Here is a 144,179-nt window from a genome sequence, read left to right on the forward strand (position 1 = left end):
TTAGAATCTAAGGGCCTGTTTGGAAGCTAAGGACCTGTTTGGGGGAGCTTCTCCCAGCTCGGGGAAAAGCTGCTTCTGCCAGAAGATGCCCCAAACAGTCCACAACTTCTGAGAATTTGTAGTTACAGATTCTGAAAAATAAACTAAGAAACCAGAAGCTGAAGAAACTGGGTTTAGCTTTTCCAGGTTCTCAGAAGCTGGCTACCAAGCAGCTGTTTTTCAGAATCTAAAACTCCCCAAACAGGTCCTAAGCTCCCCAAATAGGCCCTTTGACTGATCATGTAAGTAGGAGTTAAACCTAATAAATATGAAGTTATCCTAAATTTGAAAAATATGTAATCCTAAATTTATGTTATCCTAAATTTGAAAACATAGAATTAAACCTAATAAATATGAAGTTATGATATTTATTATCTAGAAAAAATCCACAGACGTATTATTCCATGGAAGCTTAAGAAAATGAATTCGACCGATCGATTAGTAGGTAGATAATATTATCATGATCGTAGGTCAGACTGGGAATTCATGTTAAAGAAAACTGCCATTTCCCTCGAAACTAAATAAAGCATGTTGTCATAAATACAATACATAATTTATTTTATTCTAGTTTTTAATAATTTCAAAAATTTTAATCAATAAACATGAAGTACTATTGCTATTTTATTTATGTAGTATCGTAATTGGTAAGCTGCAACTAAACCTTTATTCTAATTTAAGCCACCATACTTTGAATAATAACTAACATATTCATCACATGATTGAAATATTTATATTTATCATGCCAATAGAAATAGCTCATGCAACACACTGGTTGACGACTAGTATATATATAAACCCACAGTTGGAGACTGTCAATTGGAATAATTATTTCTAGTATATAGACACGTCATTAATATAATAATATTGGAGTAAAATGTTTACCATTTGGAATTCTCTTCGTGCTCAACTGCATATTATCTTGGTTAAGTCCAATCTCTATATGTCTAGTTCGACCTGGTTATAGGGACTTGTCCGATCGACTAAGATTAATAAGTGACTTGGCGGGTTACGTTGGTCTAATATTTATTTCAAGTTTATTTCGATCAAGTTTCCAGCCGATCCAAGCTTTTTACAGCTGATCGTTCATCCTATCGGCTAACTGTTACAGCATCAACATTCGATCGGCCGGATTATTAGTTACCTATCGGCTCAATAGACGATGGATTGTTTTACTGTTTATCTTGTCAGTTGCAGGATCAAACTAACTGGCACGCCCGCACACCTTCTAAGAATTTAGGCCTTGCACTGGAGCTGTCTAAGATTGACTCCCAAGCATACGTGTGTGACCGTTGATTATTATTTTCAGCGTCAACAGCTGGAGATCGAGACGATGCAACCCCGTGTCAGGTGCCAAGTTCCACCGGTGTTGAAACCTCGATGAAGAGGGTGGCGATGCGCCGAAAGTAGTTGATCTATATTATGATATAGATGATTTACAATGACCCTGAGCATACATATTTATACCCTCGAGTGGATAGTAGTCCATGTTGGACACGACACACGACTCCTAATTGATAAAAAGAAATACAAACAAGTCCCTATCAGACTTTAACTCACTTAGAGATAAAGGAAAAATCCTAAAATAACTCTAACCACTAGATAAAATTAAATTACACGGACTCTATCTATTCTCGAATCTATCTGCATGATTTCTAGGCCCAATCGGACTCCTTTTCCCGTCTGAGTCGAACTCCATCGGCTGTATCCGAGTCATATTCCAATTGCTTCCTGTCCGGTTGCCCTGTTTCCTATATGATTCGGTCATTAATCTCGCTTTAGTCTTCAACGGTAATTTTCCAAATTGTGGCGTTAACAAAACCGCGAGACTAATCTTTTGAGCTTAATTAATCCATCATTAGCACATGTGGTTTACTGTAGCACTTATGGCTAATCATGGACTAATTAGTCTCAAAAGATTCGTCTCACGACGTCACACCCAGAAATTCCTCACACGAATTTCTGAACTTATTTGTGTATTAAAATTCCCTGTCCAGGACCAGCCAGAGTACACAAAAAGACAATGTTTCCTGAGATTAATCCAATTGTTAGTTAACAATTTCTTTTACGAATTTAGGCTTAGGACACAAATGAATTTTTTTATATTTTTAACTTTTTTAACAAATAATTTTATTACTAAACCTCTGGGGAAAATATTTCCATTGCATGAACCTTTTGGCCATGCCACCAACATTAGCATGGCGAAATGGCTAGCCACGCCATTATCGGTGGCGTGGCAGCATTGTCTTGCCACGCAAATATGTCTTGCCACACCACTGATATTTGCGTGGCAGCGTTGTCTTGCCACACCATTGGCATTGGCGTGGCTAAAAAGTTCAGTTTTGAAAAAATTTTGCCCGGTGGTTTAGTAATAAAATTACTTGCTAAAAAGGTTTATTTAATAAAAAAATTCGACAGAAACTCCAGGTGTGACACACGATTTGCACACTAACTGTGCACTTAGTTTTTATTTTCATCTATGTTTAATGGTCTATTTAGGTGTCGAAAGATTCGATGTGATACTTTTGAGAAAAAACTTTGGAAACTAAACATGCCCAATATCTAACTAGCTAAATGCCCATGCGTTGCACTAGGATTTCAATAAAAAAAATTCATCACGCGTCTATGAATTTGTTGTCTAATACTTGCGCAAAAAGTGACTTAAGATTTTTGATAAAGTAAATAAGCATATGTGATTATAATTAGCACTTCATTATAGTCCTTTATCTAAAGCATTCGTGAAAGGAAAAAGAAAGAGCGGAACATTGACTGGCAAAATATAAATTAGAACCAATCTTCCGTCAAACCTATCGCTAAGGAAAAAAGAAAAAAAATTGAGAGAAATGGTGCTCTTGGATTTCTCACCAAGTCCTCCATCGATGTGTCCGGTGGTCCACGATAGAGCCTCTCACCGCTAGGGTTGGCAGTTTCCCCGTTAGAAGCGGGGCGCAATTTTATCCTGCAAGTCCTATCGGGCCAGGCGCCAACATCATGGGTCCACTTCCATTTTTTCTCTCTCTTTTCTTTTTTCTATCTCCTTTTTTCTCTGCTTTTTCTTCTCTCTTCTTTTCTCCTTCTCTCATCTTCTCCCGTTACCTCTCTCTCTTTCTCTTTTCTCTCAGGGGTGGTGATGACAGCAGGAGAGGAGATGGGGCAACAACCGAGTACGGCGCCAGGTCGGGACATGACTGGGATGGCCGGGGTGCGCGAGGCGGCGGCGACACCTGTTGGATGGGGATCTCATGTTGCCGGCAAGGAGAGGTGATGATGGCGGGCGACTGGGGCATGCGGTGGGCAAGTGGAAGTCATCGGAGCGTGGAAGGTGTGGTAGGGTGCAGGCGGCTAGGAGGTCATCGGGGCATGCGACAGGGCGGCGACCAGGAGGTGGCCGAGGAGTGCATTCGAGTGTTTACCGGGGCGCGCAAGAAGCTACGGGTGGCCGGGACGTTGTCGGCACTCGTGGAAGGGAGGTGTCCAGGGTGCGTGGTCGGGGCACATCAGGGTGCAGATGGACGGCAGGCGGTCGGGAGGTTACCAGGGCACGCGGAAGGAGCGACGGTGATGAAGGAAATGAGCGACGGTGAAGAAGGGAAGAAGAAAATTCCCTTAATTAGTTTTCCATGAGCACACTTTCCGAACAACTAAACGCTGTGTTTTTGTAAAAAATATGTAAAGTAGCTTTAAAAATCATATTAATCCATTTAAAAGTTTGTAATAGCTAATACTTAATTAATATATCATTCACTAATGAGATACGAATACCTCATCTGCGAAATAACCTTATTTTTCTTCCTTCACATTCAAATGTAGCCTACATATGCATGATATAATTAATCTAATATGGTACTAGTTCCCTTAGTATGAGAAAATTCAGCTGCCTAAAATATTTTTGCTTATTGATGCTTGATGAAATAGTACCTTCTTCGTATGTAATATTGATAGAATTTTAGGGGATGGCTTAGTCAATGCTGATATATTGTGAAGGAGCTATTTAGTAACTAAAGGACACCGTTCTATAGCGTGACACCATTTAGGCATGCGAACCAATAAACCAAAAAAGACAAAACTAGTGTTTGGGGATGCAAACAAACAAACCAACTAGCCAATGATGGGGATGGAGGCAGCATACAGGGATCGATAAAGGGTCTTCTTATCACTTGTAGATGTGATCAAAAGGCATTATCATTCCTTTATTTGTTATTTGTGTCAAGTTTAGGAATCATGTGGCCTCATATGCACACACAAAGACAAAGATATAAGGTTCTTATTATATAGGTTTAGACCCCCCGAGATAGGTAGTGACACTATATCATGTTTGGTCAGAAGTCAATGTGTGTGTCTGAAAATGGTTCTATACTATTGTGGTTGACAACTCAACTCCTCATATCCAGTTGTCTTGTCTTACTGTATAGCAATTTGCCTTTGGTTGTAGCGCACACCTTGGGTTAATCTAAATAGGCTTGCACTTTCCTCCTGGGAGATGTTGTATTTATTCCCTTCGGTTACCCTCTTGTGCAAGGACACCTTAGGAGGCATGTTATGATATGCCTAGAGCAATCCTACGCATTCTGGTTAGGACTCGGAAGTCCTTTGCTAGTACACGCCAGGTCTCTTAATATACTCCGATTTTTATCCCATGTTAGGAATTGTTTCTGTACCGGACATGGCATATGGCATTCCTATTGTCTATGCGATGTATGCGGGGTATCTTATATTTGCTACACTGACATATGTGTTATGGAGAACTTTTGTTCTGAATTTGGATGGATGACGAATGCACTAGCCACCTGTTGTTCCTAGCCTTCCACTTGTGCTCCCCATACATGACAATCCATCCATACCTCTCTCTGTGCATTACTTCTTGTTTCGATCAAATGCCACAAGCATTGCTTAAGGTGTTGGATCCAAGCATCGACAAAGTACATAGTAGCGGGTGGGCCATCCTACCATGAGGTAGCAATGGATGAAAGCAACACTGGTGGTGTAAGAAGTAGGCATGGTTAGGCCACCAGGGAACAACCACTCACATATTTGTGTGGGCGTCCCTACCGCTTGTTGGTTGGTCTATACATATCTGCCACATGTCATCCCTATCAAAAGAGTAAATATAGAAGAGATAGAGTTTTCCTAGTCAACCTAACACTGAGGGGAAACAGAAGCCCATTTAGGAGAGAAGCTGCACAACAATCTGAGTGAGAGAAAGGGGGTAGGGCAATGGGGAATGTAAATTAAGAGATGATATGTAATATTGGAACCACAATTAGATAAAATGGCACTGTAATACTTATTACTGTTGAGTATCCATTATTTGGCAAACATAGACATCATCCATAACGTTTATCTATGAGAGACAAAAATTGGTGCTCAGCACCACAAAAAAGAACGTGTCTTCCACTTTCTAGCCGTTTGAGTGTTTAACATAAGTAGGGGTCTACCTTTGCTAGAACCATTAGTTTTATCTTTGGCATAACTTTGGTCTACCAAGAACATGATAGATCATTTTATTATTCCAAACATATATCTTTGTACCTTGCCACTAGGAAAATAGTCCACAGTGCTTGTGTGCACTAGTGCCATGCTTAACTCAAGTTGTGGGAGTGATGTTGCGGGTAGATCTTATTAATATTAAAGAGGAAACCTGACAAACCATTACAATATACATGGAAGGAAACGACTATATCAATTACCCAATCCTGAAAAGGAAAAACAATAAGAATAAATAGCAATGCATAGTGTCTAGTAATTGGAACATGAAAGGATAATGATACAAGGGAAAGTACACATGAACTTGTCTATTAATAATTGACAATTCCATAGCTGTGACATTTGAAGCATCAATGAGAGTGTCATTGTAAATGGCATTATAAATAAAGAATTGTACTTTTTCATTCTTGAAATACAACGAGACCAAGCTAATATTACAAATGTTAAGATCCTTGATAAGAGATCAATTAACCATATCCAAATTCTTCAAAGAACTTGATAAGATTTCTTGCAGCTCCACTAAGCAGTCAATCAACACCAGACTTTTGAAAGCCAAGCATGTGTTGTTTAGTGAATCAAATAATATGGCATCTAAAGCAGTATTAGTAAGCTCTAAAGTAGTTTTAGATATATAAACTGAACCTCCACAAGATCTAGATCAAGGCAGAAAGGTTCCCATCTTTCTCACTAGGCAAAATTAGGCACTTGAACATGGTAATTGATGGCAAGATCAATCCTACTGGTGTGGTCTACTTTATTGAATATATGCATTGGAGCATTAATACAATCATTCTTAGCAATAGATTGTCATCAACACTGCTAAATTTCTTTTCATGCATGTGAAATTCAATCATTGTCAAGCTCTATGCATTGCAAGAAAGCCCACTCATAGAAAAATAAGTTGGATGAAACACTATTGTGTGCCAGTTCTACACTAAGTAGCATATTGAGGTTCATAAATTGAGATTGAGGTTGAATAGGAGAGAGCAAGATGGGCACAAAAGAAAAAAAATGTGCTTTCCACTTTCTAGGCATTTCTATGCTTATTATAAGTAGGCGACTAATATTCTACAATGTTCGGTAGTAGTTCAGAATGTAGAATTGGCATTTCATTGATCAATGGTATGCAACACAAAAAAACCTAGATTTACATATGCTTATATCATTGGGAAGAATCAATCAATTATATCCATTTGCTTTAGTGAACTTAATGAAAATTCTTGCACCTCTCAATAGCAGATTTTGCAAAGCTAGCATGGATCGTTCAACGTATCAAATACTATAGTGTCTAGAGCAATATTGCTAAGGACGAAAGTGTTCAAGTACTTTGGTTAGAACCCCACAAGATTTGGATCTAGCTAGAATGGTCAATTTTTCACGCTAAGCAAATTTATGCGTTTGAGCTAGGTGCTGGATAGATTGATAAATTTAAGAGCTGAAGCAGTCCATTCCAAATGAATTTAAATATAATATATGGACAAGGGCATCAACACAATCATGTATTATCAACAACTTGTCTATAGAATTGCTAAAAACATTCTCGTTGATGTGAAACCAATATATGTCTAGCTTATGCATTGCAAGAAGGCCAACTGGTTGACACGTAAGTGTGACAAAACACTAGTGTGTGCCACTTACCCCATTGACAAGAAGGATAGGACATGGTGGATAATATCATTACGGGAGACTGTTGGTCATGTCTGCCCAATGGTGAAAATGTAGATTCTAGATTATGTCACTAGCCTTAAGATGCATACCATCATGATCAAGGGTTAGAGATTGTGGATGGAGGATTCACCCAATTGACCCAAAGAAATAAGAATGGAGATTAAGAGGGGAGTAGAGAAAGAGAGGGGCAGTAAGAATATAAATTATGAGAGGATATTTAAAATCAAACCAACAATTATATATTTGAGTTAATAAAGTGAGATAGAACTAGGCAGGAGGGGTCAAAATGGATCTCGGTGCATAAAAATTGTATCTATCACTTCCTAGGTGTCTATTTGTTTGTCAAAAGTTGGTGTCTATGTTTGCGAGTGTTAAGTAATAGTTCTAAAATATAGAGTTACTCTTTGTTGAGCCGTGATGTGCAACAAGGCCAAGCTATAAGATCCTTAAGAAGAAAGTAGTCAATCATATCCAAATTCTTTAGTTGGTGTCTATGAAATTTCTTGCATCTCTCAATAGCAAAGTTTGCAAAGTTGGCTATGCACTATTTAGTGAATCAAATACCATCGTGTCTAGAGAAGTGTTAATAAGCCCCAATGTTTTCCTGTACTATTATATTCTTTTATATTAAGCTAATTTAGCTACTTGAACTAAGTGATTGGTAGCATGATTAATTCGAGAGGTGGAGCGATCCATTACAAATGTATATAGCTAGAATATATGCATGGAATGTCAACATAGTCATAGCTAAGCAAAATATTCTTTATAGAACTACGGAATTTCTCATTGTCATTGTGAAATCAATCTTTGTTGAGCTTAATGCACCACAGGAGGGTGCACTAGTCGATACACAAGTGGGACAAAACACTAGTATGTGCCACCTCCTGCATTGACAAGAACGACATGATATGGTGGATCCAATCATTTGGAAGAGTGGTGGTCATTTCCTTCCCATACAAGAGATGTAGATTGTAGATTACAGATTTGGCTTCTATATATATGCACATCATCCGTTATATGATAGGGAGAGAGGAGAAACAAGAAGGATTAAGAGAGGTAGAGATAAAGATGGAGGACATTAGGAATATAAATTATGAGATGATATTTAACATAGAGAGGGAGGACAGTGGAATTCTAGTTCCATATAAAGTAGTAATTTGATATGCCAAGTATACATATCGTTAGAGTGTCTAGCATTGGTAATGTTTCTTACATTTTATACATATATGTGCCGGTATGGTGATAGGATCTATAGGTCATTTGTAAAAGAAATGAGTATCGAAGTAGTATATTCAGATTATAAAGCAACATTGAGGCAGAAAATGAGACAACACATGCCGCTCAACACACCAAAAAATGTGTCTTACACTTTTTAGTGTTTGTGTGTCTATCATAAACAGATGTTTGATTTTCTGAATGTGAGGTAGGAGTTTCAAAAAGAACTATCCTTTTGTTGATCTTTAGTGTGCAACTTATGAAGCTAGAAGTACAAACACTAAGAACAACGAGAAGAGAACATGCAATCCTATGCAAATTCTTTAGTAAACTTGACAAAATTTTCTTGCATATTAATTAAATACTCTATCAGTAACATTTTGCAATGTTGGGCAAGCATTGTTCAACGGATCAAATACCATCATGTCAAGAGAAAATTTAGTAAGCTCCAAAATTTTTAGGTACAAATATAAACTTAACTCCCACAAGATATGGTTCACACCTTTCATATTAAAAAAATGAGCACTTGAACTTTGTGCTCAATACCACGATCACTCCAAGGGCTGGAGTGGTCTATTGCATTTGATTCTAGATGGAACTTATGCCTAGCAACACGTACACAATCATGGCTTAGTAACAAGTTTTGATGAAAACTCTTAAATTTCTTTTTATGAATATGCAACCAATCTATGTATTAGCTCAGTGCACCAAAAAAAGGGGCAATAGTCAATGCAGTAGATGGAAGATTGGTGTGTGCCAATTTAGGTATTTATAAGGACATGATGTGGTAGGTTAGATTGTGGGAGCAATTAGTGATGTAGTAGAGATGTGGATTCTTTGTTATGGTCATTACCTCTTGACTCATTCCATAGGCAGAATTGTCCATTGGGCAAGGTGGGGTGACCAACCCAGCTGCGGCCCATGTCTGCCCTCCCTAACCCCCTACAAGTTGTGGCCTATGGCCCTGCCCAACCTACATTCCGAAGGAAGAAATCAGGTAACCCACAACAATTCGAAAAGTGTTTTACACGTAGGTAGGTTGTCTAGGAGGCATTCTACCTAACGTAGTTAAGAGCAGCAAATGAGTAACGGCAAGTAAACACCAACACCCTGACTCCTCTTCATCTTTGACTGATTGAGTTTAAGGAGTTTCTCATGCCAACACGATGCCCATCACTAGACTACGCCTAGCAAATGACACATGTTACCTCTCAGTTGCTACAACCTAAAGTGTCACTGCATGTCAGCATCTAGCCCCTGACTACCGTCATGTTCAAGGTGCAGCTGTGTCATGTACTTGCTACTTGTGGAGTCAATTGTCAATGATACATCTTGTACGACTGGCTCGAATCCGAGTCAGAGAAAAACATCACCCCAAATTTGTCAGCTTGAAAATAAATTCCACTAAACTTGAAGGTTTTCCCAAGGGCAAATTTTGTCTTCATGATCTTCGAGTTTGGATCCATCAATATTGAGTAAAAAAATATAACCACACCCATACCAATAGCGCCAGCTATTGGTGTTTTGCATCAGTATTAATAAAAGGGTTGAAAGTGACATAGAAAAATAGATGGTATGCAACAAACATGGGATTATCTATGTTTGGGTTTTTTTTATTACGAATTGATATTATACTCCTGTCAACTAGATTGTAGACTTGTCTCTTGGAATTGAATAGCAAAAGCTTGTGAATTTGTCCTCAAGGGATGCCCGTACCTCCCATTATATACCGAGGGATAGGGTTAGATACCAGGTAACATATGATCTCAGCATCTGCTATACCATACCTAACCATGCCTGATTGGTATTACCAAATTATCCTTATGACTCTGTCATCATACCTAACCATGCCTGACTAGTATTACCAAGTTTTCCCCTACTCTAGCATGATTGTACATGGTTTATCATGTCTACCTTTATATACCCCTTATTCTATACGAATATGTATAGAACATGTTGATACCCCAAATACATATGACCCACGGTATCAATTCATCCTTTGATATAATGCCTATCTAAGTTGTGTGTGTAGATTTACAAAGGTCAGTTGAGGCTGATGGGAAGAGAGCAAAATGGTTCTCAGCAACATAAAAATATGTCATTCAGTTTTTAGGTATTTGTGTGTTTATCATTGTTGACGCTGAAAATCCTGCCTTCAGCCGATTCATCTTTTCTTGCCCGATTCGGTCTTTAATTGTGTTTCAATTCATAACAGCAATTTGCCAAAATTTGGCGTTAACAATCATAAGTAGGTTTCTATATATGCGAATATTAGATAAATGTTCAAAAATATTGTCTTTTCTTTGATCCATGATGCTTCATAATACCAATCTAGGAGTAATGATGTTAAGATCTTTGAGAAGAGAGCAACAGTGAAGTGGACCAAAATTCCATGCACCTCGAGTAAAGAATCAAATACCATCATGTCTATAATGACATTAGTATGCTCCAAAGTTTTTAGGTACAACATCAAAACTAATATAAGATCAAGATCCAGGTAGAAAGGTTCCCATAATTCATATTGAACATAGTTAGGCAGTTGAACATTGTACTTGATAGAATGGTCAATCAAGGAGCTAGTGTGGTATATTCAAAAAAGTCTAGATGGAATATTTTCATAGAAGCACCAATGCAGATACTGCTTAGCAATCAATGGTGAATGAAGTTGCTTTGTTTCTCTATGTCCATGTGAAATTAATCTACGTCAGTCTTGATGCACCGAAGGTAGGTCCACTTGTCGACAGTCTATGCCTTGTCTTTCATTGACAAGAAGGACATGATATGGCGGATCAAATTATTTTTGAGACTATTTGATTATGTTGTTCCCACAATGGCTCTCTGGATTCTATGTAATGGTCTAGACTTTCGTATATATTTCACATTAATCACCAAAGTCGGTATGAAAGAGATAGGTTTCACTCAATTAACCCTCATCAAGAGAATAAACAAGGTCAACTAAGGGAGAAGAAATAGAAGCAAGCAAGGACAGTGCAAATATAAATTATAAGAGGATATTTAACATTGGACCAAAAGTCAGATAGTATGATTTTGAACACTAGTTTATATTTAGAATTTCTCTTTGGTTTGGCAAATATGGACATTTGGTAGTACTGATTAGATTGGGAATGTTGTTCTACATTTTCTTTAGACTAGTGTGTTTAGGTGAGAAGATCAACTTGTCGCTAGATAGAACATCTAAGTTGTGTATTCATGTTTACAAAGTGCAATTGAGGCTGAATAGAAGAGGGCAAAATGGTGCTCATTATTGCAAAAGAAAAATGTTTCCTCCACTTTTCCAGGTGTGTGTATTTGTCATAAGTTGGTTTTATAAATGTGAATGTTAGGTATAAGTTATAAAATGGACTATTATCATGTCATTAATCCTTGATGTGCTAGTTGCCAAGCTAGGAGTATAGACGCTAAAATTTTTGTGAAAAGTGCAACAGTCATATCCAGAATATTTGGAGAATTGGATGAAATTTCTAGCACCTTGATTAAACATTCAATCAGTTGTAGACTTTGCAAAGCCAGACATGAGTTGTTGAATGGATCAAATACCATCACATCTAGAGAAACATAAGTAGGCTCGGGATAAAATTAACTAGACAACCACAACATCTGGATAAGTTAGTTATAATATTGAATGGTGGTCTAAGTTGTGTATTGTGGTTGATAATGTGAGGTTAGACTGGGTGGCAGACAGAAACATGGTGCTCTTACACTCCAAATGTGTTTTTGTGTTTGTCGCAAGTAGGCGTATATGTTTGTCAGTTCTAATCTATCTTTGACTTATACCAATAACCAGTATGCATAGGATGGTTGACTCTCCAATCATGAAAAATCTTGCCCATTAGTGGACAAAACTTTCTTTTCCTCCACCATGTGTCTTCCTCTAGAAATGGTACTTGCCAACACAAAAAATGTGTCTCCCACAACCATGAACATTATGTGTGATGTCATAATCCTAGCTAGATCTTTGCCACTAGCCAACTAGAAGAGTAATCACAAGGTAAATGGATCCGCAATTCTTACATTTCCTATTAGCACAATATGACTCTATAGGCTCATAGGAAAAAAATATTTCGGTACAAAATTTTGCCTAGAAATAGAGAAATGATGTTATAGTGTTATGAAAATGTATAAAAGCAAAGTGGAAGAGATGAGTCCTAAGCCAAATTTAGCATAACTTAATATTATCATTGTTATATGAAATAATATTTTTTCCTTTAGTGGATTGAAGTATTGAACTATTCCATGAAAATTATGGACCATTAGATCAGAAAAAAAAAAGGAAAGTAGAGATAGCATAGACGAGCTGAATAATAAGTGAAATAATCCTAACAAAAAAAATGGAAGAATAAAAGGGAAAAAACACCTATCAGGAGAAGGCATTGACTGAAGCATCCTGAATGATCCATGTAAATAAGAAAAGAAATAAAAAACATTAATGTAATTAGGCTTAAAAAACAAAAATTCAAATCCACACTGTCGCCACACATTGCTGCCTCCTGTTCTTCCAGAGCAGCAATAGCAGTCAAATAAGAAAAGAAAAGGCAGGGCAAAAAGGAAATAGAGAAAGAGGACATACCGCTAAGCTTGAGATCAACGCCATTAGCTTAAGCTTCGACCTCATATCATGCTCAACCATTGTCTGTGCCTCCACCGTATTCACCATGACCTCTTTCCCCACTTCCCACCGTATTCACCATGACCTCTTTCCCCACTTCTGCTTCTTCTCTCAAAGGTGCTTGGTGAGGTGAAGGAATGATGATGAGGAGAAAGAGGCCTCCTCATGATGCTGTTATCATCACCAATCCTCATTGGAGTAAGAAGAATGAAAGAGCTTGCCACCCACATGAACCACACTTAATCCCCTTGTCTCTTTGCCTCCTCTAGGTTCACCTTCACACCTCATTATCTAGCTCGAACTCCACCTCTAGGTTCCCATCAACACAATTGAAGGTAGACGCAAGGGCGAAAGTAGTTGTAGAGACAGAGGCATCACATGGAAGTGGACAAAGAAGGCGGCAGAGGAGTGGGTTGGTGGGAAGGGGGAAAGAAAACCCTAATCCACCACCAATCACATTTAATTTATATGTCTCCCAAGATGGGCCTTCAGTTAGCCTGCTAAGCCTCATCCTAGGCTCCTAGCCCCACACATACATGGTTAATTTACAATGTTTTGCAGAAAACCTCCTCTATTTACTTAAAAGTGCAGAATGATTCTAAATTAGTCTATGTTTTTATTAATAACTGTCCATATCTATTTGTGTTATTATAAATTAACATTATAGAATCTATAACTATTACTTATTAAATTCCCTTTGTCCATCCCAAAATAACTCCACTGAATTCTTTCAAATTTGAATTAGAAGGTTGGAGTTATTTTGGGATGGGGAAAGTATTTTGCTAATAACTTACAAACTCGTAAAAATAGTATTTGGTATAACACTATTATGATTTTAATGTTTTATACACAGGAAATTCTCTAATGAGAGAATTTCATACGTACCATTGGAAAGCCCTTCGGTTCCTTATATGCCATTGGAAAACTTCCTGGGCTGCGACGGAGCTAATCTTACCCAGTAACCAAATCCAATGCAAGTGCTTGAAAATCAAACTGCTTTGATTCCTGTACAAAATCAGTAATGAAGCTCAAAACATTGAGATGACTGTAGACTGCATCGAATTTGTACTACACATTCCATGTTCATGAACTGAAAATTTGATAAAATCCATATCGCTTTTAGAGACAAAAGTTAAAATGGATGACCATCTAGGCAGAAATAACGCAAGAGGAAACAAAAGAATCAAAGATGGAGGGATAAACGGGGCAAAAATTCCATGCCCCACTTAACACAAAGTTAAGAATCAGCAATATAGCCTTTTTCGAGTGGCATTTTTTAGTAATCGATAAACCCAAAAATTTTACATGTCCATAATCACGTGAATTAATTGTCATGTACCATCAAAATATCCTTCATTACCTAGCAAAACGCATATTCTTCATTACAAAGATCAGATACATTTGTGCATGTTACACATTTAAGGTTGGGAATACTTCTATATATATATAATTTTGTATTTTTAGGAGTTATAAATTTATTTCTTGTTTAGGTTAGAGCAATTTACCATTTAACCTTGACTATGAAATAAAGAGCTTCTTTTGAATAACTAATAGCAAGAGTGATGTGGACCATTGGAATGCGAAAAGTGACTGAAATTATTGAAAATTCAGTAAACTGAAATCTAGACACATCAGCAGTGAGGAGGTCTTGCTTGCTTGAAACATGTGAAATAATTGGCATCAAAGTTTACGTTTTAGCCCATATTTCTCAATACTTTCTATTTTAATTCATAAATCATTTACTTGACAATTAACTTCTGTTTTTCTTTCCTTATTTCCTATAATTTCAAGCTTTCGAGTGCTAACTTTAGTTGACCGTAGTTCTTCCTTTCAGCAGAGCAGTCGCTGTCTAGTGAATGTGTGCATCATGAGTGGACAGTGAATGTTTGAAACATTAGAGACATGAAACAAAACTGCATCAAATACATTCCTAAGCTAGAGATGAGTATTTTTTTTATTCTATTTATAGCACTGAAAGTTAGGAAAACAATTTGCTGCATCCGAGGTATGCTACTTTGTGTTCTTTTGTGATGAAAGATAGAAGATAAAATATTTTGTAAATTTTGAATAGCTATTTAATTGCATAAATGATAGAATTAACTAATATAAAATTAAAATATAGTTTAAAAAAAAGATGATGAACTTATGTATCGAAACATTTTGTAAAAAAATGTATTGTTTAGTACCTCATAAAGCGTGTCACCAAAAGACAAGGCAAAAGCTGAGAAAAATCTAGCAGGATGAGCGCGGGCGACCTAAGTTTTAGCTTAGACATGATTACCCTAATGCAGAATTTAGAGGTGAAAAAAAATTCCAAACCGACAGGCACCTTGAGAAGCCATTAGCACAATCCTTGTAATATCCTTTGCTAGAACCGAAGCGGAAGTAGAGGCTGCAAAGCCACATGTCACTCCGTGATTTAGGTGTAGAAGAGATGAGGTCGCTGGCTAGATTTTGGTCACCGGCGATCTCCTGATGTCCTTGGGGGTCTCCACCTGCATTAGTCAAAGATCATAGTATGAACACACTCAGGTCTTTAGCTAATTAGGAATATAATTAGTTAGGGTTTACTGAGGACAAGACAATAGGGTCTCCCTCCTTCCAGGGAAGACTGTTTGCACCACTGATACACCATTTTTTTCCCAAAGTTATTGGTTCGCTTTAACACTCCTTCCCACGTAGATTCGATGTTACCTATTGGTTGATAAATCGGTTGTATGGATAAAAGGCCGATGTACTCCTCATTTATAAGAAAGTGTATTGTGAAGCGGTAGACATATGGTATTGAAGACATAAAACTTCTCAAAATGTGAATTGATGGTAGTCAAGAAGGTACAAATGAATTTATTTGGGACAACATTAAAGGTTATGAATGAACTCCTTTTGGATAGGAGTTACATCTAAAGGTTTTTTTAGCACGCATGTCAATCCTCAATCGTTTGTCGTACTTTTTTGGTTAGCGTTGACTTAGCCCATCACATGACAGATGTTCTTTTTCCTTTGTGTGTGGATGGGGAAGGTGAGGGGGTGATCACACAAATTTCTAACCTTCGGATTTCCTCGAAGATCCATGTTGTCTTTGTTACCAGGGAGCTCTAGAAAACTTTGGCTATCGCCAACTTCAGTAAAGGATTAAGGGGAGGTGGGGGGATAGAGAAGAGGAGGATTTCCTCAGGCTTAGAGCAGTGGCGGATCCAGAATCCGAAGACTGGGGGGTTGGTTACCTTCTTCTTCCTTTAGCCACCCACTTCTTCTTCCTCCCCCTCCTCTCTCCTCTATTTTCCATAAGGGATTTGGCATGTAGTGGGGCTAGAGCCCCCAGCCTTCCCGTTGGATCCGCCCTGGCTTAGAGGGATGGCTTTGGGAGGCAGCGGCCTAGTAGTAGGTTGTGGGGCGGTGATGGCCGGTGTTAGCAGTGGCATCTCCATCGGCTTCTCGACTACCAGAGATGGGGAAGAAGGTAGGGATGGGGGATGGAAGGGGCCTCGCTAGTGTCAGCGGAACTAGGCAATGGTACGCAGTTAGGCAAGGGGATTGTGGATGGCGGCGGCCGTGTGGGGTAAGGAAAGAAGAAGGGAATAGATAGGGTTAGAGGTGCATGAATCTCAAAGCAATCGTGGCCGTCCAATTTCATGTGATTTGGGGGAAGAAATGTGTTGGACGATTTATAGGCAGTCCAAAATCCTTTCCTGACCCTCTCCCTTTCTCTCACCGTTGGTGGTGACCTTGGCACGAATCATCCCTGCTGGCTGCTGTCCTGTTCATCTGTTTGTTTGGAGTGTCATTTTAGCAAATCTGCTGGAGTTTAATGCATTGAAATATTGGTTGCAGCTGAATGCCTTTGCCGATTCTCTGTGGTTGGCTTGAGCTGTAGATGATAAAATTTGAACTTCTCCGACAGTTGAAACAACATTGGTTTGAGACGAAATATTAATACTTGAAGTGTTGAGGTTTCTTCTTGTGATAGTTTTAGCTTTGTATTTTCTTGATGTTGAAAGCAGATTTTGGCCACATGTCAGAATGTAATGCACTTTGCGACCAGATTTCTCGTTTGGAAATGTTCGAGTTAATAGCAGCAGTCTATTAATTTCCGGAATGCAGTGAATGTTCTTACGTTTTGTTTGAATTATTAACGAGAAAATGCAAGCGGTGAATTCAAGCATCTCGTCCTGCGATGTGTTAATGAAGTGAACACAAAATTTGTTGCTAGATATCATGACTATATGTAATTTTAGCAGCTGGACACAGGAAAAGTCAATCATAAGGGCAAGTACAATGCACAGCCGACCCCGTCTGTTTAGCTATACATGCAAAGATTTTGTCCTACGTGACAGCAATTAAATGAAGAAGGAGAGAGGAGCCGGCGCCTGCTTCGTCGACGGCCAGTGCTCGTGCTCCCAGGCTTGGAGACGATTCGGCTGGGCGTTGTATGAACTCGACGACGGCGGTGTGAAGATCGATTGCGTCCACGCACCATCGTGAGTTCTTCTTCCCGCCGTGCTTTCGCGCCAAATCGATCGAGGAAGCATCATCAACTTCTTCTTCCCGCGTTGCTTCCGCGCCAAATCAACCGAGGAAGACGGCGGCGCATGGTGTGGTTCGGCGATTTTCTCCTCTGCGCAGCGATTCGTCCCTCTGCCTGGTGAGATTCCCCTCCGCCATGTGAATCCCCCTCCACTCTGTAATTTGCCCCCTCGATCTGTTCAGTGGAGATGGCCTCATTGGAGTCGCCGCGTCGGGATGCGTCGTGGTCGACAACTTGGGCCACCGGCCGTCGGGGACGCGCACAGCACATACAGCAAAGACAAAGGCAGAGGGGCTGCGACGCGGGGGTGCAGGCGCTAGAGGCAGGCAGGAAGGGGCTTAGGGCGTGGGGCGCGTAGGCGGCGCAGGGCATGACCGCCGCCGCCGGCAAGCGCACACGCAGGCTGCGCAGCTGTGCAGCGCGGTAGGATGCAGGCAGCAGGCAGCAAAGCAAGTTAGCAGGCCCATGCTTTGCTAACTTGGTTTGATGATTAGCAAAAAAATTTGATTTCATTTACTGATTCATAATCCATAAGTTTGTTCATATACAGATTTGGAAATTTGTGACGTTATTTACTAATTTAGGAATTTGTGATTTAGTAATTGTTTGTTTGTGATGGCAACATGGCAGGAGGCTGCTGTTGGCGGTGGCAACATGGCTGGAGGCAAGGGCATGGATGTGTTGGCTGGAGGAGGGAGGAGCTCGGGCTCGACACCTGCCGAGGGCACAACCAGTTTGATGATTAGAAATAATGATCACTTTGCCGAACTTGTTTCATATGTTCAGAATCTGAAAAATATGTTCTGAAGCTAGTATTGTCTACAAACTTATTGTTCCCTAATTCAGTTAAGTTTATGCTTTTCATAGGGACCATAGCCCACACCCAAATGGTGATTTTATTAACATGTTCAATCACCAGCCTCAATTATCACCTCATGTGTTGATATACAAGTGTTATGACAGATGCTGAAAAGATTGAACATGTCGCTTCTTTGAGATGTTTCAGGAATAGGCTATTTCCAGATAGCAACTAGAAGGTACACCGGCTAAAATTTACTGTCCATGTTCTCATATATGTCCAAGTTAGCATAAGTTTTTCCTGTTAGGATTGGTGTTAACCCATGCTGCCTGCAAGCATCAACCGGATCCAAATTATATATGTAAGTAAATTTGTGTTCTTAATTGTTTCGCAGTGCAGTATGCTCACTGATTTTTTATCCGAATATTGAACATACAGGGACCTAGTTGATGCAACATACATGAACCTCATTTCAAGATGGTGGTCCTGGTAATGAGAGGTGGACAGCTTTACCGTTTTTTGGCATGGTGGAATCTCAGACTTTATGTAATATTTGAACTAAATGATCTACAGCTATGTGTTATGGTGGACTGACTCTAGTCAGTACGATAAGTGCAATATTTCAGTTTTTATGAATGTGAGATTGAACATATGTACAGTTTATATACTGAATTTGAGCCGTTCTTGATTAGAATGTGAGCAGTTCTTGATGTGAACGTGAGCATTTTTTTATGGTGACAGAAAGCAACAAAATGGTATACAAAGATCAATGCGTGCTTGATCAGGATGCATATATGCATTAAAACAGCCTAAAGACAACCAAACAGACAACAATTATCTAAATTGTTGTATAATCTGTTTGTTTCGCTGTCTCTATGTGTTAAATAGACAGCTGCTGTCTAGACCATTGTACTTGCCCTAAAGACACTCACATGGACATCACGGCTATTAGAATAATCGTTCTCGGTTAAGGCTGTGTTCAGTTCCCAAAAACTTTTGAGAGAGATGTCACATCGACACGTACGGTCACATATTTAAAGTATTAAACGTAGTCTAATTACAAAACAAATTTTAGATTCCACTTGAAAACCGCGAGACGAATCTTTTGAGTCTAATTAATCTGCCATTAGCTCACGTTGATTATTGTAGCACTTATGGCTAATCATTTACTAATTAGACTCAAAAGATTTGTCTCACGATTTTTCCTATAACTATGTAATTAGTTTTAATATTCATGTATATTTAATGCTTCATTTAGGTGTCTAAAGATTTGATGTGATGTTTTTGGAAAGCTCTTAGGAACTAAACAGGGCCTAAATATGTGAGAGAAAATCTCAAATGTCATAAATACCCTTATCCCTATTTGTCATATGCTTCATCTTTCTCTCTTCTCCCCTCTTGTCAATTTTAAGTGTTTTTTATATTATTTCATAGCACTAGCTTTTGAGTCACAAGGAACTCATAAATCATAAATTGGTTTTGGTTGTGTTGCTATTTTTCTTCGTGGCAGAGGAATCGATAGGAATGGTGGTTTTTAAAAATATTCCCTCATAACACACACCCTTTAAAATTTCTGCCAAAATTAGAGTATTCTAAGGGCACGTTTGACTTGGGGTGGTCGGAACCTCTAATTTTTTTTCCAAAATGTACGGTTTATCAGTTTGATAAGTGTGTATGAGTAAAATATAGAAGCATAAGTTGAAAGCAGGAGAAAACAAATGCACCAAGAGAATAGAATGCTACAAGCTTGCTACAAAAGTAGTTGGAAGAGAGAAAATAAAAGGTGAGAAGCATTGGCTCTCATGAAAGATCTAGATCTATGTATGCTCTAACATAACTACATTAAATATACAGATGAGAGGAAGAATAAGAGAGAAACAATGGAACCAATTAACTATTATATTATAAATGCTAACTTACAATATAGAGTTACAACTAATAGTTAACTACTTCATCTGTCACTAAATATTTGACGATGTTGATTTTTTCATGTTCGACTATTTGTTTTATCAAAAAAAATGTGAGGGCTTAATCCTGGACTGAATCCAAGCGTCCCTCACTTCACGTAACCGTCCAGGAAGTTCAGTTATGCGCAGAATGATACAGAAACAGTACTTCGATTAATTATATAAACCTACAAGGTTTTAATACAACTCCAAGCTAAACTAAAACACACGCAACGGGCTTACAGCCTTACACTCTACAAACAAAAGACGCAACTCTGCACCACAGGAACAACCTGAGCGTAGAGTCGACCTAAAAGTCGAAGCCTTCGTCTTCATCAAAGTATGCAAGACTGAGTACACAAGTACTCCACAAGCCAAGCAGGGAAAGTAGTAAACTAGTAATGCATGGTTAACAAAGGAAGGAAACTGATTCAACTCTCTAACCTTAACAGTTGTTTACAAATAAACCCAAATAATAACCCAGTAATAATCAAGTATAACCATCATTTCATGTTATTCACCTACCATTTTAAACAAATGCCAAGTCTACCTTTTGCCAACACACTGGATTCACCCATAGACATATCTCCATTAACCGGGAGCACGACGTATTCGAATACCAAACGACTCTACAGCGTCTACCCAACTTTACCCACACGACATCCATAGCTAGCCAGGCTATGAATAACACAACACAATATTGCCCCAAGCTTATCTAAGATCCACCTAGCGGTTTATAGGATTTTGTGGCTATTGACCCCGTCCCGAACGCGGAGGGGGCGTGTTCCAACTCCGCCACAACTTCCATCCACTATTGAGCGTCTCAGAGCATACCAGCTCCTCCTGACCTCTTTTGGGTACACGCAGTACCCTCACTCAAACAATCACAATACTCACAACACTCAGTAGCCAGTACACACCTAAGCCCGATATTGCCATATACACAGATAGGCTGTAGATCATCAACTCACTGGAGCAGCACATGCTATGGCCGAGTATCTCGATCGTGTGGATGAGTGTGAACTATGTCACATATACTGGCATAAGGTGGTTAAGTCCTTATAGCTTTTCAAATAAACTATATAACATCTATGCTTTCACATAAAATAATGATAGCCATATAATAATCATCTGCTCTAAAACAAGGTTATCAAGGCATAACAGGCACAATATCAAGGTATGGCAATATGTAAAGCAAAATAAATGAGTAACTGCTAGTTAAGGTGATAATTAAATTAATTAACACATGCGATCAAGGTAAGTACGACTACCCAAAATATGACCTAGCTCCAAATTAGGTTCAATTATGATCAAAGAATGCTTGACTTGCCTTCAGAGTACTCGTCCCAGACTTCACTCCCTACAACTACGGTGTCGTAGGTGTTGGCGACGAACTCTGATCTTGCTCCTTCTGGATCAGCGGTAACGCAGTCGTTGATTTTGTGGGTAGAGCAGTGACTGCGATAAATTTTGGGTGAATACCGGCGGTTCAAACTAGTGAAAGAAAGAGACAGAGGGGAGTTCAGAGGAAAACCACGGTGACAAAGAAAAGGGCGACGATTAAATAGACTCGGCTACGTCGGTTGCAAGATGAGTGGGTTGTGATACACCATGGTTACTGGATGTGGATGACGATGCCCATTGCTTCGTCGAGAAGTAGACGAACTCTCTGCCTTGTGACAGAGACTAGGTCGGTGAGAGGGTAGTGGTGAGCTTTAGCTCAATAGCTCGAACAGAGAGAGATAAGATTGATTTTTGCTTGGATGCTGGCTGGCTCAAAATGGTGAATGGATGTACGATGTGAAGCAAGTGTGGGGGGGGGGGGGGAGATGAGAAGATATGAATGACAATGTCGGTAACAGCTTCTAGCGACGCCGGTGAGAAAGAAATGAGGATGACGTCGGCTATGTCGGTTCACTCGAAATTAGGGGCGATGGAAGGATGGGCTGAATTGGGCTGGCTCGGGCCGACTTGGTCCGGGCCAGTCTGGGCCAGAAGAAAAAAGTTAAGAAAAAGATATTGATTTTAGCCGATCCGATAAAAATGGGTGGTAATGAGGGGAAGGAAAGATGGGCCGAAATTCGGCGACATGACGGATCATCAGTTAATTGGAGAATTTGGGAAGGAACTTTGCACTTTCAAGAGGAAACAAAAACAATAAAAGAAAAACGAACAAAAAAAACGAGCGACTTTTTCAAAATTGAACGAAACGAAAAACTCGACGCGTGAATTTTTAAAACTCACAAGAAAAGAAAACGGTTTTAAAACTTAGTCAATTTTAGGGGTGTTACAAAAAATTATATAATTATTAATTATTTTTATATCATTTCATTTATTGTTAAATATACTTGTATACATATATAGCTTTAAATATTTTTTTAAAAAATGAATAAAACGAATAGCCAAACATGCGTAAAAAATCAACAGTGTCAAATTTTTAGGTACGGAGGAAGTATTAAACTTGCTCTTAAACAACTCTAACAAGGCAGCTAGTGGCACCTATGAGTTGACAACTAAACATTTTTCTTGTGTTATCTCAAGGGTAGGACGCCCACCGACAAATAGTTCAAGTCATTTTCCCAATCCAGTGGATAGAAAGTTCATGTTCTTTTTCCACATCTGGCTGAGGAGCAAAGAATTCCAAACAGCCCATGGATCATCTCCTGCATCTTCGAACCAAAGGGAAGGGATGTCAAGGCTAGGACGCCCACCGACAAATAGTGAAAAAGGCTGCCCTGTGTTCGCAAGCTACGAGGCATCATGGATTCTTTCCTGTATTTTTCTTAGGGCTTATTCGGTTCCAAGGATTTTTAAATGAATTTTGCAGGAATTAAAACAATTTTTTCTGTAAATATCATTCGTTTCACAGGAATAGGCCTAGCCAATTCCTTACGATTGTGTCGTGATGAGTTAATTTTAAAGGATTCTTAGCGTGAGGTGAGATCTCATAAAAATTTTCTTTGGATTGGAGTTATCATGACATTCCAATTCTTTACTTTTTAAATTCCTATGATTTTGTAATCCTATGAAACGAATAAGCCCTTAAACTCTTAAATGTTTTACTGATAAATTTTTATATAAAATCTCCTCTTCTGATCTTTAATGTTTTTGTGTTTTACTAGTTGCTTTAAAATATTATAAAATCAGATAATCTACTTATCTCCCATCCAAAACTCGATAATAACGGGACACTGCTAGGGCCTAACATTAATGGCGGTTGTAAGACAAGCAGACGACCGACAGCACAGCATGCGCCGGACGAGCGTGGAGGGAATCAAATGAGAGAGATTGATTCAAAATAGATAATTACTCCGTACAAACCAAAGGAAGAATGCAGTAACAATCGTTTTGAATAGACCGTCAAAAATATATGGGAATCAAATGAGAGAGATTGGTTCAAAGAAAATTTTTCATGGGGTTGAGCTCTTGCCTTTTTTTTTCCCCCCAAATCTACCTATAGTGTACTATATTTCTTTGGAATTTCATATGATTTGACAAGTTTCAATCATTTGTTTCAAATGGCCAAATAGGAAAAATTCCTATGGATGTTCTCCAAAATCCTTTTTTTCAAAAGGGGCTTGATTGACAAATTTTACTAGACTAGATATAAATTCTCAACATGAACGATGAAATATAATTTTTGTGGTAATATATACTAGTCAAAACTCTTCAAATTCCAACTATTTTTTCCCAAATGCTTATAGTTCGAGAAAAAACAAATGTATGTGTATATTTTTCTGAAAAAATTACATTTTTAGAGAGGTTGCATTAATTCTATATCCGTACAAACACTTCAATAAGCCTTAGTATCGTCCCCATTTGAAGACCTATGTTTATTCTCGTGATTCCAATATTTCCAGAGCGAATAAGGTATTCGGCAAGAGAATTGAATCGATCCAAAAATCAAAAATTAACCACTAAAATAATTAAAAGAGAATCTTTTGACCACTTAACTTAGTATTTACTAAACAACCTTAATACATACATATATATATAATATATATATATATATATTGGAAGGGATATAAAAAAGAAATGGCATGTCTTGGAAAGAAAGAATTCCGATGCGTTGTTAATTTGTCATTGGTAAACTAAAACAAACTACTACTTCTAATCCCTATCTCCAGTGACCAAAAATACTCGGATCCCTGTCGGTTGGGCAAAAAATGACCATATCTTTAAGATTTCAGGACTCATATATCCATTCCATCCAAAGGATCCCCAACAATAAAATATCCACGGAAGAGAAAATTAGAACCCTCCCAAATCTCATAAATAATAAATACTCATCATTCATTCACATCTTCAATCGGAGGCGCCTCAGCGGCTCACACTCCTGCAATAAATCACACATCTTTATGTAGTAGTATTAGTGGAGCAGTAGCATGTCCAGCAGCAGCAAACGCTGCGAATCAGCGATCCCATTCCCAACCGCGGCACTGTCGGCGTCGTCGTCGGCGCTGGACCCCGAGCTCGTCGAAATCTTGCCTCCCATGGCCTCCAGCTCGAGGTGGTGGTGGGCGCCGTGGTGGTGGGCGTCGTCTTTTTCCTCCTCCTCGTCTCGGCACCACAAGGGAGACGGGGGGTGGGGGCTGGGCGGGCCTGTGCTGGTGAAGGCCGTCGGGTGGCTCCTCGTCGCCGGCCTCTTCTTCCGGGCGCTCTGCTCCTTCCCCTCCTCGTCGCCGGAGATCAGCAAAGGTGCGGTCTTGGGAGCCTGGCTTGCTTGGAATTCAAAGGTGTGATTTTGAGCGTGGATGCAAGGGTGGAGTGGGGGATTGGGAGGGTTTATGCCGTCGGTGGGGTTGGGGGACTGCGAGATTCGGTGCAATCCGAGAGCTTTTGCTGTTCTTGGTGGTTCGTGGAGCCAACATTAGTGGATTTCTTGGGCCTGGAGATGTATGCAACTTGTGTTCTTTGGTTCCATGGGTTAGACTCGATCTTGCTGCGTGCTTCTGGGTTTCTCTGTCAGTATTTGGATCGGATGATTTGTCTGAAATTTATTGTCTGTTCATTCGGTTCCCTGGAGCAGCGTGCAATTTTGATTTGCTGTGTTAGCAGGGAAATTTTTGGAGGGGATAGATTTATTTCTTCTTTCTCTTATCATTCTTAGGGTAGCGCTATTTTCGGCGGGTTTGGTGGGGAAAGCTCGGAGTGGAAGGAACTTTCTCTGATGGAGCAGTTTGGCAGTTGGATCTCATGCTTGTGTATTGCGATTGGGTCCTTTTTGCCTTACCTTCCAACTGGGAATATTTAATGTCTTTCTCTTTCTCTTTGAAATGCTAGAAATGCGGCTCTTTTTCTCTCTTCAAAAGCCAGAAATTTGGAAATCATTTTTTCATACTCCATGAGTTTGAGGTGTATTATTTAGTTGGATGGGGAATCGAAAATTAAGAAATCTGTATATTTTAATCTTGTTTGAGATCAACAAGTGTTGAGTAAATATCTGTCTCAAGTGTCAAGAGAAACTAGAAACTTGTGTTTAACTAAGTGGGCTTCTGCACTCAATGTCTACTTATATGACAATTATACTACTCATAGAAACAGAGGAAATGTTCCAAGTCCTTTCTGCATATCATTCCCATTAGAAAACAGGCTAGAGGTTTTCAGTATTACATATTGATTAGGATGCCCACCCGGAGTCAACGATATGCATCTATTTACAGCATATTGTGTTTTGACATGTGAGTGATGATCTGTAAGCAATTGCTTGCAGCAGAATTCTCTAACTTGACAACTTGGAGCAACTAATCCACTGGTCGTTTAAGGACGAATTGGGGATTTGGTGCCAAGTATGTGTTGCTAATCTGAGTAACCAAGTAACTATCCTCTGCCTGACTGTAGTAGTTGCAAGCTGCTTGCCTCTCTTTAGCCCATTGTAACATAATTTATGAACTCCTTTGATGCAATGCTTTCAAAATCCTCATTTTCAAATAAATTTTGAATGAGAAAAGTTTATTATTTTGGTTTAGACTGAACAGTTAGCAAGTAATATTCTGGAAACAATTTTGATGGCATAATGATATGAATGAACACCAATACCAAACTTCAAACTGTATTACCGGTTCAAATAGGTAAATGAGAAAAATGGCTAATTTGTATGATTGCAATTTCCTAAAGCCTAAAAAGTAATATTCTGTCAACATTGTCAGTCCTCAACTTCTCTCACAAACTTGACAGCTACTATTGTACTGACCTAATTCTTGTGAAAAAGGATGGAATTTCTGAGAAAGATCTGCCTGCACACTTTTATTCCAACAACAAATAGATAATTCTTGAGCTGTAAACATTTGCAGTTTTGTGAATCTATTGCCCATATATTACTGCTTATCTATCTGAAAGAACATTCTGGGACCTACTTTCTACCATAGTCTTCCTGCATTCTGGATTTGTACTTGACAAGAGAAACGGCATACTAAATTGTGTTGTTTCATTCTGTAGTGCTCTTGTTTCTAGCATCTCATGTTGGGCATTTCATTTATAGGGAAATGCAACCTTTTTGATGGGGAATGGATTCCAAATCCCTCAGGCCCAGCCTATACAAACAAAACTTGTCGATTTATTGATGGTCATCAGAACTGTATGCGGAATGGTAGACCTGACATGTCATATCTACACTGGAGGTGGAAACCATACGAATGTGAAATGCCACAATTTGATGCAGTGAAATTTCTAAGTGCTATGAGGAACAAATCCTGGGGCCTGATTGGTGACTCCATTCTTCGTAATCAAATTCAGTCATTGATTTGCCTTTTGTCTGAGGTAAATGTTGTGCGCCTTATGTATTTTCTCTAATTCTCCCTCTTTCCTGCTATGAAACAATGTTCATGTGATCCTTGAATCATGTTCCTCTGTGCATTTTTCTAATAGTTATGTTACATTGTCCTGGAAAGTCACACATTGATTTTTTTTCTTTCTTTTTTTTACCAAATACACAGATGTTAGAACGTGAACATATAGTTCTATCTAGCTTGTCGCATTACAGACTAATTTGTAACTGGTCTGCGGCTATTTGATGTGAAGCCTATCTATCATGCGGCATTCTCAGTCTGTTCTTTACACCTTGCACAGGAAATTTCTGACTTTATACTCCAATGTTAAGCTAAAGGTAGAGTGAAAATGTTTTTATATATTAATAGGAAGGAATGATATAGAATGATGAGCCAGAATGTCAGATAAGTTTCAAGTGCCTTCCATGCGTACTGTACATTATCGATGATATATCCAAATGGCCTCTTTCTCTCACACTGCTTGTGATTCTACTAGCTAGCATGTTTCTTGTCCATGATGATAAATTTGGAAATATCAGACTTTGGTTGCTTGGTTTTGTATTTTTCTTCTTATTATCGTGATTTGCATTTAGATATATCAGAATGAAAATACCATGATATTATGTTCTAATCGTTTCTCACAGCAGAAATAGGTCAGAATATCTTCTTTTGAACTTGTACGTGCAGTGTTAAACAGATTATCATCCTGAGCAGACCTACTTGCTGTTTATTTAGGCTGAAGAACCTGTTCAGGTCTACCATGACAAGGAATACAGAAACAGGAGATGGCACTTCCAATCGTACAACTTCACACTGTCACTCATCTGGAGTCCCTTCCTCATCAAATCTGAGGTATTTGAAAATGAGAATGGGCAATCCACCGCTGAAATCCAGCTTCACCTTGATGTACTGGATCCAGTTTGGACAAGTCAGTATGACAGTTTTGACTATGTTGTGATTGCTGGTGGACAATGGTTTCTCAAGATAGCGGTCTACTGGGAGAATGGTAGGGTTATAGGTTGCCATAATTGTCAGGACAAGAAATTACTTGAACTTGGGTTTGAGCATCTCTACCGCACGACTCTGCAACAGGTTTTCAGATTCATCACATCGGCAAACCACAAGCCAGTTGTTCTGTTCAGGACTTGGGCACCGGATCACTTTGAGAATGCGGAGTGGTTCAACGGGGGATCTTGTAGCCGGGTATTGCCTTACAAGAAGGGAGAGTACATGGGAAAAGACATCGATCATCTCATGAGACCAATCGAACTTGAAGAGTTCAAGAAGGCCATAGCTGGTTCTCGGAATGCTGCGAATCTGAAGCTCTTGGATACTTACAGACTTTCATCCTTGAGACCTGATGGCCATGTTGGGTCTTACAGGTATCCATTTGTGAAAGGTGACAAGGATGCCAAATCAGTTCAGAATGATTGCCTGCATTGGTGTGTACCAGGCCCTATCGACGCCTGGAATGATCTCGTTATGAAGATGGTACTGAACTGATGAAACCTCTGAGATTATACTGAAATGCAGGGTTTGTTTCAAGCACATTTGCCGGTCTCAAATCAGGGTCAGTTTCCTGTGCTCGGTCGTGTACTGGTTGAACCGAATGTAAAACCCAAATTTTTGCTAGTTGTAAATCACAGTTCGGTTTCGGGCCGGGAAGTGACTTGTTACTTATGCTGGGCGGATGTAACTTGGAAGTCACTCTGGTTGTCTGCTCCCATCTCTATGTGAAAATTTCAGTGAATGGGTTTGGAGATAGTTCTTGTGTTTTGGACAATAGAATATAGAGTCAATTTCATGTAACTGTAATTATTGTCATGGTTATCAGTTTGGTGCAACTTTAGCTATATATTTCAGAAAACTACAACAATAGTCTATATTTTATTAGAAAGCTGTAAATTTATTTGTTTGAAAAATTTTAGGTTCATATGTCATACGTGAAGTCACGAAAGTACCTAGGTCGATGGGTAGAGGAAAGGGAACGCGAGACACTGAAAATCGGTTTTAAGATAATATGGTACAAAAGATAATATAAAGTTATAGTTATATTATAAAATCATTTATTATTATTGCAGCTTTTTGAAATATTGATCTAAAGTTGTAATATTAAAATAATAGTAATTTTCTGAAAGTTACTCTAGAATATAATCCGCCCTCTATACACCAAAGATGTATGTGGCCACAGCTTATTACACCATTGTCGCAGAACTCAAACAGCATTATAACATAGCATTGCTAAATTAAAATGCAAACAATGACAGAAATACCGAGCTTTGTACTAGTGCTCTTCTGTGTCAGCAATGCCAGCATTTGGTGGTCTTATTGGCGCATACCACGGTGGAGTCTTCGGCTGGAGTTGGGTGAAGTCGTAACAAGGTAGGGGAACCTGTGGCTCGATTGAATCCTTCGTGATGAAAATGCCCAAACACTAACAACTTTTTTTTCGTTTTTCTTAGATTTATAAGCCAAAATTTAAAATTTTAATCATAAATTTAAAATTGATTTATGGTTTTTCACTGAAGTTTATTCCAACATCGTCTTTTAAATAGCTAAGAATACATTTATAAAAATTTTATTCACAAGTTATTTTTTAATAACAAAGCCAAATAGTCACCCCTAGGTCCTAGAGAACATGTTAGAACATGTTTATGACCACACAGTCCTCTTATCTTTTTCCGTACACTTATGCTTATAAGTTTAAATTTAAAGTTAATTTTAGAATTTTTTTCATCATAGTTTATTTTTGATATTTGCTTTAAGATCACAAAAAATGCATACATAAAATTTTTATTCATAAATTGTTTTTAATTTTCAATAAGCCGTTTCGCTTATATTTATAAAAAGCAAAAATATGACAGTAAAGATTTCGCTGAACAATCTCAAAGTGCCTTTTTTTTCTTTGGAAGCCATGGACCATCTCAGTGGAATTCGTAGCTTAACGGCTGAAAAATTCAAATGGTAGCACAAAAATAAGCATACACAAATCCAAAATCAACAAAAAGATTTAAAATAGAGTCAGCCCAAATCAATCTTGGATGAGCTGCTCACACAAGTTGATATATTTTGGGACAGCCTGATGCTGATACATCGATTCGATATGGATTCTGAAAGCACATCAGTAGCGAGAAAATCGATCAAACTAATCCCTAAAACAATTTTTTTAAAAAAACAGAGAATAAAAAATTAATTGGTTAATCAAGTAATTAGTCAGAGCAGCAGCTTAATCTGTCGGCTAACTAGCTAATCCCAGCGAAACTTGCTCGTCATATTGTTGACGGCCTGGATCTGCAGCTCCAGGTCGCGGATTTGCCTTCCCTTGGCCGCCGCCTCCGCCGCCGCCAGCCGGCGCTCCTCGGCGCGCGCGTCCTCCTCCCCGGCCGCCGCGCGCAGCCGCGCCTCGGCGCCGCCCGCGCGCGCCTCGGCCTCCCGCCGCCGCGCCTCCGCCGCCGCCCGCGCCGCCAAGGCCGTGGCCACCGCGCGCTCCAGGGCGCCCACCTCCTCCTCCAGGTTCGCCGCCGCCGCGGCCGCCCCCGCCGTCTCCCTCACGCGCAGCCTCCGCCGCAGCAGCGCCTCCGCGGCCCCCCCCTCCTCCTCCCACGCTGGGGCCCGCACGTAGCCATCTTCTTCCTCGGTCGCCGCGCAGCCACGGAGCCGGAGGGCGGCCAGCACCGACGAGAAGCACGACGACGACGACGGCATCGTATATATTGCAAACACGGAGATGAAAGGAGAAAAAAAAAACGACGACGACGCCGGCAGCGGCACCGGCACCGGCGCTGGTGGAGATCGGCGCAGGCGGCGAGCGAATCGTGATGAGGCGGAGATCAACCAGGAAATCGGAGGCGAATTGCGGTGGGAAGTTGGCCGGCCGGCGGCGTTGCTTCTTTGTATTGGCGCCAGTGCATGTCAGAGTCGAATACGTTACGTTATACTACTCAGACCCTTCTTCGTAACGGAGCTCTGACGCGTTGTACCACCGTTGGATAGACCTAACAGTAACTAGTGATATGGTTTTGATAAATTTTACCGAATTTAAATTTCACAAAAAGTACTAAAAGTGCAAATAAAATTTTGTAAGTAGTATCCAATTTATATTGCTATCTCGTGAATAAAGTTTCAGTTTACTTCATATTTTGAGGCCCCACCGAAATTGGGAAACAAACTTTTAAAAAAAACCACACAAGGATGGCATATGATTTCTAATTTAAAAATATATACTAAATGTTGTGCCAATAAACTCATGCAATCATACAATTTTCTGAATTTTTCATAATTCCCTAGTATTCTTACGACATTTTGTAATTTTATTTTTATTTTTTACACATCGCAGTTACCATGGATTACCACGGGGAGTTTATAGACTTGAATTCAACATTTTGAAATATGAATTTATCCTTGTTTTTACGGTAACCATTGTACTGCCAGGACAGAAATTATAGGAGGAACCTCGCTCCGAGGATGTCCCTATCGGATTTTTCCCCTTTTACCCTTATCCCCTTTCACATCCTCTCCGCCTTTCACATCCTCCAGCTCTTTGATTGTTTCGTTATTACCATTTCATGAGTAAAAATATCACCCTGGTAAATTAGCATGACATTCACTAAGGAGGAGACTACATTATGCGTACACTTCTGTTACTCTTAACCAGTGACTAGTCGGATAATTAAAAAAATAACAAAACTAGCCCTGTATAGGCACCACCGATGTTTTATATCAGTAATAATATATAGTGTGGCATATGAGACTGAAAGTACGATAATGCTCAAGGAACATGGGTTACCTATGTTTTGGCTCTTTAGAAGAGATAATACTCTACTCCCGCTTGTATGTAGCATTGATTGTTTAAAAAATAAGCTTAGCAATGACCCTTGAGACCATGATCCCCAAGAGACCCATGTCTCTCCTTATATACTAGGTGACAGGGTTACAAGAGATAGAGACCTAATCAAATACGACTAAGCTTAAACTGACTTGTACCGATTGGTTATGGAAACCTAAATATATAATATTAATCCTTGCTATATACCTGTTGATCTTAGTTTTCAAAATTATGTCCACCCTGACCCTACTAGTTTGAAATATGCATTGTTGTTGCAATTACATGCTTATGGGTTAACATATGCTTCACTTTAGAGTCATATTATTGTATCTACCTTGCTACCTTGCAAGCTGGGTGTTTTTGTTTAATTTAAATTGAATTGCTTAACCCTGCTTAGTGTCAATTTCACTTAATTTGGGTGGGAACACTATATTCATCCGGGACATTTAACTTTTTACCACTTTTAAAAATGACACCTAACATATTTGTCACCCGCTGTCTATGACATGTGGGCCCTCATGTGTCTATGACATATGGGCCTAGTGGCAAATATGTTAGTACCATTTCTAAGAGTGGTAAAAAGTTAATTATTCCATATTCATCCTTATTGATAAGTCAGGTCTTTGTCTCACAATAATAGTAGTTGTGTTTAGGGGTTTTAATTAAACAACTAAACACATGACTAATAGTGTGTTGTGAGTGCATGGTTTTGTAAGTGGTGCCATTGCAATTAAGGATTGGTTCACATGAAACCCTTAGGAGTCATACCAGTACTTACCGCGAGCTAGCGTGGGCAACAACTGGACTTGACGTGTAGCTTATTCCTCTCCTAGACAGGCACCCAGGTGGAAGGGAAGCAGTTGGATTGGTCTGGAGAGGATTGATCAGCTATCGCATCTACTATTGCACAATGGGAGTAGTCTGCCCAACCCGGGTTAGGATGTGGGAGATGCAACTTCATTGTGGTGTGAATTATTAGGAATGGGTTATGTGAATGGTCATGTCATAGCCTCTTCGTGGGATGTCATGGTGACATGCCCTCGTGTGGGTATGTACATTGTACACCTCTTATCAGAATAAATATTTAAACAGTTGCACCCAAGGTTAATGGGCGATCGATCGAGATTCGTTGTGATTAGTTTCATTGTTTTCATATTAAATTAATATGATAAAACTTGCTAAGCTAGTTGAGATAGTACTATATGGTTTAACATGGTATTACTGAGAGCATGGTTATTATGTGGTTTAGCACAATATTTGTGTTGGGCCTGGTGGGGTATGATTTAGCACTAGCCAACGGTTGGTTTAATAATGTTACTTAATTTCTGTTTATTTAACTATCATTTTGCTGTTGCTAAAGTAATTATTTTTAACTTCTATTTTGCAAAGGTGAGTCTTTAGCCATATTTCCTTTGTACACCCTTAGGCGGTTGTCCTACATTTGATGGTGGCTCGTTTAGTACGGTGGATGTACTCATCCATGCTTTTTCCTTTTTCCCAGAAGCCAAAAGCTGCATTAGATTTTGTTTTTTTGCTGTGTTGTTAAGACTCTGTTTTATTTTACTTGTTTTATTAAGATGATGGATATGTACTAAATTGTTATAGTGTGTATTCGGGATGGTCCTGGACCAAAATTTAATGCATGATATTGTTCAAAAATTGGAGTAAAGTTTTGGATGTGACACGATGTGTTGAATATGTATTGATTAAAATCCGAGTTACAGGAATCCAGGGGGTGTAGAAACTTATACCCCTCAGCATGATATTGTCCTGATCAAACTCGTACCAAGACTTATTTCCTAGTAGTATTTACAATTACATAAACGGAATCAATATGCCTTGTTGGCCTAAATTTACTTATGTAACACAGACTCTCATAGTCGATTCCCTTTTGGATTCCATCTTCAGCATAGTTTCTACTTTTCAACCCTTGACTAATTCATAATTCCATCTACCGCTATCTCTTTCTGCTATCCGATTGCCTTTGTTTTACCATTTGGTGACTTGGTCAACCCTCGATCCGATCGGTTAATGCTTATCTTTAACAACCTCAATTGCCAAATCTCACAGTTAACATACTTATGATTCTGTTGATACTGGTGAAGTTGTGATTGGTGATGGTTCTCCTCTTGAAATTGCTGGTATTGGTTCTGTGCAAATTAAAACCCATGATGGCATTGTTAGGACCCTTTCAAATGTTCGCCATGTTCCTCGAATGAAACGGAATCTTATTTCTCTGGGCACTTTGGAGTCGTTGGGATATAAATATGTCGGCGACAATGGTGTTCTTAAGATTTCAAAAGACAATCTTGTTGTTCTAAAAGGCAACAGAACTGGTAGTCTTTATTTCTTGCAAGGATCTACAGTTACAAGTATTGCAGCTGTTTCTAGTATTGCATCAGATTCTCACACCACCAAGCTTTGGCACATGCGCTTGGGTTACATGAGTGAGAAAGGTATGCATTTACTTTGCAAGAAAGGTCATTTGAACAATATTGACAAACTTGATTTCTGTGAACATTGTGTCTTTGGCAAACAGAAGAGGGTTAGTTTTAGTACTGCTACTCATCAGACTGAAGGAATTCTTGACTACGTTCATTCTGATCTTTGGGGTAAATCTAAGTTTCGTTCTCTTGGTGGATGTGAGTACTTTATTACATTCACAGATGATTTTTCTCGCAAAGTTTAGGTTTACTTCTTGAAACATAAAGATGAAGCTCTTTCGGTCAGAAGTGGAAAGTGTTGGTTGAAAACCAAACTGGCAGGAAAATAAAGAAGCTTAGAACTGATAATAGATTGGAATTTTGTAGTGGTGAGTTTGATACTTTCTGTGCTAATCATGGTATTGCAAGACACTTGACTGTTCTAGGAAGTCCTCAACAGAATGGTGTGGCAGAGCGTATGAATCGCACTCTTTTGGAAAGAGCTCGTTGCATGCTTTCTAATGCAGGCTTGTGGAATAAGCGTGCTTTGTGGGCTGAGACGATTTCTACTGCGTCTTATTTGATTAATCGTTCTCCAAATTCTGCCATAAATTTTCAAATTCCTGAAGAGGTTTGGTCAGGTAAACCAGTTGATTACTCTAAATTGAGAATTTTTGGTTGTTCTGCTTATGCTCATATTAACACTGGAAAATTGGAGCCTAGAGCAAGAAAGTGCATATTTGTTGGTTATGGTTCTAGTGTCAAAGGATATCGTTTATGGTGTCCTGAAGCTCACAAATTGATCGTTAGTCGTGATGTTACTTTTCATGAAGATGTTTTCCTTTCATCGGGTAGTCATACTCCCCCAGTTGAGACTGAAACCGATGAAGCTGCTGCAAGGAATTCGGAAGTTGAGGTAGCTTCACCTACTATTGATGTTGATTCTGATTCTTCAGTTCCCCCTGCTACAGAACAAGCTTCTGGTTCTACATCTTCTAGTAACAATGATCATTGTATTGCTCGAGACAGACCTAGAAGGAATGTTTCTATTCCTAATAGATATCGTGACACTGATGGTATGACCTATTTTGCTCTTCTTGCTGCTCAAGATGTTCATGATACCGTTGAACCTTCTTCTTATTCTGAAGCTATCTCATGTGCAAATTCTTCTAAGTGGTTGACTGCCATGAATGAAGAAATTCAGAGCCTTCATAAAAATCATACATGGGATTTGACGAAGCTTCCATCAGATAAAAAGCCATTGAAGTGCAAATGGATTTATAAGAAGAAGGAGGGTATTTCTGGAGTTGAACCTGCAAGATGGAAAGCCCGTTTAGTGGTAAAAGGTTTCGACCAAAGGGAAGGTATTGACTTCAATGAAGTTTTCTCTCCTGTTGTGCGCCACTCTTCGATTCAGGTTATGCTTGCCTTCGTTGCTTTATTTGACTTAGTGTTAGAGCAACTTGATGTTAAAACTGATTTCTTACATGGAGATTTAGATGAGAAGATTTATATGACACAACCTGAGGGTTTTGCTGTTCCTGGTGAAGAGCATTTAGTTTGTCATTTGAAGAAGTCTCTTTATGGTCTTAAACAAGCTCCTAGGCAGTGGTATAAAAGGTTTGATTCTTTTATGATTGCACAACAATATTCACACAGCAATTATGACAGTTGTGTCTACTTTAAACAATTTCCCAATGGGTGTTTTGTTTATTTGCTGCTTTATGTGGATGATATGCTCATTGCTTCTCATGACAAGTCACTGATTGATCAATTGAAGGCTCAACTTAGTCATAAATTTGAGATGAAGGATCTTGGTCCTGCAAAGAAAATCCTTGGCATGGAAATTTAGCGTGACCGTAAGGCTGGTACACTGTTTCTTTCTCAGAAAAGTTACATTGAAAAGATACTTGAGAAATTTAATCTTGGTAATTGCAAACCTGTTGCAACACCGTTTGCTTCACACTTTAAATTATCTTCAAGTCAGTGTCCTATTAATGAAGATGACAAAGATTACATGTCCCGTGTTCCTTATGCCAGTGTCGTTAGCAATCTTATGTATGCTATGATTTGCACTCGACCCGATTTGGCTCATGCTGTTAGTGTGGTTAGCAGATTCATGCATAATCCTGGCAAAGAACATTGGAATTCTGTAAAGCGGATTCTTCGTTATTTGAAAGGTACTTCTCATTTTGGCTTGATGCTTGATAAGAATAGAGTGAAAACAAATGATGTTGTTGGGTTTGTTGATTCTGATTATGCTGGAGATCTTGATAAACGAAGGTCTATTTCTGGATATATCTATTCTTTGTGTTGTTCAGCTGTCAGTTGGAAAGCTTCACTTCAGTCTGTTGCTGCTCTTTCTACCACTGAAGCAGAATGTATTTCAGCTACTGAAGGTGTCAAAGAGGTCATTTGGTTGCGAGGTCTGGTTTCTGAACTTAGTATTCGACAGGGTACTAATGTTGTTTATTGTGATAGCCAGAGTGCTATTTGTTTGACCAAGAACGACATGTTTCATGCCAAGACCAAGCACATTGATATTAACCACCACTTTATTCGTGATATTGTTGCTCAAGGGCAAGTTACTGCGGGGAAGATACACACTGAAGACAATCCTGCAGATATGCTCACGAAGTCACTTTCCAATACTAGCCTGGACTTAGTAGGTGTTCACGAAGTCACTTTCCAATACTAGCCTGGACTTAGTAGGTGTTCATGGTGCTTAGCTACCCCTTCGGGGTTTTGGAGACATTTTCTTTTAGTTCATATTTATAGGGATTTTGATTCAAGGGGAGGTTTATTGGGCTATGACTCAAATAACCTAATCCTAATCCTTTGTTAGAGATATGATCCGAATTATTATCTGTAATGTATTTGGATTATATTATTAGTTACCAGGTTGTCAAGGGCGTCGAACCCCTGACTGGCCGGACCTCGGCTACGCAGCTCGTAGCCCTCGGCCGTCTTCTCCGGTGAGGTTATTCCCCTCAACCGTAGGCTTAACAGAGAGAGAGGGGAATTAGGGTAATGATCTTGCTTAGTTTCTTTCAAGTCCGGTTACAGGAATATAAGGCCTCTCGGCCACACACGCATGGAGCTAATTGCTCCTTAATTCTAGGCACACATGCATGGAGCTAATTGCTCCTTAATCCTAGGCATGCAACAAACCTTCCAACTAACTATCAATTTTCCAATCTTTGCCACTGGATCCTGCGGCTGTTGCTGCTGCCTCTTGGGCGCGTTCAGCGCGCTCCTGCGCACGCCGCATGTCACGGGCGCGCCGTTGCCTGACGTAGGGGCGGCCGTACATGACATCTCTCCCCTCCTCGAAGACCAGCTCGTCCTCGAGCTGGAACGCTGGATGCCGGGCGCGGAAGTCGTCGACGGCCTCCCATGTCGCTGACTCGACCGGTTCGCCGCGCCACTGAACAAGCACCTGGCGGACACCACGTGCCAGGCAAGCCCGCACCACCCGGGCTGGTTCAGGCACCACCGCGCCGTCGATGGTCGGAGGCAGGACTGGTGGCGATGTCGGTGGCGCACCCATGAACTTTTTCAGCACGCCAATGTGGAACACATCATGAAGACGAGCGCCGGCCGGAAGCTCCAAGCGCACAGCCACGTCGTTGATCAACTCCGAGACGCGGTACGGGCCGACGTAACGGGGCTTGAGCTTCCCAGCTACCGTGCGCGGCAGTGAGGCAACGGCGCGCTGGCGGAGACGTAGAAGAGCCCAGTCGCCGACCTGGTAGGTGACCAGCCGGTGCGACTTGTCATAGTGGTGCTTCTGGACGGCCTGTGCCTGCTGGAGGCGGTAGCGCACGTCCGCGAGGAAGGCCTCCCGTGTCTCCATCTCCTGAGCCACTGCCTCGACCCTCGCCTCGCCCGGCTCGTAAGAACGGATCGAGGGGGGTTCACGGCCGTAGACCACCCGGAACAGCGTGTCGCGGAGGGAGGTCTGGTACGCGGTGTTGTAGATGTACTCAGCCCATGGCAGCCAGCGCAGCCATTGCCGTGGGCGATCGCCAGTGAAGCAGCGTAGGTACATCACAATGACGCGATTGGCCGCCTCCGTCTGACCGTCGGACTGCGGGTGGAACGCCGAGGACATGAGTAGCTTTGTCCCCATGAGCCGCATGAGCTCACTCCAGAAAGAGGACGTGAACACCGGGTCTCGGTCGGAGACAATGGACTGCGGCACCCCGTGCAGCCTGACGATGTCGGTGAAGAACGCCTGTGCCACGGACTCAGCGGTGTACGGGTGCGCCAGAGGGATGAAGTGGCAGTACTTGCTGAAGCGGTCGATGACGGACAGGATCACCGTCTTGCCGTGCACGCGGGGAAGCGCCTCCACGAAGCCGAGGCCGATGTCCGCCCAAACGACAGAGGGGACTGGGAGGGGGTGCAGCAGGCCGGCGGGATGAAGGTGTTTCGACTTGTACTGTTGGCAGGTTGCGCACGCCCATACAAAGTCCTGCACCAGGCGCCTCATGTTGGGGAAGTGAAAGTCGCGGCGCAGTCGGTGGAGTGTGCGGTGAACGCCCTCGTGGCCGTCCTCGTGGACAGCTGCGACGATCTCCGGCAATAGTGGGGAGGCGGCAGGGATGTAGAGGCGCCCGTCAAAGGTGACCATGCCGTCCGTCACAGCCCACGGGGCAGCGCGTGTGCCGGCGTGTACCTCGTCGTGGACAGCCACCAAGGCGGGAGACAATCCTGCAGATATGCTCACGAAGTCACTTTCCAATACTAGCCTGGACTTAGTAGGTGTTCACGAAGTCACTTTCCAATACTAGCCTGGACTTAGTAGGTGTTCATGGTGCTTAGCTACCCCTTCGGGGTTTTGGAGACATTTTCTTTTAGTTCATATTTATAGGAATTTTGATTCAAGGGGAGGTTTATTGGGCTATGACTCAAATAACCTAATCCTAATCCTTTGTTAGAGATATATGATCCGAATTATTATCTGTAATGTATTTGGATTATATTTCCTACTTGGAGTAGGAGTAGGATTAGTTTCCTAATAGGATTCTGTTCCCCTGCTATTGTAATCATCACCTCATAGTGGATACTTCTCGATTATACGTCAATTTCCCTAGCAAGTGATCTAGCCTCTCAAATACCCAATCTGAAATTCATGCTCCTATGGAGATTTGAACTTAGAACCTTAGGTGTTACTCCGGTCACTGTAACCACTAGGCTACATGTCCTTTCACAGGAGACAATGTAACCATGTACCAATAAATAATTCATTTCATTTATGCTTAACATAAGCTAGAAGACGAGGCTCTTAAGTCAAGTCTTTAACCCATGGTTGTTTCTGAAACGCATATGATAATATTTTCACCTTTTTTTAAAAAATAAATCAAACGACATATTTGCAAACGAAAAATAATTTATGAATAAAATTTTTATATTTGTTCTTTTTATCTAAAAGTAAAAGCTAAAAAATAAATATAATAAAAATCTCCAAAGTTAATTTTAGTTTTAAGGCTGAAAATTTAAATTTTAGTATATAAGCTTGAAAAAAAAGGGAAAGAAGTGGTTGCAATTTTTGGGATCGCCCTATCCCATCAATCCCACTCCCAAACGACTGTTGTCTTTGGCCAGACGTGTCGACTCACCGGGCTTCTTCCAGGCTTCAGTTACGAGTGACGCCAACACTGACGCAACGTCGCATGGACGTACTCCAACTCCACTCCAACACGACACGAGTCACGCACTCCACTCCACTCCACTCCACACGGCCGAAAGAAAGGCTGAGCTAGCGCGCAGCACGGCTCTCCCTCGCCGACCGGGGATGGGGGGTGACCGTGGAGCTCCGGGGACGGCGAGCGCGCGGGCGCGGGCGCGGCCTCGCGTGCTGCTCCTGTGCAGCCCGTGCATGGGCCACCTCATCCCGTTCGCCGAGCTCGCGCGCCGCCTCGTCGCCGACCACGGCCTCGCCGCGACTGTGCTCTTCGCCTCGGCGACTTGGCCCCCCTCGGAGCAGTACCTCGCCGTGGCGGCGTCCGTCCCTGCCGCCGAGGGCGTCGACCTCGTCGCGCTGCCGCCTGCGCCGACGCCTGCGGACGCGGCCCCGCCGCCCTCCGCCTCGCTGCGCGACCGCGCTTCCCGCGCCGTCGCCTCCAGCGTCCCGCGCGTCCGTGACATCGCCCGGTCGCTCGCCGCGTCCGCGCCACTGGTCGCGCTCGTGACGGACATGATCGGCACCCCGGCGCGCGTCGTCGCCGACAAGCTCGGCGTGCCGTTCTACATGTTCTTCACCTCGCCGTGGATGCTGCTGTCCCTGTTCCTGCACCTCCCGGCGATCGACGCGGCGCGCGGCCAAGGCGAGCACCGCGACGCCACGGCTCCGATCCTCCTCCCCGGCTGCGTGCCGATCCACGCGCACGACCTGCCCAGCTCGATGCTCGCCGACCGGAGCAGCGAAACGTACGCCGGGCTCCTGGCCATGGCCATGGACGCCGCGACGGCCGACGGCATCCTCGTCAACACGTTCCGCGAGCTGGAGCCGGCCGTCGGCGACACGGCCGACGGCGTGAAGCTGCCACCGGTCCACGCGGTCGGTCCGCTGGTCTGGACCAGACGGCCGGTCTCCGACGACCGGGAGCATCGCTGCCTGAGCTGGCTGGACCAGCAGCCGCGTAGATCAGTGGTCTACGTGTCATTCGGGAGCGGTGGCACGCTTACGTGGCAGCAGACAGCTGAGCTGGCGCTCGGTTTGGAGCAGAGTCAGCATAGGTTCATCTGGGCCATCAAGAGGCCAGACCAAGACACTCCAAGTGGGGCATTCTTTGGAACAGCTCATCAAGCCAAAGAAGACACTACAATGGAATTTTTGCCCAATGGTTTCATCGAGAGGACTAGAGGGGTGGGGCTTGTGGTGCAATCGTGGGTACCACAAACCGCGATTCTTGGGCACATGTCCATTGGCTGTTTTGTAACGCACTGCGGGTGGAACTCTACGCTAGAGAGCGTCTCGAACGAAGTACCGATGATCGCTTGGCCACTCTACGCGGAGCAAAAGATGAACGCGGCAATGATGGAGGTTCAAACGAAGGTAGCCATCCGGATTAATGTTGGGAGTAAAAGGTTTATAACTAAGAAAGAGATTGCACGTGCGATAAAACGAGTGATGGAAGAAGGGGAGGAGGCAGAAAGGTTGAGGCAGTGCATTGGTGAACTCAAAGATAAATCAGTGCTTGCATTGAGCAAAGATGGCTGCTCAACGTCTGCACTTGCACAAGTCGTACATTCGTGGAAGTGTACTGTTGGTAAAAAATGAAGGTAACTCTAGAAATCATATTGTGCTTTGTTTTTTTTTATATTGCAGTGTTGCTTGGTTGATCTTGCTAAATTCAAGACAGAGTAGACTGTTTGCAGAGAGTCAGAATCAAATCATGCTCACACGCACTTATAAGCCTAATTGATTTACCCTTAATTATAATTGAGTGTAAATTAATTAGGTTCCATGTCAAATTTTGAGAAATATTTACTGGCTCGTATTATACCATTCTTGATTATATCCTATTCATCATTGTCATTTAGCCTTTTCTTTAATTGACGACCATTCTCAATTTACCTATAAGGGCACGTACAAAGATGTTTTTTAAGCTAACTCTACTAATCACCGCATAACAAATTTGGTGACGTGAAAGGAAGGAGAGAGAAAAGCTATCGTTATGCATACAATGGTTTAGAGTCGACTCTTAGTATTTATGAAAGAAAACTTTGTTGCATGATGGTGGATAAAAAGAAGCAGTATAATAAAAATATTTTATTGCATTAATGAAGAAACCAAAAACCTGACTTTGCCTTTGCACTTACCATTATAAAATAGATTGTTGTCATTGATGTGGATCAGATAAGAGTTCATATAGTAAATTCTACCTTTAAATATGTCCTTTAGGCTTGAACTTCTTCAGCATGATTTCTTATCATAAACGCTTCTGGCCTACATAGACTACTTTCCGTTATTGCTCCTAATTTTAATAATTCTTATTACATGTATTTTAAACTATTCCATTTCTTTAGGGTTGCCTCATATTGGCAGTGTTTTAATTATATAATCTAGGTTTGTTATACTAATCTTACAGATAATTAAATTTTTTCTCCCATTTTTATGGGTATTCCTCCCATTATTTGAATGTCCTCTAATATTTGAGCATTTTTTTTCCAATATCAATATATCTAACATTCCTAATAATTTGGTGCAAAAAATGATTGTAGTCCAACACACTATATTGGAATTTGATATATAATAAGCATCTATATTTTTACTAAGCTCATATTCTATACTTCTTTTATCAGGGTTAAGGCTGGACACATCGTGGTTAATTGTTTCATACCAAATCTAGTGGCTGTAGTAGAATGTACTTTGTGTCATCAGGCAGGTAAAGTCTACATTATTAACATTTGCAGGTGTTATTTCAGAATTATGCACTCAGCAATATTGAAAACAAAATTGGATATGCAGTAGAACGTACTTGGTTTCATCAGGCAGTTAAAGTCTACATTTGTTAACATTTGCATGATCTGCTTTAGAATCAAGAACTCCACACTGCTCAAAACTCACAAAACATGGAGGAAACGTCAAAAATGCATGTAAAAAACACTAAGTACCCTGGTTTTATGTTTTATTTCGATGTGGTACATGCCTCATGTAACCTCCAAAATTTGTCTGTCGTTCTTTATGAGTTATGGCTACTTTCTGTTTCTTAAATTTCCACCCTCATTTAAAATTTAAAATTTTTAACCTTAAATTTATAGTTGATTTTAGAGGATTTTTATTATGGTTTATTTTTTAACCTTAGCTTTTAGATTGCTAAGGACACATATATAAACATTTTATTCATAAATTATTTTTTATTTATAAATATGATGTTTGACTTTTTTCATAAAAAATACCAACCAATCGCCCCGTTGTGGCCAGCAACAACAGTATGGTGACAAGATACATCATTGGCTCATCACTCACAAGAGACAATATAACGAGGCAGGTGTTCTCCAAAAATATGTTCGCAGCCACCCGTGCCAGAATTTTTCTAAATTCACCGAGCCCCGTTTAGTTCCCAAATTTTTTTCTAAAAATATCGCATCAAATTTTTGACATCTAAATTAAGTATTAAATATAGATAAATAAAAAATTAATTGCACGGTTCTAGCAGAAATCGTGGGACGAATCTTTTGAGCCTAATTAGTTCATATTAGTCATAAATGCTACACTAACCTACATGTGCTAATAACGGATAATTAGGCTCAAACGATTGTCTCGTGGTTTCCAGGCGAGCTGTGAAATTCGTTTCTTCAATCGTGTCCAAAACCTATTCTAACATCCGATCAGCTTCTGATGTGACACCTAAAAATTTTCTTTTTTCCAACTAAACACGGTCGCTACTCGCTAGTCAACTCTATATACATTGTACATTAACAGAATTAGTAAATTGTGATACATGAGATTCGCAACCATTCAATGCACATGTATCTCTGCCTTGTAGGAGCATTTTTTTAAATTAATTTGGTGACACTGCATAGTTGACTGCAATTTTTTAAAACTATAATTAAGTTGATAGCAGATCTAGCAGTAGTAATCATCGTAGTCCAGTCAAACTGAATCCTTCTGTCTATGGTAGGCGCCGCCAGACAACACATGCACTACACACATGCCACCGATCTTATCTCCTCTCTTACGGTCTTCTGCCATAATAATTTTTGAGAACCCATACACTTTATTAGATTAAAATGTTTTTATATGCCCAGTACACTAGATATTTTTAACATTCGTTAATGTTAAAATGCCGATTCTAGAAAATAGCAGACAAATACAAGTGTAACAAATATGTATCAGATATGGCACTCTACTGGCAGGCGTCTAGAATGGCGGTCATCTTGATTAGGGCCTGCTTAGTTTTTAAAAACTTTTCCAAAAATATCTCATCGAATCTTTAGACATCTAAATAAAACATTAAATATAGATAAAACAAAAAAATAATTATATAGTTACGGAAGAAATTTTAAGACGAATCTTTTGAGCTTAATTAGCCATAAGTGCTACAGAAACCTATACGTGCTAATGACGAATTAATTAGGCTCAAAAGATTTGTCTCATGAATTCTAGGCTAGCCATGAAATTCGTTTTTATTTGTATCCAAAAACCCTTTCGACGTCTGGTTAAATATCTGACGTGACAGTCAGGGTTTCACTTTCCGTTTTTACCACTACTACAGAACCTAGCAAATTTGACAGGTCATCCGTGACAGAACATAACAGCCCGTCACACCCACACTCAGCTGTGACGGACCAAAATAAGGTCCGTTATAGATGGCTCTATTCGGTTTGGTCCGTCAGCAATGACATATCATCTATGTGGGGCCAAAATTTACGCCCGGCACGACTTATCCATGAAGGGCCAAAATCAGCGCCCATCACGGATGACACTTATCCGTGAAGAGCCAAAATAAAGGCCCGTCACGGATGACTCATCCATGACGGGACATAACTATGGCTCGTCAAAGATGAAATGGGTCATCCGTGAAGGGCCAAAATCAGTGCTCGTCACGGATGAGTCATCCGTGACGGGCCATAATTATGGCCCATCAAAGATGACATAAAAACTTTCAATAAAAATTTTCCCTTCTTGCCACTTCAAATTTTTTATCTTTCCTTCTCCTCTCTCTCTTCTCCCTGATATTTTTCCCTTCTCCTCGTTCTTTCTCTTCCGCTCTCACTCTTTCTCTCCTCCCCCTCTCTTTCTCTTCTCTCTTGACGCCGAGCTTGAGTGGGCGGCGTGTGCATGGCGGCCGGCACGTCGCCCCCATCGCTCGGGCTGCCCCCTCTGCGACGGCGCCGATCCCGATGATGAGCGGCGACGACAACGAGTGGGCGACAACGATGACAGCACGGGTGGTGGCGGCTGCGCTAACCCCGATGACGATGACGAGTGGGCGGCGTGCGCGTGGTGGCCGGCACATCGCTCCCGTCACTCGGGTTGCCCCCTCCACGGCGGCGCTGACCCCGACGATGGGCGACGACGACAATGACACGGGTGGTGGCGTCAGCACTGACCCCAACGATCCATATGCCTCGTCCTGCCCGGATACGTAGGCGGGAGTGGGCGGTGGGAGCGGGGGCGACCGATGGCGGGAGCGGGGGATCCGACGACGGCTTGGAGTAGAAATTATTTTTTGTACTTCTAATTGGATGTAGTTTTAGTACACTATTAATTTACTTGGCTGTAGTTTTTATTTTAGTGTTGAAATTAAAATAATATATGGATGGATATATATGTGTGGGAGTTCTGAGAATATATATATTGCTTCATTCATTTTTTTAGGCATAACTAGCAACATCGTGAGGCCAGAAAATAAATCAAATTATTTTTTTTTGTTGTGATTTCACTATCCATGAAGGGCCGTAATTAGCGCCCGTCACGGATAAGTTATCCGTGATGGGCTGTATCTCATGGCTCGTCACAGATGACTCATCCGTGACGGGCCATAATTTTAGCTCGTCAAAGATGAGTCATCTGTGACGAGCTATGAGCATCTCGGTGACGGGTTTTACTTTTGGCCCGTTAAAGATGATGCCCATCGGTGATGGACTCTGGTCCGTCAATGATAGATTTTTCTCATCAGTGACCACTCATCACTGACCAGACTATTGTCCGTCACAAATATGAGTTTAGACCCGTCACAGATAACTGGTTTTATAGTAGTGTACCATCCCTACCGCGGTAACCGTTAGCGTGGTTACCGCACGGTAACCGCGGATACCGTAAAACCGCGATGAACTTGAAAATCAAAATTCTGAATTCGAAACTATGCGATAATCGCGGTTACCGCATTGTTTCGCATGGTTTTGCACGGTTACCGTGTGGTTTCGCATGGTAACCGCGGCTAATGCTGACCAAAACAGCGCAGAACGACGGAAAGCATGCAAAATCGCACGGTTTCGGCTGGGAAAACCGCAGTTACCGCGAGGAAACCGCGGGGACAAGAAAATTTAAAAACAAGAAAATTTATGAGACGTCAAATGCAAAAAAAGTTTAAAAAATACAAAAAATAAGAAAATATTTTGTGACTATATTTGTGATATTTAGGACATGTTATAGAGAAAACAAAAAAATTTGACATGACCTTTTCTAAATTCTTAACATTGCAACATACAAACATACACCGTCATATCACCCTTCACCAAATAATTCACATCAATAACGAGTAACAACAACTTCATTTTAATGGTTGCATCACAAATATACCTGCTACCCATTATTACGAACAAAACTATTATATATGTGCTAACATGCACATATAATTTTACTCCATGAATATTTCCCTATATCCATTATTGTATATTTGTATTTCAACATTATGTATAATGTATGTCTAGTGTAATTTAATAATAACTTAACAAAAAAATATTATTAACCATCTTCTTACGAAATATTATTTGCATTAGGCTATTTTTAAATTTTTTCCTCCAAAATTTTTGGTTATGATTTTTAATTACGCCAAAAATTTGACGAAACTATACTGTATATCAACCTATACAACATAAATTTTTTCTATTAAATTTCCTTAAAGATTTTAAATCTCCTCAAATTTAAGCTCAAAACCACGGTACATACATACCGTATCACGCCTCCGCGGAGAGGTCGGTTACCGCGATAACGGAAACCCTGACGACAGTTCTCCTAAAATCTCTGGTCTTCTACACAGGGCCTTATTTGCACGTTCTGTTCGCTACTCCATTCTATCCTCTTGGCATCTATTTGATGTGAATTGATGGTCCTTAATTCCTACGACTAACCTCCATTGACCTTACTGCCATACGTCGGCCTGTCACAGATTCACCCCTGGAGGTCTCCACGTCATCACTTTCATCAAGCTCACGCGCTCATTGTGCACAGCAAAGATATTTGATCATTGTAAATATCAGTTTTTTATTACCATATCTTCCGCTCATATTATTCAAAAATACATGTGGTTTTGAAATTATGTATACAAATTAAGATACATATAAAAATGACTTTGCCCTCCCCACAATTATTTCACGTCGCAAAACTTGACACTGTTTATAGAGTGAGCAGTTGTATTGTTAGTCCATGCTAGCATCAAGTGGTCATACAGGCAACGAGTAAAATGGTGATTGTTTCCTGGGAAAAGGCCAACGATATATTTACAAATGAAAAATAATTTTTGAATAAAAATATTATATTCGTATTCTTAGCTATGTAAAAGTTAATGCTAGAAAATAAACTTTTATAAAAAAAATCCCAAAATCAACTCTAAAGCTAAGGTTAAAATTTCAAATGTTGGTTTATAAGCATAAGCGAAAAGGTAAGGTGATTTTGTCATATTTTTTAATTATAAACTAATATTTGCAAGTGCCGATTTTGTAAGATATGGTGTTATTTAGCCACATCACTTTCACTAATATGGTAAAAGTTCCGTCGAAACAACTAAAATACCATGAAAAAAAATGCCGCTACAACGCCTTCTCGTGACGTGATAGCTTCGTTTGGCCACATAATACAAGACACACGACGATGTAAAAAAAGTTTTATATTTAGAAATAAGTTGTTTAAAGTTTAGTATTAAAATTAAAATAAAAAAATTAAATAATAAAACAGTCCTGGCTTGTAGCATGTCAAAGAACAATGGCGCTCCACTCCATTTGACCCTCGTTACCTATACATGACTTCATGAGTAGCATAAAGCCAAGGAGTGGAAAGGAAATGGATATCCGCAGATAAAAATACCACTTTTCTCACGGCTGAACGCTCCCAAAGAGGATATCCATTCAACTCCAGGATCGAATAAAGTTGAATTAAATAATAATAATTTCAGGCATAAGAAAAAAGAGAGAGAAATGAAAAGATAGTGAGCTCGAGCTATGGGCGCCCTCCTCCTCGTCCACCTCCCCAGCCTCGCCGTCGCCGGCGCCGGCGCCCGCCGCTGCGCGGCTGCCGGCGGGCCCCGGCGTGACCGCGGCGCTGGGCGGTTCTCGGTGTCCGCCGCGGCGCCCGGTGGCCCCGTCAAGGAGGAGGAGGAGGAAGAGGAGGAGAAGGGGGCGAGGAGGAGGAGGAGGAAGGAGGGGATAGTGATAAGGGTGTCGGACCCGGTTCGGGAGAGGAGGCTCCCGCCGCCGCTGTTCTCGTCGCCGGACGCGCCGTCGGAGCCTCCGGCGGCGAGGCGGCGTGGGGGAGACGACGGGGGGGAGGAGCAGCGGCGGTACTACGTCAACCTTGGGGACGCCATCCGGACGCTGCGGGAGGAGCTCCCCACCGCCTTCTACCGGGAGCCCAGCTTCCATATCTACAGGTTCGTGCCCGTGGCCCAGCTTCCGATGCTCTCCGCTTCCGCGAAATTTTGGTCTTTTTTTTTCACATCGCACCAATGGAGCGAGCAAGTTAAATAGTATAGCCAACTACTGGCTCTAATTCATTTACAGATAATCTAATAGTCAATACATAGTTATAAAACATCAATACATTGTCACACATGTCATACACATATTTTACAGCCAATCTAATAATCAATACATACAATAGCATATTTTAAAGAGACAAGAGGGAGAGAGAAGAGAAATGGATTACTAATTTGTCGTCAGCTGCAGCACGTGCTCCAAGACACAATGGATGTATAACATGCGAGACTATGTATTAATATTTTATAGGTAACTATTGCATGAATTGACTATTAGATTAAATTGCAGCTAGTAGTGAACTTGCTCTTAGTAGACCGAATTGGGGAGCTGAGTTGCTAAATTTTGATGTTTTCTAGTCGTGTGTGTCAGAGGTGAAGGGTTACTACTCGATTTAGGATAAGATGATGTCTCCTAAGGATGTCATTGTGTCTTTTCTGAGTTGAACACTGCTGTTGATTAGAAAGGCCAGGTCATCGAAGGCAATCAACTCATTGGCTTGTTGGTAAAAGTAATGGCCTCATTACTGTTAATTAAACTTGTAGAACTATGAGGAATATTGGTATGGATGGTGAAAACACAGTGTCGCAATAAAAACTTTGGTATAAAGATGTTCTTTTTGTTAGTGCTAATTCAGTGAAACAACGCCACAAAATCTCATGGTTTGCTCAGTCCACAAATATGCTGTCTGCAAAGCACAAGTGTGGAACCAGCATTTCGTTCCTTCAATCTCCTAGAGCAAACTTTTACCACCCATGTTTCATCTACAAAGTTACAATTGTCAGACAACAAAAGGCTTGTGTACCATATTATAAACCATGTTCAAGCTCACTTTAGCCTTGATCCTCAGCTTATTTTGAAAAGGATTCACATGTTCCTAATTACATTTGATATGCCTCTAAAAGTTTCAAAATCTATGTGCACACTACCAATAAGGAAAGGAGAGATTATAAATTGTAAAATACAGAATGAAATGTTTGACATCGATAGCGCTATTTCCTTTTTTATTTGTCTGAAGAAGATATTCATTTATAAATGTATTGAGGCCATTGCTTATATGATTAAAAAATTTTAGCTTTTGTCTTTATCACCATGGGAATTCTCATGGTTCGAGGCTTTGAGCTACTTGAAAGTTGTTCTCTACTCTGCCTGAAAATAGTATCCTGTGAACCATGGTTAGTGATGCTGTGTCTTCTCCATGACAAATACATTTTTTAGGTCACAATGAACAAACATGTGTAAATATTGATATATTTATCACAAGAATAGAATTAGGATAGTAGTACTTGATATCGAATAACTTCTTTTGCCTGAATTTGCTTGTGTCATGCACACTGCATATTGATTCTCATGTATGAACAAATCAAGGAGTTGTCAGTCATGCATGATATACTAGTTAGCGTGTACGTGGAATACCAGTATCAGCTTAACACTAAAATTCATTGTGGAATCTTATGGAACATAAAACAAATCCTTGCTAGCTGTTTTCAAGCAATCGTAGAAATATCAAACCTCAAGGTTCTTTTTAGCAGAACTTATCTTTCATGGTTTATTCATTTCTGAAAGAAGATGCAATCCTTGTTAGTTCCTAACCTCCTGTGATGCTGTCTCCAGAGATGATATTGCCTTCAAAGATCCTATCAATAATTTCACTGGTATTGATAACTATAAAAGGATATTCTGGGCTCTACGGTTTACTGGGCAAATTTTCTTCAAAGCGTTATGGATTGACATTGTCAGTATATGGCAGCCTGTAGAGGATGTAATCATGATCCGGTGGATTCTCCATGGCATTCCTAGAGTTCTCTCGGATGGTCCTGGCCGATTTGAAGGTACCTCAGAATATAAATTCGATAAGAATGGGAAGATCTATGAACATAAAGTAGACAATGTTGCCAGGAATTCACCCACGAAGTTTAAGGTCTTGCCAATCGCAGAGCTCATCAGATCACTTGGATCCCCATCTACTCCGAAACCAACATATTTTGAGACTTCATCTCTACAGCTAATCTTGCTCGTGCCTTTCTGGTTGAGATTGACTTGGATGAGATGTTACTTGTCGTTGTACCTTGCCCTAGCAAATTTATCGAAAGAATGAGGATCGATGGTTCAGGTCCAAGCCAACGCCTCTAAATTTTGCCCTTCCATTGTATGGTAGTGTATACTTGTGAGCAGCTCGCCAGTACCTAAATGTAAACAATTTTGGTTGTGTACAGCAAAGTTTTTCATCTAGGGATTATAGGCTTAGCTAAAGCTATTCCAATATATTGGCCGAGTTTTGTAAGCTGTATATTACCCTGCCTGGGTGTTCAATCAGCAGATCAGTAAGGACATCATACATGCTTGCACGATGCCTGATACACTGCTGTTGCTGCAAAGGTTTTGCCAAGTAATTGCAAATACTGGTACACCGTTTAGCTGTATGAACTGAAGATATATTCGTGTATCATTGATTCATTACAAGTAATGAGCCCAGCTTCAGATATAAGACGTCTCTGTCAGACTCCTTTTTGGACCCGTTTAGTCGGTTAAATGAAAATTTTTGCATGTCACGTTAGACATTCGAGCGGATATGAAAAGCGGTTTTCGGACACGAATGAAAAAACGAATTTTATGGCTGGCGTGGAAACCGTGAGACGAATCTTTTAAGCCTAATTAGTCCGTCGTTAGTGCATACGGGTTACTGTTGTACTTATGGGTAATCACGTACTAATTATGCTCAAAAGATTTGTCTTATGATTTCTCACATAAATATATAATTAGTTTTTCATTTTATCTATGGTTAATATTTTATTTAGGTGTTCAAAGATTTGATGTAATGTTTTTGGACTAAACAGCCCCTCAAGGAAAGAGTCGAGGAAAAGACGCCAGCTGTTTCTGTCAAATGGAGAAGATTGGGCATCATTATCGGAGAACTTGGCCGCCAGCGATGCATTATCCAGGATCTTCGATTGTCTCCTGGAGGGGTGAACCCCCTCCCACGGTAAAAAGAAAAGAAGACAAAATTGACTGAAAGTTTAAATTTTTGTTAAATATTTTTGAACTTGGTCAGGTTACCGTGCTCTTGCTATTATGGCACGCCGACAGTATGATCTGTTACCGCCTGAGTATCAAAGGGGATCTTTCTGTTTCTTCTTTTTGAGTAACAAGTCCATTTCATATGAAACAAAGATTAGCATGTACTCCTACTTTGTTATCTCCAGAAAATTTTACATGTAAAATTATGTTTTACTGAGCCTTCTGATATATCACCCCGGTGGTTGCTGTTGTGTTCATGTTTACAGGAAAAGGGTATGAACAAACTAGCTTGAAATCTGAATATACTATTTACTTATTTACAGACGATCTGAATCTGAATTCATATGAGCTAGTTCCAAGTCTATTAGAACGAAACACTGCCTCTGAAATCAGCTGATCACCTCTTCAAAGCCTAGACCATATTCATAGTTTGCAAACTACTTTACCAAGCTGCACATCTCTTCATAATCATCGGGTTAGGAATCAACTTTTACTGGTGTATGTTCATCTTAGTAAAGAAACAAAAAAAGAAACGTTGCAGTAAACTGAACGGCACAGATTTGAAGTACAAGATCAATAGAACTTGATCAACATGATCGGATACATCCTTAAGAAAAATGAAAGAAACAAACTTTGCATGCTGCGAGGAGTATATAGAGTACTGATGCATGTATATATATACAAATATATATATGGATCCACAATTCCACAAGAAACACAACCAAACTACTAGGGAACACATGCAGTAAAATACAGCCAGGGATAGATTTAACACGGAGACGATAGGGGCTCGAGTCCCCGCTCTCTCTAAAGCTATTGGAGCCCCACAAAGATATCTAAATTTTTATGCCAAAGATCAGTAGAAGAGAGACTAAAACTTTATCTAGAAAAACAAAAAAAAACAGCTCGAATTCTCGTGTGACTCGAGAAAAACTCCGGCGTTCTAAACAGAATTAATTAAGCTAACTTGTACGGCCGCAAGGGCTTCAGAAGCAAGGGAACCCCCCGCTGAGCACCGCCGACGTCATGCCGGACTCCCTGCAGAGGCAGTCCAGCTTCCACCCGGGCAGCCCCTCGCCGCCGGCGCCGGAGCCCGATGATCTCTTGCCGTCGCCGCCGCCGCCCGACACGGTGGAGGCCGCTGCCTGGTTCTTGCTCGCCGACGACGCCGGGAGGGCGTCGTGGGCGGGTGAAGTCATCTCCGCCGGCGGCTTGCTGCTCTTCCCCTCCATGGCGGATCACCTCCTCGATCCAATTCTTGGATGGTTTGCGATGGAGACCGTGTGCTCGGCTGCTGTGCTTGGGCTGGAGCCATGGAGGTTGGGCAATCATATATATGAGCAGAGAGGGGATAAGGATTTGCATGAATACCATCAGCGGGGTACATGGTTTCGCCGCCACGTCAATAAATTTGGTAGGTTGAAGAAACAGGGTGACGCTTTTTCTTTCTTTATTTATTTATATCACCGATGGATATAGTATACTTTTATTTTTCTTAATTAATGTTCATATGAAAAAAAAAATAGAGAGAGAAAAACCTATGTTTTGTTATTGCTACCTGGTTGGCTATCAGTTACCGTCGATCAACGTGAGTGTGGTACGGAATTAATACCATTTTCGCAGTCCTTTTCTTTTTTTTTTCTTCTTCCATTGTCACCGGTTGGCATATGTTAACTCTCTACAAAAGGTATGTTATACCAATTACTGTCCCTGTTCTTAAAAAAAATATTGTCAATATCTTTTATATTTTAGGACGGAGATGATATATGTGCAGTATCAGTTTAGCGAATACTTTAGATATTCTAAGGGTAAAATGAACTTTTTATATAGAGTTAATGGATGTCAACTTACGGTAATAGCAAAAAGATGAAACTCATGTTCGTCGTTGTCAATGGTAATTCATAAAATGATTACTCGTCAATGGTAAAACATTGAGTCGTTTCTCAAAATAGATATTTTCTATTTTAAAAAATAAATGACTCACCAGAAATGTACTAATACAAATATGGAAGCTAAATCATTTGAGCGATTTTCGTACCTTCTGTTTTGACTTAATTATAGTTCAAATGTATATGCAACTGGTTGAAAGTGCGACGTTTCAGAAAATGTTGCCACTAGTGCGATTTTTTCATAGTTGTTGGTTTAGTTCAATTTATTTCATCCACGTAAAAAATAGCGCCCTCTGAAAAGAATTCGAATTTGAATGTCCATTTAAATTTAGTTTTATGGTCTCCAAACGAAAGTTTCTGCTTAGTGGTTCGATATATTATACTCTCTAGTTTAAGTTTAAAATATTATTTGTTGTACACAAGAATTTTATCAATCGATTTTCTACTCAAATATTATATAATCATACAATGTTTTCTAGGAGTCATCAAGAATAGGAAATTTATTTAAAACTATTTGCAGTATAAAAAATACTTCAATTTTTGTTTGATATTATAAGATGTTTTGACTTATTTTTTCGAAGTCAAGTTTTTTTAAAAGTTTGACCAAACTTATGAAAAAAAGTAGCAAAATTTTCCACATAAAACAAATATACTCTAAATATAACATGTTCTTTCTAATGAAACTAATTTAGTGTTATATGTGTTGCTATATTTTCTTATAAATGAGGTCAAACTTTGAGAAGTTTAACTAAAAGATTATCACATTTTATAATATAAAATGGATGAAGTGTATATAGTACATGGAGATTGAACATGTGGTTCCATAGTTATTGCTTGGCGCGCGCTCGCGAATTAGATTTTTGTCCTCTTATCGCGGTAGCGTGGAAGGCCAAGCTAGCAATTCCTATCGGGAGTCACAACCGTTGTTAATTAGACGTGAAAGCATCCACTCATATATGACTATGTTTGTTTCTCCTAACTTTTTTTTAAGTCCATGTCACATCGAATGTTTGGATATTAATTAGAATTATTAAATATAGACTAATTATAAAACCCATCCATAATACTATTTCACGAGACGAATCTATTGAGCCTAATTAGTCCATGATTAGAGAATGTGATGCTACAGTAAATATTTGCTAATCGTGGATTAATGAAGTTTTAAAAATTTATCTAATGAAATAGCCTTTATTTATGTAATTAGTTTTGTTATCAGTCTATATTTAATACTCCTAATTAACGTCTAAACATTCGATGGAATACGGGACTAAACAAGTCGCTGGATCCGGAATTGGAGTAGCCGAATGGGATAAGGTGATCGATGCGCTAGCATCTGCTGATGTGCACATGGCTTAATTTGTTCTTGCGTCGGCAAATGGATCCGGATATAAAAGACCAAGTCAATTATCTATGAGACTATTAGTAGTACGGATGTTGATATATATCTACTTGACAGATCGACCCAAATTGAGCGTGACTGAATTCAGTACGAAGATGACATTTGGTGAATACTACTGATAGAGATGAGAATAGCAGTCACACGGAAGATTTTTCACGACCCTGTTGTTCCTACGTAGTACTCCAACTTGCTAGTAGTTGCCGCAGGGTGATGCATGCAGACATGCATGGAATCCATATATAACTTGAATTTCATTGATCATATTTTTCTCCTCTTATATACAAGGGGGTGTTTGAATTCCTCCTATTTTTTTTAAGTCTTATCACATCGAATGTTTAGATACTAATTAGAAATATTAAATATAAACTATTAATAAAACTCACCACATACTCTGAGCTATTTCATGAGACGAATCTATTGAGCCTAATTAGTCTATGATTAGCGAATGTGATGTTATAGTAAATATTTGATAATCGTGGATTAATTAGGCTTAAAAAATTTGTCTAATAAAATAGTCTTTATTTATGCAATTAGTTTTGTTATCGGTCTATATTTAATACTCCTAATTAACGTCCAAACTTTTGATGTGACAAGAACTTAAAAAAGTATAAAAAAGTTCATGTATCCAAATAGCCCAGTAGTCTTGTCCCGGCATTTTCCTGGTACTTGATTTCATCTAAACACATTTTTTTTCTTGTCTCTTGTATCAGCATATCCTGGTACGTACCTTGAGTTTCAGTTTAGGTGTTTCTTTGAATGGTTGGACAGATTATTGACAGTTGCCTTTATACGTGAATTATGTGAAATCAAAGCGTGTTTTGATTATTAATTTGTGATGAACAATAAGTATGTGAGATAATTGGTCTAGATATATGGAGATTATTGGCCGAGTGTTGCTTACTGGTTTGGTCTGGTCAAACCAGACCGGCTAGGCTGGGCTGGTCCAACCGGCGTGTATGCTGCGGTTAGACAATCCGGCCTAACGGTCTGACCGGCAGAGTTTGAGTTGGTTTCGGCTTTGGGTTGTTTACTTGGATACTCGTTATTATGACTCCTAGATGATTTCTATGAGTGTTTAATGCAGTTTTGTGGTAATGTTGAGTCAAGTTGGGAAATAACTTGTGCTCGGATATGATTTCTTGTTTGATTTATGTGTAAGTGCGTCTTGATGCATCGGGAGAGTGTCACCGGTGATGGACTGGGTGTCAACTTGGGAGAAGATGACGGATGGACAATCAAGATATCATGCGGAGTGCTTATGCTAAAATCAATGTATATGGTTGGTGGAGATTTCATGCGACATTGGATATTGTGTGTATATGAGATGAGAAGTCAAATCTAGAAGGAATCCAAAGTTTAGAAGGTTGGAGTTTTCGTTGTAATAGGATAAGTTTGTTTCATGTATGGGAAGGTTTTACGGTGGATTAGGACTCATTGTACAAGTTGAGTTCATGGCTTTAGGCTGCCTACCTAAGGGTATAAATAGAAGATGGGTTGAGTCCTCTCGGTATCGATTTCGTAAGAGTAGAGTTTATATAAAAGTTAGGCTTTTAGGTTTAGTCGAATTTTGTGAGATGAGTGTTGTTGTTACACTTTGTAAACATGAATTGGAGTAGTAAAGATCAATCTACAAGTTATACAATTTGTGTTTTCTTAGGCTCGATGGTTACACCAGCGGTCAGAGTGTGGGCACCACGGCAGTTGGACCAATGGCGGTGACAAGAGAAGGTGTAGGATCAAGATGTCGACTAGAGGGGGGTGACTAGGCGATTAAAAATAAATCACCTCTAAACAAAACTAACCTAAGATGCTAGGTTTGATGGAGAGCAAGACTACACAAGCAACTAAGTTAAGTTTTGCGATCCTAGGGTGATAGTGGCCCAATAGTATCACTAGGAAAGTAAATAACACCTCATAAGTCTTGTTTGCAATCCTAGGGTGAAATGATCACAAGTATATCTCTAGGAATGTAAATTGTACAAATATAAAAGTGATGAGCAAGAGGCAATGAGACAAGCAATTTTCCACTGAGGTTCGGAAACTCATCGGTTTCCTACTCCCCGTTAAGACGAGCCCAACTCCACCGCTCAACCACAAAGCCACCGCACTCCCCCTTCGTCAAGGGGTGGGCAAAGTGGGAGCCGGCCCAAGGAGAGAACTACCTAAGCCTCGTCACTAGGGTTGTTCTTCCACCACTCCGGAGATGGCGAACACTGAGCCACTCACAAGCCGGCGCCGGGTCTTTTCCACAACTTCTTGGAGAGATCACCGGGCAACTCCTCCACAATCCGTCTACGAGGCGGCAACCTCAAAGAGTAACAAGCGATGACCCGGCGTGGAGATGATCAAGTGCCACACTAGCTCTACAATGAAGCAATGCACTTGATTCTTGGCTAGAACTCCCTCAAACACACTAAATGGATGAACCCTAAGCTCAAATGAGTGTGTGAGAGATGCAAAGGATATGAGCAATTGAAATGGCAGCCAAGAGAGCTTCCTTGCTGCTGGTGGGGGGTATTTATACCCCCACCAACAAAATCTAGCCGTTGGGGTCGAAATGCCCCAATTCTGTGCCGCCCGTCCGACCGGAGGTATGTGGCCGGTGTCACGCCCAGAAATTTACACCAAATTTCTGAACAATAGCATGTATTAAATCTCGGTCCAGGCATCAGCCCGAGTACACACTATGACAAATCAATACACAGTTCCACGACTTAAAAACAAATAAAAACAATTATCTATCAAAATGCAGCGGAAAGAGGAAAACAAGACTAGACCATCTAATCTTCAGCTTTAGCTGGCGATGACGGCTCCACACCACAGGCACTCTCGACGGCGGACTGAACCTTACTTCAACCTTCGGAACAACCTTCTTCTGACACAGGCTCTGGCACTTGCTCTGGTGGGGGAAAAAGTAAGCAAGGCTGAGTACAAACCACCGTACTCAACGAGTAACACCCAAGAGGGGAAGAATAGTGAATGCAACAGGGTATCAAGGATAGGCTAAGGTTAACTTGCACAAAAGCTGCAGTAATTTAGCAAAACAGTAAATAAAATAGACTGAACTAAAAGTAAAGTAAACATTTAAAATAATCATCCACTGTCCAACGTTACACCACGTTGCAACAGGCCCAAACCACTGTCGGACGTTACACCACGTAGCGACAGGGTCAACCCTCTGCCCAACGTTAAACCACGTTGCGACAGACCCAAACCACTGCCAACGTTACACCACATTGCGCAGGGTCAAACCAGTTCCAAGATTAATAAAATTATTAAAGAGGTTCAACTAATCCCAGTGAGTCTGTCAGTTCGCCCAATAACCGCGGGCACGGCTATTCAAATAGTTTTACTCTGCAGAGGTGTGCAACTTTACCCACAAGACATGGCTGCCAAGCATGTTACCATGCCCCAACGTATCACCACGATACCTCAATACGGAAACCATGATAAGACCTTTCACCTAACCCTCCCTAGACAATTGCACCACACTTCAGGTTTCACCCCCTCCTTTACACCAAGTCGGGCAGTCCCCTCTTGTGCCTTGGTAGATCCGGAAGCAGCAGAGGCTTTCGTTACACCACGATTGCCCGTCCATACTCCATCACGCCTACCCTTGCCTGGGTACGTCGAATAGGGACAAGCTAGATTACGAGTCTCACCGTTGCCCATTCTGGCTTGTGGTTAGTACGTGTAAGACCTTCAGGGTTTCCTGAGAACCGGTCCTTAATTGCCATGGGTGCGACTCTCAAAACCATGCACCCACAGCCCACCATAAGCAATATTTTAGTTGTATTAATCCATATCGGGAAATTAATAATGATTACAACCCTTAAAGGTCTATCAAAATGTAACAGTAATTAAACAAGAATTGGTGAGCTAGTTGAACTAAGCATGGCTAAGCATTGACTAACCCTAATTCTAGTCAAATTAACCCTGGGGTGACAATAATAATAAAGGGATCAACGGGTATAAAGGTAATTGCCCAATAGATAAATACAATAAATAGATTTGCATAAAACAATGCATGTTTGAATGTAAAAGCGGGGATTTTATAATCATAGGTTCAACATGATCAAAGAAGGGTGCCACTTGCCTTGCTTAGACCCACGAGGAACTTCGGCGACGACTTCGAGAATGAACGGCGCTGCGACGGGGTCAAAACCTACGACAAACAAGGCAAAACAAACAAAACAGACTATAAAACTACTGAAACAGAGAAAGAAACTATTTTTAATGGATTCTTGACAATTTTATGAATTTAATGAAACTTGAATGGACCTAAACGGAGACTAGCTGAATTACTTATGAATTTTAGAAGTTTTCTGGGTTTTTTAGCTAAACAGAAAAGTCATAAATCAATTATTGCGCAATTAATGGGGCTGCTGACGTCAGCGAGGAGAGAGGAGGCTGACGGCTGACAGGTGGGGACCACCTGTCAGTGGGAGAGAGGGGAAGTGGGCGGCTGACACGCGGGCCCGGGGAGGAGAGAGAGGAGGCGGCTGGCGGGGTGGCGACTGACGGGTGGGGCCCACTCGTCAGCGAGAGGGGAACAGAGAGGAGGGGAGCGCGCGGGCTCGGGTGGACGGCGGCGACCGGCGGGAGCGGCGGGCGACGCGGCGGCGGCGGCGCACGGCGAGGCAGGGGTCACGGCGAGCGGAGGGGTGGCGGCGACTGTGAAGGTGGCGATGGCGAAGGTGGTGACGAGAACGGCGACGATGAGTCGGCGTGGAGGAGGCGGAGACCGCGGCGGGGTGGCGCGGCTCAGAGCGGCGACGAGCGGCGGGAGGGAAAGACAGTGATGGACGCCGGCAGCGGGGCTTGGCGACCGTGCGACGATGGTGACGAAGGGCGGAGATGAAGGTGGTGGTGGGCGGAGGGGCGACGGCGACGCAAAGATGACGATTGCGACGATGTGGGGAACGACGGCGTGGAGACACGGCCGAGAGGGAGAGGGATCGGGGCGGCGCGGCGGTGAGTTAGCCAGCAGCGCAGCGGGCGGAGGAGCTCAGCGACGGTGTCGCGAGGGAGAGGGGGATGGGATGCGGCGTTCAGCCGGGGAGGCGGCGACGGCGCAGCAACGACGGCGTCGGCGATGACGTCGGGCGGCGACAAGCGGGCGGCGACGGCGACGACGGCGCGACGACGACGACGGCGCGACAACGACGATCGGCGTCTGACGACAGCGCGTGGCGCGCGACCGAGCGCGGCGCACGGCGACGACGGCACAGCGGCACGGCGACGGCGGGCGGGCGTGGGAAGTGGCCATGCGGGAAGGCGCGGGTGGCGCGAGGACAGCGTGACAACGGCGGAGCTGGGTGACGGTCTGGCAGGGGCCGCCGGCGACCGGCGGAGTCCGACGACGACGGCGCGGGGGTGAGCTCGGAGGCGATGATGGAGGAAACGGGAGAGGGAGAGGGGAAACGCTCACCGGCGGCGACAAAGAAGGCGACGCGTCGGCGAGGGCGAGGCGGCGGTGATGACGCAGACGCGCGGCGGCTGACGACGCGCGGCGACGAGATCGGCCGACGGCGTCGAGACGACGGGCACGGCGGCGGGAGGGACGAAGGGGCGGCGACGACGCTCGGCGACCACCGGTGGCGACGAGGGCCGGCGGAAGGTCGGCGAAGCCGAGGCGGAGGTGGTGACGCGGGTGGGCGGCGACGTCCAACGGCCGACGGGGAAATCGGCGGCTGACGGCGACGGAGGGGAGCTTCGGGCGGAGAGGGGAAAGTGGCGGCGGGGCGGCGGCGCGAGGATTTTATAGGTGGTGGCGCCGGCTAGGGCGGAGCGGCCGGTGGAGACCGAGTCGACGACGCGGCGAACTCGGCGGCGGTTGCGGCGGTGGTTGCGGTGGCGGCGCGAGCGGAGGACTCGAGGCGGCGGCGGACTCGGCCGGCGCGGCGCGGCGCGGAGGCGGGGCGCTGGCGAAACCTGGTCGCTGACAGGTGGGCCCCACCTGTCAGTGGCGTGAGGGGAGGAGGGAGGCGAGACGGACTTCGCCGCGAGCGCGGGCGAGCGAGCGGGCGAGCTGGCGAGCTGGGCCGGGCGGCGGCCCAGGCGGAGGCGCGCGCGGGCGGAGGAGGCCGGAGCGGAAGGCCGGCTCGGCTGGGCCGGCCGGGCGGGGAAAGGTGGGCCGGCTCGGTTGGGCCGGCCCGGGAAGGAGGAGAGGAAAAAGAAAAAGGAAAAAGAAAAGGAAGGGAGGAAAATTGGACTTCGGCCCAATTTGAGAAGGAAGGGAAAAAGAAAGGAAAAAGGAGGGAAAAAGGAAAACCCCACTTTTGCCGAATTTTAAATTAATTTGTTTGGCCAAATTTTATACTTCTGCAATTTAAATTTAAATCCTGTTAGTCGATTTGCGAGCCTCGATTTAATTGAATTAATTCCTTTTAGAGGGATTTTTCCTGAGTTAATTAAGCCAATTGTTATTTACGAATTTCTTTTTACGATTTAGGCTTGGGATGAAACTCCGGGCGTGACAGCCGGTCAGATTGTGCTAGTGTGCTACGGCTAGAAAACTAGCCGTTGGAGCTCTGACAGGTGATGTCAGGGGCCCGATCGGTCAGACTGGCGTTGAGCAGCCGGTCAGACAGCCATCAGCTCGGTCTGACCGACTGCGGCTCCGTCGGCTCTGTATCGGCCACCCCAAGGGGCCAAAAATCGGCCTCCGCGGGGGTGGGGGGGGCGGTCAGACCGCCAGCAGCCTGCGGTCAGACCGGCTAAACAGGCCGGTTAGGCCGCCATAATATGGCCGGTCAGACCGGACTGTGGCCGGCGGTCAGACCGCCCTACGACTGTCGGTCTGACCGACCTTGGTCTGGCCGACTCCTGTGAGTTTTGCGAGAAAGAAAATATGTTTCAAGTGTTTATGCAAATGACCTAATGTGGCAATTAGATTCATCTCTTTGCTATGTCATTACCCCTCTTAATAGTACGACAAAGCTAAAGATGAACTAGGAAAAATTTGATCGCCCCTTCACCTCGATCAATTTAAAATTAAAACGCTAGAATTACCAACTCCTTCCAATTTGCTTTGTGCCATCTAATTTAATACGTCAATAATCATCCATGAGCACTTGTGAGTGAATCTAAACCGAAACACATATCTCAAGTGTAATGGTTAGTTCACAATTAGCGCTTGCCATTAATTACCAAAATTAACAACGGGGGCCTAGATGCTTCAATCTCCCCCTTTTTGGTAATTGATGACAAACACCACAAATTAAACATAGAAAATATGAACATATTGCAATAAGGCTCCCCCTTAACAAGTGTACAATAAACACAAATAACAAATAGAGATATCAAGAGCAAAAGATGGTCACACATATATCAATCTCACATCCACCATCCATCAAAGCACAAGTTCACAATAATAGCCAATTAACCAAAAGAGATAAAGCCCATCCAAAGAGTTCTAACATGGTGACATAGGCTATTACAAGACCACGATGGGTCCAATTAGACAAAAAGCTCGACAAAACGAAAACGAACACACAAGATAGAGTAATAGCCCATACCCCATACATAATATAGCCCAAACACTTATCCTAATAGATAGAGGTAGCTAGCCTCACTACTTCTAGTCCCATGAACCAACGATGAAAGCCTAGATTTTTCTCCCCCTTTTGGCATCAAGGACCAAAAAGCATCACTCTGGTGGAGAAGAAGGAGGGCGCGCCGAAGTGGATGGACGGGATGAATCACGACAACGATGGTAGACAAAGGCTTGAGAACTCTCTAAGAGCTGCACGCGGCGGTCAAGAGTGCCAACCTGAGAATGCAGCCTGTCCATAGAAGAGTTCAGAGAGCCAACATCTGCTCTAACACCACGCACATCCTCATGCATAGCCTCTTGTCCAGTGTGCAAGCGGACAAAGTTATCGCTAAGGGTACTGAGAGCCCCTAGCACTAGGTTGAAGTAGTCATTTGGAGGCATGCCAAAGTATGCATATTAGGGATTGAAGAAGTCATGAGGAGCAAACTCTTGAGGAGGTGGTGGAGGTGGTGGAGGAGGCGGAGCTTGACTTGAACTTGCTCCTTGAGTGAATTGCCTCACTCTAGCACCCCTAGGAGTAGACAGCTGAAGACATGGCTTGTATTGCTTGTGAGGCTTCAAGTTACCCCCTGTAGCCCCAAGCTTGTCTTGAATCAACCTCATGATATAGGGTGCATAGTATATTCCCTAAGTAAATGTGCTCTTGGAGATAGCAATTTCTTGCATCATGAGAGTCACAACATCAAACTGACGGCCCTGAATAATAGCATCAATGACATACCAGGCCACCCCTCTGATGTCATCATTGTTTCCAAGGCGAGGAAGGATGGTAGCCCTCACAATCCTGTTGACCACACTGGGAATGGTACTCAAACCTGCAACCTTCCCATGTGTGTACTGCACTCCATCTTCATAGAACTGAGAGAGATAGTCCATGGAGAGAGGATTGAAATTGAGCTCCTCGTGCAGATCATCTCCAAAGTCAAAGCGGATATTGAGAAGGCTCCAGAACTGCCTCCAAGAGATAGAGAACAAGGAAGAGTATTGGACATCCACTTCATCTCACTATAATCTCCTGCTACCCATACTGTGGCATAGAACTGACGGATCAAGTCCTCATTGTAATCCTGCTTGAGGGTCACAATGCGGTCAATGCCCACCAGCTTGAAGAGATCATGCAGGCTCTGAAATTCAGGTGTCTCATTGATATCTCTCCAAGAAATCCATTTGTGATCTGCAAAAGCTTTTCCAACATAAATCTGCTCATACACTGTCTTCTGGAATGCAGTGTGGAATCTGGGATCTGTAGTGTCTTTAGGCCTCAAGAACTGATCATGATCCTTAAGATAGTGTACTGTGCCGGATTCCTTATGTTTACCACAAATTGGATGGAGGGATCAATCTCTATCTCATCACTCTCGTCAACCTTATTTTCTTCATTCCCGCTGCCATCCTCTTCACTTTCCTCTTCACTACCTTCCTCAACGTTTTCTTCAGCCTCTTCGTCACTTTGAGGATACTGCTCAGCACTACAATTATCAGACTCTCCATCTGACTCACTGGTAGGATCTTGAGTAAGCTGCCGATGAGTACGAGGAGGCATCTCTGAAGAAAGGACACAACAAAGCGAGGATATGATATTAGCAAGGATTCTAGAACCAGATTTGAGGTGGAGAAAATTTGCACTTATAACTTGTGAAAGTTGGTCCGACTACAGGCCGGAGTCCGGTCAGACCGCATGGTGACTGTCGGTCTGACCGTCATCGCCCGGCCGGTCAGACTGTCGGCTGAGGGCCGGTCAGACTGCCGAATTAGGCTGGTCAGACCGGCCGCCAACCCACGGTTAGATCGCCGGTGGCTACAGACCGATCCAACAAGTTTAAGCAATCACAAAATATTTAATAACCACGAATTTGAATCTAAAAAATTGCTACAACAAGGGATATAGAATTTGGAACATAGATAACAAGGGTATGGCCTATTTCATGAAGGTTGAAAAGAGGGAAGAACTACCCTTAACCCTAGAGATTGAAATAGACCAAATTGAGATTAAATTCAAACGGGAGAGGGATTTACCGGTTGAATGGAGAGGATTTGCACCAAGAACTACCCTCTATTTGTGCAAATCGAAGAACACCTCGTGCTTCACCTAGGGTTCCATGCCATGGATCAAAAACTAAAAAAAACGAAAGTAATCCATGGAACGGAGAGAGGAAGCGGAGGAGAATCACGTACGGTGTAACCGGAGAGAAATCTACGGTCAAACCGAGGGGATTTGAGAGGAGAATGAGGTTAGGGTTTGAGAGGGGAGAGAGAGAGGATTTTCGGGTTTGGGAAGTGAGGGGGTGAGAGAAGGAGAGGAGAGGTCGGGCAGGGAAGAGAGAGTTATAACTCCCTGGGCCCACCGGCCCGGTCTGACCGCCGCTACCCGGCCGGTCTGACTGCCCCACCTGGTCGGTTAGACCGTCCTTAGAGAGCCGGTCTGACCGCCGGTCTCAGCCGATAGTGCACAGCCTTTGCACAGTTCGGCTGCCCCTAAACAATAAAATCCACAAATAAAACATGTTTGGAGCAATTTCTTTTGAATGTATGAGTTAAAATATTGCTATCCATCCATAATTTTTGAAAATCATGATGTTTACGACACAACTCATTTAAGTGCTAGGAGGTGACCGTTTATGGTCTATAGAGGGATTTTGGACGAAAACAATTTGCAAATAACTTTTGAAGGAGATAGTTTTTGAAATCGATTTGAATACCAAAAACATTTGAAATAGACTTCTCTACCAACATTGTTTTAGCACTTTTCCCAAAAACCTCCTCAATCCTATTATAAGGATGAAACCACATATTAGCCAAAACTAAGAATCTAGTTTCTTTAAGAAAGGGTAAAAAAAGCATTTTCAATCAAAGATTGTTTTTCTTGCAAAGAGAGGGTTGGAAAATATATTGGAGACCTTTTGAAACATTTTCCAAGAGGTAGTTCTCAAATTTCAATTATTTTGTAAAAGATTTGACTTATGTTGACTTGGTCATTTTGAAAGCACTACTAGCACTAGTTAGTTATTTTTATCACATAAAAGAGAAGGTGGGGCATATGCAAGAGTGCAAAGCTCTCTCTTAATGTGATATGCTCCAAGAGGGAAAGAACGACAAAAAAACAATAAAATCGAAGCACAAATGAGCAAACTTACAAAGAGCAAGAAAATATATTGGAGACCTTTTGAAACATTTTCCAAGAGGTAGTTCTCAAATTTCAATTATTTTGTAAAAGATTTGACTTATGTTGACTTGGTCATTTTGAAAGCACTACTAGCACTAGTTAGTTATTTTTCTCACATAAAAGAGAAGGTGGGGCATATGCAAGAGTGCAAAGCTCTCTCTTAATGTGATATGCTCCAAGAGGGAAAGAACGACAAAAAAACAATAAAATCGAAGCACAAATGAGCGAACTTACAAAGAGTAAGAAAATAAACATGATGCACAAAATCAAGCTACATTAGAGAAATCTATGACATTTAACTCATTCCTCAATTTGCAAAAGCGAGTTTCATCAAGAGGCTTAGTAAAGATGTCGGCTAGTTGATCCTCGGTTCTTATATGGCTAATGACTATGTCACTCTTGGCAACATGGTCTCTTAGAAAGTGGTGGCGAATGTCAATATGCTTGGTTCTAGAATGTTGGACCGAATTATTGGCTATCTTTATGGCACTATCATTGTCATATAGGAGAGGGGTTTTGGTAAAGGATATGCCATAGTCCAACAAAGTTTGTTTCATCCAAAGCAATTGGGTACAACAACTACCCGCTGAAACATATTCCGCCTCGGCGGTAGAGAGGGCTACGGAGTTTTGTTTCTTGGATGACCATGACACAAGAGATTTACCAAGCATTTGGCAACTACCGGATGTACTCTTTCTATCCACTTTGCAACCGGCATAATCCGAGTCGAAATAGCCAACAAGCTTAAACTTAGTACCTTTTGGGTACCACAAGCCAATAGTTGAGGAATGCTTTAAATATCTTAGAATTCTTTTCACGACCACTAACTGACACTCCTTAGGAGCGGCTTGAAACCGTGCACACATGCAAATACTAAACATGATTTCCGGCCTAGATGCGGTAAGATAAAGCAAACTACCAATCATAGAACGATAAAGCTTTAAGTCTACCGGTTTACCTCCCTCATCAAGGTCGAGATGTCCATTTGTCGCCATGGGAGTCTTGATTGGCTTTGCATCCTCCAAGCCAAACCTCTTGAGTAGATCCTTGATGTACTTGGTTTGACTCACAAACGTCCCTTCCTTGAGTTGCTTGATTTGAAGTCCAAGAAAAAAGCTCAACTCTCCAATCATGGACATCTCAAACTCCCTAGACATCATATCACCAAATTCCTTGCAATACACCTCATTAGTAGAACCGAATATGATATCATCAACATAAATTTGACATACAAAGAAATCATCATCAATGATTTTTATGAAGAGGGTGGTGTCAACTTTTCCAATTTTAAAATCCTTTGACAAAAGAAAGTCTCTCAATCTTTCATACCAAGCTCCTACCAAGCTCTAGGAGCTTGTTTTAGTCCATAGAGAGCCTTTGAGAATTTATAAACATGGTTAGGATTTTTAGGATCTTCAAAACTGGGAGGTTGTTCAACAAAAACAAGCTCGGCAATTTCACCATTAAGAAATGCACTTTTCACATCCATTTGAAATAATTTTATATCAAAACATGATGCAAAAGCAAGAAGAATGCGAATGGCTTCAAAGTCTAGCTACGGGGGCAAAGGTTTCACCAAAATCTAAACCTTCAACTTGTGTAAAGCCTTGTGCCACCAATCTTGCTTTGTTTCTTACCACCAACCCATTTTCATCTTGTTTGTTTATAAAGACCCACTTTGTCCCAATGACATTGTGGTCTTTAGGCCTTTCAACCAAAGTCCACACTTTGTTTCTTGTGAAGTTGTTGAGCTCTTCTTGCATGGCATTTATCCAATCCAAATCGCGAAGAGCTTTATGTACATGTTTTGGCTCAAGACAAGAGACAAACGAGTAATGTTCACAAATAGAAGCAACACAAGATCGAGTTTGAACACCCTTACTAATATCACCCAAAACTTGATCAATTAGGTGATCCTTGGAAAGAGAGGTGTGTATTCTTGGTGGCATGAGTGGATCTTGTGCCTTTTCCTCCTCCACTTCATCATGAGCTTGACTTGGCATAGCGAAAGTAGATGGCTCATTTTGATTGAAGGTGGATGGCTTGTCTTCACTTCATTAGGCTTGATATCACCAATAAACATGTTCTTCATAGCTTTCATCAAGCCTTCATCATCTACATCATCCAAATTGTCGTGCCCCTCTTGGGAGCCATTAGTCTCATCAAATTGGACATCGGCGGTTTCTTCTACTATATCTTTACTTTTGTTGTAGACCCGGTATGCCTTGCTATTTGAGACATATCCTAAAAGAAAACCTTCATCACACTGACTTTCAAATTTGGTTAGTCTAACACCCTTTCGATAAATATAACACTTGCAACAAAAAACACGAAAATAGGCAACATTTGGCTTTCTCCCAACAATTAGCTCATAGGAAGTCTTTTTCAAAAGACGATACTAATAAAGCCTATTTGTTGCATGGCAAGCGGTGTTTATGGCTTCCACCCAAAAGGAGTCGGAAACACTATATTCATCGAGCATAGTTCTTGCCATTTCAATTAATGTACGATTTTTTCTTTGAACTACACCATTTTGTTGAGGTGAGTAAGTGGCGGAAAATTCGTGCTTAATACCAAGATCATCACAATAGTCCTCAATATTGGTGTTTTTAAACTCGGACCCATTGTCACTTCTAATTTTCACAAGAGAGCAATTAAATTCATTTTGAGCCATTTTTGCAAATTTCTTGAAAAGGTCGGCAACAATGGACTTATCATGCAAAAAGAATACCTAAGTATATCGAGAATAGTCATCAACAACCACAAGACAATGACTATTTTCACCAATGCTCCTATAGGTTGTTGGGCCAAACAAATTCATGTGTAAGAGCTCCAATGGTCTAGATGTGGACATGATACTTTTGGAATGATGAGAACATGTAACTTGCTTGCCGGCTTGACAAGCACTACAAAGCTTATCCTTCTCAAACTTCACATCTTTCAAGCCCACAACTAGATCACGTTTTGAAAGTTTACTCAATTGATTCATACCAACATGGGCTAGTCTCCTATGCCAAAGCCAACCCAATGAAGTTTTTGCAATCAAACAAGTTTTCAAGCTTGCTTCACTATAAGAGAAATCAACCAAGTAAAGATTTCCATATCTAAACCCTTAAAGACACAAGACTTGTCATAAAGACTTGAAACAACAACCTCATGAGGAAAGAAGTTACATGACAAGCCAAGATCACAAATTTGAGTAACTGAGAGCAAATTAAAATTGAGAGATTCAACAAGAGAGACATTTTGGATAGACAAGTCATTTGAGATAGCAATTTTTCCTAAACCAATTACATTTCCTTTGCTATTGTCTCTAAAAGTCACTTTCTTCTTTTCTTTTCCTCCCACTTCAAATGTGGTGATCATAGCCCTATCACCGGTCATGTGTTGAGTGCATCCCCTATCAAGCACCCAATGGCTCCCACCGGTGCGGTAGTTCATCTACAAAAGAAGATCAAACTCTTTTATGTACCCAAACTTTGTTGGATCCTTGGAGGATAGAGATCAAAGACTTAGGCACCCAAATGGCATTCTTTTTACCACCAAGTATAGGGAACCAACATATTTGGCAACAATCCTACCATCATAAGTCTTCCTAAGCATATAGTGTGAGTCAAACAAATATGGCTTGGGAGGCTTGTCACCATAGCAATTGTTCACCAAATGCCTAACCTCATGACACTTAGTGCAATACTTGCCATTGCTCTTGACAAAGCGAGTGACATGGTGAGAAAGTTTCTTTCCCTTCTTTGGAATGAATCCAAGTTCTACTTGTTAAGGATACACCGTTGTTCAGTCAAAATTTTGTCAAGAGTGTTCTTGTCCTTAAAGCATCTTTCCAAACTCTTATTGAGCTTGGCCACTTGCTCTTTGAGCTCATTGTTCTCAATGACAAGTGAGGTATCATGAGTGGACACACAAGAACTAGAGCTAGAGCTAGAGCTAGGCACATCCATAAGATCATCACAAGAGGTGGAAATGCTAGATGATGCAACATGAGCAATATGACAAGTAGTACTATCATCAAGCAAATCACAAGATATGCCAACATCAATAAGTGCTCCATGTTGTGTAGTGGAAAGGAGATTGTCATGAGCTTCCTTAAACTTCTCATGAGAAATGGTTAGTTTCTCATGTGAAGTCTTTAGCTCCTCATACAATACTTTCAAAGAAGCATGATCCTTCTTTAGAGCCTTGAACTTGACTATCTCCTTTTCACTATAAGCATGGAGTTCCTCAAACATACTCATAAGCTCATCATAGAAAACATCATCACAATCATCATCACTTTCACTATGACTAAAGGATGATACCTTAGACGAGTTCTTTGCCATGAGACAAAGAGGAGCGAAGAGTGATGGAGCCTCCTTGATAGCAACCATGGCCATCTTCCTTTTCTTGGAGCTTGCATCATCATCAACTTCTTCTTCATCGGACCCGGATGAGGTTGTACTCTCCTCATTTGAATCCCATTGCCCAATGAATGCCTCAATTTTTCTTCCTTCCTTCTTGAGCTTCTTCATGAGCTTGTAACCTCCACTCTTCTTCTTGTATGACTTGTCTCCATCCTCATCCTTGGAAGGACACTTGGAAGCAAAGTGTCCCTTCTCACCACACTCAAAGCACCTCAAGTTTGAAAGAGTCTTGTTTGGTTTTCTATTTCTTCCTCTATTTGAGTTGGAGCCTCTTCCCTTCTCTTTTCTTCTTCCCAAGAAGTCATTGAATCTTCTAGCCAAAAGAGCGTTTTCTCCTTCCAAGTCATCATGAGCTTCATTTGCCTTGCTTTTGCCCTTGTCTTCAACTTCGGCTTGAAGAGCAATGCACTTCTTTGATGGTGAGGCTTCCTCCATCTCCTTCTTCTTCAACTTGTACATGTCATTAGTGTTGATCTTCCCTAAAAGGCTTGCGGGAGTCATTCTTGACATGTCGGAGTTGATGAGCACGGTGACAAGTGTCTCATACTTCTCCGGCAAGGCTCTAAGCATCTTTTGGGCAATTTCAAGATCGGTGTAAGCTGCTCCTAGCCCCTTGAGATCATTCACAATGACATTGAGTCTTACATACATGTCATTCACACTTTTATGAGGTAACATGGTGAATGTCTCATATTGGACCTTGAGAAAGTGAAGCTTGGCATCCTTGTATTCACTTGTACCCTCATGAATTTCACTCAACTTGACCCAAATCTCATAAGCAGTCTCAAGATTGCTTATCCTATCAAACTCTTCTTGGCTCAAGGAATTGAACAATGCATTCATGGCTTGAGCATTGTAACTTGCATTACGTAACTCAAGTTGAGTGGGTGTCGTGGAGTCAAGTGGCATGACACATCCTTCATCCACAACCTTCCAAATACTAGCATTCATAGCCTTAAGGTAAGTAGACATTTTAATTTTCCAAGTGGAATAATTTGTGCCATTAAACATAGGAGCCCTACCAACATTGTGAATCTCTTCCGACATCTTTTCTCTCTAGGCGGTAAAGCCTAAACATGAGAGACCAAGCTCTAATACCACTTGTAGGATCAAGATGTCGACTAGAGGGGGGTGAATAGGCGATTAAAAATAAATCACCTCTAAACAAAACTAACCTAAGATGCTAGGTTTGATGGAGAGCAAGACTACATAAGCAACTAAGTTAAGTTTTGCGATCCTAGGGTGATAGTGGCTCAATAGTATCACTAGGAAAGTAAATAACACCTCCTAAGTCTAGTTTTGCAATCCTATGGTGAAATGATCACAAGTATATCTCTAGGAATGTAAATTGCACAAATATAAAAATGATGAGCAAGAGGCAATGAGACAAGCAATTTTTCACCGAGGTTCGGAAACTCGCCGGTTTCCTACTCCCCGTTGAGGCGAGCCCAACTCCACCGCTCAACCACAAAGTCACCGCACTCCCCCTTCATCAAGGGGTGGGCAAAGTGGGAGCCGGCCCAAGGAGATGACTACCCAAACCTCGATCACTAGGGTTGTTCTTCCTCTACTCCGGAGATGGCGAACACCGAGCCACTCACAAGCCGACGTCGGGTCTTTTCCTCAACTTCTTGGAGAGATCACCGGGCAACTCCACCACAAGCCGTCTAGGAGGCGGCAACCTCCAAGAGTAATAAACGATGACCCGGCGTGGATATGATCAAGTGCCACACTAGCTCTACAATGAAGCAATGCACTTGATTCTTGGCTAGAACTCCCTTAAACACACTAAATGGATGAACCCTGAGCTCAAATGAGTGTGTGAGAGATGCAAGGGATATGAGCAATTGAAATGGCAGCCAAGAGAGCTCTCTTGCTGCTGGTGGGGGGTATTTATACCCCCACCAACAAAATCTAGCCGTTAGGGTCGAAATGCCCCAATTCTGTGTGCCGCCGGTCTGACCGGAGGTATGTGGCCGGTCAGACCATGCTACTGTGCAAGGGCTAGAAAACTAGCCGTTGGAGCTCTAACAGGTGATGTTAGGGGCCCGGCCGGTCAGACCAGCGTTGAGCAGCCGGTCAGACCGACCTCAGCTCGGTCAGACCGCCATCAGCTCGGTCTGACCGACTGCGGCTCCGTCGGCTCTATATTGGCCACCTCGAGGGGCCAAAAATCGGCCTCCAGGGGGGCGGTCAGACAGCCCAGTAGCCTGCGGTCAGACCGGCTGAACAGGGCGGTTAGGCTGCCATAATATGGGCGGTCAGACCGGACTGTGGTCGACGGTCAGACCACCCTACGACTGTCGGTCTGACCGACCTTGGTCTGGCCGACTTCAGTGAGTTTTGCAAGAAAGAAAATATGTTTCAAATGTTTATGCAAATGACCTAATGTGGCAATTAGAATCATCTCTTTGCTAGGTCATTACCCCTCTTAATAGTACGGCAAAGCTAAAGATGAACTAGGAAAAATTTGATCGCCCCTTCACCTCGATCAATTTAAAATTAAAACGCTAGAATTACCAACTCCTTCCAATTTGCTTTGCGCCATAAAATTTAATACGTCAATAATCATCCATGAGCACTTATGAGTGAATCTAAACTGAAACACATATCTCAAGTGTAATGGTTAGTTCACAATTAGCGCTTGTCATTAATTACCAAATTTAACAACGGGGGCCTAGATGCTTCAGAAGGTAGCGGTAAGACCAACCGATCTACATTAGTCAAAATGAAGGCACCATGGCGGTTAGACCGGCCGATCAACACAGATCAGACCGATCTCTATTGGTTATGAGGATACCTTTTAATCTTGCTAAAAGTTTTTGGTTTTTGGTATTCCAACCATTCACCCCCTCTAGTTGGCTTAGTTCTATGTGTTCGACCTATAAATTAAATATAATTTATCATGAACTTACCTTAGAACAGGCTATCTAGATGCAGAAGGTTCTAGGAGAAATAGTAATTCGAGAACCGTTAAATGTATAACCATAAGTTGATAAAGGGAAAAACATACTTAGAAAATCTTAATTCCAACCTCTAAAAAAGGGTGCATTTAACTATTTACCACTCTTACTAATACTCTCTTCATAGGCCAATTTTAATATTGTCTTTGTACTTTTATCACCAATGAGAGATGATTCCTTTCTTTTATTTTCTTGACTTTCACCTACGTTTCATGACATCTAGGTGTGTCATCATGGAATGCATATGTGAATGGCCCATTTTGTCCCATAGGATCCCATAAATTGGCCCCTCCTATTTTCCTCACTCTTTTCTATCGCATGTGTTCGAGTGAAACCCCCGGCTTCCGTGTTCCAACTTACCTCATGTAGTACACTGAACAAATTATTGGCCCTTAGCTTGACAAGGAACCTAAGCACGAGCTTTATCTCGGCATGTGTCGCTTAGACCTCCGTTATGTGCTATGTGTGCACTATGGGATCACGATCTCCGCCAAACCGATGATCTAGCAGTGTGCCCACCATCCTAAACCAGACCCTATAAGCATTACAAAGGATGCTCTTCGCTATTAACCTAATCTCCATTGTATTGTAGTTCAGGCACTTCCTCGCCCTCTTCAGTGGCTTCTTGTCCACAGCAGGGGGCTGCAAGCCCTCCTCACCTCCTATTTTGGGGCCACAAGGGGCTAGTATGTCTAAGGCCCCGTTTGGTAGGAGGTAGGGGGTGTGTTAGTTATCCAGTGCGAAAAACATAGTAATAGACTACTACATAATTAATTAATTATTAATTATTAAAAAATATAAATTATATTAATATGATTTTTAAAACAACTTTTCTATAGAAAATTTTCATAAAAAATGCACCATTTAGTAATTTGGGAAGCGTGGGCGTGAAAAACGAGGAGGATAAGTTAACTTATGGGAGGCTACCGAACATGGCCTAAAATATATAGTAGATGTGTTTTGAATGGTTTCTAGCATCTCACGAAAAATATATGTTTGCAATAGTTGGTCGCTGAACAGTCCAATAGGCATGAGTGTACCATTCAAGTTGTTTTGAGTGATTTCCTAGTGGCAAAAAGAACTCATGAAAAATAAATAGAGAAAACGATTCCATTCGAATGGGACAAGTTAAACAAATGATACTGATTCACCTGGGACTAGATAACACCAACTAATATTACTGCTACCTGCGACAGTAGAGTGCGAGGAGGCATGTGTTAGAGCACGAAGCCGTGGAGAGGAGCAACACATGCCTGAGATTGGCACCGGAGGTGAAGCGATGCAGAGGCGGAGCACAATGTAGATGTAGCAGGGCGGATGCCAACATCAAAAAGCATCATAAAGACTCCTGCCTGATCAAAAAAATATGGAAGGTCGTACCTTTCTGAAAATATTACCTGGCTATCACTAGAGATTAGGGCTATAAAAAAAGCTCGAAGCTCGTGAGATGCTCGAACTCGGCTCGGTTCAAGCTCATAACGAGCTAAGCCCGAGTCTGATCTGAAGCTCATAAGCTTTCTTGAGTCAAGCTCAAGCTTATCACGAGCTTACCTATATGTATATATACTTTTTTCGTTTTATATTATAAGACTTTTTGAATTTATCTAAATTCATCCATATATATCAATGTATATTTTTTATATATATGTCTAGATTTATTACCATTCATATAAATCTAGATAATGTCAGAAAGTTTTATAGTATAAAACCATGTATGTTTTTTATTTGATGAAATAGTAGATTAAAAATAAATCATTATATATTTAAATAATAAATTAAATTAATATTTTATATTAATTTTAAATCTTAGTTACAATTTATTTAATAGAATTAAATTAAATTATTAATTTAGTAAAAAATATTATCAAAATAACTTTTATCACATAACGGAGTTGGTAGGCTCAGTTCGAGCCCACAGTCCGGCTCGCTCGAGTTCGGCTACTCGACAGCCTTACTGGAGATACCCTCGTTCCAGCCCCCTCTCCCTTCAGCATCCCGAGCGCTAGGGTTCCAGCCACCTTCGACGCCGGCGTTCCCCGCGGCCGCACGCCGCGCCTCCGCCGTCCAGCGCACTCCATCCATCGCCCTCGCCCTCGCCAACCACCGTCGCAGATCGACCACCCTCCCCTCACTGCCCACACCGCCATGTCGAAGCCCGCATACCTGCCCACGCCGTCGGATATGGAGGTCGACGCCGCGGCGGCCGAGGAGAAGCCGCTCGTCAGGTTCTCCATCAACGGTGGGCTTCTTTTTCCTCCCCTTCCAAACACTCGATTGTTCCCGATGTCCGGACGGACCCCTGTACTTTCTTGATCCGGGCGTCTCTTCCTTGTAGTGCTGGAGCTCATGAGGGAGGCGCAGATGCAGCACGGCCTCCGCCACGGCGACTACACGCGGTACAGGTGCGCGCCCCGTCCGGGACCCGAATGCCCTACCAGATCTGTCTACGGTTTCTCCGGTGCAGATCGGATCGATTAAGGCTTCCAGTCTTATCTCCTGGGGTTTGTGATGGACTTGTAATGTGTTGTATTGTTCCCAGCGATCCAAATTGTTCTATGCAAACACCATTGATTATATACCTGGTCTCTAGTATTTTCGGAATTCGGGTCCTTAATCCTGTTTTAAGAAATGATAAAGAAATATATTTTCTTTGCAATGGCTTCTCCTTTTTTCCTGGTTATGTGGCTTGTTTTGTTGTGCCAAAATATCTTTCTTTTGGTTACTATTTACAAGTTATTATGTATCTTGATCTATACTAGTACAGAAAGGATCGGAGTAGTCCTGGTGCTCCATGTAGGATATTTTACCTAGCAGTACATAGGATGCCACATAGGATTTTTGATGAATTAGCTATTGATTTATTGAGGAAGGCACAAGGTCTCATGTAAGAAATCAGTTCTATGAGCAACTGTACAAGGCAAGAAGGGGAGACGGAGAGGAGGAAGAGAATTGGAGCAAAATTTATGTGAACCCCACAAGTAGAAACAATACATTGAGGAAGTTGTTTCTGTGTCATGGCTTGGCATGGACACCACTTAGTAGTGTATGTATTGGGATCGTCCTCTAACTACACACTTTTTAAAGTCTGCACACCATTCTGGACACCGAGCTCTGAACATCCCACCATTATTATATTCTATCTGTGTAATAACCATAAATAATTAGACCCATATAAATCAATATCAAATTGACCTATCTATATTGATCTTGCCATTGCTCTCACACAACTCCTCAATTGCACTATGCATTGCACTTGGATGGTCACTATTTTCCTGTAATTTAGTTCATGTTTCATGTAATTGGTTACACCTTTGTCTCAAGGATGTGCATGACCTGCAGGAGATACTGTACCGCACGTCTCAGAAGGTTATACAAGTCCCTCAAGTTTCTGCATGGCCGTGGTAAATATACCAAGAAGAATATAACAGAGTCAACAGTGACAGATGTGAGGTGTGATGCTTTCTGCTGATTTTTTGTTGTATGCTTGTGTTTTCCATTTCAAATTAGAAAGAAGCTACCTGTTTTGTATGACATATGAAACATTATATAGTGCAATATGTGTTCAATATTACCATGCATCTGCCATCTAGATCTCAGAATGCACCACCTAAACTATTTAGTGAACCAATTTGGGACTTCTATGGTACTTAAGATGTTAAGAACAATGGTTAGGAAGCATGCTAGTGGCCTGGTGGTAGAGGTTTAACTTCCTGGCCCCGTGGGTACCTGCAATATCTGGGTTGGAGTCCTGCGACCAGTGTGGGTTCCTATATCGATCATCTTTCATTAGTGAAAACCAGAGCGCACACATTGGACACCATCACCATGGCACCAACACAAAAGGAGAAACCAGGTGGTTATCGAGGATGATTAAAACCAATTTTGCCATGTCATAAATGCATAGCGATGACAATGCTCAGTGTAATCTTGCTTCATAACTACCGTTTGCTAAATGTTTGCACTCTTCTTTTGCATATGATGCCTCTAATAGTCTAATCGTTCCTTGGCATTTGATTAGGAAGGCTACTCCCATCACCCAGCAAAAGTATTTATTATTATTGCCATGTATACATGATTACATGCAGACATGCTGCATCGTTGTTTTTTAATGACTTCATCAAGTACAATTTCATTGAGCATTATTGTTGAACTTGTGTGCAGTTTTTTAGACATATCTTACATCATTACATTCTGAAGTAATTTCAACATATGAGAGCAGGTTTCTACATATAGTATTTTATATGGCTGAGAGAGCATGGAGTCATGCGATGGAAAAGAAAACCGCTGGTCCAAATGCACAGCAGCGTATCTACATGTTAGGTAGATTTAGAAAAGCAGTGAAATGGGCAATGCTTTTTTCACATTTATGTTCTCTAAAAGGAGATTCCAGGACATCTTTGGAAGCTGAGGTATGTGTGATACTATTTGTTTGTCAGAACTTATTCAAGAAATTTTAATATGATATTGTGATACCGGGAAAAACTTTGCGATACTGGCACTAAGTAATTTTCTTTGATAAAATTCTTTTGTAGGCGTATGCTTCATACATGAAAGGTACCTTATTGTTTGAGCAAGAGAAGAACATTGAGGCAGCAATGACGAATTTCAAGAACACCAGGTTTGTGTCACAAGCATTGTTACCTAGTTTAGGTTCTATGGAGTTTGGCCATTATTTCTTTCATCTATCTTTCCGTAATTGATTTCTGTGCTGATTCGTTTGATACTCAACTCCACTGCTAAATCTTTTTCCTGAATAGTTGTTGGGAGCTCATTGATGGCCCAGTAATGTATTTTTTTCTCACAGGGCTGTATATGAGGAGCTTGGGAAATATGGGAGTATAGAAAATCAACTTTTGTGTCGTCAACGCATTGAGGAAGTGGAACCTATGATTGGGTTCTGCTCTCGCAAACTAGGTGGATCAGCCTTGCAAGCACATGAACTCCTAGATTTGGAAAAGGATGGGCCTGCTTATGATCTTTTCAAGGCTAAGATTGAGGTATATATATTTTCTTGCTTATATATATATGTATATGTGGGTGTGTGTGCATATGTTTGATGTTATTTAAAGGCTCTCGTGTCATTGTTTCTCCCTTAAAGCGATAAGTACATGTTTTTACCTTGGAGAATTTGTGTGGGAATGGATTTTTTTTTTCTTTTTAAGTGGTTTGGTTTGGAAGGTGGGAGTGGGGTGGCGCATGCACATGATACTCTTATACTAGTTTTATGTTGTAGGCGAGGGGAGGCAGATGACAGTATTACTGGTTATCATTTTTCATTTGTCTTGATTCTTCTGAAAAGATACTGTTGAACTTTTGTGGTTTTAGTGGTCTTGCAATTCATGACCATTAATTCACCATATGATCTATGGTCATACCTAATGATACTTGCAATGTTGAGTTCTTGCTAGAAAGTAGTGCTATTGTTAGGCCAGCTTTTTTGTTCTGTGTATTCTTCAGAAGAATCTTTTCTGTCTTTTGCATGAGAAGCAGTTGGAACTTGTGATATTCTTAAAAGCAATTGGACTGTTTGTTACTCTGGCTTTAGGAGGGTTTGGATGTCTGTTAGACTTTTAGGCAATGGGTGAATTGTCTTAAGTAACCCTGAAATTTTATACTATGGTTCTTATATGCTGATTCAAATTATTTCCTATGTAATTTCACATGAATTGGTTTGATATGCATCGGAAAGTAGTCGACATAGGGGTGCAAAAGAAAATTATGCTAACATAATGCCTTTCTGTGAAGTGTAAAAATTCAACGAACATACATGATCTGCATACAAGTGAACGATGCAGCCACCTGCACAAATTGATGAGCAACCAACATTTGTTCATCTCAATTTCTAGATGTACAAAAGCAATGCAATTTCTTTATTAAGAGAGAATGCTTGAATTGCTACTCAAAGGTCATGTAAATCAGGGAAGAAGGAACATAAAAACCTACATCTATGAAGGCCACCGTTCAGTCTTGTGATCAGTTCACATCAGTGGAGCTCGATAATCTCCACCACTATTAATGAATTAATGAAGACTGGATCAGACTGGAGACAACATTCATGATGTGGTCCTGGTGTAGGGGGTAGGAGATGGAGGAAAGTGACCGGCAAGGACTGAGGAGGAGGTGGTGGTGCATTGAAGGATGTAACTGGGGATGGTGCTGACGGGAGACAGCACATAGAGGTGGCAAGCCCTAGAGCTCATCCTCATCGCCACCTAGCCAGATGAGTGCTGTTTGTCTCATGGGGGTCATGGGGAGAGGGGTGATTGGCAGGAGAGAAATATGCTTTTCTCACTTGATGGCATGGTGGGTAATTTAATTGCCCTCTGCTAGGTTATAGGTTGTAGTGTTGGATGGGCTTGCCTTTTTCAAAAAACGCAGTTTAGAATTAACCTGTTTGTTGTCTTCCGCTTTGGGGGTTGACAAGCAGGCTAGAAGCCCAAACAAAGGGCATGTTTGGGGGTAGGGATGGCAATGGGTTGGGTTTGGGACAGGTTTTATAAAAACCCACCCTTCACAGAACCCGTGACTGTAAGCTAAACCTATACCCGTAAATCTTCATTGGTGCAAGAGTACCCAAAACCCAATGGGTACCCACTGGGTGAAACCATGTCAAATAAAAAACATCTTAATCGAGATATCTCTATGAGCACATTAAGGTTTTTTAATATTTAATTGTAGACAACAAACAAATAAATATAGTCGATTGATTAATATAGCAATAAGAAAATGAAAAAGGTACAATAGCAAGTAAAATTAAGCTTGTCGAATTCTAACGTTCAGTCATCCAATCATATCGATGCAAGCAGCCAATCATACATAAACAATAGTCTTGTGCTCTCAGCTTATAATACTGGACAATAAGCTCCATGCCGAATATTTCAAGGCGTCGCTGGATTTTTTGGGCCCCAATGAACACCCATAGGTAAAATCTAAAACTCATACTCAACCCATAGCTTCACGGGTACCTATACCCGCAAACCCATGGGTGCAAATCTTCACCCATACCTGCACCCATTGGGTAAAAAACCCGTTGGGGCCTCGGACCCATGGGTCCAATTGCCATTCCTGTTGGGGGAGCTTAAGATTCTGAGAAGCAGCTGGTGAGAAACCAACTTCTCAGAATCTAGAAAAGCTGGGTTTCCTAGCTTCTGGCTTCTAGTTCCATTTTTTGGATTCTACAACTCCAAATTCTGAGAAGCTGAATACCATTTGGGAGTGCTTCTGACTTCTGCAGATTCTGTGAGAATCTACAGCTGCTGCTATAAGCTCCCCCAATCAGGCCCAAAGCCCGGTGTAGTATCTGCATAACATGGTGATTCATTCTGGGCTTTGTTTTCAATACCATATGCAGGTGTGCTTGTGGGAATACAGTAAAAGAAATGCTGCTAGAAATGTAGGATGATGTTTGTTAGTTCTGCATCCTTAATTTGCTGGAATAATAGCTATATCCATTGCATGATGTGAAAAATACCTGATAAAATGATAATTTTTTTGCTGGTATGGACAACTTCGGTATGATTTTTTGGTGGATTATTTTTTCTTATGTCAACAAATCATGTAGTTTGTTGAAACCCCCACGGCCCCACTATCTTGGTATGGACAATTTTGGATGTTGGACATGCTGATTAGTTTTCTAATAGAAGTCAAAAAGGAGTTATTATGCTTGTCCAGATAGCGCTACAGAAGTTGGGTATATATTCTTTGTTCATTTGGACATGCTGGTAGTTTTCCAATCCTGTCGTCTGATTTCATGTTGACCAAACACAACTGTTGCTATCAATTTCATGCTGAGAGTTCTAACTATTTGGAAATGATTATTTCATGTATCTAGTGCCAATTTGTTTTTAATTTCTCAGTTACCAAAATATTTTTTATTCATCTTCGGATATGTATTTATGTTGGGGAAACTTTCAGGCAGTATTGTCAGAGACAAGATTGCAGCAGGCGGCTTCCATGACGGAGTTTAGCTGGCTTGGTCGCAGATTTCCAATTACTAATGCAAAGACCCGTGTTTCCATTTTGAAAGGTATGCAGTAAATTTTGTGTGGCTTACAGTTCTGGTTTTTGTCTCAAACAATGATAGTACATAATTCAGGCTGTATCATATTGAGAAAATTTTATCTTAGTTTAACATCTTCCTACATTTTCTAAGTTTTCTACTTGTCAAACTCTCTTTAATCTAGTGATGTATGATCAGCTCAACAGCTGGAGAAAGACTTGAATGGTGCAAACTCAGAATCAGTTCCAGCAGACAAAAAACTTGGCATTTTCGATAAAATATTTTCTGCATATCATGATGCTCGGAGTTGCATCCGCAATGACTTGGTACAGAAAATTTTAGCTCTTAATTCTAATTATAATTAGATGTAGTGATACATTGCTCACATCCCCACCCCCTCACTACACACACAAAGCAGCAGCAACTTGTGTTCTAAAAGCTCTATATGTCTTATGATATTGTTGCATTTAATTTTAATAATGCAGGCTTCTGCTGGAAATGCTGAGAATATAAGAGATGAATTGAATGGCCTTGACAAGGCTGTTAGTGCTGTTTTAGGGTTCAGAACCATTGAGCGAAACCAGTTACTTATTAGTATTGCTAAAAGTAAGTTTACCAAGCACCGAGACGAAAAGAATGAGAAAATGACAAAGCCAGAAGAACTTGTTCGGCTGTATGATCTGCTAATTCAAGTAAGTTTGCTTTTATACAAGGCCTTGCTACAATTGTGTTCTTTTGCTGATGTAAAGCTGCTTTAATTTGCAGAATACAACAGATCTTACTGATTTAATTAGCTCAGGAAGGGATAAAAATGAGGAAGAAAACAGTTTTATTCAGGAGTATGAGTTGAAATGTTTGGGTTTCCGAGCTGAGAGGTCTGTTCTGTTTCATTCAAATCGAGCTTTGTTTTTTCTCTTTTTGCTTTGCATGCACATTCTCTACTTTGGCTAAAAACCTCTTCAAAAGTTATCGTAATATTCACAATTTATGCCTTGCCTGCTACAATAAATTCCTATCTACTAAACCACATGTTAAATAGTGGGTTATCAAGATTTAACATTGCTCAAAGGCATTTTCTGTGGTTTTACTTTTTAAGATTACTTTTTTGTTTAAAACTTTCTAATATAGGATTTCATTTTAGTATTAGTAATGTATGTCTAATTCCAAGTTTTCTATTGAAAAACCTTGCAGATGTTTCTATTTGGCAAAGTCGTACAGTTCAGCTGGTAAAAGGGCTGAAGCATATGTGCTGTTTTGTCATGCCCGTTCTATCACTGATTCTGCACTGCAACAGCTGGCTAACAGCCCTGACAAGGTTTTCCTTGAACTAAATATTTTTTTCTTGTTGATTTGAATCTCATGTTATATTTAATGGTTTACACACTGCTTGATTTTTTTAATGTCAGTAAGAATTCTGTACCTTCTTGATTCTAGTCAATATTTTTCATTGTTGTTTTAAGTTTATTACCATCAATGCAACTTTGTGCTTATATTATCAGTGATGAGCATGGTACTAAATAGTGGTCATAGTGGCTGTTCTGTGGCTCTCGGTGTTACTGTAACAACATAGCAGTTCAAATTTCAAAATAGTGGGTATGGAATATAGCGACCGCAATAATGATGGTGGTCGCTACACTAGTAGTTTTAGTTGCCCATAGTGTGCGCACTATTTAGTTCATAGTGGTTGAGACTGACGTAAGATCTGGTCCAAGAATCGATAGTCTTGGGTTGCTTGCTGTTAATGCTCATACATAAGGTGATAGTCGTATCTTACTAGTTAACCCTGTCAGGCCATGTAGCAGCCATACAGTTCTTGTTTAATGTCTGCTCAGGATACCATATATATGATGATCTGTATCAGTTGGCCAGTTACTCTGGCAATATGAACATGATTTTTGAGCTTTACTATGTTGAAGGAATTTTTCAAAGTAATGACTATTAGCTATTTGTGTTTTTCTTTTAAAAATATTCATAATGTCTAACTTACTGTTAATTATTACAGGTCTTAGTCCAAGATCTAAAGGCTCTTTCTGATAGCTGTAGATCCAGTAGCTGCATAGAACATGCAACAGGTATTATGGAGGAAGAGAGTGTTCCTGAAAAGCTTTCTAAAGGTGTATCAACTTTGTCACTTGGTGAAGATAAAAGAAAGGTATGTTTTATTTATTCTAGGACATATTCAACGTTGAAAGGTACTAAGATTTACATCATTTGGATGATGCCCTGTTATTTACTATTGATGTTTAAGATCAGTAAAATAGTGCGAACATTTTGGAGATTAGAAACTGGGTAGCATTCTGATTATCAAATGCTGCTTCAGCTGTTAGGGATATTCTAGCAAGTCACATGAAATTCTTAACAGTTAAGCTTATGGGTACAAATATGTATTACTAAAGGTCATGAACATACTTGAATCGATTCCCCTTTCAACCTACTGAAAAAAAGACTACAATTTTAAACAACTGCCATTTAGGATACAGTGTAATTCAACCTACGGTAAAAGATTGTATAGATCCTTCCCATCAGTCTATTCATTACGTTTCAAACAGGTAAATTAGGACACAAACATGGATGGTGGCATGCGAACTCACATGCTGATTTAGCCACCACATATGTCAACTTGTCTACCCAGGTGGGGAACTTGTGAGCATTAGAATTCATTTGTCATCACTCATCAGGCTTGTTTGAAGACTGTAGCATCTGCTAACAAAATATATCTGCCACATTAAATAATTATTGTCCCATTCAATCATTCATAGATGAGATGCACTTGACAACTACTCCCTACTGGCACAAATACATGTTTGGACATTGACATGATCCATAAAATGCAACCTAGACCACTGACGAAACACCACAATCCTGACATCAAGACAAATCTACACTTTTTTTATGAGTCTATCATAATCCTGATATCAAGACAAATCTACACTTTTTTTATGAGTCTATCTAAGTGTTTAAAAAATAATTAATTCTTCAAGTTACCATTGTTCAAAAGCGATTACCTGTGAATTGAGTGAATTAACAATTAGATAACGGGTACTGTTAGGACATTAATGTTTGTTAAGTTTAAGTAGGTTAAGATTTTGTATGTAATTTGATTTGCATTTGAAAGCAAGCTTTGGTATAAAACATCTTCAAACAGATTCTGATGTACTTTACTATTTTGCAGGATGCTTTCCTTCTTGATATGCTAGAAAGCTATGAATCAGTACTTGGTGAATTGAATACCAAAACGCCTTGTCACATTGCACGATTCCCACCTCCATTCCAATCAGTTCCATGTAACCCAATTGTTCTTGACATGGCATATAATGCAATCGAGTTCCCAAACATTGAAAACAGAATGAAGAAGGAGAAGAAGGGTCTGCTAAGCAGGTTATGGGGCTGAAAAGGAGGGGTTCAACAGTGTTATCTTCCTCTTTGATTTTGATACATTAGTTTGGCGCTTTGAATTGTTCTTTTCATTTGCCATGAATTGCACTCTTCGATTGGTGGAAGGGTTTTGTCAAGCATCCTTTTTCCCTTCAGAATGTCATACTATTTTGTTCTTAGGCAAAAGTATTTACTTCTCCGAAGTGTATCAATTTTAAACATTATTCACCATAACTTACTCGGTTATATACAGTATGAAGCTATGACTTGATACACAGCTGTTGCCTGTTTTCAGAATTAAATTGTTACCATCTAAATGCCATACACCCTCCGGTCATGTTTGATGTTTGGTGAAAGAGATCAATAATTTTTAAATTCTTATTTAAAAGCCTAATACAAAATATAGATTTATCTTGCAGAGTATGACCATATCACAACTTCTTAATTTTATAAATTCATTTTGTTCTTTTAGAGATTTTTGAGAATGTGGTAGATATAAATTTGAAGTAGATGGAATGAATATGATTGCTCTTTGGGTACTTCCTGCTAGATTGTGTTACGCTGATATTGTATATGTGCTAGATTTTTCGTCATTTGAAAGTGTTTCTCCCCTTGTTTAGTTTGGAAATAATAAAACAATGACTGTTATGTCCCTTGACAAATTTCAAAGTTTTTACGGTTTTTTCTAGGCATGCCAAAGTTTTGTGGCATCCATCAGCAAAGACCACAAATTTTGGATGTCCTATACAGTCACATATGTGAACTATTTCAGGACATTATATTTATAATGCTTGTGGTAATCAAGATTCCTTATGTAGGGCACATGTAGAAACTGCTATCCTATTATCAACTGGGTGAACTATTTCAAATATATGTTATTATAATTTTTGTACATGACAAATTATCTATTATACCTTTTTACGTTTTAGCCTGTTCTAGGCTGCCAAGGATGGAAATGGACAAGGATCCATAGATCCTTTCACATCTCACTCATAGAACTCACTCAGCTATATATATTTTTAGGAGTAAATATTGCAAACCCCTAAGTTTAGGTTTACATCTTATCCTAAAATCACGGAGTTAAGCATTTTTTATCGCAAAAATACATCTTTTGGGTCATATTTTATCAAAGAACCTAAATTCAGTCAGTGTCCTCCCGTTATCGTTGGGCGCCTACGCTGTGTTCTTTATAGATGGGAGATAAACAATTATCTTATTTTTTTATAGTCATTTAACGGTGTAAATGATAAAATTAACTACTAGAAAGTTATAAATCTATTTTATAAAAATGTGAGATGATAAACTTATATATAATTTTTTTTAACAAAGATGTACTATTTAATCATTCAGAAAATGTATGCTTAAGGGCTGATAAATAAAGCTAAGAATAATCTTTTACACTTCATTACATGAAAACTAATAAGTTTTCTCCCTTCTCTCTACGGGACTCCAGATCCACAATGAACAGTGACATCTTGGTGCAAAGGCCTTATACCTGTAGAAGTTTTGCATCAGATTTGATCTCGAGAGCAGCATAAGAAAACCAAAATCGTTTTGCACTTGATTACAATAACCGATTCTCTCTATATCCTCCTTGGTACAGATGCCCAAATTAGTGAAACCTAAACAGAAAATTTCACTCAAATATGAAGAGATGACATTCTTATGGTGGTCGATCTGCTTACCTTGACCACCACACCTTGCTATCCCATACCTTGCCATTCTTGTCTTTAAAAGCGGTGCTCCTTTTCTACATTCATGCTACTTTCTCTTTTTTTTTATCTAACACCTTTAACTTTTTAGATTTATATTTGATCTTTATTTTATTTAGAACTTTTATTTAAATATTAAAATTATAAGTCATGCTTAAAGTGTATAGAGTAATAAACCAAATCACAGTAAAATAATTTATAATTATATAAAAAATTAATTAAGACGAATGATTAAATACAGATAAAAAGTCAACTAGGTCAAATTAAAAAAATAGAGTGAATATTTAAGTTGCCACGCTTTGTGTCTTTAAGCACTGCTCCTCTTTTCCTGTATTCTTGCTTGTGGGCATGGAAGAGGCGGCGCTATAGCGTACACTCTCCATAAGATCTTTTTACAGTTTAGCTGTCTTTAGAACACTTATTTTATATACATAAATTCCTAAAAAAATTTCAGCTAAGAATAAACCCTTCTTTTCAGCCAGTGACATTGACATTGAGGTAAAAAATTGGAGGGATAGGTTAGACTTGGATCTAAAAGGAATATTTTCCTCTAGGGTTTAACACATCCCATCTATTCCAAACCAAGTGGGGTTAGAAATGGGTTGGCTTGGCTCTATCCCAACTTATCTTATCCCTAAAACCAAACACATCTTTATATAGTAGGTTATACTTGGTATGGAAAGAAACGCCTAAGAGTTGAAAACCACATGGCAATTGAATTATTGAAAATTGGTTGTTGTGTTGTGAAGGCAACGTGATGTTGACGTGAGCACATGCAAATTATACGGGATGAAAGTGGTATACTCTTGCATTTTTTTTAAAAAAACTATTTTTGTATTTTTTTAATAAATATATAAATAAAAAATTTGGAGGTAATTGAAGAGAATCAACTGTATAAATATGAAATATATGAAAAATTAATGGTAAAAGCAGGAACTTTTCAATAGAGAAAAGACGGATCGATCTTATTTGGATGATAGGTGCACATTCTGACAGCCAATCTTAACCACATAAGTTACATAAATCTCAAATAAAAATGTGAAAACTCCCTTGTTTCAAGGATGATTTTTTTATTTTACCAAAAATTTTTGAAGTTCCCAAAGCCCATGATGTGAATTAGATTTTTTTTTTATTTAATGGAATTTCATCCAGCTTGCTCCCAGTTGTCACCATGGAGAGAAAAGTCTGTCAGGTCTCAATCTGAGGTTTGTATTCTCTGCTCCCTCCGTTTTATAATGTAAGTTTTTTTTAGATTATCTAGATTCATATAAATGCTAATGAATCTAGACACATATATAAATTATATACATTCATTAATAAATGAATTTAAATAAGACTAGAACTTTGTTTCACAATATAAGTCTTTTTAGGATTATCAGATGCTAATAAATCTAGACACATATATAAATTATAATATTTATTAATAAATGAATTTAGACCAGAAAGACGTACGATATAAAACGCAGGTAGCAGTAAATTTCGATAACCAGAATTGGTGGGATAACACCTTTTCAGTTTCAAGGTCCAGTTTCAAGGTCCATTTGGAATGTACAATTCCAAAAAGATAGTTCCAAGGAAAAATCAGGAAAAAAATGTCATGCCATCTAAAACCTCGCATGAACGAAAAGACAGGAAATATAACAAACCAAGAGTCCAAGAGTTTGAACACTAAAAAGAATATATACTTTATGGTTGTTTCATTCCATATCTGTATGACATGGCTCGTTCCACACAAAACTTTAGAGGAATTGAAGTGAAAACCATAAATTGTGAATAAAACTATACGTGTTCTCAGCAATTTAAGACTAAGGCTAAAAATTAAAATACGATTAAAAAATCTTAAAACCTACTCCAAATTTAAATTCAAAAATTAAAAAATAGCTTATAAACATAAACACGGATGGAAAGATGGGCCGGTGAAGTCCGTTCCTTTGTACAAAAGGCTTGCATGCACATTTTTGCTACAGGATTGTGGTCCTATAAAATTTTCTTTATTAGAAGGTACAACTAGTACCCCAAAATTTTCTTCAATAATGATGCCACAACTCAACACAATTTATTGTCAAAACAGTGTTGAATGCAACACAAAACAGAGTCATTTATACTTTCACCTCATACAGGTTGCAGATGGTGTGGAAAAAAAGTGCTGAATGCAACACAAGGCAAATAGTCATTTGTGCTTTCACCTTATGCAGGCCGTGCAGACAAAAATTTTAAGAACACAACTTACACAGCCCTGCTTAATAATCAATAGTAATACTAAAGTAAAGACCATATATATGCAGTTAAAGTAATATTAAAAATTTGAATGAATATCTAAATTTTTGTTGACATATATGCCGCAAAAGTATAGCCAGGGCAGTTTGCCCAGGTACCCTCTTTCTGCTATTGCCTACAAATTTCTATAGAAACATCTCAAACGTATAAAAAGAATAAATTTGATCATGGTCCTCAAGATGTTCAATAAACACTATTCATCAATAATGTGGAACACGTATGTAGCTCTCATTTAAACCTTCTGGTCAACCTCCGATTGTGATGATAATATGCCATGTTTCTGAGTTTTCTCGCTGGGCACCGAGTAAACTTGCCTCTCTTTGCCTCCTGGTTTCGATGAAGCATTCCCATACCAAATCATGCCAATCACAGCAAGGATCATGCCAAGCGCAACATGGAAGTTAAGGCCCTCTTTTCCAAAGAAAAGAAAGCCTAAGGTCAACACAAGAACCGTCTTCATGTGGCCTAGAACTTGGAATGAGACTGCTGTAAATCTTCCGATACATATGAATTGACTAAGATTTGTCCCAACAGCAATTATGCACGACAGTACAATGAAGAACTGAAAAGCAGGTAGATGAAAATGAAAATGTTAGCCCCAACCAGGATAAAAAGTAGTATTGCTCAAGCCAACAACAGGTAAAGGAATCTTTATCCTCCAAACAATATATCACATGCTCAGTTCATTAGATTTAATTAATAGTTCAAAGAAATGCTTGTGTCTAAGAAGCATCTATAGGATACCATAAAAAATTTTAATGGCTAAACTTCATGAAGCATTTGGGTTATGGCATTTTATATTACATACACTTCTCTACTAGTATCAATTATCAAACACACTTCCATACTTTTAAGGGCACATCCTTTTAGTCATAGAGGAATTTGCAAGGTTTTATAAATATATAGTTGGTTCATATATGATAATGGGTATGTACAAGCCAATCATGAACTCATGTTTATGAATGATTACTCCTTTACAATATGATATATTACAAAAGTTATAAGGTATAAGCATGCACAAAGAAGATTGAAAGAGATATTACCAGTACAGAACAGTGCAACGCATACTTTGGATAACAAATTGCTCAAAATACCATCTTAAAGATAGTGGTAACCTTATACCAAACACCACTTCCTATAATCTCATTGCTTTCCAGCCTACTTGAAGTTCTTGGACCAAATCAACCAGAAAAATCTCTAGTTCCAGAATGTACTACTCTCGTTCATGATAATTAGTTCAGGTGGTATCATCAATAGAGCTATATGGGTTACTACTGACATGTTTATAACAAGCTAAGCAGAGAATCGCCACATACCGTAACTATTGCTGTGTAATTGAAAGTATCAACTCTTTTGTTGGTCAGCCAGAAGTCCACGAAAGGCCCAAGTATTAATAAGGATGCTGCCTGAGCTGGAGCAGTATGACCCAAGAGGTTGAATGAGCCAAGCGAGTACTTCCTTTGAAGGTGATGAACATACTACAGCACAGAAGAAAAGAAATGAAACAAGTAATAACTATAGGAAAATTTACCCTGAAAAGTGTCAGAAAGGACAAGACTTCTACTAGCAGATAAGCAAGCAAGATCTAAATATTTTTTTAAAAAAATCACTAACTAAACTTTTCTTAACATGAGTAATTAGGACAGCAGTTAGAAGGAAGCAAAATACACGTGAGGTCACATTAATGGTTTGGAAACTTTGTAGATAGGGAACAACACATGCTAACTTTTTCAGGATTCAATATTGACAACTTGGCAGCAAAGGTATCAAAGAAGAGTTAACACATGAGAATTCTCAGTATGTGGGAGGGCACAACAAAGGCACAAATCTAGAAGCGGCAATACTCACATGCTGCTGTAGTGCAGTGCTCCAAACTGCTATTATGGCAGCTATGAGCCCTTGTGAATTCACACTAACATCAGTCACAGTACATACGGCAACACCTACTAGAACAAGCATTATACTGAGCTTCGTGTCTCTTGAGTATCGGACTTTATCAAACAGGATTTCCAGAAAGCACAAAACTGGAATGATACATAACTTGGCAATCTGAAATGGTGTAAGGAGCAAATTAGTATGTGCATCCCATTCTAACAATGACCATTAAAGAACTAAATACTTTCTTCACCTGGTAAAATCCAACAGAGTTCCACATCAAACTAACATTCATCCCAACAATTGATAAATTTGCAAAAAAGACAAATTTTATTAGTTCTGGCACTGGTAAGTAGGATGGTTGTATATATCCCAGCCATTTCATTACTAATGTCATCAAGGTCGTGGTTGCAAAATGCAGTCCAGTCAATGTTGTAGCTGTACAAGCAAGCATAGTACCGCAATATTAGTACAAGAGTATGTTCAGTAGCAGTCATAGATTGTTGCAGATTAATCTATACAAGTGATCACACATGTGAATACGAACATAACCCAATAAAAGATGAGTGAATATTAAGGATTATCTTACCAAAACTAAAACCATGTGTAGCCATTAAGGCCTTGTTGACCATGATGATACCAACAGACGTTACAACATTGAACATCCAAGCTCCAGCATCTAATGCTGCTTTTCTCTGTGCCTTGCTTCCAGGTGCCATATTTTCTTGTCATGTAGAGTCTAATCCAATTTGGAGTATCAGAATCTACATTGAAAACATTTTTATTAAGATATTATTTGAATAATATAAGGATATATAAGCATACATTGAAAAACAACTGACATTCATACAAGTCACTGCTCCTAAACTTTATTGAGAAAATTAGTTTCCTACCAGACCAGAGACAAAAAAAAATTAGGGAAATATTGTCCGAAAAGATGCTCTTTATCAACTATCATCCCAAAGAGTTGGGATCAAAATTATGAAAACACCACCTGTAAGTGAATGGAACAACTCGGAGTAATATTTTGTTAAGTTCATGCCTTTTGCAAAGGCATATTCCAACTTGCAAACTTTTCAATTGCATTATTCCAAATTTATATTTTTGAGGTGGTATTTTCATAATTTCTCAAATATTGTATAATACTAATTGATTTTTTCTGGATCAAAATTTTTGCACCTTCTGAAATTCAAAGGCATGTAACAACCAATGAAACTGAGTGATGTAAAATATTGGAGAACAAAAGGTGGAAATGGAACCAACACCACCATAAACTGGGATATTGGCTATGCTCTTCTTTTTTGCACCACATATGCATTAATGATCATAGTGGGTAAAATTCAGGACAAGAGAATGCTCGATAAAAACAGTATAGTTCCTTTCCTGAATACCTTGGTGTAACAAATGGTCATGCAATTGACAAAGAATCCATCAGAATCATGGATCTATGCTAACTTTAGGATAGAAGCATGGAATCATATTTTCAATAACTAGGTTTCAGGAAAATTATCTGAAAGCTTGATAAATGACACTACCTTTCAGTAATTTTTGATAAATGATACTTTACCTTTCAGAATTTTTATTGAGTACCTCTCGTCACATGCTTCCCTATTATGAACATTAAACTGTAAGATGAGGAGGGGTCGTCCCTGAGCAGTGGTGTAGGGCTCGGTAAGGCAAGGTCTGGTGCTCTCCAGACTTCGCGCCCCCCACCAGTACCCCCCCCCCCCAGCCCTCCTTCAGTCCTTCTCTTACTCCAGGCAGGCAAACAGGCATGGCGCAGCAGTAAGACATCGAGTGACGTAAGGAGCATGCGGCGTCTGCTGACTCAGCAAATCCTATGCCCACTAGGCTTGTAAATTGTAAGTTGTATGTGTTGACTTGTGAACCCTAGCTACAGAAATTCCCCATCTCGTTTCCTCTCTTCCCATCAGGTGATTGGAGACAACTGGCTGTGGCCGACGGCGTGAGCGCAAGGGCACGGCCTAGGTGCCCGGCTAGCTAGCATTCTGACGACTCTGTTCAACACTTAAGGGGATAGGGGTGGCAGCAGCGGTGGCGGCGGCACGGGCGGATCGCACAGGCGTGCACAGCAGTAAGCATCCAGCAAGCCAGGCGAGGCCCTCCACTGGCAAGCAGCTGGGTGCCAGCTGCCACAGCAGGCAAAGGCAGGCAGCTCAGCTGAGAAAGGCATCAGGTAGGCTTCCAGTTCTTGGGTTTGTCGTTGTGTATTTCCAGGCTCCATAAGAAAATGGATAGAAAGTGGAAGGGTAAATTGTTGGCACAGATATTATTGAGAATTTGAGAACATTGCAAATGCAAAATGTACAAATTTGTCATTGAAAAATTGAGATTGCATTTGTGTGATTGTGAATTTGTTCTTGCAGATTTGAAGAGCTATTTCAACCGGTAGTCTAGTAGTACAAACCCAAGTACTCATGCAAGCGGAAATGCTGCTGTAGATCTTCAGAAAATTAAGAAAGCATTTCAGAAAAAGAAAGATAGGCAAATACAATTGCCTAGATCTCCTAGGCGGCTAGGACCTAGACGCCTTAAAAACTTCATTACTAGTTTTACATTTCATTCCTATGTCTTGCTTTACTTTATCGATTTCAAATCTGGCACTGTTAATCTATGATTGCTCTTTGTTTGGCAGGTTATATGATTAGTTGACTACTGTATATATCTATCCTCTATTTATCTTTTGATGCATTGCTGAAAGCATGAAACTTCGTTAGCTGAGGTATTTTCTGTGCTTTGCAAATAATTTATCGTTGTTACCATGTTAAATGTCAACTTGTTCCGTATAATTGCTAAGTAGTGTCGTATAATATCATGCCATGTTAAATAATACTGTTTTTGTCATTTGTTCCTGTTACCTGTTGATTCTTGCACTAGTCCATGCGCCATACCTCCTTTTTTTCCATCCGATTGTCCCTGAGCGGTCAGGCGGGTAGCTCTGATCAGCTGATCAGCTAATGCTAGAGTTTGGCTGTATAGCCCTTTATGATACTTCTCATTAATTTATCTCCTAATAAAGGCTAGCAATCTTTGTAGCACAATAAAAAGATGCCAACTCATTAACTAGAAACATACGATAATTAGGAAACTGGGAGATCGCAAGCAGTCCAATCAAATTAAACTAGCATACAGACAACTTGAAAAGGGAACTTTAAAAAAATCAAAACTTTCAGGCAAAGTGACAGTCCACAACAGCGCATCATTATAGTCCTCTTAAAACGAGAAGTTGAGGTGATGATGCACTAACCCAGCTGCTCTAGCAATTAAGGTCTGTTGAATACGTCGCATTTCTTCCATCTATGCCAATAAAATATATAATGCATAGTCAAGACAGAATAAAAATGGATAGTGTTGTCAATGCGTATACTATCAGTCAACTAGTGCTACGTCCAGTAGCAAACAGTCATTGACAATGGAAATAAAATAGACACCAAGGTTTTACTCTGATACTGATCCCGGAAACAACAATACAACTAATATTCATGCAAATCAAACTGAAAAGTGACTAGATCTGGGAGAGACAATAAATAATCACACCAAATAACCGAGTACAAAGATACAGGTTAATCACACGATAACTGAGTACAATGATACAGGTTCAACAGAGCAAGCATTCAACCTTTAATCCACACAAACCAACCCAGAAAATGCCAGCTTTTAATAGATCTAGAAGATTTATTATGGGGAAATGATCTTAGTCTGCTCACATGCAAGTAAATCAAAAAGTTAATTATTCCGAAAAAAACTTACCGGAGTAGAGGAAGAAGGGAGATGGAGGTGGCCGGTGGGAGAGACAGAGGCCGCCCGACGGGAGGAGGCGACCGCGGCGGAGGTGGACGGCGACCACAAGCTCGGCGGAGGACGACGGGGACGGAGGACGGCGACCGACGCGGAGCCCGAGCGGCGGCGAAGGACGACGGGGGCAGAGGACTGTCGCGGGGGTGGGGGGGGGGAGGGGGGAGGATAGCGACCGGCAGCGGACTGCCGCCGGCACCGGCGGCTGCGGACTGGCGCCGGCTCCGGGGGCGGCGGAATGGCGGCTGACCGGGGGTGAACGGGCTTCCAAACCCTAGTTCTCGGGTGTTGGAGGAAAGTGAGAGGGAGGAAATGAGGGGGGTGGGAGGGGGTCACCGACTCCTGCACGGGCGGGTGCAGCCCGCGTGCATGCCTTCGGCCAGGCCAACCAGATACTAATCGATTCACCGTTTTTGCATCTATTGGGTCTGGCCCTATTTACCGTCCAGTCAACCAAACAGTCATCTCCATATATAATAGATACAAGTTAAATTTAATATAGGCAACAAAATATGTTCTTGGTGACTAGATCTATACAGGCTGCATATCTAACATGAGGGCATGAAGTATTCTTAGAAACTATGTAGTGCACTAGGTACGCAACAAGTAAACCAAATCAGGACGAACTGGGGAGTTAATTGGGAGGGGAGCAACAAATCGACCCCAAGACTAATAGGACCTCCAATCCACCAGCGCCGACCGGCACATGAAGTGGCACGTGAGGGAGAATGGATACATACATACATGCATACCTTTTGGAGTTCGATTTGAGCCCGAAATGGATAGGACGGTCGTCGGCCGGGAGGGCGAGGAGGCTGCACATGGGAGGGGAGGAGGCTCGCCGCCATGCGCTCTCCGCCCGTGCGTTCGCCAGGAGGGAGGGTAGAGATAAGATGAGGTTTTAGGGTGTTCGTAGCAGCGGTTTGTTCGAGGAGAGCGCCGCAGCCCGCAGTGTGAGATTATTCCAGACAATTTTGCTGGTGTGGCAGCAACGGCAATAGCAGCACTGCAGGATCAACAACACAAGGCCAAATTTTGTTCAAGAATCAAAATATTAGCGGCTTAATGATTTAGCTGAAATTAGACAGGAGCGAAACGACGTATTATAGATTAAAAATAATTCGTGGAAGAACTTTTATATTTAGTAGTAAGATAAGCGAAAAGACGAGGGTATAGATTTTGTCTCGATACCAAAATTATTACAATGATCGTGTCCTTGTGTGGATTAAGGTTCATAGAAAATGTAGTTTGTACCATTATCGCACCCCAGTAAAAACCACGGTAACATGGAAACCCACACATCAAATATAAATTTTATTTGAATCTAGTACGGTTACCTTAGTATTACTGCTAACGCACCGCCATAATCACACTAGCCATCATGGTTTTGGTGGTTTGAGGACCCCGGTTGTTGACGCTGAAAATAACAATCAACGGTCACACACGTAGGCCTGTGAGTCAATCTTCGACAGCTTCAGTGCAGGACCTAAATTCTTAGAATGATGCGCGGGTGTGTCAGTCAGTTTGATCCTACAACTGACAAGATGAACAGTAAAACAAGCCGATCAGCTATCAAGCCGATAGGTAACTAAATATCCAGCCGATCGAACGTTGATGATGTAACGGTTAGTCGATAGGATGACAATCGGCTGTAAAAACATGGATCGGCCAGAAACACCAATAGAAATAGACTTGAAATAAATATTAGACCAGCATAACCCACCAAGTCATTTAATAATATTAGTCGATCGGACAAGCCCCTATAACCAGGTCGAACTAGACATACAGAGATTAGACTTAACCAAGACAGTATGCAGTTGAGTACGATATGATTATAGAAAACATGAAGATCGATAAGGCTAATAAATAAACCGGCGAATTACTTGGAATAAATAATGAATCGTATGTTACGATCGGCTAAAACCAATTTGCATGTAATTTTCATAAGCCGATGCAACATAAATAACTGCCGATCTAAAATTCTAAATAAGTCGAGCCGATCGATATGAAAATTACACACTAAGGCAATCGGCTACTATATTGATATAAATATGATAAGCATGTAGATCGGCAAAAATCATCGGCTATAGACGGTGGACAAACAACCAAGATCTATAAAATATCTAGCCTAGATTGCTAAGAAAAATCATAAAAGATCGGACTCAACCGAGGCAGTTCAAGATTTAATCTAGCAATGTCAGGATAAATACTAAACAGATCTAGATTGCTATCAAGCCAATGAGCCGATGACTGGTAACTTATCGGTTGGTACTTCGATAAAACAATGAACAAAATACATCGATCTGATATAAACCATCTGACAAACGTAATCTACTAGATCGAATCTAACCGAGACAGTATTAGATTGAACATGTCAAATAGCGAACATCAAACCAACATAGATCGCCCAAAATGGTCGACCAGATCAACTCAAAACATGAAAGTGATCTAAGTTGAAACTGATACGATAACTAGCAATCGTGCGACTAGATTAGAAAATCAGACCGAACTGAGACAGTTCTAATCTAGTCGAACGATTACCGTGGCCCCGCGGAACGTAGGACTTACCCCTCCGTCAGAGATCGAGACGATGCAGCCCCACGTCAAGTGCCAAGTTCTACTGGAGTTGAAACCTCGATTAGGAGGGTGGCGATGCGCCGAAAATAATTGATCTATTGATGTGTAGATAAAAAACAATGACCCCGGACATATATATTTATACCCTGGGGTGAGGCTAGGCCGTGTTGGACGCGACATACAACTCCTAATAGATAAAAAGAAATAACAAACTCCTAGATAGATTCTATCTCTAACACATAAGTCCCGATCAAACTCTAACAACCTTATAGATAAAGGAAAAATCTAAACTAACTCTAATTAACAGATAAAATTAAATTACACGGACTCTGATTATTCCCGAATCTATCTGCAACATTCGAGGTCTAATCGGACTCTATCTCTTATCCAATCCGGACTCCATCGACTGAATCCGAGTCGTATTCCGCCTGGCCTTCTATCCGATTGCCCTGCTTCCTGTCTGATTCGACCTTTAATTACAGATTAATCCATAGCAACGATTTGCTAAAATCTAGTGTTAACACTGGTGTAGATAATGTATGGATGGATTGAGATCTTCTAAAGTTATATTTCTTGACATGGTTATTAATATATGTGTCCTACTGTGTACTGGGCTCATGTATATAAGTAACCACGTCACAGTGAGTAATACACAAGGGTGCCGATGAGATGGGTGTGCTCTTTTTTGGTTGTTTTTCTCTATTGTCAAAACCCAACCTAAGATATTTTAGCATTGTCAAATGCTATTTTTTTTAAAGAAAATGCATTGTCATTTTTATTTTGGTTAAATAAGACTTTATTGTCACGATCAAACCAGAAAAAGCTCTGCACTTTTTTTTCTAGTTCGTTTGATTTTCATATAACATGACAATGGTACGTCTTTCCTTCGCAGTTATCTCATAGTAGCTACAACGTAAGAACAAAGTAAATTAGTAAAAAAAAATATCATATGGACAGAAGGGCATGGAAAACCCAATGAGCCTCAACCAATGGTCACAACCCATAAAATCAGTGGTAGACCATGCAATCCACGATCTAGAATGATTTCGGCCAGGATCAAGTAATCTGAAGCCATTAACCAAAGTAACTCAGGCCTACCACTGTAGTGGTCTCAGCCCACCACGCCACACCTCCAAACTCTATTAATTCTCATTTGTACCTTTCTAAAAATATAGTCTAAAAACATGTATTCACAAGCAAACTTGTCTACTTCGTGAAACATATCGATAAAAATAAGTATTTGAAGCATTAATCAATTTGGTGAGACGAAAAAAGAGAGGAGAAATAAATAGGTCAGTGGCTGTCGCGCTCCGCCGAGCTATGACATTACAACTATTGCTGTGGGGATGGCAGCACTAGTGTTTGGGAGGAAGGCAGAGGCAGTGGCGTGGTTGTGGTGGTGCTGGCCTCTGACTTCTTCCCCCTCCCCTCCTTAAGGGCTTTATCAAATCAAATTAGCTTAGGGTCATAGATCTAAGAAGGTGGGGTGTTTTTGCTGTGGATAGAGGGAGAAAGGAGGGGTGGGATAGGGATTATGACCAGGGCCTAGCCATACGCAAGACGATGGCTCACGCAATGTGTTGAGCCATGATCACCAGGCTAAGGCCCGTGTGACAACTATCGATTGGATTTTACTTCCGTGTCTCCACCATAAAATCGTAAATAGAGCGTGCTTCAACAATCGAGAATGGTGCAAACCTAGTCCCTGGACACTATTAAGAGCAGTTTTGCTTGTTGTGACATCTATTTGGTTTGTTTGACTTAGTATATTCCAATGTGACCTTGATATATGTTACACGAAAGGAGAATAAAAAATAAAAAAATACTAAAACGTAAGTGTGGGATCCACGTATCAGCCACACAATAGATACAAATATTAGTGGTTAGTGGGTCCCACTCCCTGCACCGGTCCACTTCACCCCTCGCTCCTCTCTCCACCTCATCTTCTCCCTTGGCAGCAAAACATGCCACATAACCACATACATGGCAAGGCCGGCCTATCAGCCTACTTGGAATTATTGGGCTCGTCGAAGAGGACTTAACAGATCGAGGAAAGAAAATACATGTTTTGTTTACCCTTTTCAACTGCAATACCTGATGTACGGACTCCTTCAACTATCAAAACAAATGCAAATCAAGTTCATTAGTGGTTTTGATGGTAATTTTATCCTACGTGGCAACCACGTTTATGTTGACATGGTCTTCGTCAAAGGTGGCATCCATGTGAAGCTTATGTGGCACTAGAAAAAAAAAATAAAAAACACAATGAGACCCACATATCAGTTAAACAAAAATAATGAAAAATTTAGATCCATCTTCCTCCCATGTATCTACTTTCTCTCATCCTGTCCACAACGGCGACGGTGGTAGTCGAGCAAGCATAGGCTCTCTAGGTGATGACCTAACTCAAGATTGCCAATGGAAAGGAAAGCAGCAGCGGCGGTGGTGATGACCGATGAGCATGAGCCCCTAACGAGGTCAAGCTCGGTTTGCTATGCTCGTGCAAGCCACCTGCAATGCCACTGGTTATCTACCCTACATGGCGGTAAAGTGAGGGATAGAGGATTTCAACCCCACCAATGGTGGATGAGCGGACAGGGTGAGAACGGGAGAGCTTGACCCCCATAGAGCCAGCTTAACAATCACATGGTCAAGCTGGCCTATGGGAAAGAGAGAGGAGGGAGACCTTATGGAGCTTGAACATATGGTGGCTCAGCTACAAATAGAGTTTGTCATGGTGGCGGCGATGATTCATTGTGGCTTCACGCTTGAGGGGTGACGTTGGCTAATTGTTGGCACTAAGTTGGAAGAAGGGGCGGGAGAAAGAGAGGGTGCTTGAAGAGGGGGTAGCTACCAATTTTTTTAGTTTTTAACACACCTATTGCCATGTAGGCTCTACATATTTGTTTTAATTTTTAATTATTTTTTTGCTTCTAATGGTACATCAGTGCCATATTAACGACATGAGACGAAGACAAGTAGACAAAGCCAAAACGAAACAGAGAGGATACAACTCACTTGTTCTATTTTGCTTTAAACAATGTTTAGGCTAACGCGTGTGCCTGGATTTTTTAAATTGAGAGGGGTGTACATGTGGTAAAAATTTTCTAGTTTTTACGTAGCTATCTAACGAGCCACGTTAGTCGAAACTGCTCGTAATATTATTGAGTAATTTGATTTACGCTGGTTTTTCGAGTTGAAAAAGGCTTTAAACCCAATTTTATGGTCGAGAGAGACGAACAAAACTCAACCCATAGTCGAAGGACTTAAAATGGGTTATTGTTCCCCCCACAAATCAAACCCAAACTCCGGTGGAAAAGAAAGCAAGAGCATGATGCAAATGCATAGGAAACAATAACGAATGATTGAATGATATACACAACACGAATAATCCTGATCAGCACGGCACGATGACCCGATCACAAAACGAAAGAATACAGAAATCCACTAATAATTACACCCAGGAGCAACCCACTAGCTAGGCTATCAAAAGGGGATCGACCGGAGGAGGAGGAGGAGGAGGAAGCCATGGCCGGCGAGAGAGAAGAAGGCATGATCAGAAGAGCTTGTAGGAGGAGGCGGCGTCGAGCGGGTGGATGAGGTAGGTGAGCACCAGCGCCACGATCATCAGCAGGTACGCGATCCCCTGGTCCACCGACGTCCCTGCAAATCACCAACAGCATCAGGCACACAGATCATCACAGCACGCCGAGAAGAAGATCACGAGGAGGAAAAGGAAAAAAAATGGATGGCTGGCTGGCAGCTGGCTCACCGTCGCTGCTGGGCGCCGGAGCCGGCGCCTGCGCGGCCACCACGGCCGGCGCGACGGCGGCGAGGACCAGGACGAGGGCGGCGGCGAGAGCGGAGGGGATCCTCGCCATCGGTCCAGAATCTGACCCGACACAAAGAGACGCCGACTGCTGCCTTCGTATGTTGATGACACCGTGTCTGTCCTCCAATATGTAACTATATTTATATCACAGCCAGCCAAGGTCAGGTTAATAACTCATTAATATTATTAATAATAATAATTAAGTACCCGTATGCAACGGCTCTCTCTCTGACTGACTAGGCCACGTTCGTTACCTCTCAAGTTAACTTATCTCTCTCGTTTTCCACACACATACTTCCCGAACTGCTAAACGGTATATTTTTTATAAAAATTTTATATAGAAAAGTTATTTAAAAAAATCATATTAATTTATTTTATACTTTTAATAATTAATAATTAATTTATTATATACTAATCTATTACAACGTTTTCCGTGCCGGAATAAATTAACTTGCCCTCCATCCGAACACGGCCTAAACGGCTGGACCTCGCTGGGATCGGGATGGCGTGTAGCGTGGTGGGGCCCACCTCACATGGGGCGGGAGTGGGAGGACCGTTGCTTGCCAGTTTTTCTCCGCTTTCAGGTTGGCGGTGTGTTGGCACCTGCGGTTGCCTTCTTTTTTTTCTTTTTTTTCTTGTGTGTTGAGCGAGCAATCATCTCATTCATTCATGCTTGTCAGCTTGGGCAGCAGAAATATTCCAAATCCCAGATGGTTATGCGGATGCTTGGGTTAGGAGTGATTGCCCGGCTCTTTTTTTTTTTATAAAAAAACTCAAATGACATACCTGTAAAAAGAATAAGTTATAATAATTTTTAAGTAAATTGCACCAGCGGTTCTTAAACTTGTATGTATGTGTCATCTATGTTCTTGAACTCTTAAAATGTATTTTTGGGTCCCCGAACTTGTTCGGGGGTATCATATAGGTCTAAACGAGCTTCGATCCTCTTCATCCGCTGACGTGGCATGCCACGGTGACGCCTACAAGAAGGGAGAGAAAAGAATAAGGAAGAGATACTGACATGTAGGACCCACATGGCCCCACCAACACGTAGGCGTTACCGTGGCATGTCATGTCAGCGGATGGAGTGAGTCGGAGCTCATTTGGACCTATATGACACCCCGAACAAGTTCGGAGACCTAAAAATGTATTTTGAGAGTTCGGGGACCTAGATGGTACATACACACAAGTTTAGAGACCGCTGGTGTACTTTACTCATAATTTTTTATATACGTGTTTTTAACGATTTAAAAACAAATATTATATACTAAAGAACGACGAGAAAACTCTAAAATTAACTGTGAATTTGAGGCTGAGATGCAGTGGTTGATTCTTGCTCATTCCCTCCGATTCTGTGGAGGTGGAATTTGTGCATCTCGTAAACTGGGCAAATAGGGAAAAAAGAAAGTGAATTTTGATCTTGGCTTTGGCACCGGCACCAAACTGTGACATGTGGCCCGGTCCAAACAAGGTTCAGGCCAGCAGAGCCATGCGGCCCACGTATAATTAAGTGTGTGGATTTATTCACACAATTGGAATGTATCACGGGCATCCAAAGGAATAGAATTGCGCATGGTTTCATTTTTTTTTTGATAAGATAATTGCAGAAGAACACAACGCTTAACTTCCTGGGAGATTAGTTACTCATAATGTATTTGATAGCATGCGAATGTTTGGTACTGCGCGCGTGCAGATTGCATGTGTTCACAGATACATGTATGTTTTGAATGGTTGTTTGGAATTTTACAAAAATTGAATTGATTGAAAATTTTGAGCTAAAGGATTCAAAATTTTGAGTTGAAAGTCTATTCATTTTTTTAAAAAAAATACTTGAGTTGAAACATCCTATTGAAGAACACTCTATTATCAAATTCCGCTTGACTTTAAAAGTACTCAAAGAAAACTTTGGAACAAGAAATTGCTAACAAAAGAAAACGACAAACGACTAGCCCTAGCTTGCAGTGGCCCATTATCTGGCCAACCATGTAGTCAATCAATGTTGGGCACCTTTGCAAGCTCTACTCAGAGCTAATTTGTTTCTCTTTTTACGTCCGTATGTTTATTAAACTACTAAATGGTATGTTTTGGCTGTAACATATCATTATGTACTTCAATAGACCCCTCTTATGCCTCCGTATATATTGGCTTCTCGTTAGACTGGCGGGACTACAGCGATTACACCGCCAGCGGCTGCGACAGGAAGCACCAGTATAGGGAAGCAGTTAGACCCACCGACCGTAGGTGTCAGGGTGGTTAGATCAGCCCATCAGCGTCGGTTAGACCAATCTCCATGTACTACGAGGGTAACTTTTAATTTTGCTAAAAGGTTTTAGTTTTTGGTATTTAAACCATTCACAACCCCTCTCCTCTGGTTGGCTTAGTTCTTTGTGTTTGATCCTATACAATATGTATTTTGCGATCTCGCCCCTTGCGTTGATCATGTTTGAATTTGATACGAGTTCTCATATAACTATCTAGGAAACTATTTCATCAAACACAGTACGGTACATGGTGTAACCAGGAACACGATCGATAACATGGTACATTTTGAAGGATGATATAAAAAACTCTATTATTGAAATACCTTAATATTGTGATAAACTCGAAACAAAACCTTATTTACTGCCAGAATATTATACTGTAAGAGTAAGTTTAATAGTATAGCCAACTACTAGTTCCAATTTATCTATAGTCAATCTAGTAGCCAACTCATACAATAGTTACCTACAGAACATCATATATGGTCCCACATGTCATATATATATTTTGTTTTGGAGCCCGTATACAGCTGGTTACAAATTAGTAGTGCACCTCTCTTATCTCTTCTTTTATCTCTTTAAAATATACTTACAGCTAATCTATAGTCCACTATACCTGCTCTAAAAGTTCTCTTCTGTTTTGGGAGTTGCGCATGCGACCACGGGGAGATAGCAGATCGTGGACAAATGACAATGTGGTCAAAACCGACGGCAGTGATCGGACAGGCAGATGAAGGATGACGATGGTATCATGATGGACAAAAAACAGAAACACTCTATATCTTATTTACTACTTTAAAAGTTAGTTTGGTCCTCCGTCCGTTCACCCTCCCCACGTACGTCGCACAGAAAAAGAAAAGGAAAAAAAACCCTCCGTCACACACCAAAAGAAATAAAAAAATGACGATAACCGCAGCAGAAAGAAAATGCGCGCACTGCCCCTAACGCACGCACTCCGTTCGCCGCCACCGAAACCACCGCTCGGCCGCGCCGACGCCCTCGCCCCCCGCCATCGCCGCTTGCCCCAGCCGCCGACGCCCCCCCCCCCCTCTCCGCCGCTCCCCTAGCTCGGCGCCGCCGCTGTGGTTTACTCGCGGTGGTCGTTGCTCTCATTGTCCTCGCCTCCCTAAAGATCCAGTTCATCTCAAGGTTTTATTTGTTGCATGTTTGCCTGCTCCTCTATCAATTTGCGTCTCACCAGCACTGCTTCTTGATGGGGATGGGGCACCGCGTCGTCGACGGCTGCAGCTGCCGCATGTCACGAATCGGAGCTGCTTTGTTGTGGCCTGACGATGACGGGACCTGTCGACGTGCTGGACTGCAGTTTCTGAGGATGGGGAAGGGCGCAAGGAGATCGGAGCAGGATGGATCGTCGGTGAGGGTGGAGTCGAGGCTGAGGAGCCGCGGATGCGCCCAGGGGTGAAATAGAGGAGAGTGCTACGGACATCTGAATTTAAATCGAAAAAATAAATATACGGTAAAAATTTATAAGCTTTAGTTAAAAATTTTCTCGGAGGGGTTCCTAGGAACCCTTCTCGTATGCAGCTTCGCCACTGGATGCGCCGCCTCGATGCCCTTGCTGATGGCATGGACGCGAGCAACACTGCCCTTGCTGCGGAATTTTATCTTTGCCAGCAACGGTAAGGAAGCCCATTGCTGCTTGGTCATGGAGCAGCTTAGGAGCACTATCAATGTAATAGTAGTCAGTGCAAGGTAATCTTTGAAATTATCTATGTTCCAGAAATAACATGTGTGGATAGTGGCAAAAAAAAGGTCAGGAAGAGGCTAATGATAGGGACCGAGGCTAATGAGAGGAATTAAAAATAAAGAAAATTCAGTTATGAGTTTCATGTTTCACCGGAAACACAAGCTACAAGCTCAATGTAATACTTCAGTACCTTTCTTGCTTCTCGTCTCTCTATTTCTTTCTTTCTTTCTTTCTTTTTTCTATAAATCGAATGATCCAACATTATCAAGTTATTTTGGACCTGTAGTTGGTAACAGAATCACTGCTGTTGCCAGCGCCACTAATAACAAGCAGGCCTCTTGTTCAAACTAACATTTATATTGTCTTAGTACATTTTAATGGAAGATTCCCAGACCGAGACAACTAGGAATTAATTAGGGGGGGGACAGAATTATATTAAAATTTTGATTCAGATCTTTCATATTTATGTTTTTTCTCTTCATCTATTGTTATTTTTGTGCTTCATCACTGGTCAGATGGATAATATGTGTTCGGAGTACTAGACTTCTGGTTCTGCCCATTTATTCAGAGTTCAAAAGGTATTACTCCTCTTCGATCACTGTTTACATATCCATGTGTTTCAATTCTTTATGGCATGCTTTTGATTTTTGTTTAGGCACAAGATCCTTTGAAAGTGAAAGAATATAATATTTTAACGTGTGTTCATAATTTTTGCATCAAGGGGAAATTTAGATCAGAATTATTCCATTCCAAGCAAACATATCTATGTAGCCGGTCATTTTTCTTTTTCTAAAATTAGGTTTGTCCTTTAGATTGCATCTCATGCATTTTCAAAGTTTGTTCAATCTCAGCCCGGAGGAAGCAGAGATTTGTCTTGGTCTTGCTATTTGCATAATGATGTCCATATAAGATTTAAGAGTCCGTAGCAACTTGGGATGGGGTGTTTAGGGAAGAACTGAATGGACTGGTTGGGTCAGGGTCAGCAGGGCTATGCAATTATGCATGGACCATTAATACCAGGATTAGTTGTAATAAATCTAAGTCCAAAGGTAGATGTGTCATTCTACGAGCGTAATTCGACGGTGGACAACGTAACCGTGGGTGCGAGCATAACGACCGATGGCGTATCAATTATATTTCTTTAAGTAGGTAGAAGATAAAGATGTATTTTTATGTGTAACTTACTCCCTTCGTCCGTTTGACTATTTATCTTATTTAAAAAAATATATAAATATTAATTATTTTTATACCATTTCATTTATGGTTAAATATACTTTTGTGGATATATATAGCTTTATATATTTAAAAAATATGAATAAGATAAATAGTCAAACGTGTATAAAAAATTTAACGACGTCAAACATTTATATTTTCATATTGATATACGGAGAGAATACTGGTAATTTCATCCTAGACGACATGTCCCTAGTTTTACATGCCATCCAACAAAATATATATCAACATTTTAGTTTGAAAATTAGATTGATGGATTTGAGAGATATCACTATACTATATATGTTGGAAAGAAAAAAACAACAGTTTGTTTCTATTTGTATGGGCCAAATTTAAACTTAGACCTTATTATCTTTTTTTTTTGCAAATTGTATATGTTGAATTTGTGGAGGGACATATATCATAGTGATCTTTCTTTTCAAATTTACGGTTGCTCTGAATGACAAAGAACGAGGGGCCATCCTAGGTTAATTCCGCATAAAAACCAAAATTAGACGTGATCATCACAAAGGGATTTAATAAGAACGACTCAAAATTGCGCAGCTTAGCTCGACGCCGTCGCCGCGGCCGCGCGCATGGAGAGCTTGCAGTATGCAATGGCGCTCTCGATGCCGTCCTGCAAGTGCTGGCCCGAGCCGTCTCTGCCGCGGCGCGGCGTTGCCGGCGCCGGCGCCGCCATGGCCATGGAGGAGGACCGGCCCCGGCCCGTCGCCTTGCCGGTCGGAAGAGCGCTTCCGAGGTTCAGGACCACCATTGCTGATTCTTTACCTCCGCGGCGGCGCGCGAGGGTCGAGGTGATCTTGCTCAGGTACTTTCGCGCCGCCTCCTTCGGGCTCGCGGCGACGCGGCGCTTCTCGCCGGCGAGCGCGCACGCCTCCGAGTCCGGCCGGGTCGTCGCGTCCGCGTCCGCGTCCGCGTCTCCGACCTTCGCCAAGAACCTGCTCTGTGCCTCTGGCAACGCCACGCCACCGCCATCGGAGGGATTACGACCCGCCGCCGCCTTCGACTTCCGCAGCTTGCGACGAAGAAGAAGTCGCCGGAGCCTAGCCGCCGGCCCGAGCGCCACCAACGCCTCCTTGGACTGCACCAGGCCACCGTCACCGCTACCAGCTTCCCCGGCGGACGTCACCTCCAGCTGCACCTCCACCACGTCCACGTTCACCTTCTCCTCGCTTCCTTCCGGCAGCACCCGCGTCTGCCGCCGGTCGCCGGACACGGTGGGGTCCAGGTCAAAGACCGGCGACGCCGACTCCGCCTCGGTCTCATCGGCGGCGACGTCGTCTCGGTCTGTTCCGTCCTCTTTGCTGGCCATCATTGCACTTGCACTTGCACCCGCCCGGCCGCCGAGGTGGTCTGCGATGTGGTCGTCGTCCACTGATCGTCTCGACGGTTTTGACGGGGTAGAAGATGGAGAGGAATTAAGAGAGAGACGTACGAATGATAGATAGATTTTCTCACTTTATTTCTTAGCTTTTACACGCACATTTTTGTGTCAAACTTATAAAAAGTTTGTACATATAAGTCTATTTTAAACCTTATACTTCCTTCATTTCTAAATGTTTGACGTCGTTGACTTTTTTATATACGTTTGATCGTTTGTCTTTTATATATATATATAAACAAATGAAATGATATAAATTTTTTGAATAAGACGAATGGTCAAACGTATATAAAAAAGTCAACGGCGTCAAATATTTAGGGACGGATGTATTATTATTTAATTTTATTATTTATACTATTAATTAATAGGTATTAAAAAGTAAGATAATATTTTATCAATCATTCTTCCTCCGTCAAAAGAACGCAGCAGCCAGAGTGGTAGAGGAGCGGCAAGAAGTGTCTTGACGTCTAGCAGGTCAAAGATTGTGACGATGATGATGCATCTGGTAGCATTCAAGCCAATAGCCAAGGGATATGCATGCTGGCGTTATGCTTCGCTCCGTGAAGAAATAGGTTTCTAATACTACCGTAGTATTTTTGGCCCATTAATTGGAAATCGCCTCTGTTTCCAAAATATAAGCGTTCAGGTTCTATTCAGTTCTCAGTGACTTTAACTCATATAAATTGTAAAAGTGAAGGGATAGAAATGCATCGACATCAATTAAATGGGATTTTTATGAAAAGTTTGTATGGATGAAAATTTTACTATACTGCATTCCTACAAAACTGAATGATTTTAGTAGGAATTAATCCTTAGAAATACATCCTATTAACCTTAATCATTGTTAAACAACATGTAAATAATTATATTTCGAAACAAGAGAATTTAAATATTTAAACCATACTCCCTCCGTATTCATTTACTTGTCACCATTAACCATTACTATTTTAACTTTGACCATTAATAACATTTAATTGATTAAGTGATGAGTGAAAGTTATGTTGTTGTATATTTATACGTCATACATCACTAATATAACATATTTTTCAATATACACAATATTTTTTAGAAAAAGATGAAGGGTCGAAGTTGTAACTAATATCAATTATTTGAAACCGGAGGGACTATTATTTTGGACAAATATTATTTCCTTCGCAAATAAACATTACTTAGTGACCCAAAAAGTGTGGACACCCTTTACCAACTGTTGTTGGAGTATCATAAATGAATTGTTCACTTCGTTTATCTCCATTTTAACTTTTGGGTTAACTGATTGATATACCGCAATTCAATATTCTTTTGTCCTAAGGTGTGGTATTGTCTACGGTGTCACAAGTAGATGTTTCAAATTCGAAAATGGAATTTAGAGATATGTATTTAAAAGATAAATTGGGCCGGGAGAACAGCGGGCCAACCTGGAGACGGCCCAGACAAAGACCAGATACTCGGCCTATACCCAACATTTGTTTGGGCCGGCTAGCCTCCTTGGGCCATAAGGGCCCAGCCATGAGACCTATAAGCTTATCTGCTGCATACTCATGATTTGATGCATTCTTCATCCATGGACTTCCTTTTAATTTTTACTAACTTCCCAGTGCGTGCTTGCAGTGATTTCTTGACAGTACACCTTTTTTTTTCTTGAAGAAGTTGGTAGTGGTACGGATGCATTTTGTTAATTACATCCACTTATAATTTGGTACTGAGCACGAGGCAAAATGGCGTTTAAATTCGTGCTCGCTAATCGTAAAAATAGCCATGTCCTGCGTAATTTTTTAGGCTTGTTGAACGAGATTGTGCTAGGGGGGTGAGCTCAGTCAAACCGAGCAATTAGATCTTAATCTTTTATCAACTAAAGACTAAGTAATACTTTGCAAAATTGTCAAGACTGAATTATTCGACCTTTAGCATTAAATTTAAAGTTAATTTTGCTGTTTTTTTTCACCGAAGTTTATTTTTTAACATTGACTTTTATATCGCTAAGAATATATATATAAGTTTTATTTATAAATTATTTTTGTTTGTAAATAAATCGTTTAGCATTTTCCATAAAAAAACCCTCCAAACAATCATCCTCTCAATCAATCTCAGCCTCAGTCATGAGCCATGACATAAAATGGGGGGATTGAGTTAGGTCGAGCCTCATGTTCGTAAGCCACAGCTTGAGTTAGAGGAAGCGTCTGTGCCGTGCCTTCGCTGCATGCGGGCATGGGAAACAATGCCGAGGAATCGGAGTTGATAACGATATATTTGTAAATGACAAATAATTTATGAATATAACTTTTATATATGTATTATTTGTGATCTAAAAATTAATGCTAAAAAATAAAGTTCGGTGGAAAAACATTACAATCAACTCAAAATTTAAAATTTAAGATTGGAAACTTAAAGTTTGGCTTACGAGCATAAGCGAAAAGATGGAGATGTGAATAACAGATATTTTAATGTTGGAAACTTAAAGTTTGGCATATAAGTATAAACGAAAAGATGCAGGTGTGGATAACGGATATAAATTGACAGCAATATGGTTGAAGATGAGGAAGACGAGCTTGTCATCCTCAACGGGGTGCTTACACGGAAGCTTAGAGAAAAAAAAAACCAAGGTTTTTTTACCACGTCAAATTAACCCGGCACTAATACCTAGTAGCCGCGGTTTGAGGCATTGACTCCTGAGAGAAGCTTATTTACGTAATCTATGTGATTTCATACCTCTTCTCTCTGATTAGTTATATCTGAACATCATGCATGTAAACCAAATCACCAACTTCTCATTCCAAGCGCCCAAACAAATATTTTTCGTTAGATCCTACAGCTCTTAAATGAGCTGCTTAATGAGGTGGCATACTTTCTCCTGTACAAAGCATTCATCTAAGCATCTTGCGTTGGGGTTGCATGGCCATGGGCCTGTTAAGGTTTCACTAGATCTTGGACCGGTGGGTTTCGGCCTCTGTATAAATTTAGGTAAGATTCTGGTTTATTCGGTCATTTTGGTTAACCTCGGTGGACAAACAAATTGACCAAATATTTTCGGTGGTTAGTTCGGTTCAGCTTTTTCTGCCTCACTCATCTTCCCACCCTAATTGTGTTCACCATGTGGTTCCATCTTTACTTAAACGAATAGAACTCTATTAGTCAATCCTCATTGTTACAATGTAGGGCGTCCATGATCGAAGTATTTAAATTTTCTCTGTTTCTTTTTGAATTACTGTGGTAATTTCTTTGACCTCGAGAAAAAAACATGAAAGCTCTTTTTTACCCTCTTCTAATAATACTCTCCGTTTTGACTGTCATTATTTAAAGTTAACTACACCTACATATTACATGGTGGCATGCCGCTCTCTTCAGTTCTATAATTCTTATTATTTTGGATAAGGATATATTCAAACTTTTAAAACTTTAAATATTAATAAATGTTAAAATATTTAAGTTAAAAACACTTGCACAATCCTATATATGAATCATAAATATTACTATAATAAAAATAAACATATATTTATTTTGTTATATATTTTTTATAAAAATAGTCATAGATAGATTCAGAATAACGTGTCGTTATCGACCAGAATCATTAAACTATAGTAAGTACGATATTTTTTTTGTCACGTTAGCTACAACTAATTAGCCGGTTCATCAGCCCCAACCAACCATTTAAAGCTAACTTTCTGGCTTAATTCTTGAGGGCACTTCACTTCGATTCAACCTACCTTAACTCATCCGGTACGCCACTTAACGCATCCGGTACAACAATGCTATACTCCACTTGTCAACCAGAGATTCAGACGCTACCAAGATCCATCATCCATGAGCCCCCAGGATCCAGGGGCACAAGGGCGCTTACTTCCTCATTTTTTCATCTGTTTATACTTATAAATTAAAATGTAAATTTTAAATTTTAAATTTAGAATAAATTTTAGGGTTTCCATCGCAATTTATTTTTCAGCCTTAGCATTATATATATAAAAATTTTATTTATAAATTATTTTTTTTGTAAATATATAGTTTGGCTTTTTCAATCACTAGGTTGAATACTTGATGTGACCAGGCTGGATTTGGCAGTTTGGCGCCACCTGCAGGGGAGGAGGGCTAGAGTACAGGCCAGGCCACCACCAGGTAGGCAGGTACAGTATGGTATCTAGGTGAGTGACCACAGTTTTAAAGATTTGCTGTCTTTGGCATGTGTTGCTGCCCCCGTAGCCCTTGCATAAAACTCCTATACTCCTGCTACCTCCGGACCATTTCATGTTTACGCACAAACTCGCCTACTCCGTTCATGCCGAATTCATTAGCTCTGCTGCAAGTTCATTTCGTGTTCCAGATATGTTCGATGATCGAATTCGAATCGCACAGTGGTTAACCCCCCATTTCTGGAACTTAACTTTCCATAGATGATGGGGGCATGATGCCATCTTGCTGAAATTCTCAGGCAACTGCCCAGAACCATTAGATTCCACAATGATGGAGACAGATCACAGTGATGAAATTTCTTTCAGGCAACCGTTTCGTGTATGGCGAGGGGCGGAACCAAAAAGTTTAAAGAGTAGGAATAAGCTAATGTAGTATTAATTATTTTTAAAATTTATATGGTAATTTTACATAATCTTAAAGGGTTATGGAGCTGGACCTAGTTCCACCCCTGCGTATGGCTGACACAATAGCTTATTAGTGAAAAAATAGTGATACAGAATAAACTATGATAAAAAAAATAAGGTCAAAATCAACTCAAATAATAAAAATTTAAGTTTTAGCTGTGACCGATAAGGTAAAGGTTGTGGACGAAGACGGGAGGTAGCAAGGTTGTGGTTAGCTTGCATTATGCAGGAAGGGCACACAGCACACTGTGAGCTTTGCAACTGCTAGGAGCAGCAAACCCAGACTTGACCAACAAACTCAAATCTTGACATGTTGTGATGCTGACCACCACCACCACACCCGCGTTGCGTTGGCGCCCTTCCAAGCCTGGAATGGAGCCGGTCACGCGTGAGACCAGAAAGAGACAGCCACAGCCATGGCTAGCCCCGTGAGCTGTCCCAGGTCTCACCGGTCCTCGATATGATACATGTTCCGTGCCTCCAAAGAACACACACAACTTGCACACATGATCTGCCTTGCAAGACAACTCATCCTCACGATACATGCATTGGCAGCCGTGTTGCTGGAAAGAACACAACTCCATTCACATCACATGCCACAACAAGGTGACCATTATTAGAATCAACATACACATTTGCTGGAGATCTGTTGAAAGAAAAGAAAAAAAACGATGATGAATGAACTCTTGTCAGGCGCACTGACTCAACACTGAATAAGTATGGACAGTATGTCAACAGTTAATTAGCTCGTTTTGAATTACATAGGCAAACGCCAAACGGTGGGAGAGGCACATCAATAACATAACACTTATGAAAGAATCAACAATTGTAGCTCTACCAAAAGCTATACTTCGGTCAAACTTACGGTTCCTCGCACGCAAGTCAGCAACTTTGGTCATACGAACTCGGACAGACTTTACAGATTGAAACAATCAAAATGTCAAAAAGAGGGAAACAGAATTCCCTCACGAGGCTCCGCTGTATCCTGAGCTGTAGCCACTGTGGCCGCCTTTCTTGGTTGTCGTCCTGGTCTCGATTTCCTGGGTTTGCTGGCCCTCACTGCTTGACGCAGACGGTATCTGGCCGTACTCGCTGGTTGGCGCGCTGTATTGGCTGCTCGTATAGTCATTATTGTTGGTAAAAGCCATCTTCCGGAACTTCTTCATGTCCTCGTTGTACTGGCCAGAATCATAGTCCGAGCTGCTGTATGATCCAAAGTAGCGGCTGTGACCAGGCCGAACTCCTTCATTAAGATCCTCCAAGGATACGTCACCTTCCAAAGCCCGAACAACCTGATATATAACCATGTCAAATATGAGACTATTAGACCACAAACTGCATCCATGCTAATGGCAACCATGTCACCACTGTGCTTCTCACTGCTGAATAAATAAGGTGCTACTTGCATTAATTCTATTTACTGATGCCAATATTCCAGTTTATATTAAGCACCTAGCTGCACTTTGTGATCCTTTTTTCTTGGCAAGAGAAGAGATGTATTGCAAGTTACCTGGCTCATGCGTGGGCGACGACGTGCAGAATGACGTACACATGCAGCCGCACATGCAATCATTCTTGCTATCTCATTAGGATTGAAATCCTTCGCAAGCCGAGGATCCACTAAGGAATCGTAGTTACCATCCTCAAGTGCTCGCATCAGTAAAGGTCTTGCCTGCAGAACATCATATACATTGCTCTCAAGATGTTTGTGTTGTAACAGTTTCATGGAGACAGGGAGTGGCAGACTAACAAGACAGGAATTTGTAAAAATCAATGTTCTATGACGATATACTCTGTGGTATTGACAACAAGTGGTAATCACAACTAATCATTACAGTAACAAGGATACAAAGGAAGGTCAAAAGCAACACCAACTTGGACTAACCATGAAAATAGATGTATATGCAGTTATACATATATAGCACACTATATCAAAAGCTACATGGAGAATTCATCATTAGTGACTTCACACACAATTATTCAGGTGGCGCATTATTCAAAGAAGGCATACATTTAAAGAATAAATCATGAGAAACCAGATCCCTAGTTTTAATCCAAGAAAAGGGTTTAACCAGTTAATAAGCATGTAATAAAGCTGTCAAGTACCTACCCAGTCAACCAAGCTGTCATCCATAAATGTTTGAGTTGTATCAACAGGCCGACGACCGGTTATTAGTTCAAGAAGCATAACTCCATAAGAGAAGACATCTGATTTTTCAGTGAGCTTGCCCGAAGATGCATACTCAGGTGCTAGATATCTGAGACCAGGAAAATGAATAGAAAAAAAAATCAATTATTGCCCTCTAGCAAGTCGAATGCTGATATAGTTAAACTGCTAGATAGATGTCTACAAATACAAAAGGCAACATGAACAAGCTAGAAAATCTAGGCAAAAAGAAAAACTTTTGAAGTGCTTTATTGGCAAAAATACAAGCCATATTGACCTAGTTTAAATTGGGACAGCAAGTGGATCCATATTATTTAAAATTGTTCAATCATAAAGTAACACCTATGCTGGATGTCTACCTAAAAATGTAATACCCATGTAAATAGCATATTGCTGCAATGAGATTATGATAATATATATACATACCCAAAAGTTCCCATTACTCTCGTTGAAACATGAGTGTTATTATCACTAGTGAACTTCGCAAGTCCAAAATCAGCAACCTGTACATAGGGTTAACATCATAAATAAATGATATGAAAAAAATTGAAAAACAAGACTAAGTAAAACTATAATTGCATCCGCTCAGGAAAAAAAATAAGAAGATACCAATTGCAAATTTTCAAGCAAGTTCTCTATAGCACAGCGATATACAAAAATTGTAAATTCAGCATTGAAGTTGATAGCAACTCCAATTTGATGATTGAGATGTATCAATCGAAGTATACAGCAAATCCAAGTCACTACGGCATGTTTTGAACACACCCAGATAATCACATGGGATGTTCATTCCAAAAATGACCTATATCCATAGTATCAAACATTACATATCAAGGCGGTGAATGCAGGGGAAAACAGGAGTATAACCTACCTTAGCTTCAAACTTAAAATCAAGAAGAATGTTTGATGCCTTAATATCTCGATGGATGATCTTAGGATGGCCTGTCAATTGAAATAAATATTAATATAAATTCCTGTTTGTCACTACACTTTTTTCTAGTTTGGAAACAAAATGGTAAGAATATGGAATGCACAGATAAAGTTATGAGCTTACAGTCTTCATGAAGATAAGCCAAACCCTTTGCAGCTCCCAGAGCAATCTTTAGTCTTGTCGGCCACTCCATTGTGGGTCGTCCTTTTCCTATGGATGGTAAATATAGGAATTAATAATGCATAATAAATGTTGATACAGGAATTAATTTGGACAATGCATGATTGAACTTCAACAAATTACCAAAAGAAAGAATTAATACATGACCCATCTCTATGAGATGGCAACTTATAAAGCACTGCCATTTCTATGAAGCAAAGCACTTCGCCCAAAGGATTCGGTGGCATTGAATATTTTTTAAGGAGATGGTGGTCTAAAAAATTGTGAGGGCTAGAAATAATTGAAGTGGTGATTTTTTTTTCAGTAAAGTAGCTTACCTTCAGTGAGCAAGTCTATTACTCGTAAAGGTTGTTGATTCATGTTAGCTCTTCCTATAAACACAAAATTCTCCTATGGTACCTCAGAAGTTAATTCGGTATCAAGGGAATTGAAACTACAAAGGTCAGTCAAAACAATTCTTATGGTCCTCTAGAACACATGAATTTTTACCTAACCACATCGTCCTGGATATAAGGATGGGCATGGGTCGACCCACGGGTAGTTTAGGGTCAGTTCTAGTTCAACAAAATGAACTAAGTTTCACTACAAAATGAAATTTAGTTCATTTAGTTGAACTAGAGTCGACCCTAAAATACCCACGGGTCGACCCACGGCCATCCCTACCTGGATAGCACAACATGTGCTAATCGATCATCTATGTTTCCAGTATGAGATCTTATGGACAAAAGAAACTAAGCAAAACAATGAAATATATACAGAATCATAAATAAAGCAAACATGTGCATACCATGCAAGTGGAACTCCAATGTGTTATTGGGGACAAACTCGTAGACAAGCAATCTTTTGCCCCCAGAAATGCAATAACCAACCAAAGACACAAGATGCTTGTGATGCACTCTGCTGATAATCTCAACCTCTGCTTGGAACTCACGCTCTCCCTGGCCACTTCCAACTTTCAATTGTTTCACAGCAATCTCTTTTCCAGTAGGCAGCACTCCTCTGTGAACGTATCCAAAACCACCTTGTCCAAGGAGATTAGCATCAGAGAATCCATCTGTTGCCCTCAACAGCTCTTCATAAGTAAATGTGCTCTTTGAGAAACCAAGGGCAGCGCCAGGGGACGGTGGTGGTAGGATCTCCCCGCCTGAGTAAGAGCCAGACCCACCGCTGCTGTTTATCATAGCAGCTGGAGGCGTCGCTGGTTGCTGTGGAGGACGGTTGGCATACGCTGGCGGAGGTGATGGGTGCATCTTCACTACATGCTCAGGCGGAGGAGGAGGTGGGGCATTTTGCTGCCAACTCTGCTGGTATGATCCGCCATATGCATCCTCTGCAGTAAAATGAAATATCATTAGAAAAAGGTGCGTCCATGTTACTACTACTAGTAACGTGTGAACTGGGAACACATGAAAACGCTCAAAGTTCAAACTGCCTTCATGGCTCAGCATGTACCAACTACTATACTACTTTTTCATGAAAAAAAGGTAGGCTATTCCAAATGCAGTACAACATTTGATTTAGACAGCAGGCATGACATCATCTCATCATTCAATGAGATCATCACCACCCTATTAGTTCCATTGGACGCAAACTACGGATTAATTTATTGAAGTGCAAGAAAAACACACCATTTGGAAATCCTATGTCCTGACTATTAAGAAGCTTAAGGCAGGTCCAGGCTCTATTGAAGTTGAAACTTTCGTCGCAACATACTAAAATTGATCCATTTTAGCCGCTACGAACATATCCAAGTTGTCAACTACATAGCACATGCGCATGGCGTCCTAGTCAGTGCCAAACTGCCACCGGAGAAAGGAACGATGCCGCACCACCAGAATTGCGGACTAGAGAAGAATTGAAGCCGATAGCAACGTGACAAAGCTGCTGCTATCGCACGCTAACCACACGCTAGATCTAGATCTAGAGAGCGACAGCTATGGATCGGGGGCAGGCAGGGAGATCGATCTCACCCTTGTACGGAGGCGGAGGCGGCGGGTAGACGTACTGCTGCTGCGGTGGCGGCGGCCGTCTCCGCTTCTTCCGCAGGCAGCAGAGGCAGATGAAGCTGGCGAGCAGCAGCAGCACGAGGCCACCGACGGCGACGCCCACCACCATCGATGTGGACACCCCGGAGCCCCCGCCCCCCGACGACTGCGGGCTGGGCGACTTGGGCGACGGGCGGTTCGGCGTGGACGGCGACCTCCCCCCACCCCCGGACGACGGCGGCGAGTTCCCCCCACCACCACCACCCCCGGACGACGGCGGGGAGGGCGTGTCCGATGGCGGCGACGGGGTAGCCGGCCCGGTCGGGGCCGACGGCGGCGACGCGGAGGGGACGGCCGGGGCCGGGGTAGACCCCGGCGTGGGAGGCGACGCGGAGGGCACGGCCGGCGGCGCCGACGGGGTGGCTGGCGGCGGCTTCGACGCCGGCGCGGGCGGGGACGGCGCGGACGGCGCCGCCGGAGGCGGCGCGGCCGGGGTCGCGGGGGGCGGCGCCGACGGCGTAGCCGGCGGCGGGGTGGTGTTGTTCGCCGCCGGCGGCGAGGTCGGCGCCGGCGCGGCGGTCGGCGACGACATCGCCCCCCTCCCTGCTTCCCGACGAAGCGGGTTTTCCTTACCGCCTAAGCTTTGGCAGCCGCGCGTCCAGGCGAGAGGGATCGCCGGATCGGGGGGAGAGAGAGAGAGAGAGAGGAAGGAGCAGTAGAGTAGAGTGATTACTACTACGAGTCTAGTTAAGGGGGAGGAGGTGGTGGGGTGGGAAAGCGAAAGCGAGGCACCGCGCCGGTGACAGCGGGGATGGGGCGGGGCCCACCAGGTGTGGTGTTGCCGGTGTACCCCTCCGCGTCTCAACAGCGTAGGGGGAGGGGAGTGCTTGCATACCTGTGTGAATGACAGGTGGTCCCGGTGAGGATGTGGGCCACGTTGTCAGGGAAATGCGGGTGTGGTGCAGTGCGCTGGGGGTGCTGTTGGACTGTTGTTATTTGGCTGCGCTTTTTGACTGCGGTAACGGGATAAAAAGTGTTTACTTTTGCGCAAGGACGAGCGTGGGGAATAGGCTAGGGCACTCGTAACTACTCGTTTGCTAATATAATATATTTTATTTTTTTTAACGTTTGACTATTTTATTATATTTAAAAATTTAGTATAAATATAAAAAATGATAAGTCATGTTTAAAGTTATTAAATATAAGGTAAGTCACACGTAAAATAAATGATATTTTCATTTTTTAATAAGACAAATAACTAAATATTATAAGAAAAAAGTTAAACATTTTACATTATGAAACGGAGGAAATATCTTGTTATTACATAGCTCACTTGTCTTTTTTACCGACAATCTTATTTTACACGAAGATATTGGGTCTTAGGGCATGTTTGTTTCCCCAGAGACTTTTCTTTAAGTCCCTGTCACATCGAATATTTTGACACTAATTAAAAGTATTAAATATAGACTATTAATAAAACCCACACCATACTCTGGACTATTTTGTGAGATGAATCTATTGAGCCTAATTAGTTTATTATTAGCAAATGTGATGCTACAGTAAACATTTGCTAATCGTGGCTTAATTAGGCTTAAAAAAATTGTCTAATAAAATAGTCTTTATTTATGTAATTAGTTTTGTTATCAGTCTATATTTAGTACTTCTAATTAACATCCAAACATCCGATGTGACAAGCGACAAAAAAAATCGTTGGATCCAAATAACCACTTCATCTATAATCAGTTTCTTTTTTTTCTCTTTTCAATAAAAATAACATGTCATATTAATAAATACATATAGAAATATTCTTGGGTCTGTACTCGGAAACAGATTTGCCGTTAAAAGACAAATGCCCTGGGTGTAAAACCGTAAACATCCTCCTGTGTTGCAAACATTAGTTATCGATGAGACACTAATTAGACCAATAAGATCGGTAAAGTTATACTCCATTCAGTTAAATAATTTGTAGTTTACGTATAATTTCTTAAACTTGTAAATGTTTGACTATTAATAATTTCAAATGTTTAGTTTAAGCACAAGATATATGTTATATATAGATTCTCCTCTAAAAGTATTATCATCTGTTGACAACAAAAGTATTATCATTAAATTTGTTGATAAGAGTGTTATCTCGCTCCCATACAGGAACTAAATTTTATAGTTAGCTGGAAATAGTTGTGCCAATCATTTTCACCTTACAACTGATAAGATTTAGTACAAAATGATTTTAAATCCAAAGTAGCCTCAGGACCTAGCCGAATGTAGGAATCGGCCATATATAAAATTATACGTAACAAAATAATGTAAACAATCATCATCGGTTGGAATAAAATATAACTCAGTACAAATTATGCTACTCATGGAAGACAATCTTACAATTCAATATTGGGGCCAATGCAAGTCGATTTAACAAATTATTATATTAATTAAGCATGAGCTGATTCGATTATCTGGACAATTATAACAATGAAAGCTTGCTCTGTCACTTAGAAGTTAAAGTGTGCATAATGCCTATCAAGTTGATAATCACCAAGCACAATCTTAGAATATCGAACTAATCCAAGACAACCGAAGATTAAGGTTAGTGAAAATAAACTTAGATCAGGAATTATGCACTTTTAACCAACGATTGATGGGATGGTGTGACCTGTCGGTCTAGATTTTAGTTAAAGTGTGCATAATGCCTATCAAGTCGATAATCACCAAGCATAATCTTAGAATATCAAACTAATCCAAGACAACCGAAGATTAAGGTTAGTGAAAATAAACTCAGATTAGGAATTATGCACTTTTAACCAACGATTGATGGGATAGTGTGATCTGTCGGCCTAGATTTTTAAACTAGATATAATTTATTGGTAAACATTAGCATTGTTGAGGACAATTATGATAGATTGGACCGAACGTACGGTTAAAATCAACAACACGTAGTTTAAACCAGCAATTATATAAGTTTAAACATTCAGTCGATAAATCACTTAGATAGATTATTGGCTAAAACTCCAATAAAACAGTTCAGACATGCACATGAATTGATCTAATCTAGCAATCATCAACATACATAATTGACCGATCTGAACCGAGCCATAATTAAGTTTGAAGTAATTACAGATTAAAACCAAGCCATAGTGTGTGTGACCCGTGATTGGTAACTGCAACTATTCTAAACATGTGTAGCAATATAGATAATAACAGAATATCGGATAAAATCATCAAATAGATCAGTTAGAATATCAAACCTGATTGAGGAAGTCTGTTAACGCCAAATTTTAGCAAATAGCCGTTATGCATTAATGTGTGATTAAAGACCGAATCGGACAGGAACAGGGCAATCGGACGGAAGAATAAACGGAAGATAGTTCAGGTTCAGCTGATAGAATCCGGATCGGACAAGAATTGGCGTCCGATTGGGACCAGATGGTTGGAGGTAGATTCAGAACTAATCACAATCCGTGTAACTTAGCTTTATTCGTAGCTTAGAGTTTGTTTAGGATTTTATCTTTAATTAGAATCCATGTGTAATATGTTAGTTGCTAATACGGATCTATATTCACTTAGGTTAGTTAATTTTCGGGATATAAATAGGGTATCTCGGAGCTTTGTAAAACAATAGTCAATTCAATCAAAATACTTTTGGCGCATCACCGACTTTTGACAAGAGCGAGCCCTCGACGCGAGGTTTGTCAGCTTCACAACGTAGTTCGTATATGCCAATCCATTGATTGGCTAGAACAGGACTGTCTCGGTTTAGTTTGATCTCCTGTCTAGTTGGTCGACGGTCTATCTAAGACTTGTTATTGCTTTGATCGGTTCTTGGTTTGAAGTAGTGATAGGTTCTCGACCAAGTCCTCATGGGTACTTTATTCGATCTGTTGACACGAGTCTATTCAACTTGATTCTGTCTCGGTTTAGTCCGATCAATCTAGTTGGTTGGGTTTGTATTACCAGATTAGATCGAGTACTCATGAGAGCTTATGGCTGGAGTTCTAGCCAGCATTATCTTAAGTAGTCCATCGACTTGTTCATTAAGCTCGTAAATCTTCATATTTTCTATAGTTATATTGAGTATGACTGCATACTGTCTCGGTTTGGTCCGATCTATATAAATTTGGTCCGATCTACCCATATAAGCTTGTCTGATCTACTAAGTTTAGTAAGAAGGTTGATGGATTAAGCTGGTTTGGTATTTAATTATTTGTACATCGTAATATTACGTTGATTTCATGCATGGTTATGTTTAGATCTGAACGTCTCGATTTAGTTCGATCTTCTAGGTCTAGCGTGAGTATGTATGTGTTTAGTTATTATTGTTTTGTGCTACTAGTTAGCATAGCAATCTAGTTTTACTTCGAATTATACGCTTAGTGTCGTATCGGCTGCTGACTGCATGTGTGATAAGTGCTAGATTAGTACGATTGGCTGATTAATCTTAATTGTCTCGGTTACATTCGATCTTTTAAGATAAGTAACTATTTGGTGGTTATTCTACTCACAATTTAGCCAATATGGCATATTTTTACATATTATCGTAAAATTCCTGTAAAATCGATTATCTAGTGCATCGGCTTGGGTCCTGAAGTGGTATTAGCTGTCTGGCCGATATCTATTTAGTTTTAACTAATTTTTATATTTATATTTTATCGGTTACCAGTTCAAATTGAATGACACACCCGTTTGTGGATTAAAGTGCCTAGGGAGTCGCCACAACGCCGTGTCCTTTGTGTTAACCATCAATCTCCCATAATTCAGTACGGGCGGTAGCAGCAGCAGCAGTAAAAATTTCGGGAGCGCGTGGGCGAGCGTGTGACCGTGACGCGGTGGGCCGGCGTCCGGTCACGACGGAGTGGGGCTGGGCCCCGGATGTCAGCGCCTGACAAACTCCGTCGCTTGCGGCGCTGGGCCTGGGAGAGAAGCGAAAGCCGCTCGCGTTGTTGGCGTGCCGCGGTGGCGTCGCGTACGCCGCAACGTGGTGGGGCCCACGCACACCCCCTCGCTGTGTGGGCCCACCTCTTCGCTTCCCTCGTTCGTTCGTTCCATTATGCCCGCGTGATTTGCGGTTTGCTAGCAGCCCCCACACTGCCCATGGTAATGATGCGACTCTTCAAATCAACATTCCCGGCTCGGTAAATTTCGTAAAGCTCATCTTTAATTTATTCCTTCTATATCTTCGAGACCCAAAAAAAGAAAATACCCTCACGATGATTGTTTGATATTTTTATAGAAAAAAACCAAACGGTAATGTATAAGAAAAATAATTTATAAAAAAATTTTATATACATGTTCTTAACACCAGGCTGAAAAATAAACTTTGATTAAAAAAATCTCAAGATCAACTCTAAATTTAAAGTTAAAAATTTAAATTTTAGCTCATTAACGTAAACAGAAGGAAAAAAATGCTCGTGCTTTAACATTATATGCGTTTGACATCATATTCGAACACAAATGGATTAGACAATAGGAATTAAATTCCTAATGACCTGACCATCGCAAGGTACTCAGCGGTAAGTACCGACATGTCCATTTTAAACTCCTATTCCCATACCTAGGAATTCGAAGGCGTACGTTTTATGTCGGGAAACAGCAGCAAAACAGCTCATCGAGACCACAAATCCCCAACTGGGAGGATCATCTATTCGCGGCACATGGCGCCGTTTGCATTTGTTTTTCAGGCTTTGCAATCGCAAGCCAAATGGAGGAATATTTGCAATTAGCTAGGCAGGCTCCTAATTTTTTCTCCTCTGAAACCAAACTGCACTGCACACGGTCCACGCGTTTATGTTTGCATCCCTCCGTTCAAAAATAAAATAATGTTTATCGTGCTCATGTATGAGTTATTAAGGTTAAAGCTGTTTGTTCACGTGTATACATGGTTACTTCAACCAATCAGAACAATCCTACGTTTAATTTCTTTTAACCTGCGTTATCTTCTCATCCAATTACAGTTTCTCCGATCGTTTCTATCTATTTTCTTAAATTTATACCTAACTTTACAGATACTTATATTTTTGAGACATATAAGAATTATCTCCATTTCATATTATATACGTTCTATTTCTCTCTCTAGGTTTATATAGATGCAACTACTTCCATTTCATATGACAAGACTTTATATATATATATATATATATATATATATATATATAACATTATAAAACGAGATGAGCTGCTTATAACACAGAACAGACGGAGTTGCTAGCTAGCTACTAACTCATCAGGTACCAGACAGAGTCAATTACACTAGTGGGACGCGTTAATTAATCCCTGCATTAATCGCGTACTGGTTAATCGACGAATTCGCCCTTGGCGCCGGCGAGGGTAGCTGGGGACGACAAGAGGAGGAGGATGATAATTAGGCTGATGGAGCGATATTTACACATTATAATTAATCAACACCGGCCAAGCGCACATGGTCAGTACGCGAATCATGCAACTCACATATACACATATATATGCTGATGCTGATGCTGCCTTTGACAAAATCATTCGAGTACGTACTAACCCACGCGTCTCCGACGAAGAAAAAAAACCGCTTGATTAATATCATGTCCAGCCACTAATCATGCCCTAATTTCCCAGTCGCAAATGATGATGATTGATATTCTCGTAGGGTTAATTAAGCACGTACGGTTGGGAGCAGATTTGGGCGAACGCAGCAGATGCGTCGAGATGTTGGCCTTTTTGTCTTCTTGGTCACTGATAATTAAGTAATCAGTTAGGTTGAAATGTAATTGTTACATGAGAGAAATTATATGTTGTGGCGTCTCCAGTTTGAGATTTTGTCGATTTTCTGGGGCAACTTGCCGGGCAAATCGGAGAAACAATACTGTTGTGTTGTTTGGCAGCTTGTGAAGCGTAGAGGTTAGAAAGCCAACGTCCAGCTACCGGCAGACTGGCTTACATCGACGAAAAGCCACTGCTCAATTCATCTGCTCACGCCACCATCTGAGCCAGCTGGCCCGTTCGTTTTCGCCTTTTTTAATTAGTTCATTAGCCTCACGCAAAGCAAAAAATATGACTAATTAAACATTAAATATTGAAAAGTTAAAAGTTAGATCTATTTGTTTCTTAGTAAACTTGTGTATATAAATTTTCGTGTGAAACCCATCATTTAGCAGTTTAAAAAATATACTGTGAATATTGATAAAGCAGCTGTAGCTTAGAATGTGGCTTTCAGTAAAGAAACACCGAAGGTGAAGCACATACTAGGTTTCATGACATATATGAGTTTATTTAATTCCCAGAAAGTTGGCTGATGTCTGTTTATATATAAAAAAAAACCATTAGCAAGCAGGCAGCATTGTACAGTCAACACATGGATTTTATTAGTTTTCAGAGTTTATTAAAAATACAATTTATCTAGTTAAATTCGCATTATTTTTTAAAGTTTGATAGAAAAAAATATGATTTATTGTGACGTCACAGAGCATAAGATATATATATCTGTGCTGTAGAATTATATAGTACACGTTAATGTATTCTTTAAGAGTGAAGTGCACCAGCGGTCCTTAAACTTGCGTGCATGTGTCATCTAGGTCTCTGAATTCTTAAAATGCATTTTTGGGTCCCCGAATTTGTTCGGGGTGTCATATAGGTCCAATTGGGCTCCGACCCGCTCCATCCGCCGATGTGGCATGCCATGGTGGCGCCTACGTCTTATTGGGGTCATGTGGGTTCCACATGTCAGTATCTCTCTCCTCCTTGTTCTTTTCTCTCCCTTCTCGTTGGTACCACCGTGGCATGCCACGTCAGCAGATGAAGCGGGTCAGAGTTCGTTTGGACCTATATGACACCCCCGAACAAGTTCGGGGGTCCAAAAATGTATTTTGAAAGGTTAAGAACCTAGATAATACATACACATAAGTTTAAGGACCGCTGGTGCACTTCACTTATTCCTTAATATATCAGAGATCTCAAGCAAAATCTGCTGCATTCATGGGGCCAATCCAGGAACTTGTGTTGCGAGTTCTAGTAAAATAAAAGCATCATGTACTCATATACTAGTATAGCTTAATTAGGAGCTGAATATAGATAGAGATGTCTGCACACTACTAATATTGAGCCATAAGAACAGCTTTCAACCAGCGCGCGCGCATATATATATATATACATATATGTATATATATATACATATATATATATATATATATATATATATATGTGTGTGTGTGTGATAATGATAAAAGTGAAATTTTACAGTACACCCAAAACTACGTAAGCCATTCATTATATATTGATCCAAGGGTTAAGATGAATCTTACCTCTTAGGTGGTAAGATGTCATTTATTTATTACCATTAAAAAGCTTACTAGTAAAGGAAGAAACAAATATTTCCTTGTGTGTATAAGAAAAGTAGAATTAATAACATGCATTAATCTACAAGTAAAACCAAGAATTTAGAATGAAAATTATAATAACTGCTAAGTGAAATATTATTTAGTTTTTTCCATTCAATTTATTTTTGAAGTTATGAAATAATTTAAACATCGAGTTATATTTATTTTTTGTTTTCACGTATAAAATTTCCACTATAATTATAAATACTTTAAATACAGCTGGCAATGAGTCTAAAATACATTCATTTTAAATTTATATTTTCTAGGTCACATATCATAGTACCATATTATAATCAATTTGACTTCCAAAAGTTTAATAAATTTAAAAAACAAAAGACACCGTGTGGCATGTTTGACACAATGACATGCATATATTGCATGCATGCATAACATAGGAGGGTTTTAATTGTTGCTTTCCTTCCTTAGACGGTAATATTTGTGGAAAGAGACAAAAGCATTTCTTTAAAACATAAATCACCAAATAAACAGCGGCTAGGATTTGATGAGAGGGTCTTACCCCTATAGGCTATAGAGGTAAGGTGGAGCACTCTAAAAGCCCTCATTAATGATATACACATGGATATAGATGTACCAAAATCTGTACCAGGTAGGGTGGATTAGTCTTAATTGCATTTGTAGATATGGGATATTATTTGCCTGCTTGGAGAATGTGTTGCTGCCTCTTGGTGGGGTGGCACCGGGTGGCATGTCCAGCCCAAGTGCTGCCCACTGACCATGTGCTTGCAATCATTGGAGATACATCTACATTCTCTACAACCATTCGGTCCCTGTCTGATAACCTTACACAGTCACAGCGTGGTTTGGTTAACTGTTCATGTATTCATGATATGTGATGCAATCAAGCCATATTTCCCCAACTATAAGTATGAGTTCCAAGGAGAGAAGCCTCAATTTCTTTGATTAGACATCATTGATTTTATGAGTTACGTTTAACTATTTGTATTATAAAAAACATAATTATTAATTATTTTGTAGTGATTCAATTTATTATTAAAGACATTTTAAGGATAGCTTATAATTTTGTATATTTATATAAGCGTAGATCCAAAAGTCAACAACATTAAATTAAAAAAATGCAGAACATTGTATATTTTAGCTAAACTATAGAAAGGGAGAAAAAAGAGGGATTATTTATTATTCGACGTGTTTGCTACATTTAGCCATTACGCTTCCATGAACATAAGATATTCTGAAGCAGTGGCTACAAGAAATATTTTTCTTTTATATTTTTAAGAGGATCAATTTCATTTCACGATTACAATACTGTTGCACAGGTAGCTCCCTTTGAAAATCACAAAGGCTAAAAATAGTGGATGACAGTTAATTTCCTTCAGCATTTTCATCCATAGCCAATTAGACATAGTTAATATCCAAATAGCTAGGAAGATAATTTATTGCAAGAAAAGTAGTACACTATCAAATCTCTACTATATATTTTCACCGTTGTCTTAATTCATTTGTAGCACCGATCATATCCTTGGGCAATATTTTGCGAATTTCACTGCAATTATTTTGCCCACATCGTATGACGCAGATAGTAAAATTAAACTTGCCCAATCACCCATCCTATGAATGTGAACATATATGCCCTTAATAATCTGACCACATATCATTATTTCCCCAATATTTACCTCCTTAGCATCCTTGTTAATTAGTTTAGCAAGTTAACATTGTCCATTTAAATCGACTGGAACATCTGAAAACAGAGCCTGATATATCTTGCCACCAAAAACCAATCACCTTGGGCCATAGCACATTCCCATCCACATTATTGCTTTATCGTACCGCGCAATTAATTGTCATCGTCGATCTCCAATTATATGTCCTTGCTAGGCCATGGCACAATTAATTGTTGAGATTTTTTTTAAAAAAAAACTCTAAATGGGATCTGGACACCGTAGGTTTTGTACAGAATGAAGGATTAAGAGGAAAAAGAGGAGAAAATAATTGTTTTTTTGGTATTTAACTCATTTTGATATAGAGGGATGGAATTATAAAATTGAATAAGAATGAATGGGAAGAATAGGATTAAAAAACCCTCGCTACAAACAAAATGGCAATCCACAATTTCTAGCTGTTCTATGAGATAACACAGTTTTATAAAGCAATTATCTAATATTACATTCATTTGAAGATGTTTTGGTCATTCATATTGATGCTAATGAATTTAGACACATATATAGAAATATATTTATTGATCTTATGAATTAACGTAGAACCAAAACATCATATTACAATATTAATATAAACGAACGGAGTATTTATTTTGATGTCAAAAATTAAATTGTTAGTAATATGCGCTAATGATTCATAAACGGTTTTAAAGTAAAGACCGTTAGATGTGTTCACTTAATTTGTCGCTTGAAGTTATCATTGCAAACAACTAGAGATGACGCTTTTATGCAGTGAGTATAGATGAATGGCCAGAATTAATCATTTATGACCAATATACACCGTGATATGGTGCCTGAAGATAACATGCATATATACCCTAATTATTATTAGAACAGATTGTTTGAAAAAGGTCTCCTGTCCATCAGATATTTTAATTTTGTTTCTTTTTCCAGCTACTTGGATTCAAATACCCACCGATTTTTCTTTTATCAGGCAAAACGAAACCCAACAACAACAATACCAATTAAGAAGAAGCAAGCTAGGGGATTCTTCAATTAACTAACAAAGTTGAGAGAAATTATTAACACACCTTCGATGTGGCGGTGGAACTACGAACGCATGACCAAAATATCCGCGTGGTTATATTCTTAGTAGTAATTTTGTAACATTAAGGCCGGGGGTTTAAAGAGTGATTGCGGCTTATTTAGGGAAAAGTCAAATGCCATATTTACAAATAGAAAATAATATGTGAATAAAACGTTTATATATATATGTTTTAAGGTAAAAAATAAACTACGATAAAAACCTCGACTTTAATCTAAGATCAAAATTTAAATTTTGGCTAAGGAGAAGCGAAAAGATGGGGGTGTTAATCTTGCCTTTTATATAACAGGGGCACAGGTGCGTATTACATGTGTGTAATCACAGAGATAATTGACAAAACTTGATACCTTAATTAGTTGCAACAGCCGATGATATTAGTTTGGGTAATTAAATCCAGCTAGCAGGTCAGAGAGCTTAAGATATTTTTATTAAAACAAAGTGAAGATATAACTGGACAGTGGCCAACCAAACGGGGTCGGATGCAGGGTTAGAAGCTGAAGGATTAATAATTATGCACAGACCAAAATCATCGGCAATGCATGCAGTCAACCCTGCATCCATATTTTAATTGGACAACAGCAAGGAGTTACTACGTACTAGTAGGTTTTGTCGTAATCTGCTATATAGTCCAATACTACTGCGAATGCAACTTAATTTTTGTGTTTTTATATTGATGTACGCGGTTATATATATGCATGTAGTCCCACGCATAATTGAGAGAATATGTTAATTGCATCATCTTGATATCCAAACCTTTAATATTGTTTTTAGCAATTTTTATGCAAAGCGCGTCTGGTGTAGCAAGATGTGTTATAAGCTTATAACGTATGTAACTTATATTTTTATTAGATTTATTACATAAATATATACGACCATAACTTTTTCTGTTGAGGCCACCTCCAACCATAGAGATAGCATAATATCTCTAAACATTCTAAAAGACAACTTCTCCAATAGTCTAGCTCTTAACAAATAGCTCATAATACAAATGATCTCACAATTCATTCTCACTTGACATTAAAATATGTATAAGAGACTATCTCTTAATTAAGAGATAACTTTTATCTCTCTTCTATTAAAAAATTATATAGTGCACCTTATAGATAACTTATAGATATTCATTGGAGTAGGCGTAAGAACGAAATGTTCTGACAACCGGAATCTGTCAAAAGTGGCAAACAAAGTTAAGAAAAGTGGAATCAACATGTAAGCCCATAAGAAGGCTCACCTCAAATTGAGAGGCAGCTAGAGAGCCCAATAAACTAGTGTTCTGTACATGCGTGTTATGTGGGCTTATTACAGCAACTATGGGCTTCTGTTGGCCACTCCTGTGTGTCTCTAGCGCTTACAGTTCCTTTTTAGCAGTAGTTTTTCCCATTGTGCAACCATTACTGGCAATCAACTAATTAGATAATACGGCCGCATTCGGCATTGCCGGTTAGTAACTTTTTCCGTACGGACGTTTTTTAAACTATAAAATGGTATATATTTTTTTAAAAAAGTTATATATGAGAGTTATGTTAAAATTTAGATTAATCTATTTTTTAAATTTTTATAGCTAATATGTTACTGTGTTTCCGCGCCGATAAACAAGCTATCTGCCGAACACGGCCCTACGTCCAACTACAGGCCTAGAAAACTGTGGAATCTGCATATTACACGAGAGGAATTGGGAGGTTTGCTCCCATATAGTACTATCTTTATATAATACTTATTGTTTTTAACATAGACATGGCCTCAAATAGTAAATTTGACAAATATAGTTGTGATAGCGTGTATTTAATTTATTTTCTTTACAACTTGTTTGTAGAGATCAAAATTGAGATCACAAATATAGTTGTGATACCATATTATTTTAACTTGTAGTTTTTTTAAAAAATAAATGAGATGGTTATTTAGGTAACAAGAAAAAAAACAAGGGTATGTCCCTTTGAGGGATGAAATTCCGCTTCCAGATATGGATCTAAAAGTAAATGACCCATATTGTAACTGTATTAAATCCTTACATATCTATGTCTGGATTCATTTCGAGAAACATACATAAATACTTATATTTTAAAATAGATGAGATATCAGTATAGATAAGGGTGAAAGAGGTCAAAAAGACCTAAATCCATTTTCAGAACTACATTTTTCCTAGAAATGGAATCCAAAACGATAAAAAAAACGATATCGTAAATATTGGAAAACCAGCAGTGGAACTATTCGATCAGAAACGTAGTAGTACCGGTTAGAAACAATGAACTACAACATCATATAATTTACTAGCAATCTAGCATGAAAACGGTAATTCACCGTATCATATAAAGGAATAAGTCTACGTAACCCCCAACGTTTTACCACATGATCACTTAACCCCCTCACATAAGAGCATCTTCAATAGGTGCCTAAACATATAGTCCCAAAAATCATGGATTGGGGGCTAGCCAATAAATTTTAGGCTCAAAAAACATCCCCATCTCAAAGAGGTGCCTAAAAATATAGTCTCAAAAACTTTAAATATGTCAATTCATCATTGGGGCCATTTGCAACAACCATTTCAACATATACACGAGTCAAACATAATAATACTGACAACTCATTCAGAATTAAAAATATATATTGCATCCAAGGATAATTTTAGAACATAAATCAGCAAATGTTCAACCCTTTCCCTGAAGTTAATGGGACTATAAGCAGGCGAGTGTTCTTCTCAGAAGTAGCAAGCGTTAGGCTGTCCTGATGATCTAAAATAAAGTTGCACAAACAAAGAGTTGAAAACAAAATGTTTTTTTAAAAGTTCATAAAGTTATGATTAGAAAATAAATCAGTTGTCCAATGGGGATGCCGCCTGAACGAAAAAAATGAGTGCCAGCTGAAAATGTTGCATACCGTACTTACTTTTTGCTACTCTGTTTCATGAATGAATGATTGTGTAGCATCCTATTTGTGTTACGTTGAAATGGGTTTTCTCTAAATTTATGTTTCTTAGTGCTACTGAAGTATTGGACATGTGCCTTATTTATTGCACAAATATGCCATTCAACCTTTAATGGTTACGTTGATAAAGAAAAAAAATCCGTTAAATGGTACCGTTAGTTTTTAGTTTCCGACGATCTGAAAAAAAACTTTCAGTTTTCTAGTGCAAACAAAAGCATCAAAAAAATTAGTGTAATATACAAACTATCCGAATTAGTCCATATATAATCATGTTCGCCGAAATTAGTGCAACATACAAGGCATCAAAAAATCATGTTTAAAAAATCTATTAGCATGGCAAAACAAGGAGCAAAACCATCATGAGGTGGTAATCTAAACGGTATTAGATATTTTAGGGGGTTAAATACCTGATTTGTTAGGTAAGTGGGTTAAGTGATCAGGTGGTAAAATGTTGGGTGGTTATGTAGACTTATTCCTTATATAAATGGTAATTACCGAAATAATTTGGTATCATGGTAAAACGATCACTAAAAACCGTTGTCTATTTGATATATACATAACTTGTACAATAGGTTGTTTATTAGGTGTAACATATTTAATATTTTATTTTTTATGTTTTGTATTTGTTACAGGAAACCAATAAATAAAGTATTTCTTTAGAAAAAAGTTACATGCAACATGGGAGGATGTGCCCAAGCAGACGATGATCAAGTTTTTCATGATTATTCTGATGTGAATATATATAGATGACTGTTGTCTCACTGTTATATGCCCTAACTTTTTTTTTTTTGCCTTTTGTCGTTTCCGTTTCAGTAATTACCTTTTCCGTATTATTTGGTTAGTAAACTTTGGAGACAACAACCATCGACCAGTAATTACCACTACCGTTTTCACCCCTACCTGCCGGAATATGCCCACACAATTCCAACAGCGATAGTAAAAGTGTGGACCGTAAATCTGTAAAATAAAAAAAAAGGTAAATCTGTAACGTAGCAACAGCAATTAGACGCCTCCTGGTGTTTCTTGTCAGCATTTGGCATGCAAACGAAATGTCGCGCTGCACTTCGTCCATCTACGTACGCTCGCTCGATCGATCGTCGTCTTCTTCCTCTTCCTCCTCCTGTAGCGCGCGCTGCGTGCAGTGCAGCCTGGATGCATGCCTGCTGCCTGCCTCTCCCTCTCCCTCGGCCTCGGCCTGTCGCCATCGCCGGCCGGCATGCAGCTGCCGCCCTGCTCTGCAATGCAGGCCGCGCTCGCAGTCGGACGGGGACGACATCGATCAGAGCAACCGGGAGCGACCGCCCGTGCCGCGAGCCCGGCCGACCAACGCTGCACGCGAGCGCCCAATGAGACGACGCCATGGCCGGCTAGCAGCTTGCAGGGTAGTAGCAGTACTACTACTACTACTAGCTAGCTAGGTAGAGTACCTGTCTGTCGCAGTGGCAAGAAGCAGAGCAAGGCATGGCGAGCAGCTAGCTGACGATGTGTGAGCAGATGGCGCCTGCCATGACTGCGCTCCCTGTGCTTGGAAATACGGACAACTGTAGGTGGATGAGCAGAGCACTGGTTTGGCTGCACGTTTGCAGTCTTGTTCAAACTTCAAACTACTGATCAATCCATTTTTTGTTTTTGTTTTTGAAATTTCGCGAAATTCTAAGCTCTTGCTATAGTAGTAGCAGAGTAGAATTAGTAGCACCACATTGGGAAACAGAAGGTAGTTAATGGAGTAGATGGTCCTTGCATGCGTGGTGTTTCAGATCAGATCGATGCGTGAGAATGGATTCGTGGCCTTGACCTACCTCCCGATGCGTGCACAGCCTTCAGCTTCCAGCAGCAACGTAAAGCCTGCAACCTAGCTATCCGGCGCCTTCCCTTCTGCCAACGAATTGATGGGTATCCAAAAAGACCAGCCAAAGAGTCGGCGAGGATGAGCTTTTCTGTTCCCTTCATCGATCACCCGGCTTGTCCATGTGACCATGCATTATAGTTCGGCTGTGTTTAGTTCCCAAAAAAATTTGGGGGAAAAGTCACATCAACGCATACGGTCACATATTTGAAGTATTAAATAAAGTCTAATTACAAAACAAATTTCAGATTCCGACTGGAAACCGCGAGACGAATTTTTTGAGTCTAATTAATCCATCATTAGCATATGTTGGTTACTGTAGCACTTATGACTAATCATGTACTAATTAGGCTTAAAATATTCGTTTCATGATTTCCTACATAACTGTGTAATTAGTTTTAGCGTTTATATATATTTAGTGTATTATTTAGGTATCCAAAGATTTGATGTGATATTTTTGGAAAAAATTTTGGAAACTAAACAAGGCCCTTTGCTACCTGTTTTAGTAGTAGAATGCAGATGCATACATATATGCCCTACTGCCTCCATTCTTTTTCTAAAGCTTTTTTAGCATGCTATCTTGAGGTATAATATTTTTCAGCATAACTACCTTATACAAATGTACAGTAAGGTACTAAAGTTTTACACTACCATTTTTGGTTCTAGGATGATAAAAAAACCCCTTCTTTTTTGCTTTGTTCTCAACACAGTCTACAATGCACACATTACATTATTAATTTTTCTAACTAATATGTTTATTACTTGAGGTATCAAAAAATTTAGTACAAAATTTTGGTACCTTAAGATAGATTGTACCTCAAGGTACTAAATTTATACAGTGCAAAATGTGGTACCCCGAGTTACTTTTTTAAGGACGGTAAAAAAACTCATGGGTTTATATAATCTATTAAAAATATAACTATATGGGAGTGTCTTTTAATAACTAATCTACCAATATCATTTTCTCATGTAAATTCCTATTATCTTTTATAAATCATTTAATGTCAAAAGGTTTCACTAGACACATTTTAAAATGACATATTTTTTTAAGAATGGGATAGGTGTTAGCATGGTAACTTATCTCTAGTATATGGCATGTGCATATCTCCTGTATTTTTTTAATCTCCCAATCCTATTTCTATAAATCGGTTAAGTAGATTAGGAAGGTACTCACCTATATATACACACTGTAGGTTTCATCAAGCAAATCATTGCATTGAGTCCCAATACGTTTTCAATAATATATAGTTTCCGTCCTATATATGTACAATCTAGTGAATGCTTTTTTTTTCTAAAAAAGACATACTACATCCTTATTTACATAACATATGATAAAAGGACATGAGCGTCATAAAGAATAGAGTGGGAGGAGGAGGGGGGCTGAATGTGCACCTGTGGAAATTCATGGCTGAAATTAAAACCTCCCACCGGAGCATCGAGCACTAACTACTGGAGACTCCAATCGAGATTCTCTATTAGCAGAGAACCTCAACCGGACACCTCATGTGTTTGTGACTAGATAGTCTGGTCCCTTGGGAACAACTACAAGAGGTATTCTAGAGGCAACCTACACTAGGCAGGAAAGAGAGATGAAATAAATTGATCAGCAAATCAAAGATAGCCATTGGCAAAAGGGAGACAACATTTTTTACCTGACTTTGGATTTTTTTTGTCCTATTGTCCGTTGAGGCACTTGAAGGAGTTGGATCCCACTCGATTCCTAGCCTCAGTGAGATCTCAACTACAAGAAGGTCGTGACCTTCAAGACCACAACAAAGTGAACACGCTTTTGGGTGACCACTATAGATCGCAACCCAAACAATGTGTCTCCCAACCTCCAAGGTGACTTGCTTTACCAAGTGATCTCCTAAGAGCGAGCTTGGTATTCACTATGTTACCTTCTTTTTACTTATAGAGGTGACAAAAGCCTTTACATGCTTCCTGAGCGAATCACATGATTGAATGCTCGTAGGCAACATCTAGTTGGCTTGGAGGAGAAACCTTAGAGAGCAACAAGCATGAACAAAGGCCAGACTTCGATCCCAAGTGCCCCAACTCAAAAACCCTATCTCTATCCTCAAGATACAACTCTCTCTCTCTCTATCTATCTCTATCTCTCTCTCTCATACACACAAAGAATCTAGCTTAAGAATCAAGGAGCGAGTATAAGGTGGAACCCTAGGGGAGCTAGGTGGGTAGGTGGAAAAGATGTGACAACCAATCCCCAAATTTGGAATTGGGGAGTTAACTATTCCCTCTCTTTCAAGCTAGTTGTTATACACATGATTCAAACACTGAAGCCTCTGGTGACACATAGATCACTTAAAAAGATGCTCTCGAGTATCCGGTGATTGACAAGACATAAATGTTTGGGGAATTCCCTGCAAAACTCTAAAATCTTCAATGGACTAAAGAGCTTGTTGCTGGGTAAATCCATGTGTAGATCAAGAGCAGCTCAGGAGGCATGATTCAATGGATGATGGTGGAGTTGTCCCCATCCTCCTGGTATGTTCATCCGAGCTAATGCCTCTCCAATCCTTTAGATCTTGACACCACTATCCTTCCTTATTTCCAAAACATGACGATCCAGTCTTTTCGGTTGCTGGCACCAGCGATCCATGATCTCTAGTCTTGGCATGCAGTTGAGTGGTCGAACCAAAAGACCTTGGTTGCAGAGTAGGTTGGAGGGATGTAGTGGTCTCAGCTTGGAGTAGCAGCACCGTCTAAGAGCATCTCCAAGAGAATGACTAAACTTTGACTCTCCATATATTAATTTTAGTCATTCATGTCAAAAAATTTTATCTCTAAATTGATGTGTCTCCAATAGACTCTCCATCCCCTACTCTCCAAATTCTAATGGCTGGGAGGATGACTCGTGGGCCCAACCATGTGGGACCCACACATAGCAATCCTACTATGTGAGAGGATGACTTGTCAGTTTGGTCATTGAGTAAGTATGTTTAGCTATGCAAATGACATGAGGAGTCAAATAGGTAGTTTCTTGGAGGAAAATTTTTCAACATAATTGCTAAAATTTGGTATGGAAATCAAATAGGTAGTTTCTTGAAGATACTCTAAGAGGGCATATATAATGTTGGCTGAGGTTGAGCGGTGGTTTTGATATGGCTAGCCCTATCCACTCACTAGCTTATTGTACAGTAAAATGCCATACGATGTACACATAAACCAAAAAAATCTCTTATGAGTATGCCTATTATTAAATACTTAATACTTTAATAGTTGAAGTATCCATTTGTCACTACTACATAATAGCTCAAATATACTATTTTTTCAATCCTTGTTGGACAAAACTCGGCTCAAATATGGGTTCCTACATGATAAAGAGCCAACTCTAATAGGAGTTGGACATATCATGTTCACGAGTGGCTAGCTAATCAAGCTGATCCTATAATCATCAATTCGGTCTTTTAAATTAATAGCTCGATCTCACTATTTCCCTTCTCTCTTGATCTCCCACCCACCTCATTACCTGTGTGCCTGACCAGGTGATGATAGCTAATCTAGGGGGATGACAATGGGTGGCCTACCAAATGGTGCCAACAATAGTGGAAGAAATGGCCAGCTCCTCCCTCCCTCCCCCTCTTCGTGGTGGTCAGGTCATCAGATCAGCCCACACCCCCTCTTAGATGTTGAGGACAACCTAATCCAACCGCCTCTGACCTAACCACCTACATCCTTCCACCAACAACTGCCTCGTTGATAGCCAACCGCACATGCCTTCTTGACCTCACAGGTGGTGGCAGCTCAAATGATAATACTATTGGGACGGTGGCTGTGATGGAGTCCAATGTGGTTTTGGTGTTGTATTGAATGTGTTAGGGTTGGCCATGGCAAAACGATTTTGATTTGTGATGTGGTTTGTCCTTATGTTGTTTGATGATGTTAATTCAATAATTGAATCAATGTGAATAGCTTGTTCTCTTGATCTGTTATATGGTTATTCCTTTTTCTTGATTTGTAGATTTCTTGATCTAAGGATGTGGATGTTCCTTTGTCCATGATGTGGATGACGATTAGGAATCATGGATGTTGGTGGATGAATTTGGCGGGTGGACTGGGAGGGCACTCATAGCATCTGCTCAGTTAATTAAGGCGATTCATCGAGCTGACCTCTTTTCTCTCTTTTTTTTTGGACTTGGGCGATACACCTAATGAGACCCCTCAATCAATTGCCCAATTCTGATGTTGGCTAGTGAACTAGAACTAGTAAGGCTTTCCAACATGCACTAATAATGTATTTTTCAGTATGTGTAAACATATTCCTCTTGACTTTGATCACTGATCCATGTAAAAATTGTGTAGTGTAACAACCCAAGTTTCCCTAGCCTAAATCATAAGTGCAAAGGTATAATCAAATTAGTTTTGCTTAAGTCAAGAGTTAACTAAATAAAATAAAATTATTTAATTAGAAGGACCTAAAAGACGTGAATAATTTTGTTGTATTTGATGTCAAAATTGAATAATAGGATTTACAGTGGAAATTGCAAAGAAAATGGATTACAGTACTTTCAGTGAATAAAAGTCGTTCAAAGGTTAATTAAATTCTGATGACCGTTTTTCTATGTTTTCGCTTTTGCTAAATTAAATGTTTGATGAATATTGTTTATGAAAACTATCTCTTGAGCCCATTTCTTTTGTATTTTCTATGCATTATTATTGTATTTGTCCAATGTGGATGGTTGAGTAGGGCGGCTGTGTACTAGCCTTGCATATTTTCCTTTTTTTTCCCCGAAGTTGGAGTACCTCAAATGAAGATCCTTCGGAGAATTTAGGCGAAAACAACTATGCCCTCCATCCTTATATGTACGGGATTATAAGTTTTAAAATTTGTTCAACAACATAACACCCTTCATGTTTTGTATGTGCTTATGCTTATAAGGTAAATTTTCAAACTAAAATTTAGCGTTGATTTTGGAGCCTTATATATATTAACAAGGAATCCTCCAGTTTTTTTTTCTCTATCCTTAGTTTCTCAAAAACAACCCAGAATCTCTAATATAAAAGGATGATCGAGCGAGAAGTAATTTTAAGCTTTAAAAGCTGGTTAAATATAAAAGATACTGCCCTGAAACACAACATTTCCTTATACAAAAGCACGTGTCGTTGGGTGCGCGATAGAAGAATTAAAAACTTCCTCTTTCTACAATTGCATAATGATGGCAGATTAATATAAATCTATGCAGTTGGAGGTAGTCCCATCACTGACATGATCTTTTAATTTCAGCCTTTTTGTTTCGGAATTCGGACAAAGCCGGACACGTACAGTTCTGGATGGGCGTGTCTTTTTCACGCTTGGAAGAGCTCCATCGCAATTGTACATGCCAAATTTACAATATTCCAAGCAGAAATTTCTATTCGCCATAAAATATTTTATGAATAATATGTCTATAAAAATAGGCTTGGCTCCGTGGATATTCTATCGGGAAGCCATCTAATTCTGGAAGATAAAATTTTTAGTCCTAATCTTTTCATTCATGTTTATGAACATAAGCCAAAATTTAATTATTTAACTTAAATTTATAGTCGATTTTGAGGTTTTTATCATTGTGGTTTATTTTTCAGGTCTTAGCTTTTAGATCACTAGGAACATGTGTATAAAAAATTATTCATAATTATTTTGTTTAGAAATATGTCGTTTGGCTTTTTTCACCATGACCACTCAAACTATCACCACCTTATTTGGCCCTAAAAATTGACTTGCCTCCCACAAATTTGGCAAGGACAAATAATAAGGAATCATCCCCATCAAAGAGGTGGTACTACATTAAATTTAATTAAATTTCAATAAAGCTAGTGTAGACCGTTTCAAACTTCAAATTCTGATATTAGAGTTTTCTGGGACACCTAGTTTGGAAGTACTCCTCGGGCTGAGTTCGACAGCTCCCTTAGTTATCTTATCTCTCGTTTTTCACGTGCACGCTTCCCAAACTGTTAAACGGTATATTTTTTACAAAAATTTTCTATAGAAAAGTAATTTTAAAAAAATTATATTAATCCATTTTATATTTTTTAATAATTAATAATTAATTAATCATGCACTAATCTATTACTACGTTTTTCGTGCCGGCAATTAGTTACCTTATCCTCCAATACCGAACGCGGCCTAGATCCGTTTTCTGAGAGCAAGTATAATAGTAGGTTGTAACCGGCTAAAATGTTGAGGCGGGGGAGATATACTAGGAGAGAGAAGTAGATGGTAAGTTTACGGTTGGCTCAGGTAAAAAACGAAGAAACACTGAGAGAGACAAGTGAGTTTTATATTAATGGTGAAAAGCTAACTACTATACGGGTGAGCTGAGAGAAGATCGCCAAGAGTCTTACAGCCGGCTCAGGTACAAAAATGAAAAAACTCTAAGAGAGACAAGTGGATTATATATTCATGATAAAGAGCTAACTAATATATAAATAAGCTGAGAGAAGACCGTAAAGAGTATTACAACTCACTTGTTAGCTATATTATTAGCCTTGCTCTGATATACTACTTTCATGACCAAATTGATGTTCTACCATTCATCAATACATCTCCTGATTTTCTTCCTCTATAGGACTATCATGTTCATAATTAAATTCAAACATCCAGAGAAGAACATGACAAATAGCTAGCTAGCTACTACTAGCAGATGGAGTCCTAGTGACCTTTTGGTCGACCATGACAAGAAGAGGTGGGCAGTAGTAGGTGCAAGCTTTAATGGCAAGGCCGGTCCACACCATATGAAGCAACCACTTTTGTTAACATTGCATCTAATATTTGGGATCCAAACAGCAACGTGCCAGCTCCACCATCATCCAAGCATATCTTAGAGCAAGTTGAATAGTAGAGCGAACTATTGAACATGGTCCCACAACCTACTATCTCCAATTCATCTATAGTCAATCTAATATTTAATTCATATAATAGTTACCTACAAAACATCAATACATGGTCCCATATGCTATACACATATTTTGTCTTGAAACCCATGTGTAGTTGGCTACAAATTAGTAGTCCACCTCTCTTCTCTCTCCTCTTTTATCTCTTTAAAATATGCTTATAGTTGGCTTATAGCCTGCTATTTGGTACCTGCTCTTAGGCCATCTTTAGCTCGCGAAAAAAAATCAAGTGTGACGTCGAATGTCTGACTAGGTATCGGAATGAGTTTTTAGACACAAATGAAAAAAAATGTATTTTATAGCTGCGTAGAAACCGCTAGATGAATCTTTTGAGCCTAATTAATCCGTCCTTAGCACATATGAGTTACTATATCACTCATGGTTAACATATACTAAGTAGACCAAAAAAATTCGTCTCACGATTTTCTCTCTAACTATATAACTAATTTTTTATCTGTTCTGTTTAGATGTCTAAAGATTTGATACGAATTTTTTGAAAAAAAATTGGTAACTAAACTAGCCTTAATTACAAAGTTGAAATGCAAAAATGAGAACCTTTTCTAGCTCCATCCATGCACTGGTGAACAGTAATGGTAGTACCCGGGGGGAAAAGAGGCAGCGACACCTGACTCAAAGGCCATTTATTTGTGTCCACTGTTGATGTGATAGCTAGGGGTTTGTGATAGGTTTTGGGAGGAAGAGCCAAAATGGCTCAAATCCCATGCAAGCAAATGAACAGCGAACCAGAAAGCCGTCCTCTATGCATGCGTTCCTTCGAATTCCCTATCCATGCTAACCTGACCAATCTACAGTCTACAGTGCTCCAAGACGAGCCATGTTTCTCTCTATTTGCAGCAATTTTTACCGTCCTCCGAGACATGCCACGTGATTACTCTCACCGTCGAAAAAACTAACTTTTCGGTTACTCTGTGTGAGAAGCGTTTGACCATCTATTTTATCTAAAATTTTTTAAGAATATTTAAAAAAATTAATCACATATAAAATGCTATTCATATTTTATTATATAAAAATAAAATTATTAATCATACATTTTTTTTAATAAGACAAAGAGCCAAACATTGTATCTAAAAACTGAAAAGTTGACTTGTTTTGGGACGGAGGGAGTAGATGATAAGGCGGAGTTGAGAAGGAAAAAGGTTGAAGAACGAGGTGATGTTTGGATCATAGATTTTTTTCCCGAGAACTATTAAATATAAATTGATAACGAAACTAATTGCATAAATAAATACTATTTTATTAGACAAATTTTTTAAGCCTAATTAATTTATGATTATCAAATGTTTACTGTAGCATCACATTTGCTAATCATGGACTAATTAGGCCTTGTTTAGTTCCAAAATTTTTTTTCCTAAAAACGTCACGTCGAATCTTTAGACACCTAAATAAAACATTAAATATACATGAACATTAAAAATAATTACACAGTTATGGGGAAAATCTGAGACGAATCTTTTGAGCCTAATTAGAACATGATTAGCCATAAGTGCTACAGTAACCAACACGTGGTAATGACGGATTAATTAGACTCAAAAGATTCGTCTCGCGGTTTCCAGGCGGAATCTGAAATTTATTTTTTCATTCATGTTCAAAAACCCCTTCCGAAATCTGATCAAACGTTTGATGTGACCCCTTTAGTAAAAATTTTTGCCAACTAAACAACCCCTTAGGCTCAATGGATTCGTCTCGCGAAATAGTCCAGAGTATGAGGTGGGTTTTATTAATACTATATTCAATATTTCTAATTAGTGTCTAAACATTCGATGTGACAGAGACTAAAAAAAGTTTGGAGTATCCAAACAGGCCCAAGGATAGTCCTTTTACAGTGATTTTTATGTGCACGTTTAGGTCCATGAACGTGTTTTAATGTACTATTCAGGTACATAAACTTATTTTAATGTACCATCCAGATCCATGATTTTAGACGTTAAAATGAGTTTATGGACCTAAAAGTACATTTTCTAAGTAGTACGGCGGCATAAGTTTAAGGACTGACCACGTACTTTACTCTTATATATATATATATATATATCCACTATTAATGGAATAGTCCACACAAGGAATACCACCCTCTGTTCAAAAACTTGAGTTGGTAAAGCACGTACCGTGCACATAGAATCTATATTGCCATGCTTTTCACTTTTGATCCAATTTAAGAATTGTTTCTGACAATAAATGTAATAATCCTTCCGTATCAAAATATAAGCATTTTTAGGATTTAGATTTTGTGATACAATATAAATAATTTTAGACTAATTTATATGATTTCAACCATTCCAATAATTCTAGAGTGCTTACAAAGGAAATACACAATGAATTAAAAAATTAAAAATTACCCACTGAAGGACCTAAAAGATAAACTTTTAATATGTACATAGTCTATGCTAATCAACTTAAAAAATGTTTATATTTTACAGCAGGGGCAGTATAAACCTCATATAGTCTATGCTAACATGGGCATGTTGGCTCATATACTCTCTCAGTTCAAAATATAATCACTTCTATTTGGCATTGATTCCTATAATTTCATTGATTCCAATGATATTATAGCTAATCGAATACTTAGAAAAGAGAATCTAATCAATTCAAATTATAGAAGTCAACAATAAAATGACTAAAAGATAATCTCTTGATATCTCCTTGTTTGGTATAAATGATCATATTTTAGAACAAATGTAGCAGCTCTCAAAAGCGTCGTACATGTTAGATTGACATGTGGGTCCTCGCTGATATCCTGCTTTGAAGAGCAGACATTCCTTCGAGCAACAAAAATAAATTTCTGTATTTTAATCCATTTAAACCTTCATAGTGGTATATAGCTATATATAACTATATATATATAAAATACGAAAGGGAAGATATATTTTCCATTGACGGAGATAAGTGAAAATTAATTTTGTCCGACAAGCATGAGACATCAGGTGCAAGAGTTAACGGTTAACAGTAGTAGTAGTGCACCACGCTGCACTTCACGCTCCAACTAATCACTCCCCCATTAACGCCATGAAAATCGTACACACGACAGCCATGCACCGGCCGGCGAGATGGCCGGCCAATGGTGGCAACAACGCCGGCGAGCCAGCTAGCTAGCCGCCGCGGAGGACGACCCAAATGTCGGAGAAGGCCTGGAGGATGACGGGGTGGAGGCGCGGCGGGTTGAGGGACAGGTACGACCGGAGCAGCCGCTCCAGCTCCGCCGCGGCGAACACCTGCCGCTCCACGATCATCTCCGCCATGGACTCCCGGAAGTCGCCGTACGGGTCCCTCGACCGCTTCACCACCGCCAGCCCCTTCCTCACCTCCTCCTCGACCGCCGCCGTCGTCACCAGTGGCCGGAACGACGACGACCCCACCGCGCCTTCCCTCACGCTGCACGCTTCGTCCACGCAGCCCGACGCCCGCCGGCGCCGGCGACGCGTCTTTTGCTGGCGGTGGCGACGGTGGTGGTGGCGGTTCTTGCTCTTGTGGGGAAGAAGCTGCTGCTGCTGTTGCTGCTTGGAGCACGGGTAGAAGCCGGAGTCGGAGGACATCAGGCTTCTCGAGGAGAAGAAGGCCTCCCTGCAGTCGTCGCCGTCGGTGTCCTCGTCGTCGTCGTCGGAGGTGGTGAAGCCGTAGGGGTTGGACGAGAGCTTCGGCTTCATCCCGCCACCGAAATGCCGGCAGGAGCAATGCCGGGACGAGCAGCACCTTTGCACGGTGGCGCTCTTGCTCTTGCTCTTCTTCTTCTGCTGCTGCTCCGGAGGAGGAGGAGGAGGAGGACGACGGAGGATGTCAAGCGCCGCGGAGAAGGGCTCGACGCGGGGCAGGAAAGCGGCGGTAGTAGCCGTGGAAGACGACGCCGTCGACACCGTCGTCGCCGCGGTGGTGGTGGTCATGGCGGTCGTGAAAGTGGCTGTGGAGGTGGAGGAGGAGGAGCTGCACGGCGAGCGGAGGAGCGAGTTGGCCGGACGGAGCAGCCGCGCGAGGCGGTCCTTGAGCCTCCTCCGGCCGCCGCTCTTGCCTCCGTCCTCCATATTGGTCGTCGTCGTCGTCGTTGCTTCGTGCTCGGTGGCGCGGTGATCGATACCCTGTAGCTGAGTGAGTCAGACTGGAGATGGGAGGGAAGCAAGTCGCGACAGAGGTGATGAGATCCAGAAGGAAGCAAGAAGGCCACCTACTTGTGCTGCTATTTATAGCCACAAGAGCAAGTGAAAGTTTTGAAAATGATTGTTCACTTGAGTACCCTACGAGTGTGCTGGGTATGTATGAGGACGCTCTAGGATGGGTTCCATTCATGTTTTTCCTTTTGATGTGATGGTTTTGCCTGTTTGGTTTAAGGATGAAATTAACTCTGTGTTTTATTGGGCCCTAACATTGTTTCATATTATAAAATGTTTTGCCTATTTCAAGATTTA

The 144,179-nt window shown here is 40.5% G+C and overlaps 10 protein-coding genes and 1 long non-coding RNA gene across 17 annotated transcripts; 5 read left to right on the forward strand and 6 right to left on the reverse strand.

The window, feature by feature from the left end:
* Positions 1-12,862: 12,862 nt before the first annotated feature.
* Positions 12,863-16,383, reverse strand: LOC107304260. Of its 2 annotated transcripts, XR_001550288.2 has the most exons (5): positions 16,255-16,383; positions 15,360-15,525; positions 13,916-14,035; positions 12,992-13,201; positions 12,863-12,911 (listed from the first exon to the last, which is right to left on the reverse strand). XR_001550288.2 is itself a non-coding variant. In XM_015837505.2 (4 exons), the coding sequence occupies exons 1-4, from the start codon at positions 16,328-16,330 to the stop codon at positions 13,072-13,074; spliced, it is 492 nt and encodes a 163-aa protein (XP_015692991.2). In that variant the 5' UTR covers positions 16,331-16,383; the 3' UTR covers positions 12,869-13,071. The 2 variants fall into 2 exon arrangements, 1 of the variants encoding a protein (XP_015692991.2); XM_015837505.2 differs by having other exon boundaries at positions 12,869-13,201.
* Positions 16,384-17,362: 979 nt separating this feature from the next.
* LOC107304249 lies at positions 17,363-19,047 on the forward strand. Of its 2 annotated transcripts, XR_001550276.2 has the most exons (4): positions 17,363-17,672; positions 18,186-18,592; positions 18,662-18,715; positions 18,793-19,047. It is a non-coding gene; the product is annotated as an uncharacterized LOC107304249 (long non-coding RNA). The 2 variants fall into 2 exon arrangements; XR_001550275.2 differs by having other exon boundaries at positions 18,186-18,715.
* A 5,474-nt stretch (positions 19,048-24,521) lies between these two features.
* On the forward strand, positions 24,522-29,003 carry LOC102703034 (protein trichome birefringence-like 26). Its single transcript, XM_006654096.3, has 3 exons — positions 24,522-24,998; positions 26,782-27,059; positions 27,803-29,003. The coding sequence occupies exons 1-3, from the start codon at positions 24,686-24,688 to the stop codon at positions 28,568-28,570; spliced, it is 1,359 nt and encodes a 452-aa protein (XP_006654159.2). The 5' UTR covers positions 24,522-24,685; the 3' UTR covers positions 28,571-29,003.
* Positions 29,004-40,048: 11,045 nt separating this feature from the next.
* On the forward strand, positions 40,049-43,040 carry LOC121054452 (hydroquinone glucosyltransferase-like). Its single transcript, XM_040524229.1, has 2 exons — positions 40,049-41,605; positions 42,629-43,040. The coding sequence occupies exon 1, from the start codon at positions 40,116-40,118 to the stop codon at positions 41,601-41,603; it is 1,488 nt and encodes a 495-aa protein (XP_040380163.1). The 5' UTR covers positions 40,049-40,115; the 3' UTR covers positions 41,604-41,605; positions 42,629-43,040.
* A 5,078-nt stretch (positions 43,041-48,118) lies between these two features.
* Positions 48,119-52,073, forward strand: LOC102702758. 2 transcript variants are annotated; one of them, XM_040524668.1, is made up of 2 exons: positions 48,119-48,639; positions 51,580-52,073. In XM_040524668.1, the coding sequence occupies exons 1-2, from the start codon at positions 48,212-48,214 to the stop codon at positions 51,710-51,712; spliced, it is 561 nt and encodes a 186-aa protein (XP_040380602.1). In that variant the 5' UTR covers positions 48,119-48,211; the 3' UTR covers positions 51,713-52,073. The 2 variants fall into 2 exon arrangements, with proteins under 2 accessions (XP_040380602.1, XP_015692512.2); XM_015837026.2 differs by lacking the exon at positions 51,580-52,073 and adding an exon at positions 50,357-51,220 and having other exon boundaries at positions 48,175-48,639.
* Positions 52,074-63,233: 11,160 nt separating this feature from the next.
* LOC121054417 lies at positions 63,234-71,231 on the reverse strand. The gene is made up of 10 exons (XM_040523917.1): positions 69,614-71,231; positions 69,310-69,536; positions 68,855-69,210; positions 68,654-68,777; positions 68,344-68,500; positions 67,823-68,013; positions 66,728-67,064; positions 63,925-64,151; positions 63,635-63,823; positions 63,234-63,557 (listed from the first exon to the last, which is right to left on the reverse strand). Exons 1-10 carry the CDS (start codon positions 71,229-71,231, stop codon positions 63,234-63,236), a joined length of 3,750 nt encoding a protein of 1,249 aa, XP_040379851.1.
* A 3,838-nt stretch (positions 71,232-75,069) lies between these two features.
* LOC102703308 (signal recognition particle subunit SRP68) lies at positions 75,070-84,798 on the forward strand. Its single transcript, XM_006655038.3, has 13 exons — positions 75,070-75,386; positions 75,483-75,549; positions 76,487-76,597; positions 77,367-77,556; positions 77,680-77,765; positions 77,952-78,144; positions 81,062-81,173; positions 81,345-81,472; positions 81,632-81,838; positions 81,912-82,021; positions 82,338-82,461; positions 83,149-83,298; positions 84,319-84,798. The coding sequence occupies exons 1-13, from the start codon at positions 75,293-75,295 to the stop codon at positions 84,535-84,537; spliced, it is 1,791 nt and encodes a 596-aa protein (XP_006655101.1). The 5' UTR covers positions 75,070-75,292; the 3' UTR covers positions 84,538-84,798.
* A 3,715-nt stretch (positions 84,799-88,513) lies between these two features.
* LOC102703306 (UDP-rhamnose/UDP-galactose transporter 6-like) lies at positions 88,514-94,295 on the reverse strand. Of its 4 annotated transcripts, none has more exons than XM_015837758.2 (7): positions 94,157-94,295; positions 93,265-93,322; positions 90,975-91,149; positions 90,639-90,823; positions 90,359-90,559; positions 89,827-89,988; positions 88,514-89,072 (listed from the first exon to the last, which is right to left on the reverse strand). In XM_015837758.2, the coding sequence occupies exons 3-7, from the start codon at positions 91,102-91,104 to the stop codon at positions 88,743-88,745; spliced, it is 1,008 nt and encodes a 335-aa protein (XP_015693244.1). In that variant the 5' UTR covers positions 91,105-91,149; positions 93,265-93,322; positions 94,157-94,295; the 3' UTR covers positions 88,514-88,742. The 4 variants fall into 4 exon arrangements, with proteins under 4 accessions (XP_015693244.1, XP_040379997.1, XP_006654161.1 ...); XM_040524063.1 differs by lacking the exon at positions 93,265-93,322 and adding an exon at positions 93,654-93,703; XM_006654098.3 differs by lacking the exon at positions 93,265-93,322.
* An 11,855-nt stretch (positions 94,296-106,150) lies between these two features.
* Positions 106,151-107,217, reverse strand: LOC102703582. Its single transcript, XM_006655039.3, has one exon. It carries the CDS (start codon positions 107,122-107,124, stop codon positions 106,354-106,356), a length of 771 nt encoding a protein of 256 aa, XP_006655102.3. The 5' UTR covers positions 107,125-107,217; the 3' UTR covers positions 106,151-106,353.
* A 5,234-nt stretch (positions 107,218-112,451) lies between these two features.
* Positions 112,452-117,761, reverse strand: LOC102703776 (proline-rich receptor-like protein kinase PERK1). The gene is made up of 8 exons (XM_006654099.3): positions 117,025-117,761; positions 115,842-116,384; positions 114,998-115,084; positions 114,815-114,885; positions 114,370-114,446; positions 113,887-114,034; positions 113,287-113,448; positions 112,452-113,068 (listed from the first exon to the last, which is right to left on the reverse strand). Exons 1-8 carry the CDS (start codon positions 117,629-117,631, stop codon positions 112,742-112,744), a joined length of 2,022 nt encoding a protein of 673 aa, XP_006654162.2. The 5' UTR covers positions 117,632-117,761; the 3' UTR covers positions 112,452-112,741.
* Positions 117,762-142,665: 24,904 nt separating this feature from the next.
* LOC102703867 (transcription repressor OFP8-like) lies at positions 142,666-143,905 on the reverse strand. The gene has a single exon (XM_006655040.3). It carries the CDS (start codon positions 143,796-143,798, stop codon positions 142,872-142,874), a length of 927 nt encoding a protein of 308 aa, XP_006655103.3. The 5' UTR covers positions 143,799-143,905; the 3' UTR covers positions 142,666-142,871.
* Between the last annotated feature and the right edge of the window lie 274 nt (positions 143,906-144,179).

This window comes from Oryza brachyantha, chromosome 5 (assembly GCF_000231095.2).
Source record: "Oryza brachyantha chromosome 5, ObraRS2, whole genome shotgun sequence".
Classification (NCBI taxonomy): Eukaryota; Viridiplantae; Streptophyta; class Magnoliopsida; order Poales; family Poaceae; genus Oryza; species Oryza brachyantha.

Excerpts from the sequence above, each read along its gene's own strand:
- LOC102703308 (XM_006655038.3), top strand. The coding sequence starts at position 75,293 with ATGTCGAAGCCCGCATACCTGCCCACGCCGTCGGATATGGAGGTCGAC. Across the intron at positions 81,473-81,631 it reads GTTGCATCCGCAATGACTTG|GCTTCTGCTGGAAATGCTGA; the intron begins GTACAGAAAATT and ends TTAATAATGCAG. Across the intron at positions 81,839-81,911 it reads TGTATGATCTGCTAATTCAA|AATACAACAGATCTTACTGA; the intron begins GTAAGTTTGCTT and ends TTTAATTTGCAG.
- LOC102702758 (XM_015837026.2), top strand. The coding sequence starts at position 48,212 with ATGGGCGCCCTCCTCCTCGTCCACCTCCCCAGCCTCGCCGTCGCCGGC. Across the intron at positions 48,640-50,356 it reads CCCAGCTTCCATATCTACAG|AGATGATATTGCCTTCAAAG; the intron begins GTTCGTGCCCGT and ends TGCTGTCTCCAG.
- LOC102703306 (XM_006654098.3), bottom strand. The coding sequence starts at position 91,104 with ATGGCACCTGGAAGCAAGGCACAGAGAAAAGCAGCATTAGATGCTGGA. Across the intron at positions 89,989-90,358 it reads GCACTGCACTACAGCAGCAT|TATGTTCATCACCTTCAAAG; the intron begins GTGAGTATTGCC and ends TCTGTGCTGTAG. Across the intron at positions 89,073-89,826 it reads ATTACACAGCAATAGTTACG|TTCTTCATTGTACTGTCGTG; the intron begins GTATGTGGCGAT and ends CCTGCTTTTCAG.
- LOC121054417 (XM_040523917.1), bottom strand. The coding sequence starts at position 71,231 with ATGTCGGAAGAGATTCACAATGTTGGTAGGGCTCCTATGTTTAATGGC. Across the intron at positions 69,537-69,613 it reads AGTGGCCAAGCTCAATAAGA|AACTTGGATTCATTCCAAAG; the intron begins GTTTGGAAAGAT and ends CTTAACAAGTAG. Across the intron at positions 68,778-68,854 it reads GATATGGAAATCTTTACTTG|GAGACTAGCCCATGTTGGTA; the intron begins GTTGATTTCTCT and ends GCTTTGGCATAG.
- LOC107304260 (XM_015837505.2), bottom strand. The coding sequence starts at position 16,330 with ATGCCAAATCCCTTATGGAAAATAGAGGAGAGAGGAGGGGGAGGAAGA. Across the intron at positions 15,526-16,254 it reads GTGGCTAAAGGAAGAAGAAG|GTGGAGACCCCCAAGGACAT; the intron begins GTAACCAACCCC and ends TGACTAATGCAG. Across the intron at positions 14,036-15,359 it reads TGTGCTAATGGCTTCTCAAG|GAATCAAAGCAGTTTGATTT; the intron begins GTGCCTGTCGGT and ends GATTTTGTACAG.
- LOC102703582 (XM_006655039.3), bottom strand. The coding sequence starts at position 107,124 with ATGATGGCCAGCAAAGAGGACGGAACAGACCGAGACGACGTCGCCGCC.
- LOC102703776 (XM_006654099.3), bottom strand. The coding sequence starts at position 117,631 with ATGTCGTCGCCGACCGCCGCGCCGGCGCCGACCTCGCCGCCGGCGGCG. Across the intron at positions 114,447-114,814 it reads ATTTTAAGTTTGAAGCTAAG|GTTGCTGATTTTGGACTTGC; the intron begins GTAGGTTATACT and ends CCCTATGTACAG. Across the intron at positions 114,035-114,369 it reads AGAGTAATGGGAACTTTTGG|ATATCTAGCACCTGAGTATG; the intron begins GTATGTATATAT and ends TCCTGGTCTCAG.
- LOC121054452 (XM_040524229.1), top strand. The coding sequence starts at position 40,116 with ATGGGGGGTGACCGTGGAGCTCCGGGGACGGCGAGCGCGCGGGCGCGG.
- LOC102703867 (XM_006655040.3), bottom strand. The coding sequence starts at position 143,798 with ATGGAGGACGGAGGCAAGAGCGGCGGCCGGAGGAGGCTCAAGGACCGC.
- LOC102703034 (XM_006654096.3), top strand. The coding sequence starts at position 24,686 with ATGTCCAGCAGCAGCAAACGCTGCGAATCAGCGATCCCATTCCCAACC. Across the intron at positions 24,999-26,781 it reads GTCGCCGGAGATCAGCAAAG|GGAAATGCAACCTTTTTGAT; the intron begins GTGCGGTCTTGG and ends TTTCATTTATAG. Across the intron at positions 27,060-27,802 it reads TGATTTGCCTTTTGTCTGAG|GCTGAAGAACCTGTTCAGGT; the intron begins GTAAATGTTGTG and ends CTGTTTATTTAG.